The sequence below is a fragment of the Lonchura striata genome, chromosome 2 (genome assembly GCF_046129695.1).
Source record: "Lonchura striata isolate bLonStr1 chromosome 2, bLonStr1.mat, whole genome shotgun sequence".
NCBI classification, from domain to species: Eukaryota; Metazoa; Chordata; class Aves; order Passeriformes; family Estrildidae; genus Lonchura; species Lonchura striata.
The window spans coordinates 86,122,648-86,266,826 of record NC_134604.1 but is presented as its reverse complement, the minus strand read 5'-3'; the positions used below and the strand labels follow the sequence as shown (position 1 = coordinate 86,266,826).

Below are 144,179 nucleotides of genomic sequence, written 5' to 3'. Positions count from 1 at the left end.
ATATTCATAAAGGCCGAGATTGGAATGTTAAAGAATTTTAGCTTTGTTTTTGAGTATTGGATTTTTATTTTGAATGTGTTTGAATCCAATCCTATAGACCTTAACTAAGTCTGACCTTAATTAAAACTAACTAGTGCTCTCGTTATTGTATATTAGGAGATTGCAGTGCCTTTAGGATATTGTGAAATAAAATCATGGGTTAATCCATTCATTGTAGGTATTTTCATATTTTGAAAATGACAAACTCTCACAGGTAGATGGCAGAGACTTTTTGTAATGCATGGGAAAGCTAACTGAGTTTCTGAACTTCACAATGATTCTTTTTTCTGATGTTATGTTTTTAGTGACACGTGCTTAGATTCTAGAAATTGAATGCTGTACCTTATTCAGCTGTCCTGCTACAATCTTGGTGGAGCAGACGAGGGATATGCACATTTAGTCATGGGTTATTTGTTTTTTATTTTGTATCTTTGTTTCTCTGCAGCTTTCCTCATGGTAGGTTTAAAAGCACCTATTCATGGCAAGGAACAACCATAATACTAAAGAGTTGGGAAGCTTATCCATAATGTGCCATGTATGATGGATATAATTTTAAGGACTTGAAGATAAGGAGAATTTAGGGTGAATGAGCAAAAAGATGTGTCTTTCTATAAGACTGTAGACAGTGAAGTTTGAGGCCCTGGCCATGGAATGTGACCGTTCAGGGGCTCTTGCTAAAATCGTGCAGGGATTGGTGGATGCCTGTTGTAAACAGGTACAGGTTAATAACAGCCCAGGTGATTGTTAATATTACCTTGTACATGTCCACTGGCTGGTGTGGCTCAAAGGTAAATAGGCCTTTGTGTAATTACTGAGAAAGGCTCCCTTGTCTCTGTTCAGTTGAGGTGACCCTCAATAATGTGCACAATCACACTTTGTATTCATAGAGTCACTCAGATTTGACCAAGCACGCTGTTCTCCATTCTCAGTGCTGCAGCCCAGAGGAATGACAGACAGCTACACAAGCACAGCTGTTTCTGTCTTCACATCCTGGTGACTTTTAAAATGTCCTTGGATAATCACAACTGCTGTCTCTGAGATAAAACTCTCCTGGGCCAGAGCCCTTAGAAAGGAAACATCTACTGGGGGGTGTGATATTTAGACTGCCTCATTATATATGGCATCCATATTCCTTGCTGTCTGAGCTCTATGGGAGAAACAAGTAAACTTTAAGTGGTAAGCTGTGCATTTACTTCAGGAAGACCAGGGCTTAGATGCATGGCTGGTTTTGAGCAGGGAGTTTGATGAGGTAATCATAATAGCATCTTACGCAGAAAACAAGTTTTATGATGAAACTGGAAGTGTCTTTTTCTAGGTCACTGATAAATATACTTTATGCAGTTGCCTGTTGGCAAATCAATCTTATGTTTTTCTTGGAAATTTAGCTCTTTTTGATAATATCCTAAGTAGTGTGGTGTGGGAGTTGCTCTGTGAAATGCTGTCTTATATTATTCACAGACAGTTGGTTAAAACTATGGTATTAGGGATATTGAGAGAACTGCAAAAAGAGCTGCTGGATCTTTTTGACAGGTGATTGTTCTACCTTTTCTGGGGCAATGTGCTGTTGAATTGTGTCTGGTGTTGTCTTGTTTATCTTTTCCCCTTCTTCCTTTATTCCAAATAATACACTAATCCAAGAAGAGAGTAATACAAATGTGACATGAAGTACACTGAGTATTTTCTCAGCAGCACTGCTGGGGAATGGTATGTAACACAGGATCGTCATGTGTGACTGGAAACCTGGCAGCTGGGGTACAAGGGGTGTTCCTGTTCATATCTGTGGATGTCCAGTCCTCCTTTATTCTACCCTGAGTGCCCAAAATCCTGGACCTCAGATGAAGGTTTTGTTGGCCCATCTTCAGTCTCTCTAAATCCTTAATGCTTACACTTCTTAGGCTTTCCCTGGCCTTGCAAACTGTTGTGTACTTAAGTTACCAGTGAATATGCTCCTTGTACCTAACATCAGAGATGTGCTAATATCCTACCTAACCTCTGTCAGAGTTTTTAATTAGTTTAAGAGCCACCACAGTTAAGTGTCCTTAAGAAGTCCTCATTTTCCCAATTCACCTGACAAGATGACAGTTCCCATGATTTACCAATCCTCATATAGTTGGAGAGCTCCTGTAGAAAGGTGGGAAGCTCTGCTTATGACCAACACTTGAGGCTCCTGGGGGGAGTATGGTGTATTCTACTTGTGAGGAAGCAATTTACCTCAGAGTAGTGTTCAGCCTGTGCTCTGGGCTGTGCTTGGGATGTGTGTTTGGAAGCTTTTCCAGTCTGGTGAGTAGCTCAGACATGGTAAATTGAGAGCGTGTCAGCTGATGATGGTGCTCTGTTGATACAATGTGAAACTCATTCTTGGTCAATTGGACTATGGACATAAACACCTCTCTTTCCATCCTTGCCTCCCCCTATTTTCTTTTTTTTTTTTTCCCAGGGTTTGTGAACTAGAAGAACTGGGAGAGCTGTCTCCTTGTTGGGAAAGCCTTCGTCGACAAATAGTTACACAGTACCAAACAATTATTTTAACTTACCAGGAAAATCTGACTGACCTGCACCAGTATAAAGGTGATTTTTTTTATTTATAAAAATGTGATTCTTCTCTACCAGGATTGTTAGTGCTTCTCTGAAATTGGGAATCTAGTATGTTTTATGATGAGTAAATAATGCTGTTATATTCTTTATTAATAATTATTGTGAGTTTGCTAATTTTCTGGGAATATTTGTCTTCTGTTCATTTTCTTACTCTGTTCACAAGATGTGAACAGTAGCAAAAAAAAATTGGTTTGTTTTTTCTTTTTAATTTTCTCTGCTTGGCGTTCAGCACATAGCAAATGATGATTGAAGCTTCTGAATGTTTAGCATAGGCACAAGAAGAAAGGTTTTATGCTTACTTTTGTCTTGCATTTCTCAGGTCCTTCATTTAAAGCCAGTAGCTTGAAAGCTGATAAAAAACTGGAGTTTGTTCCTACAAATTTACATATACAGAGGATGAGAGTCCAGGATGATGGAGGATCAGGTATTAGTTTATCTTCCTTTACTTATCTTGTTACTTTTCTCTCCACTATTTTTTATTTCCACTGTCAACCATACAGCCAAGTTTCTATGAACTACTGTAGTAGTGCTACTTGGCGTTTTTGTAGCAACTTATATTTTCAGACTCCAAATCTCTTTACAAAAGAAGAGACAGAAGTATAATTATTGCTGTTCTACAAATGGCAAAACTAGGTTCTGCAGTTAACTGAACTCTAGGTGGCACAAGTTAGCCTTTGTACTAGGGTTGGGTTAAGCTGCTGTGTCCCTGCCAGACATCCTGAATTGCAGTAGAATAAAAATGTTCTGACTGTTTTTCTTGTTCAGCTTGTGGGCTTTTTCTCCAGAATCAACATGTATGGTTATGCAAAATCACTTTTTTTCACATCAAGCTTGTTTCATCATAAATAACCTGGGCTTTCCCTTCTTTTAACAGTAATTCCCTGTGACCGTGGACACACACTTGTCTCGTGTGTCCAGGTGAGGGATTCCAGTAAAGGCAAGCTTTGTATACAGACCAGTGTTCAATACTTCTTTTTCACTGTCAATCTTCTAGATTAAGAAACAAAGGACCTGCATTCATTTCAGGTCTTTCACCTGAAAAACTGTTTGATGGATTTCCAGGGCCTCTAGAACAACTCAGTTTTCCATGTCTTTCAAACCATGGCAAAGGTTTCCAGAAATTACTTTCAGAGAAGTTTTTGAACTTACACAATTGTTTGTCTACATTAAAGATGACAGGTTTTCATTTGTAAGTCCTTTTTGTCCACCCCAGATCAGAACTACGACATAGTCACCATAGGAGCACCAGCAGCTCATTGTCAAGGCTTTAAATCAGGTGGCTTGCGGAAAAAGCTGCATAAATTTGAAGAGGCAAAGAAACAGTAAGTAGAAATACTATTGTGTCAGCTATTATTGTGCCTTTTCTTCCTGGTCCATGCTCAGTTATTTGGAAAATCATTCCATTCTGTTTTTATTTCATTCAATAGTACTACTATACAATATTTTGTATTGAAGATTTTTCAGTGGTTTTTTTTTTTTTTTTTTCCAAAGAAGGAGAGGGAAAACTGTTTCCTCCTTATTTTACTGTATTTATTTGTTTACTGATGGACTCTTTCTAAGAGTCTTTTTATGAAAACTTTAATTTTTCTGAATACGTGTTAATTAATTTAATTTAGCTATTTTAGGTGTTGGGTTTGGGCTCTGCCTAATTGTGGGTCAGAACATTTGCTGAACCTCCTCAGCTGCACTACATCATGCTTCAACCCATTATTTTCAGGAGACTTTCACCCCTCTCATAGTGTCCAGGTCCTGTTGCTGAGCTCTCTTTAGTAGGAACCTGCTGTGCCTGATTGGTAAATTCCTTGTTGACAAAATGGGTTTAGTTCTGAAACTGTTGCTGGAGGCCTTCCCGCATTGCCTAAGGTTTATGCACAGATTGGGCTTCTGAATTTGGCCTCTGCCCTACAGGTAGGATATATGACCTCCATGGTCCTGTCTGCAGGGGCTGCCAAGTGACCTCTGTAGAAGTGTGGATGGATGAACTGTAGGAATTGCAGAAGCTGGGAAGGTCACATTTGCTAACATGGCACCCACTCCAGCTCCCAGAGAAGAGAGTGCTGCAGGGTCTGCATTGCTTCTGCTACTGTATGGACACAAGAGCAGCAGGACAAGGAGTCGTTTTAGTCAGGAAAAAGGAGACCTTGATAATGCCCTTCCAAAGAAAGGATTAGTAGGATTTAGAGCTGATAAGACATGGGAGTGACGTGGGAATCAACTTCAGAATTAATTTTGGCAATAGAGAAATAGCAGTATCTTGTGAATGTCAGTCAGATATGTACTGATAAAAAGATTGGTGTAAAAACACCTAGTGTTAATTGTTCAGGCTGACAGAATGCACTAGGAGAGGACTAGAGGAAACTGTAAACTTGGGAACACTGGTATGCCAGGCTCACCCTTGCTGTTCTTTTGATATAGTTATTGCTCTTTGAAGTAACCTTCTTCTGTCAGCATAGCCACTGAAGTGGGCCTTGCTCCTGCAATAGCTAATTTCCCATGTGGATTTGTTCTTTTTCCCCTTACCCAATAATTAAGTTGATTGGAGAGTTTAATTTCTATCCAGTACTTTTCCTCTAAGCTTTTCAGAACTGTTCCTTCTGGGTCCATGAACACTGCAGGTTGAACACTTGATGAACAGCTTTCATTTTAAGTACATCTATGTTATCAAAAAAGCTAGTATAGTAGAACTGAGATCCATCTCCTCAGTTTCATTGTTATATTCAGTTCCTTCTTCTTTCATTGGCATAACTGTGCTTGTTTCAGTCATAGCATTTGCCCAGATCAACTCATGGTCATCTGGCAATCTGTGTTGTTTTGTTTACAACTTCACATACCCACCTTATTGAAAAAATGACTCAAATAAGTTATTTCCCCAATCATACTTTGTTTTGTTTCTGCTTTTGGTATTTGCTAACAATCTGCTAATTTTATTTTGGTTTTTTGTTTTTGTAGCAGTTATGAGGAGTGTTGGTGAGTTTTCCGTTTCTGAGAGTTCTATAGAGGGTTTCTGTTTTCTGGGTTGTTTTATTTTCCTTTTGTTTGGCAAAGATCTGGTGTGTTTTAAAGTGTGCAGGGCTTTTTAATGTCATGCATCATGGCATCCCTAATTGTGCTCTAAGTAATTGTAGCTGCTTTGTAGAACATGATGTATGAGTGAATTTCATTTCATCTGCAACGTTTGTTTGCAATGAACAGCTAGTTTCCTGGCTCTCGCTGATCATAAGTTAAAAAACTGAAAATCAGAACACAAGGATTTTATATATTTTCCTTTGTTATTTCCAATGAAAACTATCTGGAATGAGAAACTTTTCTGCCAGTAATGGAAGATAATTAAGATAATTTTATGTATTTTAAAACCTTGATAGTAGCAGATTTGGCATGGTGTATATTTTTGTAATCCATGTCTTTATTTAAACATTTTCACATAATACTTTTCCTAATTTTGTGGTGTTCAATGCTGTCAAAAGCAGACATTACTAGGTGGTTCAAAAATGCAGAAGTTCTGCTCTAAATTACTCTTATTAAGATTGAACCACTAATTCACTGAGAATTTAAGTCTGTGTTACAGTTTGCGGGTATAATACAATGAGAGCTGTTCATTTGAAAAAGCAGTTGCAGGTTGGAAAGTAAGTATATGTGAACTTTACACCATATGTTTTTCCCCAATCATCCTAGCAAATGTTTATTATTAAAAATATAATAATTCTAAATCCAATCTCAATATGCTGCATGGCCTTTTCTGCCAACTATGTCTTTATGCATGTTAACCACACTGTCGTGGAAAGAAATTGCTCAGAGGAATTGTCACTAAGATCACCAGTCTCTAGAAAGCACAAATCAAGTACAGGGAAAGCCCTAACAGCTGAGATTAATTTGCTGTATGGGATAGCAGTACTGGGGAGTGGTTGTTCTCTGCCCCTCAGGTGGGTGACCAGAGCACAAACAAGGAAACTCTTCCAAGAATCACTTCTGAGTTACATCCTTTGAAAACAAATGCCTCATCTTTCTTTTGTAATGGAGCTCAGGCAGACACTGGTATTGGGCTTCTCCCTTGCCTTAATATCTGTTGAGGGACAAGAATTGGAATTGTGGCATGATTTTGAAGTGTGCCCCACACAACCCTCGTGTCCTACCTCACAGATACGCTTCAGAAATGAACAGCATTGCTCTAAGGGTAGCAGAGGAATTCACACTCCTTGGAAGTCATGATCTGTGGTAACTGTTCCTGAAAAAGAAACTCCTCTCCATGTAACCTCTCAGCATGGCTGTCTCCATTTAACAGTGCTGAGATGGGTGCAGACAGTAGGTTCTTCTGTGCTGTTACTATGCTGAAGCCATTCATGACTGGAAAAAGAAAAGAAAAAAAAAGATAATACACAATTGGTGTCCTGTCATGCTTGATGCCATGTTGAGAATGGACATCATGCTTGGCACAGCTGGAGATGATGTAAAGGCCTGGTATTTGGGTACCTTTCCTACTGGGGAGGAAGAACCCAGCATTTTGCTTGACAAAGAGAGTAGTGGTCAGTTCGTTCTAAATAATTAACTAAGAGCACAACCTCAGCTTGGAGTAATTTCCTAAGTTAAAAGGCAGCTTTCAGGTGGGATGAAATTACCCTTTGGAAGTGCTATTCTTTCTCCAGCAGTTGTAGAGCATCTGTCTTGGATCGAACAAGCAACTTCTGTAGACATCTAAACTTAAAAGGGCATAATCTGTTCGCCACTGTCAAACAAGCAGTCTTAGTGTAGCTGCATTATCCTCATATAAAGATATGTTTGTCCCTAGTTTAGTATATTGTGTGCTAACAGAAACTACAAAGAACAGTTTTGAATGAAGATGAATGTTGATTTTTTACATATCATAAAATTGCTTTTGCTGGTGTAACTTGATTCTGATCTGCAATAGAGGAAATCATATACTCGCAGAAGGACTTTTTGTTAATACAATAGTGTTTGCATTATGGATCTGGGTGGCATTTCTGTGTTAGAAGAAGCACAGATTTTCTTTTCATGATGTTAGTAGATACATGATAAAACATGTTTGTAAGCAAGGCCTCAGTGAAGTATCTGTGTTGTAAGGAGAGGGAGAATGGAGCAAGATGTCTCTGCAAAAGGTGGTTATGTATCTGATGGCAAAATCTGTCACCCACATTCTCACTGTCCCTCTGGTGTACAAACTCTGCCCACAACCACTTGGTATTAGGGATTAGTAAATCTGCACCTAAATACTTTTAGTAAAGGCAGGGAAGTCTCTAGGATCATGTTCCTGCTGTGCAATTGCCCATTGGACTTTCACTGCTGATCACTAGTTTAGGTACATTTTTGCTGTCTGCCATTAATTCCCCAGCATGCCACTGTAATGTGTGTACCTCTAGACCAATTTCCCCCCTAAAATCAATCTTTCTTTTTCAGCACTTCAACAGGTTCCCAGTCTATAATATACATCCCACAGGACATTGTTAGAGCAAAGGAAATTATTGCACAAATCAACACCCTGAAAACACAAGTCAGTTACTATGCAGAAAGGCTCTCTAGAGCTGCCAAGGATAGATCAGCTAATGGCCTTGAAAGAACACTTGCCATCCTAGCAGATAAGGTAGGAGAATAATTCACTTCCCTGCTGAAGCACAGTGTATTGTTTGTCCTGTCTGTACCTTTAGTAAGTTTTCTTGAAACATCTGTTTTACCATTTTCAGTAGTGTGTTGTAACATGCACAGACCTAAACAAAGATTATATCAGCCTTTAAAAGTTCCTGTTTGTATTTATGTTACCTCCTACTTTGGACACTCTTGCCTTCACCTCCTCTTGCAAGTGCAATGTCCTTGGATTCCCTCTATTAATTCATCACATTGCAGTAATATGCATTCTTCACTTTCTTTTATATCCTTTTCTCCATAACCACCTGGGATTTTTTAATGTTCTGAGTCATCTGTCAAGCAACAGCAACTGTGTGAAAGTTAATGAAACAATTCTATATTTTTTCCACTGGTGAAATAAGGAATAATGGTGACACAGCCTTTGCTTGAATAATAGTGATATAAACCAGTTATTTCATGATGTCTGCTAACAAAAAACAGACTGGAAACAATCTTACAGGGAAAAAAAACTCAAATACAGTTTTACTGACCTCTTCTGTCCTTGAAGCAGATCCGAAGGCTCTAAACAGCAGTAGTGGCCAATCAGCTTACCATAAATTGTCCAGAGGAAGGGATGCACATACAGCTTTTATAATAGGACTTCATGTAAATGTATTCTTTATTATAATACTCTTTCTAAATTAATACAGTGTACAGTTGTTCTGTGGGATTTTCTACAACTGGATTATGTATATCTATAACATATTAATGTCTTGTTTGTTGTTTTTTTAGTAGACACACAGGCCAAATAATTTTCATATTCATATGGCTTACAGAAATCCTTTAATACAACACGGCTAAATAAGACAGGGAACAAATTGCATTGATTAGTGAGTTATACCTTCAGCCCTCCTCTTAAATCTTGTTATGATTTCAGACAGGATAATTGGGGTGAAACCTGATCCTTCTGGTGTGGCAACTGTTGTGTAGAGTATAAAAATCATTTAATATAGAATATAGTGAATTTGAAGGGACTAATCAGGATCATCCTGGTCCTGCATTCCCAGACCCACACCATGTGCCTGAGAGCATTGTCCAAACACTTCTTGAACTCTGTCAGGCTTGGTGCTGCAACTGCATCCCTGGGGAGCTGTTCCAGTGCTCAAACACTGCACATGTGTCTGCACATTGTTCTAAGCTTTCATCAAACGGAGGATGAAGTGCAAATAAAGATGAATTGCACACTCCTCAGTGAAATTTTCAATAATTATGAATCTAATATAGTAGCACTGACTTTGGAAATGCATAACTTGTGTTTTGTGTTCTATACTATTTTTCAAGGTCATTATGTAAAGGTATTCTAAAGGCACCTTCAAGCAATAGTTTATTTTACAAAATAAAATGCAGCATAAATTGTGTATGGAATAATGAAAAGTTTTCAAAATGTGGGTCTTTTTTGCTTTTTAGACCCGGCAACTTGTCACAGTTTGTGACTGCAAGCTATTGGCAAATTCAATACATGGACTGAATGCTGCAAGGCCAGATTATATAGCTTCAAAAGCATCTCCAACCTCTGGAGAAGGGGAACAAGTGATGCTAAGGAATGATCAAGATACACTTGTGGCCAGATGGACAGGAAGAAATAGCCGATCTTCTCTGCAGGTGGACTGGCATGAAGAGGAATGGGTATGTTTGCATAGTGATGAATCCTTTGTTCTTTTTATTTCTTTTTTAATAAGCTCTGTAGCTGCTCACCAGATATGCATAGGATGAGTATGTAGGAGGTATTGGTCAGCTGGCAAAGATGTTGTGTCTATGCTGCAGGCAGTTACTCTTGGCATGGGAATACAAGCAGGCTTTAATAAATATTTCTGGATCTCCTAAACACTGGAAACTGTTTGAGTAGGTGTATAGCATTTTTAAGGTGAGGTCCAAGGGAAAGTAAATAGCTTTTCAAGTGAAAAATAGACCACACTACAATGGGCTTTTGCACTTTCCCAAATAAAGTGTATTTTGTGGGTGCTAGCTATGTAATTTACCCTTCCTCTTACAGAAATACTCCTGTAAACATTTAGAACTTGCAGTCAATCACTGTTTTGATTATGAACAGCATTTTAAAACTGTTTGCATAAAGTATTTAAATTATTTTCTCTTCCACACTGCCAATTAAAATGAGAATTGGACTGTAAATTATGTCATTGTGTTAAATAAACAGAAGTTAACTAAATCTCACAAATAGTCAAGATTAATTAAAGCAATTATTAATATTGGGAAATACCAACTTTTAAAAGAGATTCAATTCATTTTGGAAATGATTCCTTGCTAGTTGTAATTATTTTGGCATACGTTGACTTACAGTCAAAGTCACAGTAATACGATACAAATAAAGATAATTCAGTATTTAGACATGACTATAATATAGTAATTTTTTCTGAGTTACAGATGTTCATTGAGTTACCGAGAAAAAAAGATGTGTGATTATATACAATTATTATGTCAAACATGAATTTCAAGAGTAAACAATAGTGCCAGCTAGAAATTGGAATAATAGGGCAGGAAGAAGAACTTAAAATTGTTTGGCAAGCTTACACAGAAAATAACTTTGAAATTTACCACACAAGTCATGTCACTAGATATTGTTGACATCCTGGTATATGTTATTTATATACCCATAATTTGTGTGTGCACACATGCAACCACAATAGCCCAGAGGATAGTTTGCAGAGGAATTGTGACTAGAATCACAGGAGGAAAGGTATCGCCAAGGGCTTTGTTACCCAATGTCTCTCTTGGTTTTAAACTGAGAAAGAAATGTTTTCTTTTCAGGAGAAAGTTTGGTTGAATGTTGACAAAAGTCTAGAGTGTATCATACAGCGAGTGGACAAACTTCTCCAGAAGGAGCGCCTGCAGAGTGACAGCTGTGAAGATGTTTTCCAGTGTGACGTCAGCAGCACTAGTAAGAAAGGTAATCGGGACAGTCGTGCCTACTGGATAAATCCAGAAGATTTAAATGAGACCTCATCATCCTCACCACCTTCATCATCCTCACCACCATCTTCATCCACGCCATCCTGTGCATGCCATTCTCTCAAGACAAGTGCGTATGCCAGACACTGCTTCTCACTGCTGCTCTCTTCCTGTGTGCTGGCATCATTCCTAAGCCTCCCCTACTCCCTCCATGTGTTTTGAACTCAGTGGTAGTGTTAAGCACTGATGTCAGGCAGAAAGAGCTGTTGGTGTATTGGGAGCTGCTAAGCCCATTACTTATTTTAAAATCTTGATCCCACTGAAATCATTGCCAAATCCATTGATGACAGTAGCACTTGGTTTTCACTCTGTGTGTTTTAAGCTAATAAAACAGTTGTATGGGTAACAGCCACCACCATATGATAGACGCCACCTCTGGTAGATCTCCTGTTGGCTTCAGCTTCTTTGCAGCAATTAAAGCTTATTACAGGTAAATAACACATGAGAGAAGTGCAGGCACTACTGAAAAACTGATAGTCCCAGCTGGTCTGCTAAAGCATGGGAGAGGACCCCAAGCAATCCCATTAGATTGAGCTCAATGTAGATGAACCTAACAGAGTTCAAAGCAAATTTTAACCCAAACTGTGGTGCTGAGGCACTCAATTATTTAGACTTCTTGTAGCTGGAATGTAGGAATTGGCAGTGCAAGTTCTTAGTTGAATAATCCATTCAAAATTTAAACTCAAGTGAGTGCTGTATTGAACCCAGTGTGAAGTTGTGAGCATGTGAATGAAGTAAACCCTTATCAGTTTAGACTGACAGTTTGGCAGCTGTGAATTTCAGAATTATTTCATTTACTTATGTACTTGATTTATTCTCGCATTCTTTGCCTGTGGTCACTCTGATTTGGCACTTAATAGTGCAGGTGGGCAAAGTGAAGCTCTAAAAAGCCTGATCTGTGTTCTCATTTCCTTTGTCCTGTTCTGTCTTCTCGTTTGATGGCCCTTTGTCCCTATGTGTGTCTGTGACTTCATGTCCATCACATTGTTAGTGTTGCATTGTAGTGGAAGGCAGTGCCTTAAGAAAAAAAAGGCAAAAAGGAAGTGAAAATAAAGGTTAATATATTTTTTGTGTAGCTTTGCATGTTACCTATAGTTTATTTAGTGTCTTAGACAACCATATTTTTCTGGATTAGACTGACAGTTTTCTGTATTATTAAAAAACAGGAGACTAGGTTCTTGTTTCATTAATATCTGTCTAAATTTCTTCTACTGGTTTGATACCTATAAATGGTTTTGTTTGCTAGCTAGTTTACACAAAGATTTATATGTAATTATATGTAAGTTTAATCAGTAACCTTCAATGCACATTCACATAAATGATTAAATGTGGATTTTTAATATTAAAAATGCACAGGAAAAATCTGTGTTGACTGTTATCAGAAGCTTTTCCCAGGACAACTGGGTGCTGAAAACACCTTAGAACAATATTTTTCTACCATTTTCAGTGGATCTTTTAAACTACTTTGGATCTTGACAGTTACACCACATAAAAGTGGAATTGACTGTGTGACCCTACAAAAGATTTTTTTAGTGAAAAGAATTTCTGCAACTTTTCCCTGTTGTCCCTCAAAAATAGGAAAAAAAAATCCTTCTGTGTAACTGACAGAACCTGGGGCAGGATTGAAGGACAAGGGAGGTCCTTTCTCTAAGTTCAGAATCACAACATTTTGGTTTTGTGTATTGAAAGAATTAAAGTTTTTCCTGTTAGTAATTCTGAGTTTTGAATAAATGAGCAGAGAGCAGACAGAAATTATTTTGAAAGCAACATAAAACCAAGCCAAGCAAGATAGTTCCAGAATTGGTAAGAGAGGGACTGTAAAATTTTATTGAAGGGTCTCTCTAGGAATGAATGTTTGTGAAAGAAAATATTGCCTGAAATAGTAGAAGGGAAACTTAAAAAAGATATTTTCAAATGTACTTAGGTTGTTAGCTTAGATATTCATTACTAAAATCACATGGGGACATATAGTTTCTTTCATGAACATGATGGATTTTAATATACTGAGAGGTTTTTCTTCTGATTATCTAGCTGAGATGATTGTCCTGGTGCACACTATTGAATTTTATATTTTATGTTGTTATGTTCAGATTTATAATTCATTGACTAGTGAATCTAGATATAAACAACAGCAGCTTAAATCCTGATAGCTTCGTAAACTACTTTTCATGAGTGCAGGACTTGCTATAACAGGGTTTGTTATTTTTTATTGTTAGCATTGACCTGTAGTATGTTTTCATCTGACAGCTTGATCCTCCCACTGAAATGAGTATGGAATACTCACAAACTTCTCTGGTGGGGTTTCAGCCCTTAACATGTGTTCTAATGTTTCTGTTAATTATGTCAGAAATTGTGTAATGGAATTTTGACTAAGGTGGCAAAGTACTGGTTTTTTATTACTCTTATATTGTGGGAGGCTTAATGCCATTTTCTGTTAAGTGCATTGAATTTACTGCTGATCTTTTGCTCTTTTGTTTAGCAGCCTTACTGCCAGCTTAATCTGTAATTGCAGTAAACCAGTGGTTCTCAAATTATGCCCTGTGGATCCCTGGGGATTGACAGTGCACTTGCTGGTGATCCACAGCGAGCCTCTGAGCTAGCAGGTACTGGCTTTCCTCCAAGTCCCCATCCAGGTGTTCCTCTGATCAGAACAATGGAGTGGAGGAGACAGCCCATGCCCTTGATGCCTGTGGGCATCAGAGTATTTCTGCCTAGCTCCTCTTCACTCAGTGAAAATGTTTGAGAACCCTGGCACTGCGCATTTGAGTTGCTTGTATTTAGACTGTGTTGCTGCCCCTTAATCATGCATGTTGCCCCTCCATTTCTGTGCAGATTGCAGCCCTACTCCAGAAGAATCCGCCCCAGGTACGTGCATTCATGGCTTCTGCTTCTTCTGAAAACTGCAGGGGTTTGTTCATACTTAACAAATGCCTTGCTTTAAGATGGACCATTTTGAAATGGCAATTACAACACCATGTGAGTTACCCAAGCTGTTGAGCAGTTATTTCCTAAAAGTGCAGGGGGTACCTGGTCCTTTCACATGTTCAGATATGGGAGAGCGCTTGTTCAGGGCCTCTCGGATTTCTCCAGCTGATGTGTTCTAGCAAACTGATGTAGGTTACAATGTAGGCCTCTTCCAAATGGCATTGAAGTCTGTAGGAGTCTAAGGTTTCAGACATGCCCTTTCACATGGGCTGTTGAGCTGGTCTTTCTGGATGAGAAGTCAAGCAGAATATGGTGGAGTCAACAAGGCTGATGGAAAATCTCTGTTGTGGGTGCACACCAAGTCGTACTGGGGATTGCAAGTCTCGTGTTTCAGGATACAGAATTTAAGAGTCTCATCCCAGTGTTAACCTTCTTTCTTCTGTCCTTGTCCCTCTGTACTTAATATGAATATACTAAAATATATTTTCAAGGCCTTGGAGGACAGCTGTTTTAATAATATTTTTATTGCTCTGGAGAAGAGAGACCCTTGGGTAAAAAAAGCAAGAATGTTTCCCACCTGACATTACATCCTATAATCTTTATGTATTTGGTTCTCTTAATAAGACGTTAATTTTTTATGATCAGTAGTATATAGTCAGCAAAAGTTCACTGTGTGAACTCATTGGCCTTCCCAACACCCCTACCCTGTTCCAACCTAATTTGAGACAGGGAGTGCAATTTGGTTTTTTACTGTTATTTTACTGTTAATAACAACTGCCACTGACTAAAAAAAAAAAAAAATTAGCACAAGAGACACCGCTGTGAAGTAAGTAAAGTTCAAAAATAATTTAGAACTTTGCACACTGACAAGGGTTTGTTTTTTCATGGCCATAATTTTAAACCAAGAGAATACACAGAACAGAGGATTTTTGCTTACTACCCCAGTTGAGTCCCTGCCTTCTATGTGAATGTTGGAAGAAAAAACCTATCTAATAATTGCATTATCTTTGCCAGTGTACTTTGTGATTACCAAAGATAAACATATCTTTAAAATAAAGTGGTGTCAGACTCACTACAGTTTTAAATCTTTGCTGAGTTAGTAACCATTTACATATATGTACATACACTCAATGAGATGATGATGTGCTGGAAGGTATTTTCAGCTCTTTTTATTCTCACTTGCTTAAGAAAAGCTCTTAAATGCAGTAAGAGAAACACTGTTAGTTTCATCTGTATTTTGCTTTTTAAGTGTTCACAAGGCCATGGTATGGCATCTGACTAATTTTGAGATAAAATATTTAATAGAATTTAAAAGACAAGCTGTGGTTCCTTGCCCATTCTTATGATGTTTTGTGCTTTTTTTAAGGCAATGAAACAGAGTCAAACAACTTCCCCTTTGTGTAGTTTGTTAGGTTATCTATCTATGACATAGAACAAAATCCAAAATGATAGTTCTGTTAATCTTGCCAGATATGCTTCTGTTAGCAGACTTCCAGAGTTCCCCTCTTTGGCTGGTTATCAAAGGAACATTTATTATTACTGACTCTTAGTTCTGCCTCTGAGTCAAAATCCCAAACAATTTACTTTCAGGGATTTTAAGTGTCTCATTCATGCAGGTTCTGGTCTGTTCGTTGCCTTGTTCCTACAGCCAGCTAGGGTGGGAGTTGTGTGTGTGCTGTTAGTGAGCTCTGGTGCTTTTAAAAAATAAAATATACTGTCCTGCCATTTAAAAAGAGAATGACTTGGACAACTCAGTTTCACTTGTGTGCTTCCTGTGCAGGACCTTGAACAGAATCCCTCTGGGTCATATCTTGTGTATTTCAGTGGAAGAAAAGCTCCAAAGTACTTCCAACAATCTGTATGACTCCTATCTAATTCACTATGTTTAATATTTCTTGTTATCTAACTTAAAGCCTTTAAAACTGCGGAGGAGACAGGAAACACTTAAAAGAGTACCTACATTAATTTCTCACCTCACACCTTATTATTCTTAGCTGCAAATAGATGAGATGAGCATCATCCTGCCTCACTGAGGTGCAATAAGAATCAGTAAGGTGGAGAAGCAATTGAATGATACACCTATGAGCCTAGAGATTCAAAAAGCAGGATGTTTGGGAGGAATCTCATTGACAGAAATGGCACATAGTCCCTATTTCTGTAATACAGTGGGCCCTTTACTGTCTGTCCATGTATGTGCAGTGAAAGGGTTTGTTTGAACATGAACATGCAGTTATATACACTTCTGTATATAGCTGTTCATGTTTCTGTTATGATTTCCAAATCAGCTATTGTACAGCCTGTTTTGTGGGCACAAATTCTGGTAACTTTTACATGGCCTGGGAAGTCATAAAAGCTTTACAGAGTAAAATTCTCCATATTTTCCTCATGCAATATCCCTACTGTAGGGTTACTTAATTATTACAAAGCAGGGAATAACCATCCAGCCAAAATAAAATGAGTTCTAAATTATCAACAACTTTGTCTTGCAACAGGAAGTTTCTTCTTAATGTGTGTTTGTTTCAAATAAAGTACTTCCACTGCTGCTAATTTTTTTTTTTTTCAACCAGGTGAATGGAGTGAAGCTCTTTATCCCTTGCTGACCACACTCACTGACTGCGTAGCCATGATGAGTGACAAGGCCAAGAAAGCCATGGTGTTTTTATTAATGCAGGACAGTGCCCCGACAATAGGGCTCTGCCTGAGCCTTCAGTATCGCAGGGATGTTGTCTTCTGCCAGACTGTAAGCAAGCAAATATGCATGATTTGATTTCACTTCCACATTTGATGGGGTTTCTATGAAATATGAAAGATTACTCTTTCCAGAATTTTTCAGATCTCTTCCCAGGTTTGACACTGATTTCCCCTCACAAGCTGTGCCATCCTGTTCTTACTTGTTACTTACATGCATTTGACAATTCATAAATTGTCCCCTTGGATATACAGTCATTCACTATTGAAAACAAAAATTATTCCAGAACTAGTAAAAATACTAATATACTAAAATATACTGCCTTTGCCTTCCAATGCCACCAAACCAAAGCAGAAGAAAGATGTGAGAGAGAAGGGCAAAAAGGTCTGTGAGTAGCAGATGTACTTCCTCAGTTAGCTTTTGTTGTTTTCTGCATTGAGAAAACCAGCAGGACATATGGTGCCTAAGGACAGAAGTCCAGCTGCAGGAAGAGAAATTAGTTCTGGTTTTTTTTCCAAGAAGTTCTGTTTCTGGACCTGCTGGCATCTCTTGTGTCAGACGCTGACTAGCAGATGTCTGCACTAAAAAAATTTCCACTGCCCACAGAAAAAAAATTCTTCTGCCCACTACACTTCTGTAGTGTATCTGCTTTCCTGTTAAATCACTATCTTGTTCATTTATTTCAAACAGTTTATTTCTTGGACTTAATTGGCAGGGCTTTTGTCCCATAATATAATATTAAAAATGTAAAGCTAGTGACAGGATGAGAGGAAATGTCCTCAAGTTGTGCCAGGGGAGATTTAGAGTAGATACTAGGAAAAATTTCTTATGGAAGGGGTTGTTAAGACCCAGAGTGGGCTGCCTAGTAAAGTCGTGGAGTCACTGTCCCTGACGTGTTCAAAAAATGTGTGGATATGTCCTCAAAAAAGTTGAGGACATGGTTTAGTGGTGTACGTGGTGGTGGTGCTGGGTTGGACTTGGTGATCTTGGAGGTGTTTTCCAACCTTAATGATTCTTTGATTCTATGACCTCATAGAGATAAAATCAGGGAATTTTCCTATATAAAACCCACTTCATAATGCAGATAATTTTTCAATTCAATCCTTTTAATATGTTTACCCATTAAGATCAGAACTTTATTCTTTTCTATTTAATTCTATAACAAAGTCATACACCTGTATATATAGTATATGGCCATCACCTGGGAAATTCCTTTGTGGACAGTGAATTAAAACTATTATTAGAATTAATCTTAGGTGATAGTACTGACCTTAGTACTAGATCTTCAGGATCTTGTTCTGAATATCTTGAAACACCAGAGTTTAAATCTGCATAATGCAAACAGATACTGCATTTTTAAGCTTTCTCAAATGTCATTTTTGAAAAGCAGTAATTTATTCATACTATCAAAGTTCTTGGCCTGGAACTAGCTGTGTTGCTTTTCTGTCTAAAACTAAAACAATTTTCTAAGGAGCAACTTCTGTAATTCATAAGTAGTAGACCCTACCACAAGTGATTGTGTTCAGAAAACAAGAAGGTGTGAGATCTACAGCAGCCCCATTTTGAGACAGCTTGTGAGATGAAGGCAGTGTGCCCTGAATCTGATTTTATGAATGTTTTGGGTTTTCATTGGTTGGCTGTCTTCAGCTGCAAGGAAAAAAAGATGTTTAAAGGAAAAGAGTATCTCTGTGACAGATTTTATTGCACCTCTTATACATGCTATCATTTTTGTTTGGGGCTGAAGAACCTTTTTTATTTTGAATAATTTCATTCTTGTCTGTTTCCTCTCTCACAGCTGACAGCTCTCATTTGTGGTTTCATTATCAAGCTGAGGAACTGTCTGCATGATGATGGATTTCTAAGACAACTCTACACCATTGGCTTGCTGGCACAGTTTGAGAGCCTGCTAAGCACTTATGGTAAGGGCACAGGGCCAGGGTCTGCAATTAGCTGTTGAGTCAGCAAATTCTGCATTAAATTGGCTACAGCAGGATCTGAGTGTTTTGGATAATCTGCAGCTCAGCTAAAAAATTATTTTGAAAACTAGAATGCAAAACTAGATTATAGTTGAAGTACTTAATTATCTAACAACTCTGAATTTCTTTGCACTTGAATTGCTTGAATTTCACAGTGGTCTTTGAGGTTTTTTTTCAGAAAATAATTGGATGAAAGTTCTGGTTAGCTGGGAGAAACTGTGCCTAAAATACACTTTTTGAATTTTCTTGAAACTTCTGTAATCTTGCAGCACAATGTGAGACTGAAGAGTGAATATAAAAAGGGAAAGTACTTCAGTCAGAAATGTTTCTTGTTTCTCAAAAACTTCCTGCATAGTGGTTAGCAAATGTTTTATTGGACAAATCCAGAATATCTTACGCAAAGGATATTATGTCTCTGCCAATGCTGAGAAGTACTTGCTAGTATCACCTAACTTGGAAAATCAGCTTATAAAATACTTAAACAACAGTAGTCTGGACTGTTCTAGATAAGTGGTGTTTTCCAGCCATGACATTGTCTGTAGGTCAAAGGGGAGGCCAGGGCTGCAGCACTGCTTCATCTGTGAAACTTCTGTATGGAGTGATGGCCTCCTGTTGTCATCAAATTGACAAAGGGAAGTTCTGCATAACAAGTAATTACAATTCACTTTTTCCTCTTGGATTTAGGTGAAGAGCTGGCGATGCTGGAGGACATGAGTTTGGGAATCATGGACTTGAGGAATGTAACCTTTAAAGTAACTCAGGCTACATCAAATACATCTACTGACATGCTGCCAGTCATCACTGGAAATCGGTAAAAACCAATAAATATACTTTATTCTTGATGAGTGGGAACATGCCAAGGTTAGGGCTTTTCTACCCAAGTTGTAGAAGAGCTGCAGTATTAATAAGCAGAGCAAAATCAACCATTGTCAGGAGATTGGTAGATCTGATGTCACATCCGTGAGGTTATAAATGCTACATTACAGGTTGCGGCAGGTTTGGTTTTGAACTAGAATAGACTTTCTGACTAGAAGCAAGTTGTGGCAGCTCCTCAGAGTCACTTTTGACTGATGGTTGCTTTTTAATGGTTATATTATGTTCTAGGTGTTATCCCTCTTTAGACAAATTCTTGGAATGTAGCTTTTTGATCTTTACGTCTAACAGCTGTGTATTTCTTTTCAGTGATGGATTTAATGTGAGGATCCCTCTGCCAAGCGCCTTGTTTGATTTGTTGCCTCGTGAGATTCAAAGTGGAATGTTACTGAGGGTTCAGCCTGTTCTTTTCAACGTGGGAATCAATGAGCAGCAAACCCTAGCAGAGAAGTAGGTGTCCAGTCAGGCAAGCTCAGCCTTGCTGGCAGTTCAGCAGTGGAGCTACGTTGATGTGGAATTGCATTCTTGCATAACTAACAGCAATTCAGTTTCTCCAATACACGAACATGGGAACAGTGTTCTAAGGGAATCTGCCAAATGCCAAACAAAAGGAGGTCCTTCTTTCTCTGCCACATAGCTGTGAGGCTCCTTACCTTATAGGTTTGAGATTGGTGCAAGTTTATGTAGTTCAGATGTGAATTTGCAATGGGAGATTTATCAAGAGCACACAGGTGCTCCTTGTGACTTAAGACCTCTGTGAGTGACAAGTTCCCTAGCGGCTGAGATCATTCTGGGTATTGCTGTATATTTGCTGTCTTGGTTTTGCACTCTCCCTGAGATTCCCTCTCCTGGTCACTGCCAAAATTCAGGATAATGGGCAAGGTGCACCTCTGTTTTAAAATACCCTTGCAACACTGCTATTGTAAAACTGAAAAATATAATTATGTAATTTTATTTGCTAAGGAAACTGCTCAGTTCTGGAAGAGCCAGTAGTTTCTCCCTGTTATGGCCACATCCTGTAAAGAGTGCATTGGCAGAGCACTGCTCCAACAGAGCACTCCTGTGAAGCCAGGCACATGCATGTTGTGACAGCAGCCTCAGTACCAGGCTGGAGTGTGCACTGTGGTGGTGAACAATGAGAAAAAGTCTAACAAAAGCATTCAGCAATTACTGTTGTCCTCTGTTGCCTACAAAGGAAGCCCAAGATGACTCGCACAGTTAAAGGTGTCAGCACTCTGTGTTTACATCTGTGTATGTGGATATATTTAGATAAGATGAATCAGGGCATTGTTGACAATATTTAGTACATTCATGGTTTATTAATCCTAGATCCATATTTTTCATTTACATACCTGAAGTCAGCATTCTCAGTCCTATCTACTGATATTATGGTTGTTACTATTAGTTTATGAACTAAACTAGTATCTCCATTATTAAAAGTTTAAATTGACATAAAACAATTTGCCAGGTAGGAATTAAATATTGAAAGAGAGACATGAAAGCCAAAGAATTTTAAATACCATTTTCTTCAAAATTTTTCTTACATCTTCCTTCCTTTTTCCCCCTCATATTCATATATTTTCTTTCTCTGTAATGAATCATCACCATAATTCTCTGTTACACTTTACCTGTCATTTGAGTGGTTAGGGAACTCCTGGGATAAATATTTAAACTGGTTTTTTGTAGACATATTGCCAAGTGCAGTTGTTTCAAATAAAAAGAGAAACATTTTACCTTGGGCTTAATTGTTCCTTTTTTCTCCTTTTAAAGGTTTGGAGACACCTCACTGCAAGAGATAATTAACATGGAAAGCTTAGTGAGGTTGAATTCATATTTTGAGCAGTTCAAGGAAGTTTTGCCTGATGATTGTAAGTATTTTGTAATTAATGACAAATTTGCTTGAACAGCACAATTCAGGCTGATTTTTTCATTTGTTTGCTTTATGTTGGTTTTTTAAATGTTGATGGTACACCAGCCTTATTAACCTCCAAGACATTAAAACTGTGTTTTAATTCTTCAGTACTAAAGTAGAGTTGATTCAAGAGGTTTAAAGGTCAGACTGATTAACTTTCCTTTTTAAGGTTACTTTTACATCTCTTTCTAAGTGGCTCTTTGTATTGTATAATCATCCAGTTGGACAGTGAGATTGTTGTAAGGTAAAGGTGTAAAAGTGACAGGTTCTAGCAGCAGCACTTTTATGTGCAGTTTTTTGTGATGCTCCCTGCACTTATGATAAAACCTGCACAGAAGAAACTCAGTCACTTCCCTGTAGTTGTTGCATCTGCAGCCAACATCAGAGAATCTGGAGGAGTGACAAAAGCTGCATGCTTAATTTTGACTGGTTTTTTTGTACTTGCTTGTTACTGCTTGGTTTTTTTTTTAGAAGACAGTGGCATAAGTGGTATTTACAAAAATGGTGAAAATTAATCTATTCATTATTATTACAATCAAACCTCTTCTAAGGTTATTTCATGTGCCCTACAGTTGCAATTTTATTCCAGAAATACAAATGCAGCAGCATGCAACAAGATAGTAAGAATTCTGTCCGTTAAAGTGTGTTATTGTAAATTCAGTTGCCCTGAATTTTTTTTTTTTATAGCTGAGACCACAACTTGCTTCCCTCCGTCCAGGCATTCATAATGCTAAATAATAAATTCTCTGGAACGTTAGCTGCAAAGTGTAATTCTTTATTTTATAGTAGTCTAGCATCAGGAGTTTTTTGTACAATTCAAAAATTAACCAGTTTAAAATTAATTTTGTTAATGTCTCTGTCTAATGTATTTTATAATAATAATTCCCATTCAGCTCCTTCCTCTCCTTTCCACTGTCCATGTCCCTATGTTATTAATTCTATACTCTGCAGAATTTCTAATAAATTAGTCTTAGTTCCTTGTCCTTGTTCTGTTAGTTCACCTTATCTTTAGAAAGAGGAGATGGCCTGTGCCCTCTTTTTGTTTACAGGTATTACTTTCTTTCTAGGTGTGGAGTTCAAGCAGGCCAGACCAGGACAGGCACAGTACCGTTAATTATAGAATAGAAATGTAGAATTGTTTAGGTTGGGAAGATCTTTAAGATCATCAAGTCCAACTCTTTCCCGAGCACTGCATAAAGGACTCCTAAACCATCTCTCCAAGTTCCACATCTCCATGTTTTTTAAATACCTCCAGAGATGCTGACTCAACCATTTCCCTGAGCAGCCTGTTCCAGTGCTTGACAACCCTTTCAGTGAAGAAATTTTTTCCAACATCCAATCTAAATCTGTTGCAGCTTGAGGCCATTTTTTCTTGTCCTGGTGCTGGTTGCCTGGGAGAAGAACCCTCCTGGCTTTCAGGTGGTTGTGGAGAGCAATAAGGTCCCACTGAGCCTCCTTTTCTCCTGCCTAAACAGCCCCGGCTCCTTCAGCTGCTTCTCGTAAGACTTGTGCTCCACACCCTTCCCCAGCTCTGTTGCTCTTCTCTGGACACCACTGAGGTTTCAGTATCTTTATGTCCTTCTTACAGTGATGGGCCCAGACCTGGACACAGGATTTGAGGTGCAGCCTCACCAGTGCCCAGTACAGGGGAACAATTCCTGTTCTGGTCCATTACTGCTGACACAGGCCAGGATGCCATTGGCTTTCTCGGCCACCTGGGCACTGCTGGCTCATGTTCAGCAGCTGTGGACCAGCACCCCCAGGTCCTTTTCTACCAGAATCTTCCCAACCACTCTGGCCCCCAGCCTTAGCACTGCCTGGGGTTGTTGTGACCCAACCTAGCACTTAGTTGTGCTGAACCCCACAAAAGTGGCCTTGGCTTGTTGATCCAGCCTGTCCAGATCCCTCTGTAGAGCTTTCCTGCCCTCCAGTAGATCAGAACTGCTGCCCAGCTTGGTACCATCTGCCACTGACCAAGGGTGCTCTTGATCCCCTCCTCCTGATTCATTGATAAGGATTTTAAACAGGACTGGCTGCAGAACTGAGCTCTGGGGAACCCCACTGGTGACCAGCCACCAGCTGGATGTAGCTCCATTCACCAGCCCTCTGTGACCTGGCCACCCAGCTGGGTTGTTTTAACCAGTGAGCAGTGTGTCCCGCCAAGCCATGAGCAGTTAGTCCAGGAGAATGCTGTGGGGAGCAGTGTTGAAGGCTTTGCCAAGGTCCAGGTAAAGGATGTCCACAGCCTTCCCTCATCTGCTCAGCAGGTCACCTTCCTGGAGGAGATCAAGTTAGTCCAGCATATCATTTGCTGTGAGAAGTAGGCCTAAAATAAAGCCTCATGTGTCGCTCAGGTGGGATTCTTTTTGTTACAATGTCATCTCTTACAGTGCACACCTCTGTATTTATTCAGTCACAACTTTAGTTGGTGTTCTTCATGGTTACTTCTTAAAAAAAAATGAAACAACAAAAAAGAGAACTTATTGATTACTTATAGTTGATTGTCTGGAGTATCTTGCTACATATGTAAGAGGTGATGTGCAACAGTTTGAACACAGAAGATGAGTGCTGAAGGTACTCTGAAAAATTCCAGCTACTTTATTTACACTTAGTGAAATATTAATAAACAGATCATGACAATGTGGTGTCCAGTGGGTGTTTCTTGTTACTGAAGGCTGAGCAGCTTGCAAATTTAAAGTCAAAAATGTGAGCAGAATATGAAATATCTTCAGAGTTTCTCAGAAGACATGCATGTTCTCCTGTCACATCTGTGACACACAAACCAAAACACTATACCAATCTTGCTCCCTTTGTTCATTGTTTTATTATACTGCTATTAAATTCTGAATCCCTGAAGTTTTAAATAACTGGAATTAATATTTCCAGTTGAGCTTAATTAAACATGAATTTGTTTTGTTGATGGTACTAAGTAAATCAGAACTTGAATAATTGTTCTAGTTGCAAGAAAAGACAAATGTATTTGCAACAGGCATATAGAAACACTTTGTAAAAGATCTGTTGAATACAGATGAGTAAGAGGAGTGTTTTTTGTTTGTTTTATAGGTCTACCTCGATCTCGTAGTCAGACGTGCCTGCCTGAACTGTTAAGATTTCTGGGACAAAATGTTCATGCAAGGAAAAACAAGAATGTTGATATCCTTTGGCAAGCTGCTGAGGTATTTATTTATCTAACCATCTCTGCATAGTTCAGCTGATTTTCTGTATTCGTATGTATTTGCCCTTTTTTTATTATTGGTATGTTTGAATTTCTTCATTTGCTTGCATGTAGCTTGCAAATGCTGCCAGGCTAGACCTTCTCTATAATGAGACTTGGGGAAATAAAATGTATTTTCCATATCAGATTTTCTTCTCAACTCAGACAATGAAGTTCTGCTCTCTCAAACGTGCCTAACTTTGACACTGAAGCCCTAGACAACATTTGTGTCTCTCTGAGGGGAAGTACAGGTGTTGTCTTTGACAGGAGGTTTCGCCTGTCTATTCCTTTTCTAGATATGCCGCAGACTTAATGGTGTTCGATTTACGAGCTGTAAAAGTGCCAAGGATAGGACTGCCATGTCCATCACCCTGGAGCAGTGTTTGATCCTACAGCATGAACATGGAATGGCTCCACAGGTCTTCACTCAGGCTCTGGAGTGTATGAGGAGGTAAGAGTTTGACCATATCACTTATTCCTAAATAAGGAACCATGCAAACTGCAGAGGAGTTGTGGTCTCTGTTTCCATCAAAAGAAAAACAAAAAAGTAACCTAAAGTCAGGAAACTGTAAAACTGACTGCTAGAATTCATCCCTCCTGTGCATATCAGTTGCATATGCTAAAGCTGGTTCTTACCAGATTTATATCAGATGGGCTTGAGTTTTCAGTAGAAAATTAGTGGTTTTCAGACAAGCATGTAAAAATATGTTTTTTGTTAATGCTGAGCTTGCAGAACAGGAAACTGGTGCTTCTTTGAAAGTTATTTAATGATGACTTTACCTGAACTGTCATAGCACTAGGTTTCTTAGTTCTAGCTCAGGGAGATTACTCAGGGATGATCTATCTTTTGTTCTTTGAAACACAGACACCTGCAGTTTGCACTGGTTTTCCAGTGTATTCTTTAGCAGTGGAACACTGCTCACTGGATGAAATGTCAGTATGAGTGTTTCACACTACAGCAACCAAATTTCATCACAACATGTCAGTGTGCTGTTGTCATATCAAAATAATGATGTTCTGTATTCTGAAGCAGCAGAGATGTTTGCAGAATTAAGTACTTTAAAAAAAAATCTGTTTACTGTTGTTCAATGCCTTGTTTCAAGCACTGCTGGAAAACTCCGTAAGTCACATACCAAAAGAAAGGATAAGAAATCTAGCTTTAGTCTTTATCAATGTAGTTCAACAATGCTGTTCAGTCCTGTTTTTCAACATTCACTCTTACCGAATGTACTGTACTGTGTGTCTTTTCACCAAATTCTCTAGAGTGTTCAATTCTCTTATCCTTTCTGTATGTTTTTGCTGTTTGACCCTTTCTTACTCTTCTAGTTATCTAGAAGAAAAATGTCTCATATAATAACACTTGCAACCTCTTACACTAGTAGTTTGGGGGTTTATGCATACATCTAATTGGGTGGCACTGAACTTTATTTTCAGTTTTTTGCTGCTCTTTCCGCTACATTGTCACAGAGTTAGTACAGTACATGAAAAGTACTTAAACCTTGATATTAGAAACAAAACTTAAAACAGCTTTGTGAGTGAGAATTTACTAATTTAAAACAGACTAAGTGGTTTTCAAACATCTTTATTTAAATTGCACAATTTGTTGACATAGACATCTGAAACTGTTATACAGTTTCACAGTCGTGTATTTAATAAGAACAAAACTAACTAGGAGAAATACTGGGAATCTTGTTACTTTCTGCAAATTCTTTAATGGGTCACCGGGTTTTTTAAAGCAATCACGGACACAATAGAGAGAGAGAGAGGTTAATAATAACATTGGGTACTTCAGTCTACCAATTTAATATAACACAGGATCAGATAAAATATTGACCCAAGAAAAATACTGCTTTCTGTTGACTTACACAGGGATATTGAAAGAAGGCCAATTTAATCAAAACCTTTGGCTTGAGTATTCTACCAACATCAGGGGCTTGCTCTGGCAGGTGAAGGACATGACTTTTTCTTTTGTTAAATCTTTGACTAAGAGAGATTGTGCAGGACAAATACTGACTAGTCCAGAAGGAAAACCAAGATTAGACCATTCTTCAAGCTGATCATTCTTCCTCACATCTTATTGCGCTTTGGGATAACTGGTTGTGTTTTCAAAATTATTTGTCAGCTCTATTCAGGAACAATGGCACAGCATTAATAAAGCTTAATGAGAGAGATAGGATTATGGAACAAATGTGTGGGAGTCCAACTCCACCAAATCCCATTCCGGCCTGGACAGTTTGACCTGACCTAGAAAACAGATACAGGATAAGAAAGCGTAGCAAATTGTACCCAAATTTCTTCTAGGGCATTCAGAAAACTTGGGTTTTGTTCTTTTAACTTGGATCTTTTAATTAACTGAACTGTAAAAGGAAGGTTTGGTTCATTCTTGAAGACTTTTGAAGTTTCTGAGGCATTTGGAGGGACAGGGAAGAAGTACTAGTAATTTGTGAGACTCAAAGTATTTAATCTCTTCTCTACTGACAACTTTCCAGAGAAGAAACCTGTCCTTTCTTATACCATTATTGAAAAAATTAAGAAAGCATCATCTTCTTCCATGTGATGTTGGTCTTCAGAGGTCTTAGTTCCCACTTACATGTCCTTAGGGACTTCCCTTCTTGTGATGATTATGTATCTGTGATAATTGTGTTCAATGAGCAGGGAGGGACATCAGAGAGGGAACATGAAGCGTTCTAGATTCTTGTAGAAATTTACAGATACAAGTTTGTGGCTTTCACTTTAGAAACAAATTTGCTATTACAATAAACTCATTTTCTGTAAATAAGTTACAGCTTTTGTGGTCCTAAATCAAACACACAGTAACTCCCAGCTCACAAATAGTAAAATCATGATGATATGCCTAGAAGTCCAAGCTAAGAGGACATGGCTACCTGACCAGTAAAGGCAGAACAAGAGTCCAAGTCCAGCTGGTTTGGGTAGCCTCTTCCATCTGCAGCCCATGCTCCCCACTAGATCTTTGACTCCCTGTCCTCCTTCTTCCTACCAGGTTTCTGTCTTGTCAGAAATGCCAGTGGAGCTGTTTGTGGGAATATGCTTTGAGGCAGTTTCAGTCAAGATCATCCTGGGTAGCAAAATCCTTTACATGTTTCGGGCAGCCCATCTCATTTTCATTAAATGAAATCAATTAGGAAGGTGCAACACAAGCAATTTAGCCAACAGAGAAGAGCCATCTCTGATAGGGGCTCTTGAAAAGCAGCTGAAAATGAGGTGAGGAAAATCACCATGGTGCTGACTAAAAGGATTAAATAATAAAGTCCTAGGAGTCATGTTTGAGTATGACCACTCACTGCAGTAAAAGAGCTATGATAAAAAGCTTGGTTGGATTTCTTCACTGATGGACCTGATTTAAAAATAAAATTATATTGAGTTGAGCTAGACCACTTGGCAGATGCCCACCCAGCTGCTCACTACCTTCTCCCAACAGGACAGGGGAAAAAATACATGAAAAAGCTTATGGGTTGAGGTAAAGGGGAGATCCCTTGCCAGTTACTGGTACAGAACTGGCAAAACAGAGAATTTTTTTTTTATTTATTTCCAATGGATTGGAGATATTAAGAAATAAATATGAAAATTAAAAAGCCTTGCCCTTCACCTCCCTTCTTATCCCAGGCCAAAGTATTCCACTGCTTCTTTCTCATCTCCTGGACCTTCTTTCTCCCCATGCTGAGCAATGCACAGTGGATGTGGAACAGGGCTTTGCAGTCGGTCCATAAGTCCTCTGCTCCTTCCTCCTTGCACTCTTCCTCCACTCCAGTATGGGTTTTTCCCATGGGCTGCAGTCCTTCAGGATGAACCTGCTCCTGCATGAGCTCTCCATGGCCTCCAGTTTCCTTCAGTAAATGTTCATCTGCTGCACTATGGGTCCTCCAGGGGCTGCAGTGTGGATAGTTCCTCTCCATAACTGCAGGGGAAACTGCTTCACCTCTTTCTCCTCTCTTTCCCTGACTTTGGTGCTCACAGGGATCTTTCTCAGATCTTTTCCCATCACTCTTCACTACTATGCAGGGCTTTGCCCTTTCTCACACACTCCTTCCTCGAGGCAGCAGCATGGCTGAGGGCTCAGCTGTGCCTGCAGTGGGTCACTGGAGCTGGCTGGAACCAGCAGTGTCCAGCATGGGGCAACCCTGGCCTCTCCTCACAGAGACAATTCCCATATGCAAGCTAAATTAGAAGGGAGTTTGCTGTGTCTTCTAACCCTAATCCTCTCCTAGAGGTAGTTTGCTGATGAATGTTTTGATTTAAGACCCTGTACATTTTGGAATATTTGATATTTCCGAAAGATGACTTTTCACCCTTCAACAGGGGCCAACAGTGACAAGGAAAGCACTTTCCAGCTCTTGCCTCCATTCCCATCATACGTGTCTGTATATATGTCTTTGTGTAAAATTGAGTAGCCTTGATGCTAATTTTTGATAGTGGAGATGTGGCATGTGATATTCATAATGTCAAGTTAACATTTTTAGCCTTCCTTTTTTACCTCTCCCATTGTTTTACATGTTATCTATATTCTGAAGCACTTTTCTTCCTCCAGGCCATTTAATTGAGTCTTTATCCACCACTTTCCAGTAAACACTAGGTTTCCACTGGCTGATTCTGTCACACACACACACTGTCCCCACTGCTACAAAGGTAATTGGGATTTGTAGGCATCACAGATTCAATCTGTTGTCCACTGTAGGCACTAGGAGTGAAATCATGTCTTAATCACCAATTTGGATCAAATCCAAATCAGAAATAAAGTTGGTTTAGTTCCTTGCCCACCTAATTCTAGTTGACTTGATGTGTCACCAGCGTCTAAATGCTCTTTTTCACCACCTTCAGGGTGTGTCTGATTTCTTGCATGACATTGTCTGATGCTTACATAACCCTGCTACTCAACCATCAAGGTTATGGATGGTTTGTTATGGATGGAGCAAGTTTACAAGCTCAAAAAGCGTCAGGCTTACAGATTGCATTTAGAAGGACAGAATAATAGAATTGTTTCAGTTGAAAGGGGCCTTGAAGATGATCTAGTTCCAACACCCTTGCCATGGACATATTCAATTAGACCAGGTTGCTCAAAGCTCCACCCAACCTGGCCTTGAACACTCCCAGGGATAAGCATCCCTGGCTGCCTCACCACCCTCAGAGTAAAGAATTTTTTCCTTATATCTAATCTAAACCTGTTCCCTTTCCCTTTAAACCTATTCCCCCTTGTCCTGTCACTACATGCTCTTGTAAATAGTCTCTCTCCCTCTTTCTTGTATGCTCCCTTCTAGTACTGGAAGGCTGCAATACAGTCACCCTTAAGGCATCTCTTTTCCAGGCTGAACAAACCCAGTTCTCTCAGCCTTTCCATGTAGGAGAGGTGCTCCAGGGACTATTCATCTTGGTCATTTAGTTGTTGCTTTGTGAATTAAAAATAGAGTTGTAGTGCTCAGGGTGTAAGAGTGATCCAGAATTAAAGACCACACTACAAAGCCTTCCAGGCTGCCTGAGGAGCTGTCCTTCACTGTAGCCTTTGGTGCTCAATGTAAGGATTGGGTGCACAATGAGATGGGCTTTGCAGCACGTCTTCAGAAATAAGCCTGTTTATATACCCTTGAATTCGTGTCCAAGCACAAAAATAGGTGGTTTTTTGGTTGGTTTTTTTTTTAATTAATGTGTTGGACAGATAGTTAAGAAGTTAAATTAAATCACTGCAGCCCACATGGAAAGACGTTTGAAAGGGTCAAATACTACAATGGTTATTCATGTTCAGCTTGCTTTTCAGAGCTCCACTTCTTTAAAGCATGGCAGAGCAGCATGGGGTATTATTGCTGGGTAATCTGAAAGAATGAACATGGAAAACCATTAATGTTCAACCTACATGTGTTTATTTTCACTAGACTACAGTACTTCTTTCTTATTTTTCTCTTTTATTCTCTTTCCCTCTCCTTATTTTTATAATTGTACTGATACATATTTTTGAGATGTTTTTCCACTCTTCCTTTACTTCATCTTCTGGTTTTGTTGTGTGTTCTTCCATGTTTTTTCATTTTCTTGCCCATCTTGTGTTGCCATCTCTTTTTATCCATACATTTGCATGTCTGTCTTCCTTTCTGTTTTATTTTCCCTCTTCCCAAACTTCTTCCTTTTCACAGCATTGGAACACGGGAGATAGTCACCCAGAAGAACTTGAGTGGCTTGGTGCCCATCCGAGATTTCAGACTAGATCCCAGCCTCCTCTACTCTATTCCTTTACTAGCTCTCAGCCCCAATTTACTGATTGTGTGGCTGTTTCTGAGCATAGCATACCTGGTGGCCAGATTACGTTGCAAGTGAAGATAGAGTTCAAAAACAAACAACCAAACAAAAAAAAAAAAAAAAAAAAGAAAAAACTACAAAAACCACAAAAACAAAAAAGTGCTTGAATGTGTATTGCCACTTGGTACCTGCTGGACAAAGGAATGTGTCATAGCATTGTCTGCCAAGAATTATTATTATGCCTTACAATTTTACGTTTCTATTGTACTAAACTGTAAATATACATCAAATTATTTTATCAAAAAGAATTGTATTGAAACTTTAAATTATTGTTCTGCTTTCAGTGCTTGTAACATAGTCTGACATTGGCCTGTTACCTCGTTACTTTAGCCGGCCTGAAGATCTCTTATCTCTTACCAAATAGAGTTTTGTGTTACTTGTTTCATGTATTCCAGAGAAAGGAACTCTGTCTGAAAAGAATTTGTATCTTTTTGTATATTTAAGGTGTATGCTAATATTGCCTTTCTATTTTATGAGGTATGAAGAGAAAAATAAAAACATGGGTGGGGTTTATAAGAAATTGTAAGAAATTTATTTAAAGAAGTAAATTTATACTTTCATTTCAAAGCATAATATCCAAATTACATTATTGAACAGTTTGTAGAACCATAGTCTTGTTCCTTTCTCATGGTTAAAATATATTCTAATAGACTAGAAAACATTCAGAAAACAACTTGTAGTGTGCTGCATGCAGAATTATTTCATTCTATTTGTAGATCTGCATTTTGCAATGTATTAAAGACATGAGGAAAATGAACCTTGTGGTTAGGAAGGGGATGTGACTGGCATTAGCCTGCTAACGATCCATTATCTATTTTAGGTGCTCTGTTATAGAACTTACTGTGAAAAAGGGTCATCCTAAAAGTTAAAGATAATGGTCTTTAATTTTCAGGCAAGAAGAGGGAGGTAATAGTTAACTCCTTTAGTAGGTGGGTTTCAGGTTTTCCACTGGGCTTTATTTTAATTACATTAGACTAAATATTACTGTTACTTCCATTTTTAAGCGTTGCACAGCTTTAATAAATTTTGATGCTGATAGTGACTTAGTGATAAGCAAGTGATGGTAAGTTAACTTTTATTGAAGTGGTGAGACTAAAGTGGCTTCCTAGTTTAGTTATGCAGAGTAATTGCAGATGAAATTTGATCCTCATTTATATATAACATCAAACTAAGGGAGGCCTATTTAAACTGAAAGATTTTGTTGATGCTGTGATCTGGCAGAGCTTGTCAATAGCAATAGCTGATTAAAAAACTAACCTCATTAATGTAGTTTGATAAATTCATAAAGGATTTTACTTTGCTTGGTGCCTGAGATGACATTGGGCTTCTGAGGAGAACTAGTACTGTGATTTATATTTTCTACTATTAACTTGCTCAAAAAATATAGATAGCTTTAGCTTTTATTATAAATTTTAATGGAATTGAGAGCTGCTGAGAGAAGTATGCTGAAATAAAAAACCAAAAAAAAAAAAACAAACCAAAAAAGCACAGTTAGAATAAAAATCAGAATTAAATCCTAAATGTGGATTTAATTATTCTAACTAAAAAAAAAAAAAAAAAGTGTGCGATTATATTTGTGTCTTCATTAAATCAGACTGTACAGTACACTATCTCTTAATATTTTTCCTCACTATTCTTCCAATTTTGTTTTTAAAAGAAAAACCAAAAAAACTCATGACAAAGACATGTATGTTTATTTATATATATAAAGCACGTATCATATTTATTTTTAGTTGCAATAGGTTTTGGTACATCCTCACTACTGTTGAGGGTTATCAAGGTGTGGTGGTTTGGGACACATCCCTGTGCTGTGCTGATACCTGCTGCTGCTGTGTCTCCATGGAAATCATCTGTTCTTTATGGTTAGCACTGGTTTGTTTGCTGGGGTGCCCCAGGCTGCCTTTTTACAAGGTGAGCAGTTGTCAGGTTGGACTGTGCCTTGATCTTGCAATGTGGGGAGTGTCCTGGGTTCAGTCTAACCAGATGTGAAAGTAAGTTTAGAATGACAGAATATCCTGAGTTGGAAGGGTCAGGGATCAGTTGCTGGCGTGGCACAGGACAGCCACAGGCTGTGCCTGAGAGCGCTGTCCAAACACTTGCTGCACTCGGGCAGACTCGGGTCATAAACGCTTCCCTGGGCAGCCTGGCCAGTGTCCAGCCACACTCTGTGGCAGCAGGCACATTCACTGAGCTCCCTGAGGTTATTAATCTCTTTAGAGTATGAAGGTGCTGCTCATGATTGCACCTTAAAACTCTTTGGAATGCAAGCCCAGGCTTTTTGGAAACAATGTAGGTTTTTTCTTCTTAATTTTGATGGGGACAAGTTTGGGTATTTTTTTCCTTTTGGAGTCTGGTCTGTGCTTTTGTTAAGGCGTTCAGGTTTAAGATGCAGTAGTGTGTCCTACTTACGTGCTTCCAAGAGAAGGAAGATGGCATGTGAAATGTGGGAAATAAATCCTTGTCACCATATCTGTGCCATGAGGGACACAAACAATAGCCAGATGCAGTGAAATGTGATATGAATAGAATGACTCACTTTGCAGTTAAAATGCTCACCTAGCATCACATATTTGCTAGTTAAACTTACTGCTTCTAGTAGTTCTCTGAAGTATGATTTGCACAAACTTTTGATGTATCTATTTGGCTGCAAGAACTGTCGGGGGAGTTTTGTGAAACACAAACCAGTGCCAGAAAAACAGTGTCATCACAGATGATCCATTCTATAAAAGGAAAGCACAGAATGTGCTCCGGAGACAAATTTCAAAGTTAGTTAAACTATTCCTTAAAGCAAAAAAAAAAAAAAAAAAAAAAATTACTGTATTTTATGAAGTCAAACTAGGCGTTACATACAGAACACAGTTACAGCCAGTTTCATGATCCAAAATTAGAAGAATGGTGAGGTCTGTAAGAGCACGAGAGTTTTCAAACTGAATCAGAATCCAAACCCTCCTTTTGAATCAAATGATCACAGCTTACCTGGTAGATGCTGCAGCATCTCCAAGGCAGGACTAATCTGACATTTCCACCATAAGATGCTGTACTGTACACGTTGCCATGAAGGTCTAGTAGTCATTGTTTAGGTCCCAGTCCTCAATCAGGGAAAATAATTCTCCTGCAAGCCTAAATTGATTTATAATACATATTTAAAAGATAGTGCTTCCTCTTTGTATGTGTGTTTTTTTGGATATAATCAAAGGAACTCTGGATTAGATTTACAAGTGTAAAGAAGCCTTATAACTGGAGTAGTTTTCTATTGTAGCACAGAACCTCTTTGTAATGTGGGGCAGTTGCACCAAAATATTGGGTGAAAATTAAATTCTGCACATCTTTGTTTCTTTGGAGTGATGACTGTCAGTGCAGCCAGTCTTTTTTTGCACTATTTCATGATTAGGACATTTTTTTAGATTGCTTTGGTTTTCACGTCCATTTATGCATGCAGAGATAACTAGAAAGGCATACATTATTTTTGTATCAGCTCTAATCTTTAAGTAAGTACTTATAATACTGACATACAGGGAACAATAAAATTACTTTAAATCTCTTATAGAGAGATCAGCAGGTTTGGTTTTTCAGCTTTATGTGTTAATAAATTAGCAGAACTGCTTTTAAGCAATCCCTTGGGATCCCTTGTGCAGTGAATGGCATGTGAACTCCACAAAAGTGTACCTTGAAATACATGAAACTGTGAAATACAGCGAAAGAACCTTTTCAGTAGATGTGCTGCTGCTTTCTAGAAATGCAAAACTAGCAATCAAACATAGCTTGTGTCCATTCTGTGTGCTTCTTACTGGCATTGTATGATGAATCATCTCTTTTAATATTTGCAGTGGCAAATTAATTAAACGCTCATTAAATATAACCAACTTTATTTTAATGCTATAAAATAACCAGTTCATTTCATCTTAGTTTAAGTCTTTTTTCTTTTTTTTTCCCTTTTACTGCTGTCATTTTTTGTGCTTGTTTTTTTCCCCAGTGAGGGTTGTCGCCGAGAAAATACAATGAAGAATGTTGGATGTCGCAAGTATGCATTTAATTCCCTGCAACTGAAGGCTTTCCCAAAGTATTACAGGCCTCCAGAAGGAACTTATGGAAAAGTTGAAACATAAGCATACTATGTCCTTTAATTGCTGTTCCATTAAAACATGTGGATACACTCTAGATTGACACATGATTTCGTCATCCAGAAGAGATAAATAACCTTTTTGTATGTTTTGTTAGGTCATACAGAGCATGTTACTGAATTGGAATCTATAGTAACAATTATTCTGACACCTTAGCTTGAGAATAGTGTGATGACTCTCTGCCCGTTTCAATAGCCTTCAGTGTATGTAAGATGAGCAGATACTGTGCTACTTAATAATTACCTATATGCAAATAGCTAGGTACCTCCTGGATGGGCAAGGACTCTAGGAACAGCATTTAGGCAGCTGTTTCCATAACATCTTTTTATACTGAGTCGATTTCAGATTGAGCTTTTCCTAAACTTTTTAAAACTGAGAGTAAAACTGAAAAGTTGTAAATAAAAAGGATCCTAGACAGTTAAATAACTGAAGAACACATAGTTACAATCAATAAAAGGGAGTTTCATTTTAAAAAAAAATCAGCACAATAAGAGCCAGGAGAAAAAATTGTTTTACTGTATATAGGATGCCACCTTCATGTATGAAATTTACCATATATAAAAGGCCAGACATGTGAGATCTAATTTATAATTCTGTTAAAATAAAACAAATTCTTGTCATCTTTGGCAGAGAAGGCCTTGGGCATACAACTGATTTTTAAAAGTATTTCAGAAATGTCATGATGCTTAACTATTAATGCCAGCAACAGTTCCCCATGCCCTTCCCCACTCAAAGGCAAGTGCAACAAGCAAGTTGCTGATGTTGCACGTGACTTGTTCAGTATATTCCATGGTGTTGTACATTAATTAACACATTTTTACCCATGGTTTTTTTATATCACTTCTGGATTGTAAGCATCAGTATCTCGGGGTGCTACATTATTTTGGTCAGTGTATGATTTTTCTGTATCGGTTTTGTATGTCATTACCAAAATGCTTAAAGTGCACAATGCATCCCCCTTGCTTCAAAATCAAAAATCATCCCCTCCTTGCTTCAAAATTGGTTTCTGTTTACCTTTGCATTTCACCTGTTGAGAGTCCTGGTGGGGGGAAGTGTGGCCGGTGTCAGGGTATTTCTGAGGAAGGTAGCAATGCCCTGTGTTGATAGAGAGGAACTGCTCAGTGCTACTGCTTGTGCCTGAGAACCACAGGTGGGTTCTAGCTTATGACAAAGGTGGTCAGTTGGATAGCATTTGATAAAAAATGTTCAACAGATCTCCTCTGAAATAATCTCCCAAAGAATGCCTTTGAAGCTAAGATAGCATTTTAAAAAGCAACTAAACGTTCATTTCCAGATTTTAACAGGATCCAGTAATCTCTAGCTAGTTTCATTCAGCACATGTCCTTTCCTTCTTGGTTTCTAAGGATCTGAGTTTTAGAATAGAAAAAAAGCTGCCCATTTATTCTGGTGGGAGTGGCAACAGCCAGGTAAGTATATGGCTGTTTTCTGATTTCTTTCTCCCACTCACTGATGTTTGTCTGTGCTGTCACTGCTCTATCAATCAGCCATGTTCATTCTGCTCCCATGTAGGTTTGGGGGTTACAAGTCCTGCAGATTTTGCATTTTGCTTTTTGCAGTTTAACACTGAGCAGCATGTCACAAAGCCAGGTCAGAGAGTTCTGCTGAGCTAGGCTATTACCATTACTTTAGGCTCTTTAGGATAACAAAACATGGAATTCTGTGCAAAAGCAATGTATTGTAGTACCTACCCCAGGTCTGAACAAATCATCTACAGTAGAACAGTCCCTCAGAAATGTTACAAACCCTGTTTGCCAAGTAATAAATGTTGATTTTGTTTTATTTTTTGCTAATAAGTAAACAAATATATGATGAAAAATTTTTCAATGGGATCTCTTTAGACATGCTACTCCATTAGTTCTGCTCAGCCTTCAGTCCCTAGCCCATTATTAAATGCTACTTTATTTTTGTATAAACTATGCTCTTTATATCCCTTAGTTTTTATGAGTTGATAATTATATTTTGTCTATTTCAAACGTGGTTTATTTCAAGTCCTGTATTGTTACACAAAAAATCTCCTGAGTTCAGCTTCAGAAGGAAATAACAAATGTCTCTTGTAACATTTAGCAGCGCCACTCTCTTAGATGGTGGCCAACAATCATTAGACCTGCTATAGAGCTTAGCAATCCTTTATTTATTTTGTGTAGCAGTGTAATCTGAAAAAGTTGCTGAATTTTGCCTGCGCACGGTGGAGCTGCAGCCCCAGGTGCCTCATGGTTGTGCTGGGGTGCTGAGCTGCCGAGCGCTGTGTCCCTCGGCATGCCCTGGGCATGGCACTGCCGGGATGGACACGGCACTGCCGGGATGGGCACGGCACTGCCGGGATGGACACGGCACTGCCGGGATGGACACGGCACTGCCGGGATGGACACGGCACTGCCGGGATGGGCACGGCACTGCCGGGATGGACACGGCACTGCCGGGATGGACACGGCACTGCCGGGATGGACACGGCACTGCCGGGATGGCCATGGCACTGCCGGGATGGACACGGCACTGCCGGGATGGACACGGCACTGCCGGGATGGGCATGGCACTGCCGGGATGGACAGGGCACTGCCGGGATGGGCATGGCACTGCTGGGATGGGCACGGCACTGCCGAGATGGACACGGCACTGCCAGGATGGACACGGCACTGCTGGGATGGACACGGCACTGCCGGGATGGACACGGCACTGCTGGGATGGACATGGCACTGCCGAGATGGACATGGCACTGCCGGGATGGACACGGCACTGCCGGGATGGGCACGGCACTGCTGGGATGGGCATGGCTCAGGCTCCTCCCGACAGCAGCGCCAACAGCGAGGGCTCGAGCGGTGCCTCCAGAGAAAACTGTGACACATGAAATCCACGTGGGACCTTCACAAGGGGGAAGGGAGCTTTTTTGTTGCACAGGAGAGGCAAATCTAAGGATTACTGTAAAATGAAGTTCTGTCTAATATTCCTTTTTTGAGTACATTTTTTAAATTATAAAACATACAAAGGTAAATGAAGAAAACTTGCCAAGTATGTTCTGTGTATGTTCTGTGAAAGTACCTACAGCACAGTTGCCTTTTTTTCATTTATACGTGTAAAATTATTGTATTATATGACACGGTTTTGTCCCAACACGACTGTATTTGCTAAGCTTTGTGCATTTAAATATTTTTATTTATTTGGTTTTGGGCAGTATTAATATATCATAAACATATGGTTACTGTTTTATATATTCTAGTTCATCCAATCCATGTATGCTGTAAATGTGCTAGTCTTTAGGATGAAAACCAATAAAGAACTGACAAGAATAACAATGGTGGCTTACTTTTAATATGTCTGTGGTAAGTGAAAATAAACACTTTCAGGCTCCTTGACTTGATACACTTTTATCTGTTGGAGCCAAGTTGTGCAGGGAGTCATTTTACACAGATGTGCAAGTCAGGAAGTAGTAACTTCTAACCCCTGCTCAAGAGCAGCTGATACAAATTTTCTGTAGTTAAAAGTGAGGCACCAGCTTGTCCCACATGCTTCACATTGTGCAGCAGCAGTTAAGTAAAGAAGTAATATGAAGTATTTTTCTTCCTTAATTTTATCAACTTCCTCTGTGAATATTCTCTAAGAGCTTCCTGAGCTTTGTTCTCTGTTCTTTCAGTTTTCCTTCCATTAGCAGAATTTTTTCTCTACTGCTGCTTTCCATTGAGCAAACTCATCCCTCCAAGCAGCTGTAGCAGTTGGGCTGCTTTTCAACAGGGACAGGTTGTCCTTGTTGATGGTCATTTGGTTTCACTTTACATAAAGTTTATATAATAGTGTAGGAGACAATAATTTAGGGCATTCTGATTTCTGTAAATGAAGAACACAAAAATATAATTCTGCTTCCACTGGGAGTTTGAGAACTGCCAAGTAGAATTTTCTTTCTGTGAAAGAGGGCTGAGGAGCATTGGTGGAGCTCAGTGAAATAGTTTTTTTTAGTTATATAAAAGAAAAACAATAGAAGATAAAAACCCACACTGCTTTCATTCGAAATGCAAAAGGAGAAGATGCTTGACAGGTAGGAATTCCTGAACTGTAAATGCAAAATCAGATTCATATATGTTCACACACACACATATATATATATACATATACACACAGATTGCAAAAGTTCTAATTGGTGTTAAAAAGGTATCTACCAGTATTATTCCTAATTTTAAAAGGTGGGGTGGTTAAAGAATGGTAGAAAATCTGACATCTTTAAGAGGCATTCTGAGCTCTCAGGAGAGTGTCACATGTTTGAAGCTGGGGAATGTGTCTCCATAAAGATTGCTCCATTTGGAGCCCGCAGTGACCATGGCTCTGGTTCCTGTGGCTGTGTGAAGGGCATTTGTGTCCCTGTGGGCTGTAAATGATCCCATGGGGAGCTGCTGGGAGCAGTAATGACCACACGCTCTGCTGAGGAGCAGAACTCCATCTCTCCCCCATGACTGCTGCTGCCCTTCGGGCAGGGCTTGAAGGGCTGGTGCAGGCATCTGTGTACAGGCACCAACATCAACAGCACTTCTGAAGGGATTAGCTGATGCCACAAATATGCCTAAAGTCTGAAACGTGTTCTGGGACAAAAGGAATAGTCACAGATGAAACACAAAAAATGCATGAAAGAATAGAAAACCAAGAAGGGTACAATAAAAAATAGCAAACCACTTGTTTAAACCAGAGAAAGAGTCCTCATCAGAAGAAATTGTATGTAATTTTTGTGACCAAGTGTGAGTGTTTTCAACGTGTTTCAGTTTGTGAATGCCTAAATATATCTAAGACTTGTATCTTAGAAACTTTATATATTGTTGCTGACTGCATGTGGGTTTGTTTAAAATATCTCTTCCCAGTGAACTACAAGACTTCTAGGCAATGAAGGGGAAAACATAACAGCAACCTCTTTTTCTCATATTGCTTTAAATGTCAGGAAAACTTTCCCAATTCATGAAATATTTTGCCCTTCACAATTTGGGATGGATGCAGTTTATCCTTTTATTCACAATGTGATTTGAAGAGGGGCAAGCAGGAGATGGGTAAGTAACAAGAGTGGCCGACATGGACACAGGTGTCAATGGAACCTTTCAGCTTGGACACCAGGAATGTCATAACCCTGCTCACCATGGGAAGCTGGTGGGGTGTGGTGTTAATAACACCAAGGTTGGGGGTTTGATCCCTGTATGGGCCAGTCACTTAAGGGTTGGACTCGATGGTCCTGGTGGGCCCAAGGGTGGTGGAAGGACTGGAACCGGGCTGGCCCCTGCAGATGGAAGGGTGGAAGAAATCTGGGATGTCTCCGTTCCCCCCCACAGAGTATTGAGAGAGAGAGAGTGAGAGACAGAGAGAGAGAGAGATACAGCAGCAGCAGTTTTTATCAGCAGTTCACCATGGGGAAGGAGAAGAGCGGGGTGGGGGGGGGCCGCAAGGTGCCCAGCCTGGGCATCGAGCCATCCCCGGGAGTCGGGACTTTTAACCCTTCCTGAGAAATGAAAGCTTTGTGAAATTTTTTTCTTCCTTGGTTTGAAAGAGAGGAAGAGAGACAGCTTGGACCCTGGGATGTTAGAAGGAGAAATTCTAGGTGGGAGGAGATGATGGAGTGGCTTTTGGCTGGACTTTTTCTTAGTAGTTACAGACTAAACCAATCTCCTCCAAGAGAGACTGTATTTTAGGAGGATGCCAGTGAGCCAAAGAGACCTGCTTCAGCTGGGAAAAGACAGAAATGGAGTGAACAAAGAAAAGTTAGGGGGTTTGTGGTGGTGTCCCCTGACCTCAAAGAAGGAGAAGAGAAGAAGATCTCTGTTCTTGGACCCTCGTCCCCAGGGGAAAATGGGGAGGGACTGTGGTCCCAAAAACTGAAAAACTGAACTGTTGTTTTTTTCCCCTCTTGGCAGGGCATCCTTGAAAGGAAAAATCCTAAAAGCAGTCTGTCCATCCATGCATTGTGGTGAGAGCACTGTGCATGGAAAGGAGAAGGGTCACCATGGCAAACTTTTTCTCCGGGCGGTGCCATGTGTGACATGGAAGCACAGGATGTGGAGCTGTGTTTCTTGGGGGGTCTGTGGCACAGGAGAGAATCCTGTTCCCTCAATAGACTAAATATCAATTAGAGAGTGGAAACCTAATTAAAGTCCAAGTTGTATCTCACTGTAATTTGTTAGAGTTAGGTGGTGAAAGGAGAAATACTTTACAAGGTTTTCATTTTGATCTTTGTATATGTTTTTTTTTCCTTTCTTTTTTCTTTTATAGTGGTAGCTTAATAAAATTTTTCCCCTGTTATTAAGCTTAAGCCTGCTTTACTCTGTTCTCAATAAGAGAACTAACATTGTGCCAGTGTCAAACCATAACACCCAGCCAGGGGTTCCTACTCCCCCACTTCCACCCACAGCCACCTGCATATTCCCACCTACACTGGGTGTCCTGGCCAGCCAGAGAGTCCCCACAGCAGTGGCCACTGCCTTCCTCTAGGAAGAGACAGTGGTGGGAGGGAAGGAGGGAGGGAAGGAGGCCGCTGTGGAAGCAAGGCTGGCCCGGTGGCATGGTGCTCACACACCATGTTGTCCCCTCAAACATCTCCTCGTGGGCAAGTGCTGCTCGGCAGCACAGACCATCCCCTCTCCCACTGTGCAGCATCTCTTGTGGAAACGTGCTGGGAATGTAGTATCAATTCATCTGGCAGGATTGAGAATCCTGCAGTGTTGCAGTGTTTGCTAGATCCTGCACTTAAGTGAAACATCCTGAGGATCATACTCTGGTTGCTGCCTATCATTTAGTTTTCCATTGGCTCAGCATATTGGTGCCACCTGAAGCTTCCATTTTGAAAGAGAGGCAAGTTGATCTTTGGAGTTCCTAAAATAAAAGCAGTAAAACAGGTTTACATGAAGGCAAGCTTTTAAGTGCTCTTAGAATTTGTCTACAAATTGCTTAAATTTGCCATGTCTCAAAATGCTGCTGTTAGCCTACAGTACAGATTTGAGAAGTTCTGAAATGCAATATTGAAATAACTCACTTATTTTTTAGGTATTTCAAGATGTTGATTGAATTGCCACCAGCTAATGTTGGTATCAGGGAAATGATGGCACTAGAACCAAGCACTGAAATAACTGAGATTACCTGCTGCTCTGAAATTGTTGATAAAATGCCCTTCATGTTTTATGTTTGTAACAAACATGAGGTGAACCTGCCTAGTTGTTTGAGAGACATCTGTCAGGCCTGGAATAGCATTTGTTAGCTACAACAGGATACCATCCTTTGTATGGGTTTTTCTGTATTTTTTCTGACAGCAGAACTCTCTCATTTGGGGGTATTCCTGCCCCCTTTTGTTCCTCCAATCGTGGTGTTTCATTCCGTGTTCTTCTCGTTGTGTTTTGACCAAATTTCCCATGAGTGTGTCAGGACTTTCTTTCACAGCACATAAACTTCTATTTTCAATAAGCTTTAGTTTCAAGTATCAGCAAGTGGGTGTTTTGAGTGGATGTTCCCTTGAAATTCTGGGGCCCTATCTAAAACTTCAAGGTCTGTAGGCAAATGGCTGAAGAGGAGTCTCTTTGACTTTTCTCACTTCCTTGTTAGACTTAGAATTTCTCTCATGAAACTTCTAGTTCTTAAAAAAAAAAAAAAAAGTGAGCAAACTTTCTGTGTGGAAAACATGGCTTTACCATGCCTATATGGGATTAGTCTCTGGAAGTGGATAACTTTGGAGCACCCATGTGACATGGCAGGAGCGAGAATAAAGCTTATTAAGAAATATCAGCCAGCAGAGTGCTAATTTACTGAGGAAATGGGCAATGTTTGTGTTTGCTATGTGTGTCTAGGTTGATCCTGAGTGGTACCATGGGCTGACTCGGCACACAAAGTCCTCCTGTCATCCTTGGTTATGTGTCTGGATCTGCAGTGAGCTGCACACTCCAGATTCTGGCTCCACTGCTGCCATCAGTAAGGCTTTGTAAGAACCACTTGGACTAAATCTACAAATGACGCTTGCAACCTATAGCTTGCTCAGCTTGTCGATCTCTTAGTTGCCTGATGAATTTCCTAAGGCTTTCTATATTAGGAATTGCTAATGAGAAGTTGGGTCAGGGAGATTCACCTCAGCCCAGGCTTCCTTCTCTCACTGCCCAGTGCTGCTGATTTAGGCTCTGACAAATCAGTGGGAATTTTACTGAGTGGAGAGATGGGAAAGTGACTTCTCATTTTGCCAGGGGGGATTGTCAGTGAGGCAGGCAGGATGAGTGCCATGGGGCATTTCCAGGGACAAACAGTTTCTTGGGTGAATTTATCCTAGGTTAGCTACCTGTTTTCTCACAGTTTGGGGTGAAGGCAAGAAGCAGCCTCTTGTTTGTAATTCTGTGGCCCAAATGTTCCCTCCATGAACAGGATTCCTGCAGTGGGGCTTGCATTTCATGAGCAGTGCTGTTCTGCTGGTGAGGCTACCCAGGGGCCAGAGAAACTCTGATGTTCTGGGTCCTGCTTGGACAGGTACAGAAGTGAAAATTACTTATTTAAACAGGCAGTAGGTAAGATTCAGCAAGCAAACAGATTCAAGACTTACCAACCTGAATTAGAAACTTCAAAATATCTGTACTTTGTGATAGGAAACCCTATCACTAGTTCATGTCCTGTCTTGATAGTGGCTTTTACCTTATATCTGTGGAAGGGCAGAGTAAACATAGCATGGGATTTCCACATGTATTTGCACAGAATTTAAAAAAATTATTTGCATTTTTGGAAATAGGTTTGTCAGAAATGTTAGCTCCGATTTTATTTATTTAGTGCCATTATGGTATTTTTCCATTGTGTCACTTTGTCTTTACTTCCCCTTCTCTGAGTATTCACTTCTTTATTTCTTCTTGGGCTCTCATCATTTGAGTTCTCAGAGGATGAAGATTTTGACGTTTATGCAGATTGTGCATAGAATACTTGAACATGTCTCTATGGTGGAAGTAGTTAACCACAAAAATGATGGCTCGTCTATAGACTGTAGCTGGTTTGTTTGTTTGTTTTTATTATTATTATTGGTTTTATTTTATTGATACATTCCTGTCTACTCTCAGGCTAAGGACATAAATAGACAGCAATATGATCACTGTTCTTGTTTTCATATTATAAATCAAGAGTGATAGTTATTTAGAGAATACAAAACTGGAGAATAATGTTACTAAAAAGGTGGGGAAATAATTTTGTGTGGTGAGCAGATATAGAAAAATAGATACTGAAAACACCTATGCAGAAGAGGAAAGAAAGAAAAATTATTCCTTCTAGATAGTTTGATGAAAGAAATATTAGAATAAATACAGGAAATAAATAGTTTGATTGCATCAGGCTTGTCTGGCATGTTGTGATAGTATGCTTGAAGAGAAGTAAAAGCCTGGTGTGACTGGTTGTGGACTTTCCCTACTGAATTGCAAGAACTTTCCAGTTCCTCTTGCTGTAGGACTTCTGGCACATCACTGTTGAGGAAGCTGTGTAGCCTGGCAGTTGCAAAAGGAGTGTTAATTTTCCCAACGCACAATTAATTAAAGCAAAATGCTACTACTAAATCTGAGAAGTTTTTTTCCAGCAAGAAAAAAATCCTTAGAGGAAATGCTAAAGCTACTTGCACTGCTGTGGTGTCCAGCTTGCTCTTTGCAGCCACAGAGGGGGGCTGTTGATCCAACAGTGGAACTCTCATTCTTCACTCTGCAAAGGGAGGAAACAGCATTACTCACATTTATTGAGTATGGGGAAGTGTTTTCCAGTGTGCCAGTTTAATCAGAGTTCCTAAAAGCCATTTTTCCCTCCATGAGTTATTATTGCTGTATAGACCAAATCAGTCTTTTCACAAAGAGGCTCCATTAAATTACAAAGTCAGGACAAATGCTGTCCATTTTTTGAAGTTCTCTGGTGTTGAACCTGCTGACTTGAGCAATATTCAGTTTTTATTGTTCTAATAACTGCACCATATGGATTTTTGCATGCAGTTGATCAATGCAAGGGCACTAAGTCAGCTCACAATGCACTTCATTCTCATTCCACATACCTGGAACTGCGGGTTCAATTCACAGCCAGTGCCCAGCTCCCACATTTTCACATCTGAAATTAATTTCCACATAACCACAAGATATTCTGTGTGCTGATAGTCATAGCATGGATGTTTACTTTCTGTTTGAGCTGACTTTTCCATTTAGAGCATTTCTTTAAAATGTTGAGTTCAGCTGCTTCAAAGAGAGGACCAACTTTAACAGGAGCAGGACCATAGAACCATTTAGGTTGGAAAAGACCTCTCAGATCATCAGGTCCAGCTGTTGACCGAACACTGCCAAGTCCATCACTAAACTACATCCCTGGGTGCAACACATATTTTAAATATCTCCAAGGATGGCGGCTCCACCAGTTCCCTGAGAAGCCTGTTCCAATACTTGACAACTCTTCACGAAGAAGTTTTTTCTAACAGCCAATCTAAACCTCTTTTTTCCCACCCTCCCTTCTTCACATGCATGTGAAATCTGAATTTCTCACTAACTTGCTAAATTCAGCTGAACTATTCCTTGTATGCCTCCCTGTTATTTCAAAGCATTAATATAATATTTTCTCTCATGGCCTTTGCAAAGACTTAAGATATTATTGATGTATTCTTAAGAGCTGCTGATTTTTACCTCCTTGAACTGGAGATTCAATCTTCAGAACAGAATTTGGCAGGTGGCAAAGTTTGGCAGCTACACCTGCATTGAAAGCTCATAGGAATAAAATTCTGGTTTGGAATAAAAGAATACTGCTTAAAATTACTGTTGTCCCAAAAGATTTCTAGCACATCAGGAATTCCCCTGTGAGCTGTAAACTGTAAGCTGTAAGCTGTAATGAAGCATGTCGCATCGTTTTTAGGGACCTGCTTCATTCTTTGTTGTGAGACTCTTCAGCATTGGCAGGATTTTGCTGTAAATTAAGTGACTGATAAGGACAGGCTAGAGCCTGGGGGCAAAGCCAAGGGAGCTAAAAGTCCTTCCCTCTTCCAGGAAGCCAACAATAGCCACTGAAGGGGCATTTCAGTCTCTCCTCTGATTCCAGTTTCTGCATATTTCCCTCTTGACAGGCAGTGGGCCATCCTCACTATCTTCTCTTGTGTCCTACACTGCCATAAAGCAGGCTAATGTCCTCTCTCTGGTGAGGAGTGTCTTTCCTGAGAGTAACTCCAGAGTGGGCCAGGAATTGATACTGGATGAGGCAGAAGCTTCTCCAGATGCTGCTTTCCTGGTACACTTGTTTCCCAGCAAGATTCTTTTAACTAAGCTGAAACACAACTGATTTCATCCTGCCATGGACTCATATTAAAAATACTTGGGAAACTTTCAGAATAGCTAATTTATTTTGGTTTGGGGTTGTCTTTATGTTGTTTGGTTTTTTGTTTTTTTTCTTTTCTTTTGGGAATATTTTATTAGTCCCTTAACTATAAAATGGTCAGCCTGTATCTATTTAATTCTCTCTTCACCCACCCACACCCCCTTGGTGCACTGACCAGCCAATGCCTTTTTTCTCTCTTTTGGATGCTACACTCCAGATGCTCTGGCTTGTTTAGGGCAAGTAATTGAGCTGTGATTTTTCACAGCTTGCAAGAGTCCCATGTGAAGCGTGTTACTGCAGTGTGAGAACATCCCACTCACTTCCTGCTGCCACTCAAGGACTACTTGAGTGTTATCTGGTTGAAACTTCAGGAGAGTGAGTGTACCTCCTGAAGATCCCACTTTATCCAGTGCTAATGACACTGATTCAAACATTTGCTTCACAATAGGCAAATAGAGAGAGAATTTTCAGATTTTCAATTTTCAGATACAGGGTCCTTTCTAGAGGACTACTACTTGAGATCCCAGGTTGACAGAAATACCTCAAGGGGATTTTCTTAGAAAGATGACATAAAATCCTTAGCAACACTTCCTTCTCCTGTCTGCATTTCTTTTGGTACAATGTCATCTGCTGTTTAAGATCAACTGATTCAACTGATATCCTTGGATCTGAGCAGCTACCTTTACACAGTTCTGTGCAAAAAACACAAGAAAAACCCAAAAAAAAAAAAGAAAAAAAGAAAAAAAACCAACAACAACAACGAAAAAAAAAACAACAACAAAAAAAAAAAAAAAAACAAAAAAAAACAGTTTTGTTCAGGACTGTCCTCATGTTCCATATATGTATATATAGATATACCAACATTAAAAAAGCAATGCCCTGCTTGCTGCTGGATTGATTACACAGCATGAAGCAGCACACCAGTAGCAGCAAGCATGATTAGAAGTTGTGTTCAGGTGGCTGCTGAAGAGCGTGCTGATCCAGTCATCTTAAAGGCTGCTTTAGTACGTATGTGACTAAAGCACCAGCTGAACATGAACTCCATCAGCGAGTGGCATTAGACAAAAGCAGGTATTGGGCAAAAGACTCAGTTTTGAAGCAGAACCTGTTTAACACAAGGTGGCTGAATGCTCTTCCAATTGCACCAGCCATACAGTAGAAGCTGGGTTATTTTCAATCCCTTTTCTAACAAACTGAGTCATTGAGAGATGCAGTTGTCATTGTTTCATAAGGCCAAAACACCGGAGCTCAGAAAACTTGCTCATAATTAAAGGTTGGGAAAACAGACAGAACCCATTTAAAGCTGTACTTAGTGTTAAAACATCTCGGTGAAACAGCATCAGTGGAAGACAGCTTCATACTTTATGTAACTCCTCTTTTTACCTCTCATTCAGTCAGGCACAGCTCATTGTCAGCTGAAGTGCAGACCACAACTTCTGTACAATTTCACCACTGTGCTCCAGTGTTGGGAATCTGCCGTTCACTCACATTCTCATCCTACCCTGACTGGAGGTAGCTACGCCCCCAGTTCCGTGTTCCCTCCCAGGCCAGGCACATCCTGCTCTGCTGCTGACAGAGCCCAGCACCCTGCAGCTGTGAAATGCCCACTCGCTGTCTCTGGACTGGAACAGCACATCCTGCTCTGATAAGGCCTTACACTTTAATGAAGTATCTAATACCTTTCAAGGGCTTTTGGAAATAGAGCTCATGATAAATAAACTGATTTCACATGTTAGGCCCATACTTCCTACCTCAGACTTCCTGATTTTAGTAACAGGCCAGGAACCTTTTAGGCTTTTAGTCTATTTCTTAGCATTGGCAGAACAGAACTGCCCTCTAAGAGCACAAAACTAATTGCCAAAATTAACAGTAATTGTTTCTCTTGCTTCTTTTCCTTGCTGGGAACTTTGCACTCCTGGTAGTTTCCAGATCTGGAAGAGCAGAACTGACTCAGGGCAGTTTGGCCCTGATTCTACTCCAAAGAAATGTTTTAAATTATCCAAAGGGCTGTGAGCTCCATGGTTTCCAGAACAGCCTGTCTTCTGAGCACTTTTAAGATGTTTTTTCCTCTGGTCTTTTTACTCCAGACAGAACTTCCCTTGTGTCTGAGCTTCAGTCTTTTCCATGCTGCCTTTGCAGTCACCTTTGCTGCCCAGCTTTTGACCTTACATTTCCCCACACTCAGCTTGTCCTCCCAGCACACTGCAGTGTTTTCAACCCCATCTAGATTTGCATGCAAGACTGCATGTGCTTTGTCAAAATCTCATTCCTTTTTATTTTTACCTCATCATAAGATCTTAAGAGGTCTGTCCTCTTCACGATTCTGTGATGGTGGATGCTTCTGTCTCATTACCACCTCTGCTTAAGAGATTTTTCAGTGCATGCCAAGAGTGACAATACCATAAAAGCTGGAGAGTAGGTACCTTGGGAAAAGGCAGCAAAAGCCATCTTGTACATGTACTTACCATACACAGAGGTTTCTTTAGTTGTACCAAACTTTTGTCTAGATTTTATTTCACCCAAGTCCTTGTTAATTGCAATTACAGCTTCTCTTTAAGGCAGCCCTTTTGCTTTCTTTAAGTAGGTAAAACAAAATGAAGGTGCTCTCCAAAATTACCCTGGAGAAAAAAGACAATATGCTCAGGGAGTGTTTAGGCTTTGGACAAAGACATGCTTTCTCCCCTCTTAGCAAATTGAAAACTGTGTGTCAAAGATTTTCATAATTCAGGCGGTTTCACTGGAACTGGTGGTTAAGGGGAAGTTCTGCCAAAACAAGAACTAAGAATATTTTAATAGTGGCCAAGGTTATTTGCATTATCACAAGGGAATGGCTCATACATTTGGGGGGGAAGTAGGGGGGCTCAGGGAAAGGCATCTAAATTACTTGTGTTTTGCCTTGTCTTGTTCAAAAGGAAATGTTCTCAAACCAGAATTTTTTATTCCTACCCTCGCTGATTAAACCACTGCAGACTATTATCATCTCAGAATTAATTTCTGCTTCTATCCTCCATGGAATCAATTCCAGTGTAAACAGCTGCTGGGTAAAAGAGGTGGTACATGACCTTAAGCAGCTCCCTTCACCTTGAAGTTATTGCTAGTTATCTTCCCAAGCTCCATTTGCAGAGAAGCATGCCCTAGCATGTCAGGAGCTTAACTGCTTATTCTTTATTTTCATGCAGTAAGAGACTTGTTTGTTCAGTTACTCAGAGGGAAATTGCATACAAATCCAAGCTGAACATTTCATGACCTTGTGTGGCTGTAGAAGTACTCAAAATTTTAAGAACAAAGGAGTTCCAGGAGGTTCCTATTCAGGAGATCTGGATCTTTGAGCTTCTGCTGGTGGCACCAGGAAGGCAGTGGCCTAACAAGAGTTTGTTCCCATAAAATACAGGAAAACACAGCTGGGAAAGGGCTCCCTTGGCTAAATAAACGGGACACTCATATTTTGTTGCATACAAAATCTTTATGCTAGAAGGAATATTAACTAAAATATACTATTCTTACTCTTTTAATGGATGGATTCTGATAAACACTGCTGTGAATTGGCACCTGTGCCACTGAGTCATAAGTAAATTTACTGTGCACATGTCTGTTAATGCTTTCTGGCAATGGAAAGGTTCATTTTTACTTGGTTTTAGCTCAGAGGAATATATGTAGTCACTGGGGCTTGCCTTACTGCTAATGAATGGAAACAGGCACCTTATAGGGACAGATAAATCATATCCATGAATAGTAACATTCTTGTTCAGACCCATGCAAGAACAGTGTTACAAAGGTATGGGTGTAGCATAAACAGCAGCTGCTCTTATGCCTGATACCTGGAAACTCGAGAACGTAGACATTTTTCCAGCTTTTTGCTATCTAGTGAATTTTCAAGTGGGTGGCACTGCATAACCCTTGAAAACAGTTTCTATTCTCTGCTGCAATACAAACCCACGCTGTTGAGAAGCCAGGTTTCATCTGCACTGAAGTTTCTGGTAACACAGGCTCTGTGTGCAGTAGATTTTGGCACAAAGACTGTACCAAGTGGAGTCATGAACACACAAGTTCAGAAAATACAAGGGGAAAAGAACTGCAGCAGACAAATCTTGAAAAAAGCGTATTTATTTTAAAGTACAACCCAAAGTTGTATCTGTAAGAAATGCACATGGTATCTTGTTTCTTGCACAAGTCTTGGCTGTGTGCATTTCACTTCAACTTAAAAATGCGTTCAGGTTTACAAATGTACAAACAGCATAAAGTGTATTACAGTCTCAACAGAATGCTCTTAACATTCAGCCACTTTGCTCTTAAGGTTTTATGTTGGTTTTGTTGGTATTTTTTGTTGATTTTTTCCTTTTTTACATTCTTACAACCTGTGTTAACAAAGACAGCCTTATTTTAAAAAAATACTCTGCATTTTAGCACAAAGTGCCTTTTGATTTTAAATTAGAACTTGGAGGACAACACTGGAAAAAATTTTAAAACCCAAACTTTTCATGAAAGTATTGCATGCCAGGACCATTTTAGAGTTCAAATTGTTTCCTAAATAAAGATGGCAGATGGTAAAATATGAAACCAGTGAAACTGTTCATATTGACAGGCTTTAGCCAGAGTTGGGATTTGTGACCACACCCAGACATTCCAAGCTTATCTGCAATCTCACACTACCATATTGCAGGACAGACTTTAAAAGGGAGCGAGTGATGAAAGCATGACTGATGGGGGAGTGGGGCTGGGGGAAGCAACAGCCTGAAAATGATGTTTCAAAAATTTGCATTCAGAATTGTATCATGACCCAGATAAGAGTTCTTTCTTTTTGCTTTAGTTTTCATGAGGATAGTGTGAATTTGACCAAGGATCTGAACTTCTTCTTCCAATCGTGGGGCTCCAAATTCTCCAAGGATTATAGGTCTGTCCCATGTCTTCAGCAGGATTGGCAACGGTGGCAGCAGCGGGTGGTGGCGGAGCAGCAGCAGAGTTTTCACTACCCATGAGATCAATGCCTGACAAGGCGTTTGTTGGAGTGGTGAAGGGAAGGCCACTGTTGAGATTACTTGACCAAATGGAACTGCTGAATGGAGTGGTGGACCACAGGCCACTGGAGTTGCCCAGGATTGACTGCAGTAAAGACAGAGCAAGGTAAGTGGTGGTTTGGTAAGCCTCAATTCCCACCTTGTTTACAGCCCCCCAAAAGAAAAGTATCCAAGCAGCAGCATCAAGAAGCCTGCTCTGGAACCCCTTCCATGCTCACTGCAACACAGAGCTATGACCTGCCTCTACAAGAGCTTGCCCAGAGGAGCCACACTGCAGTTCTGCAGCTGGATGCTCTGGGAGCTGCACAGGTTGCAGGGCGCAGTCGCGTTGCAGCTTTCGAGCCATTCTCACCGCAGCTGAGTCTCCACAGCAGAGCTCATTTAAGCACTATGAGTATTCAACACACAAGGGCCAGAATGCTTATGCTTAAACAAACTAGCTAGAATGAGGTAGATAAACATGGTTTAACTCTCAAAAAACAAAAAAATTCAAGTTGCAATGGAAGATAACAGCAAAGTCCTTTTTTCATCTTTTTTTGCAATTTGCAAATTTATTGCCCTGTAGTCAGACCCTGTTGTTTTGGATGAATCTACTCATGCTCAGTCCCACTGTACCTATTCCATATTCCCAGAATTTTTTTAAATTAAGGGAGAGGGAATAGGAGAACTGGCCATTTTTCACTGAATTTCATAAAGTCTCTCCTGGCTCCAAGACACTTGGAAGTCTCTGACAAATGGTCATGGTGCAGATGCAGGTGAGTTCCAGCACATCACAAATGCATCTGAGATATATAGGACAGGTACAGCAAGCCTAGAGAATATACGCAGGAACACAAGGCCCAGGTTTTGTCAACTATATTTTACTAAAGTCCAAACAGTAGTAAACAGCAAGCAGAGAAACCTGACCCATAGTGTGGTGGAAAGTGATATCAGGAAGCAGCCAAAGATGGAGATGAGAAAGGTTAGCATAACTTTCTGCTAATATTAGCACAGAACCTGCCACATGTAGGCTTCTGGCACTACATAACCCAGTGTCAACAGATTTAATGTACATATGCTGTAAATTCAATTTGCAAATACACTGGAAACTTGATACACCCAAAAGGCAGCAGACTTGTTGAGTAAGTGCTGTTAGGTACAAGCATCCTTGTGTTTGGATTTAGTGGCTGGGCACCCCTTCCCAAGATCTCTGCCCTTAGATAACACACACTAAGGGCTAACTAGTATCAGTGTACCCTGCATCTGAAGATTTAAATAAAAATCCCTTTAGGAAAGAAAACAGGGTAGAATCTGAAAATTTCTTCCTTTTAAGTTTTTATTCTCTGCTCTGGAATGAAGAAGACAGGCTCAGTCTAGTCATACCTAAAACTGGCTGGATGCTACCACACCACATAATTTGCTACCAAGGGCTGGACAGAAGTTCTGAGCATTACCTGGGGGTTAACCAGGCCAACGACATTGGGACTCTACGATGTCACTGAGAAACTGAGCCAGACCAGGGTCACAGTGTGCTACTGTCACATAAATAAATGGTTATATTTAAGCTATACCAGCATTAGACTACTAAGCCTACAGCATGAAATGCTCACTCTGCTGCTCGGGAACCTACCCTAACACACTAAAACTCCACCCCATTTCCTGCTGCAGGTAAAAGGCAGGAACTATTTGTTCCTACTGGTCCCAAAAATTTTTGGGAGATCATGGTAGAAAGGCACTTGCTCATGAATCAGAAGCAATCAGGAAAGGAGCAGCAGAGTAAAGTATCTGCTATGCTCTTTCAAGGCTGGTGGAAGGAGGTACGAAGTGGCTGGCAGGAAGAACTACAACAGAGAAACAGAGTAACAGGGAGTAGGAGAATGTGGTTAGAAAGAAACCTAGGGAGAAGTGGCAGCAAGGCTGAGGGGAGATGGGATCCAGGAGGCAAATGCTACTTAGTACAGAAGCAGAGTTGTGCACACAAGGAGAAAGCAAGAGGAATAAGGAAGGAGAACAACCAAAATCAGCTCCCCAGAAGCCTTCCTAGAAAAAGGGTAACACGGGAGCCACTGCCTAAGCTGTGTTTGTAACAATGGCTTTGGCTCTTGTCCCAGAACAGAGGAAGGGGCAGGGCCCTGGCCTGGTACCTGCTCTCTTATCAGGCACCTAGAGCAAGGAGGCTCAGTAACAGGAAAAGCCAAGCTTTCCTGTTCTGGCTTGCCATAAGCACTTGAAAATCATTTATAATAGCTTTGAGTATTTCAGTCAGTTTGCTGCTCGCTTCTTGTTTATTATGTGACCTTCTCCTTGAGTAAGCTTCTAAAATATCTCCTTCCTAATCAAAGTATTTAAATGGAGTACCTGACACTTCTTCTGTATCATTTGTCTGGCTTCCAACTTGATGCTTCCTTAAGCACACTTCTAAATATTTTTTAGAAGCAGCTAGGAAATACGAGTTAAGAGCTAGAGAGCTTGTTCTGGTTCTCCTCAAGCCCTCCCTCTATCAAATGCTGAGAAACCTGCCCTCCATGTGACCAAAATCCAAACATCTTTGCTTACATAGTTTCAGTGAGGTTCCAGCTCTGGTTGTAACCACATGACAAGGGTGGGATCTGAAAGCCTGTGTCTATAAGAAGCTGTGTGACCTTCTTTGGCTTCCCCTGTCCCTGCCTTCCCCCACTCCATCTGAACTGCTCTCAGGTGAAGTAAACACTGGCTCTTACTCACTACAGAAATATTTTCAGAAGTCAACATGAAGAAGGATTTCAGCTGGCAGTGAAGACAGCTGTTGCAGCATAAGTTCTGGTCTGACACAAGGATGACAGTGCAGCACTACAATCTGTAAAATTGGGGGTTTTCGCCTTCTTTTGCTATACTCAAAATCTTCATCAAAATAAGCTGACAGTTAAAAGACTTCACCTTGTGCTCAGTCCTTTAGTGTTTTTTCCCAAACTGAAAATAATATATTTCAGGTCTTTTAGATGGTTTTTTCTGGGACCTTTTGTTAATTTACCAACAGGTGAAATAATGGATTCAAAAGCAGAATCAAGCGTGTAAGTTATCATATTGCCTATTTTGCAGCTGTCCATGAAACCTGAGGTAACACATGCAGTGTCCAGCCATGACACAGGAGCAAACTTGAAGGATGTGGGATCAGAACACACTTTTGTAAGAGCTGCAAGGTGCTCTTCTAAGAAATATTTTTATGGGAAGTAGTGTACATGGATTCATCATTTGCAAGTAAGGAAACTAATAACTCTTTATCCAACAGCCAAAGAGTTTGTCAACTTAAATTCACCAAGATGAATATATGTAAATTCCCTCTTCTTTTATTCTTCAGTTAATTTCTTTTCATCCCCAGTTCCTCTGAATTAAATTAGATGGCACATACAGAACAGGTTGGTAACAGTAATAAATCATTGTATTTGGATGGACTGAATACTTACTGCAGTTGTGTGAGTTGGGGAACTTGAGCTTGTTGGCCAGGAGGGTACAGAATCTGTAGCTGAAGGATCCCAGATGGATGATGGAACATTACTGAATTCATTCCAGTTTCTTTGAACATCCTGCCCATAAGCAGATCGAGCTAAACCGAGCTTGCTAAAAACCTCTAAAAATAAAATTAAATAAAAATGAGTACATTACTCTTTCTCTTTTTCCAAGAAAAATACTTTTCACCATCATTTCCCGTATTTTTCTAGCTGGTCCTGCTGCAGTGATATTAGAAGAGGTCGCACAGTAATAAAAATCTCATCTCATGTGACCAGCATCAGACAGGGCCACAAAGTTCATCACGGTTATAGTGGGGAAAGAGTTGAACCCTTGCTGTGGGTAATTCAGTCCAGCCTAAGCAGAGCAGCACTCAAGAGTCCTGGCAGTTCTCTGTGACTGCAGTACTCATTTGCCTGGCAGCACTCCCTTCCCAGGTGATTCCTGGTAAGAGGCAGCACTGGGAATGTCCCACCCCAGCACCATCTCTGCTATGAGAAGGAAAAGAGAGAACCAGCAGTCATGGCTTGCCTGCTTCTCACACACAGAACTGATCCCAGGCCTTTTACTGGTGCCCTCAGAGCCACGGGTACCAAGTGTTGCTGATGAAGAAAGGAAGAACCCCACAGCAGCAGCTGCCACTGCTTACATTTCCAACAGACATCAAACTGTTGCAGTAAATAGCATTTTTTCAGTACACACCAATGCCACATCCAAAGTTTACTTTGCTTATCATCTTTTCAGCCACCTCAAAACACACCACATGTGCCCAAGTACACAGCATCCATGCCTTGCAATCTCAATGCCAGGCCACCTCTATTACATTTATGGAAATTTACCCAAATATTTAAATAGATTAATTGCTGGGTTTAGTATGAACCAGTTCACTGTGCAGCTATACAAATACTGCAGGAAAACACAAAAGGAAAGCAACATGAGGGCTGGGCCACTGCCTCACTTAACAGAGCCATGGTTTTAAGCAGGTGTTTATGCTCAGGAAGCCACAGGCCTACTGGCACATTTGTGGGACCTACAGTAAAGCTTTGGGGGAGGGATGGACAGGAAGAAGACGAAGGAAATAACCCCCAAAATGCAGAAATTTCTGTTGCAAGAATGCAACAGAGAAACTCCAAACCCAAGCATTCTCCCATCAAACACTCTGAGATTTCACTAAGTTTCTCTGGAGTGAAACTCAGAATATGACACCAAATTTTTAACAAGTGTTCCTACACAGTCTTCCCTTTAGGAGTGAGGATGGAGACAGTGTCTGTATTTAGACAGTGGAATGAAGACACAACATTTCTCTACCTGTATTTGAATATGGAAAAATATTTGAACAGGAAAACTCACCTCCAGTTAAGTTAAAAGAGTGTCCAAATGCAGAGAAGGAGTTCAGAGGTGTGAAATCAGGACTGCTGGGATTGCTGATAGGACTCCACAAACCCGAACTACATTTTATGGAGCAACAGGAAGGCAATACATTACTTATTAGCACAGTACTATTGACAATATTAACTTACTGATCTATATACAAATGTATGTGTATAGATATGTTTAGCTATTATATTTATTCATAATCTATTAAAAAATATATAGTTAAACATATACTAAAGAAATATTTAATTGCAATCAAGAGTTAGGAAATCAGTTTGGTTTTGTTTTAACAATAGATTTTGGTGATATACATTTTCCTTTGTATACATCCACCTTGGAGTAACACAAAAATATAGACAGTGCTCTGTAATCTGTAGAATGAGTATCAAACAAACATGAGAGTAGCTCTTTTGATCAGTTTTTCAGAAAACTCATGGAGCCCAAGGCATGGTACAGGTTTTTTCTTAAGGAGGTAAAATTACAGTGACTTGGAAGGGATCCAAATACACCCATGGACAAGCTTCTTAAAAGTAACAGATGCATTAACTGGAACCAAGTGCTAAACATCAACATCCACCAAAACAAAAACTCCAATGCACTAACCTCACGCAGAAAGCATTTCCTTTGCATATGGAAACGTGAGTTCAAGTCTCTTTCTTACTCCAGAAAGGTTACTACTTTTTACAACTGCCAAAATGTCAGGAAAGACATGTGCCTCAGGGAATGTGACCGAGTGCAGCTCTGTCCTGCTCCTACTGAAAGCACAAAGCCCACGGAAAGTTCTGGTCTCAGTGTTAGAACGGGAGTGAAAGGCATTTTGCTGTACAGCAAGGTATTCTGCCTGTGACCCTTCAAGTGACCTTGGTACACACTCCTCAGCACTGAGAGAGCCAAGCTGATTTCTCATTGTGTGGATGCCCAGGAACAGAATGTTGAGTTACTTGGAATGAAGAGGGAAAAGCTCCCATCACGTCCAGAACATCTCTCTCTCTCTCTACTTTTGAGTCACTTGCAACTCCTAAACTTTTCTGCAAGGTGAGAGATTATGTGCCTAGACTTTAAAAATAGTTTTAAAAAAGCCTAACCAGAATGAATTCTGAATTCTGTTGAATTCCCTTCAAAATACCATTAATAGCTCTATCTTCTTTTCCAGAGGTCCAGGTATTTGCCTAGAGAATATAAAAATTACCTGTCAGAGCCATCACTGTCAACAACTGTGTGGGAAATGCTGATATTGCTGGACACATCTGTCTTGCTTGGAGAAACCTTTGGTAAACCACTGCCACCTGTGAAGAATATGTATATAAAAATCAGTAAAATAAACCCCTGCAAAGTAACAATATCCAGGAAATATCTGGAATTAGTAAGAACTCCAAACTGGTTCCAGTACCTGGACTTTTGTCATAACCTGCAGCTACAGCAGCAAAAGTGGGATTTCCATTCCTGCCTGGAAGAGAAGCTGCCTTTGCCAGCTTATGTTTGGTACCATTAGGCTGCTTGGTTTTTGTTTCACTAAAATGAGAAAGAAACCAAGAAATGAGGGTAAAAAAGAGTAAGGTTTTGGACCTCAGCAGTTTGATTAAAAAAAGCAGCAATTTAAGCTACTATTCAAGAAAATGTTTATAACAGCTCAACAGTTTCATGAAATTGCACATTTTTTACCAATATACCATGTTGTACAGCAAGGCAAGATATGCACAGTAGTGTACCTGCAGAAAAGCAGTTTCCATGGGGAGAGGAAATGGGTCTGAGAATAGGGAGATGCCCCCTGTGAAGCACAGTTCCACAAGTGCTCAGTGCCTGGGAAATCAGTAGGAGGGAGGATCTGGACTCACTTGCTGCAGCTGCTGTTGACGATGCTGCTGTAAGTGCCTCCTCGTGGCCCGAAAGCAAAGGAGGTGGGAGGAGGAGGGGGAGATGGAGAGGCGGGTGTTGGAGAGGGCTGCCGCTGCTTCAGGAAAGCGTCTGCGTTCAGGGTTTGCAGAGAGAGCTTATAGAGGTTGTCTGTGGCTAAAAAGAGAAACACAAAACATCTTCCTATAGGATTTACATTACAGCAAAGGCTTCTTAAATTCTGCTATGCCTTCTGTTCAAATGGAGGAATTATGAGAAAGGCTGTTTGCTCCCAGTGATGGAAGCAGCAGTTCCTTCTCTATGTTCACGTATGGTTATTCAGTTTATGCTGTTTATTTTCAGAGAGACTGATTTGCAACACAAACAACTAGGAGGAGGTGAGTTGGTTCCCACATGAGGGATTTACAATGTTACCACAAAAATTTTAACAGTGCCCCAAGCTAACCACTGCTGCATTAAGGTGTTTTTAGTGTTCCCTCTCAAGGACAAATAATCTAATTATTTCCACATTTGGCTGGAGCAGACCTGACCAAGCACAATCCCATCTACTGTAGGAAATACATATTATTTGAGCAGTAATTCTCATTTTCTCAAGTTCTCCAGCAGTTTCTGAATCCTGTTCAACAATGGAGAGCTGTGGAGTGACCCATGTTCTGCCCACGCCATTTTCAAACCTCCCAAATCATACCAGATGCTACCAATATGGGGCCTACAGAAGAAAAATGGAGCTCAGCTATGCAGTGAAAAGGAGACAGGAACATCTATAAACAGATCAAGGCTATCTACAGATATTAATTGCAGAACACTCATTCTGCCATTGTCTAGTGATTACTTACAGCTGCCAGCTTTGTGGAGAGGGACAGAGTCCCACTCTGGCGGTGGAGAATCCTTTTCCCCTTCTGAGCTGCTGGTGTTTCCTAGCTCCTGTGCAGAACCAGTGGGCAGAAATTTTGCTAATACTGATGGTCTGTTCTCCATTAACTTACTGCTTGGACCTATTAAAACAAAAGAAAAATCAAGTGTGTAGATAATAAACTGAATAGCTTTCTTCTCACACCAGACATAGAATTAAGCACTGCAGAGGGGTTACAGGCAATGACAGAAAACTCTTGAGGTATTTACAAAAAAGAGCCTTACACTACCTCTTGTTTTGGGGAGGTTTCTTGATTTAGAGCTACTCGACAAAAGGTGTGGAGTAGAGATCTTGGATGGAAAGGTTTTGCGCTGCTTGTTTTCCAGTGGGGGAGTATAAGATAATTCCAAGGGACTAAAAGAAAACAGAAATTCTTTTATTTCAAAGCTCTTTCAGAAGTACTGAAAAGCCCTTATATTTATATCTATATACATACATATTTATATATGACCCACACTGCTCCACACATTGTATTAGGCTCACTCACGTTCCAGAAGCAGCTTTCACCCTGGAGCTCCAGGATCACAAAACCCATTTGATTATACAGAGCAACAAGAATGGCAGTTGTCCTTTTTCTCCTCTATCCCTACACACCCCTGTCAGATCCCATGCTCCTAATATGCTATTGCCCTAAATGTACAGGATTGCTTTTTAATCAATAACATAAATCTAATCAAATGCAGCACCAAATTCAATTGGCTGTACATTGCTCTTTTTCTCCAGGTATTTGATTCTGTGTCTCTTGTTTCCTGTAGAAGATTTCCAAGCCAGCTGTCATTGTGGCCTTTGAAAACTCACACGTAATGAACTTGTGAGAAGGCAAAGTACATAATTGTAAGAATAAATAAGGAGGAGACTTTGCCAGGCAATGTTTTCAGAAACATTTTGAAGAACATTAATTTCTTCTAACTATAAACTACAGCAGGAAAAATACAGCTGATACACCATACCCCCATTTAGTAAAATTTACTTTTGTGGCACTTGGATACCAATCTGATTTCACAATACTATTTTGGAATGAACTAGCTATAGTAAGACCAAGAGTCTTCATGTTTCCCCCATCTATGCTCTGCAGTCAACCACATGCCAGTAAGGGACAGGGACTGGCAGTGGCAGCAGCCTCCTTTAATAAAGTATCCAAGACTGACCTTACTGATATGAAAAAGGAAACTGAGGCTGCGGTTTCCCAAGGGCAACTAAAGGCACTCGCATTAATGCTGGCTCAGTGTGCTGCCCCTAGAATCATTAACCCCGCTTTTGGTATGCAATTCCTGTTATAAAAACCTTAACATTGCGTCGCCTGATTTTTATCGCTGGATTTAGCTCTCACTGTGTGTTGTTTCCATTAAGTAATTTATTATTTGCAAGCTTCAGATATTCTCTGACATCAGGAAGGAAGAGGAAACTGCTCAAAGGTACCTGCTGTTGGTGTTTGCCAAACTGGCAGCTACAACAATCAAATACAGGTATTTTTATCAATCCATCTTCCCTTTAAAAATGATACTTTCCCTACTAAACTGCCTTCATTATGCTTACCTGGTTTTCACATCTACAGGGATTTCTTTCTTGATACTTGTAAGCACTTTCTTGGTTTTCTGTTTTACTGGGACTATTTCATTTTCAGGTTTTTCTGCTATAACTTTTCCCTTTTGTTTCTCAGGTTCCTATAAAAGACATAATGACACATTAATAATCAAAAAAGCAAAATCCCTCTTGCATCAGAACACATGTGAAAAAAGAGGGCAGAGGAAAGAATGCTGTTGGAAAACATGAGCATTTTTGCAGTACTGAAGGTCTTTTTTCATGACTTAATGAGTTAAATATTTCTATTTAGAGAAGCAGAAATGAAAATAAAAAAATGTATGAGCTTCCAGCAAATCTGTTATTTGCAAATACACATCTCTTCTGGCCACAACCTCCGAGTCTATTTAATATGATGCTAGTTCTGTATTGAGATCTTTACTGCTGCATGCTGTCCAGGCCACCTAAAATAGACTCTTCAACAAAGCAAATAATATGAGCAACTTCACCATTCAATTTATTATTTTCTTTAGCCACACTTCTAAGACTTTCTAAATACAAGTATATTCTCCTGAAATAGCCATCCTGAAAAAAATAACAGTAACTTTCAAATGACAACTTACTAAACTGTAACCTTTAAAATATATCCCATGGATTTCTTTTTTCCCACAGCCATAATCCCCGTCTTTCATAAAGTTCAAATTTAAGATATCAAAGTTTAGGATTAGTTTTCTTCCATTTGGTATTACCTCTCTTTTGTTTGTCAGAGTTTGCTTTAGGACAAAATATTTATGACAATCCAATCACTACACAAATTGTAGAAATTAGTTTTATTACCTTGGAGCATGTGAGCTGAATAAGTTAAGTAAAGGCTTAACTTAATTTAACTTAAGCCTTGTATAAGGTAATTAAGCTAGCTACATGCTGACAAGTTACCACCATTGATCTGAGCCTTCAAACTACCAGAAGTCATGATTTAGCATGCACCTTAATTACTGAATGAAATTAACATCCACACTTTGGCATTTATTCTGCAAATAGAGCAGGCCAGGAGATAATTACCACACTGCTGCTGACAGCTGCTGGCTAATTCAAGTCACAGTCACCTGGGCATTTTTAGTCCTGAAACTACAGGGCTCAAGCATGTTCACACTCAGAGGTGCAGATTTGATAGAGTAAAGGCAGGAATCAGGACAGGTGCTTTTTAATTAACATTCTTCCTTTATTATGTATTATATGAGGATGGTGTAGGGGACAGAGAGACTGTGTTCCTACTCCAACAGGTGACACACAGCCACACAAGGGCCTCCTTTTCTCAGCAGTGCCTTACCTCTTTGAGAAGTGGTTCTGTATCTGGGTTGGAGGTTTCTGTTGTGGTTGAAGAACTGTCATCATCTGCCAAGGAATCCTTCAGCTCATCCTCCTGTTGCTTTCCTTTCCCTCTTCTGTCCTTTTCTTCCCGCTTCTTCTGTGGCTTAGTCTTGCGCTGAATCGTTTTCCCTTTTCCTAGAAAGGTAAGGATGCTTCAGATGCTCAGCAGCAGTGCTAAGAGACAGGTGAGTTTCCTTCATTTCAGAGGCTACCCCATGTGATTAAGCCTCTGAAATTTGTTGTCTGTTATGACACACCAACTACTTTTTCCCCTTTGCACCAAACATGAGCAAAAGAAGAACCCTAATGACCACCACATTTAAGTTCCTGAGCTGTGTCCCCACTGCTTCTCTGTGGATGCGGGCACCTGGTTACCTATAATTCCTTTCTGCTCTGCTCCTGGCATTCCTTTTAAACAGCATAGACTCCAATTTGACAGTCTAACCACGTAACATTACATTTCAACATAAATTTCTGAGGATGGCAAAAGCTCTATCGTCCAAACAAATGAAGAACAGAAACGATCACAATGCTTGTCAGCTGAAAAAAACCCCAACAAAATACAAAACAAAATAAGACCAATGTGGATGAGAAAAATCACTAACAGTATTTGTCTAGCAAAGAGGTAAAAAACTGAAATTACCAAAACCTCAAAGTCTCACACCCAAGTATATTTTCTCCTCCTGACATACTTTATTCCTTCAGAGTGGACTATTCTCGATACAAAGCAACTGTGCATGTGTGTGTGCAGTCTTCATGAGACTACCATTGCCTGCTGCTGTACTCTCATAGGATTTGAGCTTTCACAACAGTCTTATGTCTTACTAGCTGTAGTATATGCCTTTAGTCATAGGCTCCTTCTAAGATATTGGTCTTCAAAATAAGCACACTCATTTATGAGCCACACAGTGCCTGCATACAACCTCCTGGATGGATTTAATTGTTCTCTCAGATAAAGACTCAAGTAACCTGTGCAGAATAACTGGAGTCTGCCTCTTCTGGAATTTGTACTAGCTCAAGTTGGAATTGAGACTGGAAGCACCATGACAGCTGCTGTATTTCATTTGGCAAAATGGTAAAGTTTGTACCAAACCAGAAATTCACCCTCAGTATTTTGGCAAATACCAGATACATATCAGTGCCTTCAAATGTTGTTTTTTAAGACATAAGTGTAAGTGTTTTCAGTATCTAGGACAACAAAAGTATTGGAGATGAAAATATTCTTTTTAGCGTGAATGCAAATAGGTAAGTAAATACAAGTAGATCTTCCTATGAGCATTTTTTCAAGGTTCCAGCATACTGGGGGCATTTTGGCTGGGCCTCAGAAGGCCTCATTCCAAAATCTGCTTGAAATATAGTCTACATTCAGCATTGCTAAACAGTTGAATGTTCATAATTAGAAAATCGATGTAAAATGCTATCATGATATTAAAATATAACATAAAGCAGCTGTTTAACAAAAATCTACACAGCCTCCACTGCAGTCTGCTAGGATCCAAGTATTAGGAAGCTGAAACAGAAGACTATATAAGACAGCAATTCTGCACAGGGTCTTATGACAGACAGTTTTAGTCCAGAAGCTGCTGCTTCTGCAAAAGTTTGTGATTAGCTCTAAATACTTATCTAAAGACAAATACCCATGTGTGTATGTAGGTGCAGATAGATTATGGAACTTTCCCTATGGTTTTACATTTTTACATTTTAAGGAGGACAAATGGAAATGGGCACGCTACATTATCTGGAGTGGAAATATGCTTTTGAAATCAAACTTGGTGATGTCCACATACTGCATGCAGCTGCATCACAAAAAGCTCTCAAGTGCAAGAGCTGCTTCCTTCTTAGGGGGAGCTAGAAATGGAAGATGCACTCCAAAGTGCTTTCAGGCATTCAGTACATGGGCTGGATCAGTCCACTGCACATCCATGTATGCTCATAAGTTACCCATGAGAATGTTGCATCCTCACTACCAGGCACTTTGCTTTCCAGAGCTCCAACACTGCACTGTTTGCCATTATGGACACTATCCATGAAACCTCCCTACCATCAATCACCTTCTGGAGTCCTATTTAGCCTTTATGGAATGAAAACTGACAAATCAATGGCAGTTCTCTTAATTCTCCTAACTACCTCCCACTGTGAAAACTAAAAACATAACAGCCCAGAAACAGAGTAGTATATTTCAATGAGACAGCAAAACCTCTCACCACTTCAGAGTCTCCACTCTCGACTTTGAAAGGCCAAACACATCCTAACGTCCGCTCTGAACTAATTAAGAACTTTCTAGTCATTACTACCTAACAGAGCAATGCCTTTGTCTTTGGTGAGGCATAATCTTACAGATATTGCAGTGTTTATATGCCTTCCCATTATTCATTTTCTTAACTTTATCTCTAATAAGCAACACAGTATTAGTGCCATTTTTGTACAAGTGTTGGTAGCAAAAAGTGAAAAACTGTTTAGAACTAAATATATTAACACTAAATAATCATAACTCTGGGATGCAATAGAAATTTCTAACACAAAAATTATATAATTAGAAATCCTACTTCAAGAAGTGTTCATAGGAAGGCAATAACTGACATAATTTCAAAAGTCTAAACATATCTAACGTATGAAATTCAATTCATTATTTTAAGCACTACACAACTGGAAAAATGGATAAACAAGTCCAACTCAACTCTAGCCTCATCCAAAAATGAATGTAATGTATAGACACAGGTGCCTTATATTAATTTGCTGACCACCTGACATTAAGGATTTTCTACAGCTGCAAGTCTGGGCATGAAGAATTCCATTCCCAAACAATACTACAGGGGCTATTTACCCATCTCTCCTTCTCTTCCCCTCCTCCCTTTCCACAACACACTAGGACAACTTCCTTTTCCCTTCCTCAACCCTGAGCCCCAACACCAAATGATGGAGGTGGGAGGGACAGATGCCAATCCAAAGGCGAAGGAGTAACAACAAAAAGCATTTTTCTTTTTCAAAGAATCAGGTGTCTAGATATCCACACCTGGTTTCATCAAAACATGCCACCATTTTTAAAGGAAGAGTGACAAGTTCACACTGCACAGCGAACATCACTGCCATAAGGTCACAAAAGTGTTCAAGACATGGGCACACAGCACAGGCAGGGAACCACCGAAAAGCACTCCCTTTCCACACTACGAAAACATGACCTTTACAGTTAAAACAGAATTGTATTACCTTTGTTTTTTGCTAGTGGAGATGGGGGCTGTTCTGTAAACACATCAGGGGAAGGGGATTCTGGGTGGTCAAAGTCTTTTTCCATAGTTTCTATGAGTCCAGTGAGATCTGAATCCTCCGAGCTGTGCCTTCTGCTGCTGGCACATTCGCCGTGAGGTGGGCTGAGAAGCGGGAGCTGTGGCAAAGCACTTTCAGTCTGCTGCTCTTGCTGCTGGGGCCCGGATGCTGGGGGTTGCTGGAGGGGCTGCTCTGCCAAAGCTGGTGCCTGCTGCTGCATCAGCTGCTGGTTCTGCCTCGTCCCCTTGGCTCTTTTGCCTGCGGCATGAGTCTGAGCTGTGGCACCTGAATCCAAGGTAAAGGGGCCCGTTCTGTTTACTGACTGCATGGAAGCTGCTTGTGCTGAAGTCCTGTTAGGTATACTTGAACTGTTTTTGGATTTGATGTTTTCAACATCAGGTGCATTTCTATTGCTGTGAATGTGTGCTGTTGCATTGCATTGCTTATGATTCCCTGCACTGGATCGTGAAGATGAACTGCCTGCTCCATAAATTCCTCTGGACGAACTGTGATTAGAATCTGATCCAAGTGTATTCAAGCTGCAAGAGTAACACATGTTTAAACATACTTTGCAATGTTTCCATTCTTCACCAGAAAAAGAGAATCATTATATCTAAAAGAAGCCTTAAACTATATTATTCTTGGCATACAACCAGCAAAAATGCCTAAAACTGGTTTGGTAAGTCAGTAGCCTTTACCGTTTTCTGTTCACTTGCCTGCTGTACACAGGAACAAAAACACAGTAAAATGACTGTTGATATATATGATGGAGAGAACACTGAAAGGAGACAACCTTAACTTAAAGACACCTAAGGTAGGAAGTTCTGGCCTGCAATTTTTTGCAGTCTATACATTTCATTTTTGAGAACATTAACAGAAAACTTGGTAAGGTTTGGTTTTTGGTGGATTTCTGTCTTTCCTTTTTTTTTTTTTCCCCCAAAAGAAGACTACTCCTCACAATCACAAAGTTCATCTTTTCATCTAAGCCATCTTTTTGCAAGCAATTGTGGGGATATCTTTATTCATTCACCTGTTCTACAGAGCAGGATTACTTTCTAACTGATCTGATAACTAAAGAAGTAAAGAAATAAATGGCAAAAGTACCACAAGAAGCCCAAACATTTACTTACTTTCCGTCAGATGAAATTCCAACTATTCTCCTGAGATCAAGTGGTCTTCCCATATCAAAGGGAGGATTTGAGGCCTCAAAGGACAAGCGTCTTCTAAATGGCTCCCAAATTCCTTGAGCTTCTAGATAGGCTGCTCCAATTACCAAGAGAAAGAGTACACTGCAGAGAAGAAAGGTAATCATCTAAGGATTTATTCCTTAGTTTTGAGCATTTAAAAATCAATTACTCTAATCACACAGGACAAAAAAGTTTGTATCCTGTACTGAAAATACTAAAAATTGCATCCAAATCACAATTTTGTCTGATAGAAACTTAACATACACAAGACAGGCATGATAACCACATCACCAGTATTCAGAATGGGAGCTAGATGCAAGCCTGACATGCAGTTGCCAAGTGTATTAATCCAAAAGAAAAGAAGTTGGACTTTAAAACCTGGAGCCACAAGCATGTAACTATTCAAAGCAAAGAGATTCAGGAAAGGCAAAAATAAACATCATGTTATCAAATTAAAAAACATAGACTGTACAAACTCCTAGTTTTCATTCCTAGAAATTAAGGATAGCTTTGCAGTGACACGGAAGAGTTATTTTAGTGGCAACTAGCAAACACATACATGATGGCATCCTAAAAGTTAAAGGCAGTTTATGCACAGGAATCTTATTAGGACTTTTCTGTAGTTTGCTGCTACGGATTTTTGTGCAAGGATTTGAAAAAGACATAGTAAGGGAAGGGATTAGTATTCTCTATTCTTTGTAGAGTCTAATTAACAAATACAGCACATATAAAATTATCCAAGCAAACTATTACTACAAACTACTTATGAACTGACAAACATTACTTTGTCAAAGAATTAAAACCAACCTCAGCCTATACATTTCTAGCACCTATATAGAAAAAAACCATGTAAGTACTCACTCAGCACTTTTAAGTAATGCAGTGTTAGTGGCGACACAAAATTTCCTAAGTAACAGAAATTTTCCTCTTACTTTGGAAAATGCCATTTCCTCACTAAACACTGCATTACTTAGGAAAGTGCTGAAGAGTCAAAAAAGAAAATTAAGTGGGCTGTAACTTTATCTTCTCTATTGCTTTTGTTAAACCCTACAATGAAAGAGAGCCTAAGTGAACATTTGCAAAATGGAAGAGCCAGTAACTTACTGGGGCGGTGGGGGGGGAAACTGGAATATGACTTGTATATGACAATGCTTTGGATTTGCAGCACACAGAAAGACCACTTTTTCTTCACAGGCATCTAAAGCACCAATACATTTCACACTAAGATATAAGCTTAGAAACAGCATTTGTTGCTACTGATAAATAAAACCTCATACTGTTAAGTTTCCATGCTAGGGTTTTCTCTGCACAAAAGCAGTGGGGTAAAGTGTCTCACATCCAAGATGTGAGCAGGGACATAGGGTTTATAACTCTTCATTTCAAATAAAGACAGGTACAGGTTAGACTATGAAAATGGTGGCATTTTCAACTCACAATTCGAGAAGGTATAATTAACACATATCTGTCTGCTGAGGGAAAATGTGCATTAATATCCTACTACATAACCTGTGAGTGTGCAGTATTGCAAACAATGTCCTTCAGGTTCTCAGAAATCCCATTATTAGTATCACCAGTTGTCTGTCACATTACAAGTGGCAGCAAAGTTAAATTCATCCAAAGCATCTGCTAAGCTCATTACAGACACTGCCTTATATCTCTCTGAAGCACAATACTCCAGAAGGATGCTTACATTTCTACAGGAATTCACTGCTATCAGTGCTTTAATACCTAATATGTTTCAAGTTTGGCTTATTTATCAAAACACTGGCAGATTATGTCAGGGCTAACAGGAGTATGTATCTCACTTAAGCAAATAGGTTCAAGCAAGAAGTGTATTAATTTCTCCTTGGTTTGAGCATAAAGTCAGTACTCCTTTACCTTAAACAGTTCACAATCTATAGGAGTATTTATTGATTTCAACTCCTTTTAGCCTATTTTATTGTACAACAATTAGAGCATGTGCTGAATCCCTGTGTGTTTCTGTGTAACCCATATTTGAGCAGTGGCAGCTCATGCCTGTACAGCAGGAAGAACAAACACACACACAACCTCATTATTCCTGAGATGATTATGTACAGTGCCAGTTCCCAGTTGGGCCTGGGCAGTGCTTCAGCACATGTTGCCAACATGTGATATGGAAGCGATGCATTCAAGATAAATACAAATTCAGAGCCTCCCGCAGTGATGAATTTTAATTCACGTATAACTCTGGAAGCAGTGAAATCTGGTGTAAACCTGGAAACAACATAAAGCACAACAGAACTTTTCATATGAACAGCACAAAAGTTTGAGGCAATTTTTATAACTCATAAATTAAAAATTACAAAACCTGTAATTCAACTCCATCAATTACTACACAGCCTAAAAATACTTGTGTTATCTTTCCAATATTTCAAGATGTGTTTTACTGTGTTTATTAACACATATGCTTAACACATCTGATTCTAGATTACTCCTGAATAACCATGTGAAGTTATAATACCTGAAAATAATGTTTTACCACTCCTGTTAATAAAAGCTATGACTGCAGTAAAAATGTAACAGCAGGTCCAAGTAAGTAATGGGACCAACTACTGTGTGAGCTATAAATTTCTTAAACACTTCACCTTTCAGTCACAAACCTGACTTTTCAAAAACATTACCACTATGTCACAGTCTCATCACAAACTAAGATAGTATTTCACTAGTATTTCTGCACAATTTTACTGCAGCAAATATTTCACACATCCACTTGCAGACCAGAAGCAACTTCTGAACTTTTCAGATACCATTTTCTGAATAGTTAACTTTACAACAAAGCACTGTTAAAAGATCAGGTTTTGGTGCAGAAATTTTTTTACAATAAAAATGACAGAACTACACAATCATTGCCATTAAGGCAAGAGAAAAAATATTCAAGACTAAAATACTGTGCATTACAATAAAAATCCTTGGACTGAAGGCTCTCTTCCACATACTGCAATGCACCAAAACCCTATGTAGGTCTAGGTCCCATGTGTATGCACAAGCTAAATGAGGGAAATTTATATAATCCCATATAGTAACACTATTCCAACACAGCAAGTTATACTTACTGGACAGTAATAGATGTAATACTACAGTCAGTCACAAAACCATGGTATAATGAAAAGTCAAACAGTGTTTGCAAGAAGAGAGAAAAATGTCATAGTTGTATAACACTGTACAAAACCCCTATACACTCAAAACTTCAGAAAAAAGCCTTCAGAATTTAACCAAGAGAGTTTTCCCCTGAAACAAAATTAAAATTCCAAATGTAATCCTCCATTTAGATGTAAGAAAAAAACACTTACAATACGACAATGTCTTTAGAGGCATTGGCACTTAGTGCAAATTCCTGACAGTTAACTACTTTAAATCCATATCCTTCACATGTGTAGCCACTGATTTCCATCGTTTTCACATTAATCTGAAGCTGCCCTGTATTTTCCACTTTAAACGTTCTTCTGAGTGTGAAATTCGGTTCTTTATATTTCATTTCTAGAAACAAAAGCAGTGGTTAGTGATATGCTAAGCAGATATCCTTCACTAGATCAGTATTTTATAGCAGAATAGAGTTCTGTCAGTATTACAGCAGAAGGGAGACTAGCAAGGTCCATGGAAATGAACTTGTAGAAACATATCTCTGCAGCCAGATTCCCATCACTGTCAAGGTAGGGCACCAGTACAATCCCAGAGCCCTTTAACTCATCACAGAAAAAACACAAACCCCCTAACCTCTGACAGCACTGCTGCCCCACAAAGAAATCACCTAGGCTGCAAAGTTCTTTGCTGTACTGCCTAATGTGGTATGCTGTGAACAGTCCCAGCAAAAGAAGAATTAAAAGTGGTTTTTTCATTGCTTTTTTTTGTGTGCCTTAAAAATAAAAATACATGGCTTAACTACATATATCTTATTAGCAAAAAAAATCTCTAACCAAAACAGGTAAAAGGCAATGACTAAGCTTTACTTCAAGTTTTCTTACTCACCCCTCACAAAAAGTAGAATAATCTCAGATAATAATTAACGTGGAACTTACAAATGTGTAGAAAACTGCAAGGTAGCAAAGCAGATTTTCATACTAGATACAACTAAAACTCTTTTACCAGTTTCTTAGGTAATATAGGTACTCTTAGCTCTCCTCTCAGAAGCAAGCCTGAGGCCACAGAGCAGAAAACCTCCCTATGATCTCAGAGTAGAATCTGGTTGAGATTTAATTTTCATCAAGGAACCTGCCCAACCTTTGTCCCCCAGTTGTTGTGTGCTTAAAGATTATGAAGGTGTGAAGCAAAGTACATAGGAAGTTACGTTCATGATCCAATTTGTATTAAATTTAGCAACTATAGATTTTGCGAGTAAATATGCCAAGATCTTTACCTCCTCTGTCTTTAATTTAAGTGGACAAAGAGCTTCTGTTTTATTTCCTAGTTCTCATTTTAAAACAAAAACCATAATGTATTTTTTATTCTGCCTAAATAAAGTGGCAATTTTAATGTATTTAAAGGAGTTGAATATCTGGGTCACTAGAAGAGGGGAAAAATATTTCCACACATGTCAAGTTTTACACATAAAATATGACTTCTTTTCTGTTCAGCATATTAGCTCAAGAAGTACTCACTTTCTGAACAGTCTTTTAATAATGCTTCTGTGATTTTAAAGCGTAAAGAACTTCCTGGACCAGGAGGTTTGCCTGCAACCTTCAAGCTCTCAGTTGTTCCTTGTCCTTGTACCATTATGGCATCTACTACAGTCAAATTATTTCTGTGGAAAAAAAAAATGGGTGAGAGGAAACATTCATAAAAGCTTCTCCATAGACTATATGTCTGTATGCCAAATCTGAAGAACAAATATCCTGTTCAAATAGCTGCTCCACAGCTAATTTCCCACATCATGGAAGTAAACAACAGGGGTCCTAAACGTACTGTTTGCAAGACAAAGCCCTAAGAAAGCACAACATAACATACAAACACAAACCCCAGTGAAATACTAGTTAAAATCTCTTACCTCTTACTAAGGCATCACACCTGACAAAAAAGTGAACTCAGTGCTCTTTCCTAGAAAGACTGAACTTGTAGTTTTATCTTGCAAAGGGCATCTCTAACCAGAGACCCTTCTTTCACGACAGTGTAGAATGTATTTCAGAAATCAAGTCTCCATGTATTGGTGGGTGAGAGGCTGGACATGACCCAGCAATGTGCACTCACAGCCCAGAAAGCCAAGCATAGCCTGGGCTGCAGCCAAAGCAGTGTGGCCAGCAGGGCCAGGGAGGGGATTCTGCCCCTCTGCTCTGCTCTGGTGAGACCCCACCTGCAGTGCTGTGTCCAGCTCTGGGGTCCCAGCACAGGAAGGACACAGACCTGTTGGAACAAGTCCAGACAAGAGGCACCAAGATGATCAGAGGTATGGAGCACCTCTGCTATGAGGAGAAGCTGACAGAATTTGTATTATTGACCCTGGAGAAGAGAAAGTTTCCTGGTGACCATACAGGAGCTCCAGTACTTAAAGGGAGCATGTAAGAAAGATGGGGACAAACTTTTTAATAGGCCCTGTAGTGACAGGGAAGGAGTGAAGGTTTTAAAACTAAAACAAGGTAGATTCACACTAGATACAGGGGGAAAAAAAATTACCATGAGGGTACTGAAACACTGGAACAAATTGCCCAGAGAGGTTGTAGATGCTCCATCCCTGGAAACATTCAAGATCAGGTTTGACAGAGCTTTGAGAAACCTGAAGATGTCTCTGGTATTGCAGGGGGGTTGGATTAATGACTTTTCAAGGTCCCTTCCAAACCAAGCCCTTCTGTGATTCTGTGGTAAGTATAACAGTGGCTTACACATTTATACTACTGAATATATACTGAATACAGTTAACATACTCTAAGACATGTCACAATTACATTAAATCTTTCAGACACATAGGATTCTACTATTATTCTTGTAAAAGCAATAGCTTCTTGATAGCTGATTTCAAGTATGATCTTATATATAAATAGAAAAACAGAGAAAAACTCACACTTATTTCAGAAATATCTCTTACCTGATAACAATCAACGATGAAACAGTTTTATTAAGAACTGGAGTGAATTTTACTTTGACAGACTTTCTCTCACCAGGTTTTAATATTAGACTTAAAATGGAATGACGAGACAGGCCCTTTGTAAGTCCCACAGCAGTCAGTAGTGGTTGGACCTTAATAGGGTGGGGCAAACAAAACAAGGCTTTAAAAAATAGGACATTTTTACATGTATTTGATGGAAATTGAATTATTTTAGCTAGAAAATTGGTCTTACTCTAAAAAAGGATATTACTCAATGACATATTATGGTTTTTTTTTAACCAGAAACTCTGGTAGCGTAACAATTTCCCTACTTATTAGTAAACTGCTTATGTTAATGGAGAAGCAGAACAACACAACAAAACAGAATTGAGCTAAACTTCACCCATGTAGATTCATAAAGTTCTAGTGGAAGGAAGAGATCAGAAGTTCTTACATCTGATTACTTTTGAACACTAAATTAGTATCAAGCCATTAGGGAATATTTTTTCCCCTCAGAATTTTCCACTGTTAAGCACACAAAATAGAAGAACTACTTAAAGTGTATTTTGCCAAGTTTGCCATTCGTCTTGAGATATTGAATAAGCACCAAATGGTAATCTAAAACAAACTGCAAATGGAGGGGAAAAGTCAGATAAAAAAGGAAGTGCTTAGGATGCTCTATATGAAAATGCACACACTTAAAAGTAGTCCACAATAATCAAATCACTTAACAGAACCAACAAAGCAATGGAATAATCAATTCTTTGCTAGTTTTAGAACTAGTAACCACTGTGCTGAAGAAAATCATCATCCCAGTAAGAGAATGAGAAAATGCAGTTTTCCTCTAACTTCCACAGTTGTATTATAATGTAGACATATAGAAAAAGTGACACTTTATAAGTTACATTTCAAGAAATATTTATTTTCCCAATTTCCTGATATCCAACAGATATTACATTTATATTACATTTTCCATACTAATGCCTGAACTTGAAGACATGTATGACTGAACTCTTATTAAAACATTAAAATACATGAATTTAAAATTACAAAGAATGTATTGAAATACTTACACAATTTCTGAAGACCTGGAACTCTAGAGTCCTCTGATTGAAATTAGCTGGTTTACTCAAATTAAACCTGAAATGAAATTGGAATTTTTTCTTTCTTATATATCTGGGAAGGTAATGACATACTTGCATTTATGGATTTTAGCACAAATCAAGTATCTGTGGTAGCCCAATATGCAGCTGAAAGCATCATTTGATTTTATTTTTGCTTATTTCCCCCCGTTGTACATCAAGTTAAGGAAGAAAGGTAAACATAGATGTGTATCCAATTTCAATAGATTCAGTTCTCAACTGGCCTAATGATTCAAATTCTAAAGGTGGCCAATACAAACTACCAACACAGCTACCATACCACGCATTCATTCCTTGTAAAATGCATTTTCTCTGCCCAGTGAGAACACCCCAAGCTTTCCAGAACAACACTTACCGTTCTAACAGCTTATCAACAAAAGTGGATGGGTTAGAATACAGAGCTACTGGAAGAAACTGAACATACACAGGAGCATCAGCTGGATTTTCTAGAAAAATTTCTTCTTCCTATTCAGAAAGAATTTTTTTATAAGTTTACATTACCATTAATGCAATTATAAACATCTTTTTAAATTAAACTATCACTAAAATAACTTACTGATGAGCTGTTTGTGTTGGTAAGAGGGAAGTTTAGGTGGCGTGGTGAACTAAGGATGGAAGGCCAAGACATTTCTGCTGTAATTTTCAACTGAACATCCTTCTGAAGATCTGTGTCCACTTCAAATATAGCATTCAGTCTGGAGAAACAGTTATAAATCTCACTTTTACATTTTGCATAAACAAATGTTGAGAATATCATTGAGATTCAGATCAGTAAGGAAAAGAACCGCAAATCTATTTGAAGATTTGCAAGGGTACAAACAGTGGAAAGGAAAAAATCCAATCTAGTATCCACAGTCCAAAAAATGTATTTTGCCTGCATAGGTACAGTAAATCAGTACATCTACTCTAGACTGTGTGCCTGCACACCTCTCTAATAAACCTCAAGCAAATCTGAACAAGTCATACTTGGTGCTAGCCACTGCTTCCATCAGTGAATTAAGTTCTTTGCTATTAAACAACCTCCACAACAGATTTGGGTCCCCTTCTCCCACAAGCTCTCCAGCATGAATTGAAACTAAACTAAAAGTACTAAGCTCTCCAGTCAGCAAAACAGACAAAATATTAGGCTTCAAACCCAGAGAAATATTTTGGATAAACTCCAAACATCCAAGTCACAACCTCTCTGTTTTCAGAAGTTCTCACTCCTTTCCCTGAATGATCCTTTGGACAGCTGGGTAACTTTAACTCTCATCAGAAGTATTCAATACTTTAAAGTATATTATAATAAATAATATTAAAGCATTGTATATTCAAGTTAGAACTACTCCTTATTCAGAACTAATTTTTAGTAGCATTCTCCTTTACTGTTCTCTTAGTGCAGGATATAAAACATTCTTGAAAGTTACTGTGCAGCTAAATAGAGGATTCTGTTTAAATCAGATTTTCTCAGGGGTTAATATATCACCATTATAACACAGAACTGATAAGGGGGGAAGTATTTAGTTGCATACTTTGTTTGAAAGGGTAATCTGGATGCTATCAACACAAAAGATGAACACTTGCTGTTTATGTTAACTTGTGTCTCTTGGAGATTAAATCAACTTTATGTATGAGAAGGCAGACATTTCAAAGGTATGTAGCAGTCTACAGAGTTTAATTTTTCTAAATATTAAGTAGCAACCATTAATCTTCTCAAGATAAAATACAAGAAAATGTTGTAATTCACTGAAATGTAAACGTCATGATATGGTAATAACAGAAAACCTTATGAAATCTTAAAAGGGATATTGAGGATACGATTTTAAAACAGTTTAAGCAGGGATACTGAACAACCAGTATAATCTGGTTTTGGACATTTTTGTGGAGTAGAGACTGCCTTGCTGTTACAATCTTTTCAAGAACTCCAGCAACTCAGTGAATAGTAAACTTTCAGTGTTTCCTTTAATTGAGGAAAATTATTACTGTTTTTAAACTTTTAAAATGCTCTCTTTAAAGGTTTTGTAGAGAAGACCAAGTAATTCCTTCTTGACCCCCTCTCTTAAAGGGCACAGCAATATTAAGAAGCTTTGCATTCTAAAAGAGCACACATATCACAGAATTAGTACTGACTTAAGGCCTGAGCAAACAACAGAAATAAAATACTTACTTATGGCTTGAGTTCTCTTTTATTTCTGTCCATTCTTTGAATAAATTCTCATGCAAGTCCCAGTCAGTATCCCATGCATCTTCTTGCATTGCTATGCTGTGCTGAACTTTAGATTCCGCTGTTGGAAATAATGTGTTTTTACAAATCTTCAAGTAAAATCATTACTTAAGGAGAAAACTTATTTTAAATTGTTTTAATTATAAAGTTGAACTTTACTTACATTTAGATAGAAAAGGCAATCCTACATAACAATGATCTCCACACTGTAAACCAGGATCAAAATAAATATTTGCAATCTGCAAAACATGTAAGAGAGAATCAATTAAACAGCACAATAAATCTAACAACCAAAGAAAAAAGAGGGAAGATTTATATTGAACACAGAAACTTACCATATGCTATATAGAAAAGAGAACTTATAAACTTTTAGAAATAAGACATAAACAAACCTTTGATTTTTTTCCTGGCTCTAAATCTTCTTTATTACTTCTTAGCCTTTTATAATAAAACCTTACGTCTTCTGACAGAGACCGTATGTGTTGTATTTTCACTTTCTGAGAAAAGGAGTTCATAATGTTCAAGCTCTGGTGAACTACTTTCCCCTAAAGAAAATAAAAGGAAAAAGGTCTGCAGGATATGCATTTTTCCCTAGCATGTGTATCTATTTATGCAGACTGGCAAAGACCACAGCACTGCTGAAATGTTAAATTGTGATTTTAACTATGCTATCATAAAGAAATGCCATTTGCAACATTTCAAGATAGTAAGTTTCTGTGAAGTTGTATTTTTTCATCCATCTGCTTCCAAACAGAGTTCACCCTTCTTAGAAAATTAAGAACACCTGAAGTATCTTGGAAGGGCTCAGACAATGGCTCTCTTTAATCAAATAATGATAAAAAATATTAGAAGAGGAAAGGCAAGAGAAAGCTTCAATTTGTTGAGCCTCCTTTTACAAAAGGAAAACAGTAGTTTCGTAAAAGATCACTGTTGGTAATTAGAAATAGTAATTAGTCAGTAAGAATTAGAAATAATCTGAAAGGAAGAGTAAAGGGAAGCTATGATTACAAAAACTACAGGTGACAGAGGGCTTTTAAAACAATCCTTCCTGCTCCCAAATGAAATTAAGACACAACACACCAAAACTACATTTAGGAAGAAAACAGGAAGATTTTTCCCCACACCTTTACAGCCTGCCTCCCTTTCCGAGTCAAACATTATTTCACCTTTCAAGCACAGAAAATGTAGTTTAATTGTCATGATCAAAATCCTTACAATGCTCAAGCTCTACCCCGTCTCAGTTGTAAATCAATGATTCTATGGTCATGTTTTACACCTTACCTCAACACCCAACCCTGATATGTGTAGAGGAAACAAATAATAGAAACAAAGCCAGAAGAAAAGTGCAACTCGGGACTGGTGGGGAGACTTCAGATTTATGTAAAAAAATCAGTGCAAGCAAGTATAAATACCCAAGACTAACTTTTAATGAACATACTTTTCTTGTTCCCCTTAAATCAATACTTTAGACTTCAAAAAAAAATTCTCTAAGTGGAGACATGGAAGAGGTCTTTTGCAGGTTCAAAATTTGCCTGTGGCTTCAGGAAACAGTCACATATTGCAACAGTCTCAACAGTAGTAATTGCAGAGGGAAAGAAACTACAAAAATAAATCCTTAACAGTACAGTCCTGTAAAACTGAATTAGGAGGTACATCTGAGCTTCATCTGTGGATTCCTATGAATAACAAACTGTCATCTGGACAAGATACAGGTTTGTTTAAGTGTCTAGAACAAGACCTTTACATAGCATTTAGACATGGAACAACAGACAAGAGAAAAAATTGTTCAGCAGTAGTAAGAAAAACAGAACAATGCTATTTAGCATAGAGATCTTTAAAGATGAGCTTTGATCAGGGAAGAGTTGAGAGGTGAAACTGTGAGGTAAAGATGACACTATGAAACAGAAGTCAACACAGCTAAGATTTGTTTAAATCAAGACACTGACCTTTACAAGGCCTTTATACACAGTCAGTGTATTGCCAACAACCTTTAACAGAATACCAGAAATCACACTTGAGTACAAATACACTAAAATTATTAACAGACAGACAGCTCTGGGAACCAGGCAGCTGCAGGAGAATTACATCCTAAGTATGAACTGAAAAGCATGTGTTACTAAAATAGTAGCACCTAGTTATTCCTGGATGGTGTAGCTGTAAAGTTTCTCCACCAAACACTGAAACAAAAAGAACTGATGCTATTTTAGGCTTATTTTCATAAGTAATAGAGACATTACAGAAGAACTAAATCTAAGAGTAGCATGAATTCAGTGAGCATAAGTTTAGTTCAAAATTAATCCAAGAAAAGTAAAAGTAAAAGCAAGTGTTTTATGTTCCCAAATATAAAAAGAGCTAAGTGATCAACTAATTGAAGTAGTAAGTGAAGCTGACTGCCCTGAAAAGCTTGGGGCTTGAACACAGTAAATAATCTATAATCTTGTCAAAGGTGGTAATTATTCTGAATCTATACTCCCAAACAAAATTCGGGAGGCCAAAGATCCTCTGAAACAATAATTCCTAGAAAAAGCATGAAGATGATAAAAATGACAGTAATCTAGGGAAGAGAAACACAGGTGCTATAAGAAGCAGTATCTGCCAAAACAAAGGAAACAAAGTAAAAGGAAATAAACAAAACAAACAAACCCCCCCTCCCCAAAAAAACTCTGCAAAACCAAAGCAAAAAATCACAAACAACAAACAAACTAAACACAGGCCCCCCAAAAATCAAGCTGACAAGACTGTGGGCCCATTACTATGAAATACTGAGAAGTTCTTTAACCATTACATCTGGAACAAACTCAAAAAAGATTAAAAAAAATATTACTTCTTTATGATCCAACATGGAACAAAATATTTTCCTGTGGCACTCAAAAGGAACATTTTTCACATTAATTCTTCATAATCATCATCAACATCATAATTTGTAATAATTCTAGTAGACTCAGATAGAGAATACAGAAACTGCTTTATCTTCAGTGAATGAAAGGGAAGTGGATCTTTAAGCTATTTTAACTTATAAAAAACTTATGAAGTAAGAGACATAATGAAGTTTTAGATGTGGCACTCAGTGTAATAAGTATCCATATAATGGTGAGGCTATATAGTAAAAAAAAAAAAATCTTAAAGATAAAAAACAACTAGTGATCTTTGCAGCTGTAGGCATGACTGTTAGACCTCAAGAGTAGCAAAAGACTTCTGAAGGAAGATGGAATATGTGGCAGTTGCAGCAAACACCTACTGAAGTCCTGCTGACTGACGTATCTTCCTCTGATGAGACCTATCCCATCACATAAGTATTTCAAGATCCCATTCAAGTGGGCTGTTGAAGAGATGTAGGGACAACAACTCATGCTTGGAACACATAGTGGAAAAAACTCAATCCCCAAAATAATGAGAAACTGATCATAACAGTTCAGTAGCACTCTATCTCCAGCAATTTGACATAGAATTTTGGACAGTGCCTTTGAAAAGGGCATATAAAGAAAAAACACAGCAATTAAACATTTAATCCTCCCCAACTCTCTTACCGGAAAAGAAGGTGGAAGAAAAACATGTTTCGGAGAGCAGGTCAATGAGCCTACAGCAATCACAGCCTTCACTGGTATAGTTAAAATCTGGACAAAAAAAAACCCAAGAAAAATTTAGAAAAAAAATCCCCTTACATTTCTATCCTTTAAATGCCTCTTCCACTTCTGAATTGCATAGAATAACAAAACCCTGAAATTCTACAATTAATTTAGTCTAAGATTATATAGACATTTAAAACATGGAGACATTAATTAAGATTTCAACACATCATCATATTCTGAACAGTCACTGCAGGAGTGCAGGAAGCACTCCTTTACTCAGACATCCTCAGTTCTCTTCTACATGGAACAGAAAAGCATACTGAAAACATAAGCTCTCCAATGGGATATTAGATAAGTCTCATTTGAATGGAGCTTATTTTGCCAGTAAACAGGAGAGTAACACCTTTAAAGTAACTGAGGGAAGAAGATACACCAAACTTCTCAAAACATGGTGCTACTGTAATACCTTGAGACACATATTGAAAAAGTAGCTGAAGGGATGGCAGTGAGATTCAAATACCAATACAAGTAGAATAACTTGTAAGAAGCAAGAAAATAAAATGCTTCAGAATCTGTAACTGCAGGGTCACGTACATGTGTATGTATACTAAAAAAGCTTAATATCTCCAATAACTGGCAGAATTTGGAAATTTCCCTTTTTCTGTAGGGCTATCAGAACCACACAATCAGTAATATAATTTCCTGACTTCATAAGCATAGAGTCACATTTGGGGTTTTTTTCCATATATCACAGAACGATATTAAATACAGATTGCATTTTTCATTAAACACTGTCTCCTGCAAAAACAAGGGATATCAAGTTGAGGCAACCAGTTGTTCCCTCCCATAATAATCAGTGCAAGGATTCTGTTTCATCAAGTGCCAGCAAACTGTAGTGAACTGCAGCATGGTTTAGTGGGCATGGTGGTAACCAGTCTTTTTAGACCTTAATGAGTCTATGACTCTCCAAAACAGCTTTGACATTGCATTTTGACAAAAAAGGCTGATATTACAGCTCAGTTTCAGTAACTGATAATGTATGGAGAAGCACATTGTCAGAGCATGATATGCCCCAATGTATTAATGCCCCAGTGCCTCCATGAATTAATGCTTTGAGGATGTGTCATGTCACTGGAGAATGCAAACTGCAAAGCATGAGGTCAGATTTAAATGAGTATTTCTGAAAGCTAGACAAAAACCATAATAAAAGCATAAGTAGCATTCCTGTTGCAGAATGCAGGGTTAACTTGCAAAAACCTGACCTCTGGAGATCCCTTCCAACCTCAACTCATGCTACACTCTGTCCACTAATACAACATTTAAAGACTAAACAGATGTTTTGGGCAACACCATTTATTACACAATAAATATACCTCATAATCTGTCGTGATTTGTACAGCTCCATCATGAATTCCTTCAAGTTCCTTTGCTGTTAGATTTACTCTGAACACTGCATAATAGCCTGATGCGAGGATCACCTGTAAATTGTAGAAAACATCACCAATGTATTCCACGAAACAAAAAGAAATTTCACTAAAATCAGAATCAAAATCCATTTAAAACTACTGTCAGTGATAAACACAGAGTTCACATATGTAACTGCCTAACACAAAAATTATCTATTCCTTGTGGTGATAAATTTCCACTCATCCCAGATGAGCATCACCTGAGGGTATCCAGATTGGTTAGGTTTGGAAAGGGTGAACTTCAGAAACAGCAATTTGAATACAATACCACTCCTTAAAATAAATATTGGAGGTCTACATGCTTTATCATATTCAACTTCAGACAAAAATTAAGAATTCTTATCTCTCCTCTGCTAAAATGAAACTGAAGGAACTTGTAGAGGTTTGTCTCTTTTCTCCCCTCCTATATCTAGCTTTAAGCAATGGATTCAAAGGTTTACTTACCGAAGACTGATCAGATGCAGTAGCATTTTGTAGTTCTTGGTGATTTGCAATTATTGTTGTTCTGTTTCCTTTTTCAGTTGTTAGAAGTTCTACAGCCAAACCATCCCCTATAATATGCCAACTTTTTATAGCCAGCTTAAAAAGAACAAAAGGTACTGTTTTCAGTAACAACTTTTATGTAAATTTTTAAAAATATAAACTAAAAATAAATGCATCCTCACCTCTATTGGATTGCTGTTGATGACCGCAAATAAAATGCTGGTAGCTTCTGTTGCACTCAATATGCCAAAATCTATAAATCGCTCCTCAGTTTTTGGAGACAGTACAAAGTACTAGAAAGATTGATAAAAGTATTTTAGCATAAATGAAATATAAAGTGTGCTCAAACTCTAAGCTCATTAAAAACCACATTAATAATTTTAATACAACACTATCATGAAAATCTCAAAATTCTACATTAATAAACTTCCTATGTAAAACTAAAGATTTAAAGGGAACAAGAAAGAATTGTTCAGCAGACACCAAAGTAGAATAAAGAACTAAAGAGTCCTAGGAAGTCTGCCTCTAATTAGACAGAAGTTGCCAAAAAACAAAAAGGAAGATACTTACATCTAGGAATCCTGTGTATGCTCGGACAGGTAGGTGAAATTTAGAAGCATTGGTGATTAGTAGGATATTGTTGTCTATGTGAACAGATGATGTGGAAGGCATAAAATGAAGTGTAAAAATATATCGGGATTCATTGGGTGGAATTAAGACTGGTTTACTGAAGTTCTGGACCTAGATCAGTAAACAATTAAGACCAAGGTTACAACTGAACAAAGTGCATCACATTTACTAATAAGTAAAAGCATTCACTGAAATGGGACTTACTTTAAACATTGGTTTTGCTTCTTCTGGTAGTACAACATCATGTATAAGGACTGCAAAACTGAATGTGTTTGTTAGATAGATCAGTCTTTCCACAGAATCAGCAGCATTGTCACGGATGTGAAAGAGTGTAGCAGCATGATCAAATCCTAAATAACTATTAAAATAAAACAGAGTAAAGAAAATAAAGATTTTCCTCAAAGTGTTTTCCTTACACAAAGCCTAGAATTATTTCAAACAGCTAAAGGTACATACCCCACTGCATGCTGAAACTGTATTATCAGCACTATAGGAATGTCAATAACAAAGTAATTCAAATAAGAAAACATGTAACTGAGAATAATAGGAGGACTAAAAGGAAGCATTGAAGTATTAAGAAAATTTGCAAATCATGTGTATTTTTTATTAGCCAAATCATGTGTCTGCAGCACAAAAATTCTGATAAGGTAAGGTTTCGTTTGTTGGCCATTAAAATAGTCTGCCAGTTCTGTTGATAAAAAAGCACCTCATTCAAAATGTTTTTAAAGTCAGCTTAGCAATACTTTGTAAATAAGTAACAAAACCCAGGGAAACAGTGTTCTCCCAAAATTTCGCTTAAAACCAAAAGTACTTTCTCTACCCTTACTTCATATATAGCAATAGAACAGTGAATGCAAAAGCAGAAATATTTCCAGTACTGCATTTTTAAAATGGCTCATCTGCAGTTTTCAGCTGCTCTTAAAAACAACTCACTAAGGTCAATTTTAACTCAAGCCTTGAAACCAACCTATTAATGGCTAAGACCACCTCATCCATTTGCTTACAAACAGGAATATTCCCTTCTAACTTAAAACATTTGAACTGTGTTCAGCTACTGGAAGCTTACCCATCCAACACTTCTGCTTGATACGGTATTTCAAGTTTGGAATAGCTCTTCTCTTTTGCTTTAACAGTTATTTTCCCAGAAGACTGTGATGCTCTTTTTGCTTTTGATGCTGTACACATGAGAATATAAGAAGTTTGTTAAAAAAATTTATCCATTAAGTTATACTAGAATGAGTGGAAAAATAAAACCACAGAACTAGTCCAGAAATTAATTATCATAGAAGGAAAAAAGTGGAATTTAAGGGAATTTCAATAACCAAATTGACGTGGTGTAAAGTCTGTAAAACAAGATACCCCAATTCTGAAATCTTTCCATTTAACACAGTTAGATGACCTGCCTGATTTACTAAGCTTTTCTACAATAGGGAAGCCTGATTGTTGCTGTCGTATAAATAACCTGAACATGTCCAGAGGATAATTTGGATGCAGATGAATTAAAGTCTCCACTAAGAATATGGAATAAAACTATCCCTCCCCTGAGAGAAGAGAAGCCTGAGATGGCTGGGCCCCTCACTGAGAATTAGCAGTTGAGAGGATCTTTGGGCCAGAAATGTAACAACATCTTAATAATGAATAAATAAAAGACAAGTTAAATGTTAATGTTGAGAAAAGTAGAATCCATATAAGAACTCAAACTACACAAGCACCAAGAGTGATGCTAACAGATCTCCTCCAAGATCACAGAACAAGCAATGTTAGCCTGGTAGCAATAGTGCCAAAAAAAAAAAAATCAAGGTATTCAAATACTAATTAAGAGAAACCACCAAGCCCCTAAAGCCCCTGCATGTAATCAGGACAGCTGAAATTGCATATATTTAGGGCTGGCTGCTTCACTGATAAGAATTTATCAAGTCAATTCCTTAAACACAATAAGCAGCTTAACTGGGTATTTTTCCCAGGAACCACCATTCCTTCTAAGATGTACCATATGTTAGCCAGTAGGTCCTCATATAACAATTCCCATTAGCTTCAAAATCTGAATGTATTATCACCTCAGATTGACAGAATTCATCTCTTTCAGAATTTATGAGCTAAAATGTACTTCACTTGTTTTAGAAACCATGAGCTATTAAATTTCTAAAGTGCTAATCCATAAATGATAATAAAAATAAATTCTTTCCTTTTTTTCCATGCAACTTTTAAAATTATGTCTACCACAACTATTGCATGCATAAGATTCCATTTTTAAGCAATCCAGGCAGAAAGACTTACAGCACCAACTAGTATCTTAAAGCAGTAACATCTGAGTAGTCACCACCATTCTAACAGTTGATTAAAATCTCTATAAAAACAGAGGTGCCTTTCTATAAAATGGCAGCATAGTATTTAAAGTCATACTATGTAGGAGAAAAACCATAGAATACCAGTTTGGAAGGAGACCTCAAGGACCACTCGGTCCAACCTTTCCTGGCAGAAACACAGTTTAAACAAAATGTCTCAGTACCATGGCCAGATTGATCTAAGTGCCCAACACTGAAGAAATCACCCCTTCTTGGGGAGATTATTTTAATGGCTAATTGTTTTCATTGTGAAAATTTTTCTTCTTGTGTCTAACTGGAATTTCCCCAGGAGTAACTTGTACTTGTTACCTTGTTTATTAGAATTTCTCAAAACCAAATGTCTGTTTAAAATAAAAATACATTTAAATAATCAGAGCCTTAACATAAGAATACAGTTATGTTTATTAGAAAAATTAAAAATACCTTCTCTTCTCATCTGTATTTACCAATCTAAGATAGTTGTTGATCATGAACAAAGACAATCCTTTCAGAAATAACTGAAGTTCAGAAGAACTGTAAGCCTGTTCCAGGTAGGAAAATCCCATTTTCTTCTCAAAATTATAAACAGTGTTTTGTTAAGACAGTGAAAATAATCAATGAAAGTTCAGTAAGTTTTCAGAACCACTTGACAAGTTCTAAGAAGAGAGGAGCAGTACTTACCATCAAAGCTAATGCTTGCAACTTTGGTATATTTACTTTCAGAGGCTTTTAACGTAACAGGCTTGAAATATACTGTTATCGCTTCATTCTGTGGTGTAGGTCTAACACTCTGCAAACAATCAAAATATGAAGCATCTGTAAATTTATCATTGCTAACATGCTGTGAAGCCTTCATGCGTCTTTCACAGTGATAAAACTGCAGCTAGTTTTAACCAAGCTCTTGCAGGTCTGTCTTTCCTATAACAAAGCAGCATTACAAGCGGTTTTAGAATTTTTTTCAGGTCCTACAAATTACTCAGTCAACATACAGGAAAGTGGGTAACAGTGGGTTTTCCTCGGGGGTGTTGAATTAAGTGGCAGTATGGCCAGAAACCTATTAATAAAATAGAAAACAAATCTTATTTAAATTAAGATTTAGTTTTTATTCTTAATGCTGCAGGGCTACAATAGCTAGGCTATTTGTTTCTGGTGCAGTCGCTAACAAAGCTGTTAACTGACTTGTGCAACTACGAGAGAGGACACAGACATCTATCTCTATTGTTTCTAATCCCATGCTACATCTGCAGAGAAAAAATAACTAAGTGTAGAGACAAACATTTTGTAGATCTGTGATGACACTCATTCTACACTAACACTTCACAAGGTCACCCTTTACATTGGAGGATTTACTGTTTTAAACTAAAGGGAAAAGATAAATGGGCATCACCGGAAGAGCTATTGTGTCAGCCAGAGCTGATTTGTAGAGGTACTCATTGCTATACAGCAGGATAAGTGATTCCACATCCTCTGAAGACTCTCTATCTAGATTCCATGGAGAAACTGGGCATGAAGCATTTAAATGCTCTTATTCTTGTTTTGCTTAAAATTAGGATGCCTGCCATGAATCTTCTGCCACAGCTGTCTTCTCCTGCTTTAAGAACAGCTCAGCTGCTCACGTAGCAGCTGTTAAGCCACAGCAAATCACAGGATACTGAATTAAGGAAATTGAAATGAGTGCTGCCTTACCTTCTGCTGGGCTGCAGAGGTTTAGCACCTGTTTAGTAAGCAGCTGAGCCTTTCTTGGTCAGGGAGTAACAAGGCAGACAGCTAGTAGTACAAACCAATTACAGTTCTTCCAAGCCAAGCTGTGCTTGATTGTAAATTAAAGCCATAAAAGTGTGCATAAATAACTAAGTTCTGCAGACCACATGATTCTTTAGTGGGAACAAGCTGCAGCTAATGAATAATCTCTGTTACCTCAACCAGAAGTTTTGTGTTTTGGATTTATAGCATTGACCTTTGTCCACCACGATATCTGCATACATGGGGTGCAGATATTTGGTATTTCTCTTCGTAAGTCAATTAATAACTATTTCAATTTTCTTCTAATGAGATCCACATTACAAAACTAAAATCTCGACACATCTTAAAAAAAAAAAAGCCTCCTAAAGCAGATGAAATCAAGGCTGTGATAAAGTTCACAACTTCTGGATGACAGAGACAATAAATATTTTTAGATGCTCTTTTCACGCAAAATGCTTTCTTGAATTACTGGTTTGAAATAATGCTGATTTCATCTAGTAAATCGAACTGGAAACATTCAAAAGGACAGCCTGTTACCAGAAAAAGGGCAGGTTTCAGAGGTGCATCTCTTAAACCACAAGTGTAACAAACATACATGTATTTACTCAAAATGTCTACAGCTGGCAAATTTAGTTAAGGAAGGAATTTACACTGTTTCGTTGAAGATTTCTGAACTACATAATGCACATTTCCAATTGGTTGCTTGATTATATGCTATAAAGAGAAATACAAAATTAAGACCACTAGGGAAAAAATAAACATCCTTAAGAATCCTTTCAACATCACTTTCCTCAAATTTGAACCTATTTAAAATAAAGCTCAAGTAAAACCATTCCTGAAATATGCATTAAAAATCATCAACAAAATAAGTTCCATCAAGAGCATAATACCACCAATTTTCTCAGAAAAATTTACTAACAGCAACTTTTGTAGGGAAGAATGATTTTAAATAGACATGCTTCAGTAACACATGGCTCTCCTACAGAATGACCCACCCAAGATTCCTAACCCTGCTCTGTGAAGACACATTCAGTATTTATCATAACTGCAGAAAATTAAGACCTTAAATATTCTAAAGGACACAAAGAGGACTAAAACTTCATGCTTTTGCAGGAGTTCTTGAGAAAGACTTTGAAGGTTTGAGGACTCTTCGGCTACATGTACTCTAATAAACTAAAGAGTATAAGTTGGAAGACTGGCACATGTTCATATATACTGTTTAGCAGTCAGAAGGCTCCTGAACCTTGTTTTGTCTTGCCCACCTTTCATAGCCAAAAAAGCCCTGTGGCTACAGGTAGCAGATTAAGGCTGGTTCCATTAGTGTCAGAACCACCTCTGAACTGTTTTATTCTCTTTTACAGACACAACTGTCAGAAATTTCTGGGCCTTGTGTTTAGAGAAACACCTAACTAATTAAAGTTTACTTTCTCCATAAAGAATCATCCAGAACATGGAACAAACTACTACTAAACTATAATCCTTGATAATTTTGAGATGTGTGCATCCAGATGTGAAGATGAAGACACAACACAGAAGCAAACTACTTTTGTTACGAAAAATTAACACCTATTGATCCCTTTTCTAAAGCTGGGACAGAACTTAATACTTCCTTACACAAACATTTTTGTTTTCAAACTGATACCATTCAGCTTCACTAAGGCTGTCCCAAAATTCCTGGTTCTTCATGCATCAAACATGATCAGAACCCCAAGTTTTGAAGCATTCCTTTGCTTTTAGCAGTCAAACAGGCTTAAAGTGCCTTAAGGAAACACACAATTTTCATTACAGAGAAGAGATAAAACAGTGTTCAACAATCTACATTTACCAGGTTTTTGACAGAACAGCTTAACTGTTGCAGCATGACTAGTTTATCCAGTCATGAAATAAGCATTATTCCCCTTAATAATGAGACAAACCCTACAAAATACAGGAGATATTATAAGGAGTTTTAAAACTTGAAAAAGAAAATTACTTGCTCTTATCTTCCTCAACCAGTTTGTTGAACTATAGCATGACTAAATATTTGAAGGCAGAGCAACTACAAGTCTGGCAACAGTATTAGCAGTCTCTCACACACTGATGACCTGAAGATACTCAGTTCTTCCAGCACCCAGCTTAAACGTATGCTAAATATAGCCTTGGCCTTTTCTTCTGACATTAAGATGAAATTTCTCACACAGCTCTGTCTCAGTACTTCTAAACTAGCTCTAAAGGGTCAGAAATCTAATTGTCAAGCTTTCCTAGAAGTAAGCTATTCACCAAGTCCTTTCTTGGTGAAATTCTTTACTCTTGCTTTCCACTTTGAAATTCGTTGACTGACACAGCAGTAGAAATTCACAAAGTGCTTCAAAAGCTAGAAAGGTTACAAACTTCCCAACAAAGCTGTCCCTTAATGAAAAGAACAATTCACCTGATGTGCCATGTGATACACTGAAAAACACATAATGTCTGGACCTGTGTGGTAACTTTTTCCTCACAAAAGTGAGTCCCAAAGGCTTTAAAAATACCAAATCAACTGCTTTGATACACAGTAAAAAAATAATTTCTCTGGAAAAGTTTTGTCATGACATGTATAATGGTTATCAAGTAACAGCTTTCCATTAGATTGGTATTTATGGTCTACAGCCCATAGTCCAAAGACCATAGCTTAAAAAAAATGGATGGGCTTGGGTCTTTTTTTAAATGGAGGAGTATGAATTAGGCACTATACAACCATGTATTAGAACTGATGGTCTGAAAATATGGTTATTTGCATTGTTCACAGCAAGTATATTACACACTTTAAAAATAATAATAATAATAATAAAAAACCTCAAACAAGCAAACTGTCAAATCTAAGAAGATAAACATGCAAATATAGCTGGAAAAATAATTTACTGAATTTACCAACCCTCTCAATGCAAAAATCATATATAGGTCTTCTTGGTTTTTAAACTCTCTATGAAAGTTGTGCTATAGCTTACAAAGCTATGATTGCAATAGGATCACCTGATCTCATTGCAATAAGCATCAGAACCTCAATGAAATAAAATCTTTTTGCACTATACTGTAAGTTTCTCTTGTTTGCAGTATACCATAAGTTTCTCTTGTTTTGAAAATTATTAGTGAATAATAGCTTAGCAAGCACTGCAATGGTCTACTGTCACTGTGAAAATTTATCTTCATCACTAAAAATGCTTCCTGTTCCTACTTTAAATTCATCTAGCCTTAGTTTCCAGTATCCTAAGATTTTGCTAGATCTCTACTATTAAAACACTGTTCTTCATAGTTACAGCTTCAAGCTTTATAAACATAGAAATGCTCTCCAAAATCTCAGTAAGGAACCTTTGCCAATCCTTCAGTCATTATTCTGGCTCCTCTGGTTCCTTTTCAACACTTCAATACTTTTTGAAGTGCACTGGGACAAGGTATAGCTAGCTACACAACTAAATCTGGAAAAGAAGGAAGACAGGAAGGGAAGAAGGAAGAAGTGAGAAAAATAGTGGGCAATGAGAAAAATCACACAGGAAAAAGGTATGAATGAACAAAGGCAGACTACCAGACTAGTGCCAAAATTCTGAAATAAAAACAGAAAGTAGAAAATCCAAATGCCAGAAGTCTGAAGCTGGCTGCACTTCACATTCAGCTCCAGTGGTCTTACTGCAAAGGGCCCTAGATTGTTTGGGTTCTTTTGTTATTTCAAGCAACAAAGCAGATAAGCTCAAGAAAAAAAGGGTAACTTTACAGGCAGCTCTTGAAAGATACACTTTGCTTATCTTAAAAAATTATGTTGGGGAACAGCTTTATATGATGCATGAATGTGATGAGGACAAAGAATCTTACAGACTCTGTATTAATCTCTCACCCACTGAACATGAATGACTGTTCTCAAGTATAAAAGTTTCCAAACATTCAGATATTGCAGGTACAGCCTAAAAATGCTCTTCAGAGCATTCAAAGGAGACTATGATGCAAATTAATTTTAGCATGGATAAAAATTATTTGCTCTGCTTTTAAGTTACATTTTCAGTCACACATTACCTAGCTTCTAATTCTGACCATTACATGATAAACCTGTGAATCATCCATTATTATGAGAAAAAATAAATCCATGTAGAAGTTTCAAACTGAAAGAAATCAAACTTACTGTAATTGGCACATCTTTTGTTCCTGAATTTAATAAATGCAGATTTAAAATTTTTGGCAGATCTGTTAAAGAACAAAAAACACTGTCTATTAGGCTATTTTAACACATGAATATAATATAAAGTAATTTACACTAGCTGGTTTCTTATATACCTCCACTGTTCAGTGTTAAAAAGTAATACTAACATGACAGAACAGCCAGTCAAAATAGCTAGTCCCAAGAATCTGACACAAAACTGCCTTTTTGTGTATTAGTAGGTATTACATGCTTCAGCTTACTACTCACATTTCTAACACATTAAGAAGTGAACAGGCTAAAGACACTCTATCAATGACTTTCTCAGATGCACCATGTTCAGACGAAATTACTCTTGAATATCTTTACATGTTCAGTAGAAATTATGCTTACTTGAAAATCTTTACATGTTAAGGAAGTAGCATGGAAAAGTTCTTCAGAAGCTATCTTTTTTTAGATAAACAAAAAATAAATACTCTTTTTCATCAGCAATTAATCCCTCATACAGTTTCAAGAAAAATCTCTGGTTTTACTACTTTCTGATATATACTTTTTTATCACTAAACAATATTAACGTTAAATGTTAAGCCCAAATGTGTTAATGACAATTTAAACAGTGTCGGAAAATTATTAAGTCTTGCCCAGAAGTGAAGCAATTTTTCACAAGTTCACAAACTAATTGAACCAAAATGCTTTTCAGACTAAGCCATGTGCAACTGTGCAACATGAACCTTACTACTGTACCTACAACCTGGTATGTAAACTACTGCTTGCTTGTACACACCCCAAGTACTCTTGCATCTATGCATTATTGTACCCCACTGTTGATATCTATCTTTTTAAAAGCATCATTCCACAAGCAACCCTGAACAGCACAAAGGCACTGGGCTTTCCCCACCCTATTTCTCATCAATACTTTGAGAACGGAAGACTAGTTTACCTTGTGTTCGTAGTGTACCAAAATCTAGCATTTCTGTTGATGAATAGATTCCTGGTGCTTAAAAAAACAACCAAAAAAAAAAAATTTTCTTATTATACTAAGTTAATTAATTTGAATAATTGAAAAAAATCCCCAACCAACACAAAGCAAACCCAAAAATCAACAAAACCCCAACCACTCTTTCACAAACCTGTTGTAACTTCTACTTCAACAGGCAGAATAATAACTTCTGTGTTGTCTGAGGCATTTGTTTTTATTCTAATGAAGGCTGTATGATTATCTGCTTCTCTTGAAGAAAAGCTGGCTCTCATCACTCCTTTTGTTTCATAGGGAGGTATTTCCTGATAAATTATCAAAGCACATCTATGAGAGTGCAGTATTTACAAAAAAAGCTGTCACGCCAAATAATTACAACAGAAGCATTGAATATAATTGTGTAAAGAGAAAAAGCTACAGTAGCAGGAAGAGACAGGCTTCATATAACTAAAATTACCATTACATTTATAAAGGATAGTTGTAATAATCTAATATGACACTGATTAAAACTAGGTATATGCAAGAGAACTTTCATATCCCAGTTGATTAAGTTAATTCTATGATTCTAAGTTTTACGTATTCAATTTGTGTTAAAAAGACAGTAGACTACATTAGCAGAATCTGGCAATAATCAAAAGATATTCAGAAAAAAGGTTGACAGTAATATCAAATATTGACTTTGCATACTCTACGTGTTTTTTCTCCAAAGCAAATACAGGCCATACAGTTTCAGTGCTAAACACAAACTAAAACAGTGCATAACTCCATGCAGCCAGAAGCTTGTGGAGCTCCATGTTTATTAGTCACCATGTAATTTACAAGAGAAAGTAAAAACTTATTTCAGTTGCTGTACCATGCCTATTCTATCAGTTCTAATCTGCATTCAGGGTTTGAAAGACATCTCTTTCTGTATTTTCTGAACACAGCTGCAGCACAAGACTAACTTCAGCACTATAGCTGAAATACTAACATCAGATTGTCTTTCTCATCACATTACAGAAGGTCTGAGGATTGTATTTTTGGTTGGTTGCTTGGTTTTTGTTTTTAAATAGAAGATGAAAACCTTGACTAGAAATTTTCTAAGGCATAATGACTGCAGATGTATATTTTGAAAGCTGTGAATATCAAAGTAAGAAGATTTCAAGTTCTGTTTTCACACACCCAACATAATGCAGCCATTCATTAGGGTATCAAAGGATTTGATCTGACTCTTCCATATGTGTAACTAGGGGATCCAAAGTTGGTCAGATCAAAAAATACTCCTGCATATGTAGCCTGCTCCATCCAATCATTCAAGTATTTGGCATCAGAGCAATCTTTTACAATTATGTATATCCATATGTCAAAGTATCATCACCATATCTCAAGTAATTTCTGCTGTTTTGAAGCTTTTTCTAACTGCAGTGCAGCTCTTGACATAACCAATACAGTGATGTATCTGTGTGTTTCCTCCTACTGGTTTGATTGCTTAAAACTGCCTTATTGTTTTGAAATACCAATGGTTATATGAAAATGCATACCAGTGGTAATGGAAATAGATGGATAGAGGAAACAAGAGGATTAGTCCTTGCCAGACACTGGAAGCCTTCACGTGAGAAGCTGAAAAGCTTCATGCTCTGAAAAATATCCCCCTTGAGTTCTCCTGACAACCAATAAGGGGATATCTTTAGAAGCAATGCAATTTGACCAAAGCAGTGTCTAATGCAGGCCATGTTTTTTTTAAATACCAAAATCAACATTAGGACATTAATGTTTTAAAATCAATTTTCATGTGAACATCTAACCCTCGGTATCTGTTTCCACTGCCTTTTTTAAAATGTTGTGATCTGTGTTAATGTTTATTTCCTTGAAACTTTTGTACCTAAAACTAAAATTCTGCAATTCTGATGGACTTTTCTCTAGAAAAGGTAAGAATTAAGAATTGTGATTGTCCTCTGTAACTCACTTGGAAATACCCTCTTAAAACAAATATAACTGCCACATTACTGTAATTATACACTTGAGCAAGAGACAAATTTAGGAGCCCAATGGCTCTGAAGTCTCTCCTAGACCAAAAACCAGTCATCAAAAAATCAAGCAATACTAACTGAAAAGGATTTTGTATCTAGCTGGACATTACCAGTGGTGTGACATACAGCATGGAGCCAAGAACTGTACCTTCAGGGTGCTTCTGAATTTTATTTCACTTAAAGATATCAGTAAGTGTAACTTCAAACCAGACTTAATGAGTCAGACCACGAGTTCATCCAATCCACCAGCTTGTCTCTAGCAGCAGACATGATGAGTAGGGCATAGCTCCAGGGCATGCATATAGGAGTATTTTCCACAAGTTTCCAGCCACTCTTAACTCATGATCTAGGGATTTACTTCAGCTACACACACTGCTGTTTTATTTAGTCCATAATATATTTTTCTTCCCTATGTTTTTTTAGCTTCATTTTCAACCCATGTGTGCATTCATAGAAATTTGCAGGAAGGACTTTCTAAATTGAAAAACCCCAGCACCACCAAAAGAGCCAAGACAATTAAAATAAAAAAAAAAAACAACCCAAAAAAACCTCAAACAAACAACAACCAAAAAAAAACCCAAACCAAAAAAACCACAAAACAACAACCAACCGACCTAACAAAAAAAACCCCAAAAAAACCCCAAAAAACAAAAACCCTAGCCAACATACCAAACAGAAAAACATGTATATTTTTTCTGTGGGTTAGATCCAGCTCACAGGCCTCCAGGACTGAAAGATCAGGTAGGTGTAATTCATTCTAATGGGAATAATTTTATTCTTCACATGTCAAAACAGCACAGCTCAATACATATGGCTTATCTTAATTAAACCTTTCATTCAACTCCTACTACCATAATATTAACAGATCCTGTTATTGTTTCCATTTTAATGGCATATTTTAAATTATTACATGACAAGACACAAAGTTAGTAAAAAAAAAAAGCCCAAAGCCTAAGCTCATATCAAAATAAAACCTCCCAAACAAGTACAATGAATGCTGCAAGATGTGACTACTCACCCACAGCTTTCTTGTACCTCCCTGCTGACCTGTTGGAAGCTCTAAATGGAGATCACCTCCACTGGAATACATTTCTACCACCTGAGGTGGGTAACAGGAAAATGTTAGCATTCAGCCTTAAAGGGATCCTGTTTACTTACCAGGTATTATCATGGGCATAGGTTAGTGACTATTTGACCACTGGAATGCCTTACAAATTCACTTTAATGCTGATGTAGCCATTTGCTAGTGCTACATTTTATGTGCTTTCTAGAGCAGTTTACTATTTGTGAATCACTTAACAGAATCAGAATTTGGTTAGGTAAAGACATCAATCCTGCCAAAACATAAGAATAGTTTCCAAGACTACATACTGGGCTATACTGAAACGACACCTTATGCTGTGCAAACCAAACAGAATGAAGCTAAGAGGCATCACTGGATTAGAAGATCTGTTTGTTTGCTTCAGTATTCCTCCTAATTACCAGTAAAGTTTAAATCTTTATTTTTCAGTAATTACAACCATTTTAACAAACTGAAATGTCACTGAAAAAATCTCAATTAAGGAAATTAAGAGATCTGCAATTATAATCTAAAATGTCTACAACTGATTTGCATTTAAGCAGAAAAAAAATCCTGAAATATAAAATACATGACCTCAAATAGCTCTAAAGTTCAAACAGAATTTTATGAAGTACATAAATCAACAAAATTTCAGTTTAATACCACTAATAAACAAACATGATTTTTCTCTTATGCTCACCTGCAAAGGTTCACTGTGAGGGTTATGGATATTTATTATAGGAGAGAAACTGCTATTTACAGGAACTCGTGCCCCAATAAATGGGCGCAATCGATAGGGGTTCGGAACTCCAATGCCAAACACCTGGTTCAGAAAAAGAAACACAAACTTAAGTATTTGTATGTAATTGCTGCAGAGCCTAACATGCATATCCATTTTAGCATAAAGTCTTTCTTATTAGATTTCTAGTATACTTATAACTGAACCTTTAAAACCAGTATTATACTAAAGCTCTGAAATAAAGAAACTGGTTTAGTTTGCAGCTAAAGGCTATTCCTCATTTCTACTACTTACTTACATGTATACAAAAAAACAATCAAAAAAATCCATCCTTTTTTCTGACACTCTGGAATAGTGTCATAGATAGATAACAGCTAAAGGCTAATGAATATGAAATGTTCCTTTAATCATATCATTATGAAACTATCCATACTGGGAAGCATTTTTGTTGTTGTTTGCAAAACATTTTCATGGTAAGAGTTATATTCTTTCAACAAGAGAATCTAATTTTTCACCTTTCAGTCTCTTCAGACTCATCTGTCTGAATTATCTTTCTGAATCTCCAGTGAGTAATTTTTTACCAGCTTAATGAATAATATTGTCTTGCCACTGGATCAGATAAGTAAAGAGTTAAATTAAGGATGAGCTGGATCCCTACAAGGAGCCACTAAAATAACACACACAAACAAAGGTACTGGGAGGATTTGAAATCCTATGTAATTTCATTGATCTGGCTTATAGTACTGCCCTACTGATCCTTGCAATGGTGTATCCGTGTTACAAAAAACAACAGGGATGGAAACTTCTTCAGCTGGGGTTGGTGGAAAAAAAAAACCAAACCAACACCCCACCACTACCGTGCAAATATCCTTGGATTGTTAAGCATCCCATAATAGGTACTGCTTTGCCTCATTCACACTTCACTTTTCTGAAAAGCATTCTTTAATTCTCTTACCTGATAAGTAAATACCCCATGATTAGAAGTGTTAATAAATAAAGTGTTCTCTACATTTCCCACTACTCTTGCGAGGAAAACTACATCGAAGGATGTATTCCCTCCTGGAAGAATTTTCTGGAAAAAATAAAAGCAAGAAAGCAGGGGGATAAGCAAAACTGTTTACTGAATAAATTGCATAATGCAGATGAACAATAGTTTTTGTGATGCAGAAATCCTCATGTGTCCTTTGCGGAATATTGACATTAGAAAGTCAACTGCAGATTTGGAAAGAAAAAAGTACAACTTTCAAACAAATGAAATATGTGAAAAATGAATTAAAATAGCAATAATTTCAAACTATTATCTAGTGCAGGATCATATTTAATTGAATTTTTGCACCAAATTGTGAATTTAGAGTTCAGCTTATCACAAAAATATTTTAGACTAACAGCTCAAAGGTCACTGGAGAAATGCAACTGCTACAAGACTTCCATAAATGTGACAGGCTGCTTATCAAGACAGGTTTTCTGAATTTTTTCATGTTTATGTGGCTCTTGCTAAGCCACAGGCCCTGCAAATGAAACTGAAAGTAGAAGACTCTATCTGATAGCAATGTGGTTAGGAGTTAACCCTACTGACAACATGCTTTCAAACGTGCAAGTTCCTGTATCACAATTACAGGTCTAAGTACACTGGAGTGACTACTGCACATTAACACCACTTCACGTGACTTAGAATATTCAGAAAATTTATAGGAACAGTCTGTTTCTGTAAGTGCTCTGAGGAAATGTACTAACGTCAGCAACAAAAGAGATCTGCTGTTAAACCTTCAATTATCATATATATTTCCAACATAGTCAGGACTCTGTGCTTCTGTGCTCAGTTCAAATTTGCTCTGACATGAGATCAAGAATTGCAGGATCTTAATACTTCTAGGTATGTAATTACTGAAGTAAGGCACTCTTTTATTTTGAGAAAGTAAAAAAACTTACCCTATTTTGGAAAAATGATGCATGAAAATGTGATGTTGTAGCAGATATTGATACTAATGTAATTGTTTCTTCTGAGCTAGGGTTATGTAGGTAAACTTTTTCCATTTTTGGCATTCCAACTGGCCTAGAGACAGAAAATATTTACAAAGAATTAGAAATCGACAATAAAGCATTGGACTCTCTTCTGATTATACCAGATAGGAGCATAAACGTGATGAATACTGATAACAGAGCTTTGCATGTAATGCTTTTCCATTATTTTATTGCTTACTTTTCCTGAAGGTTAATCTAATATTGCATCACACTTATGAAATTCTATTGTGAGATTTTTACTTCAGAATGAAAAGAAACAAAGTTTTCTATTCCTATGCTAGAGCCTCTACATAACTACCTTAAGACAAGGTGTACACAGCAACTGAAAATAAACAGAACACATCCTAGCCAAAAGTCTAAATGCAAATTTTTTTTCCGTAAGAGATTGTAAGTTGTCTTGCCCAGAACCCAGAATTGGTCTGCTATTATATTTTATGATATGAACTACAGAATTAAATATGCAGACATGTACAGCAACAACTATTTTATTTCTATATTGTATTTGAATTCATACCTTAAGCAAAAAAATAAAGGCTTAAGATAAATTCTAGAATTTAGGAACCCTAAAAGATGGGAAGTCACATAGTCAAACAACTGCTCAATCTTTCACTAACAAGACATGCTAACAAATTTATTTGACACAAGCTTTTGGCTAGTTTCTTTCTGCTTACAACAACAGAGGTGATAATAGATGCTCCAGTTTCAGCAATTACTTTTCCTACTTTTCTGTCTCTTCAAAATTATTTTCATGCCTTTTAACATTTTAAGTATCAGCACGAAAGCACTAATAAAGTGTGCAGTTCACAGATTAAAAACTGCTGCATTTTGAATTCTGGAATTCCAGACAGTTAACTCTTAACTTTCAGTTTACATGTAGTCCATGTAGCACTCTTTCCCATTGTCACTTGCTCCAAACACTGCAAGGACACCAAAACTACAGATAAGAATTACTACCTGTAGTACTTGCAGTGATGATTATCAGAAACAGGCAGCTGTTCTGCCATCCTCCATTAACCTTAACAGACCATATTAATATGTGCTATTGCAGTCACAGTTTTTCAGCTTAGAGGGAGTGTGGAATATATCTTAACAGATGAAGCAACATAACTCTGTTGCAAATTAAAGGTTCCATTGAATGGAGAATTTAGTGACAATAAATTATGCCACAATTTACAAAGGGATAATGGTTACAGAACCCCCTAAGCATGAAGCAGATGCTAAAGACCATGTTATCAGTTCAAAGACACAATTATTAACCATAAATAAATGACTAACAAAAATATATCTGCCGTCTGCCACTATAAAATTCTACACTTGCTGAGTTCACCTAATTTCATGTCTCCATCAGCAAAAACTTGTTCTTGATCCTTCTTTCACTGTGAAAAAATCTCACTTTGACTTCTCTAACTTCACCAGTAACAAAGACCACAATTTCTCTCACCTTTCAAAACCTGTACAAAACGAAACATCCAAGTTAAGCCCTAACAAAAAATATTTTAATCTCTTGCTAGCATACATAAGGATGTCAGAGAAGGAAATAGCTTATCAGTTGTGACATCTTGCATTAACTACTGTAAATGCTACACTGTTGATCAACAGAATTCAACAGTAAACCTAGGCACCAGTAAACCTAAACCTATTCTTCTTTTGCTAGGAAAAAGCTTACCAGATCAGAGGAATGCAAGTAAGAGCCAGCCTTCCAAATTTCCACATTTCTACCCTCACTTTCACCAAAAATCCCACCATAAAAACCAACATGCAAATTCACAACCAAAAAAGTGTCTGCTGATAGGGAGTTATGTAGCACACCCTGAACTATGAACGCACTGCTTAAAACACTCACTGACATCACTACAGATGGCCTTGAGTATTTTATCTGCTTGGTAACTATGAAAACCAAAAGCTTCTATACCAGTCAACCTTTTTGCAGCAAATTCCTTGCTTAGACAAAGTGGTCAAACCTTAAAGCAGTACCCAGATTCTACCAACATCAATTTTTTTTATAAATAGGGAAGAAATAAAAAAGTCAATCTCTTCCAACACTGAAGAAAGCTCTTGCAGCCTGAGGATCAGCTGTCTGTTCCCTAGTTCTCAATACAATTTTTCACTCTCCTTAGTGGAAGACATGCTCCCAGTGCCTTAGTGCAACTCCTTTGATTGCCACAGTGCAGTTTTTGGGTACTTCTCTTCCCCACAGCATGTTCAGCAGCTCATCAAGAAGGGGAAATCATCCTCCTACTCTGTAACAAAGTGCACGAATCACTCTTGAGTACTTAACAGCAAAAACTAGACTCAAATGGAACACTTTCTTCCAACCACAACTGCAAGAAGAGAGAGATGAGTAGATTTTAATCACTGTATTACATGTGAGAAATGACATGACTAGTGTATCATCTGTGATCTCTAAAGAGAAACAGCTATGTACTGAAAACTGAAGATTAGAGTAGACTTCAGTGACACTTGTGATGCATTGTGTGAAACATCACAAGCCAAGAAAATGATCTTGAATAAACTGGCAATAGCAAAGCACCCATCTGCTTATGTCAGAAAGATAGTTTGCAAATAAAATTCATTAGCCATTAAATATTTCAAATATTAACAATTTTTAAGACCTTTATGTTTTTCCAGTTCTGAAAAGAAGGAACTATACATCTGTTAGAGAGGCTCAAATCTATAAAAACAAATTGGTTAGGAAACAGCCATGACTAACACCACAGCTCACTAATTTCATATTCCAGACTCAACTACCACAGTATAATTATAGGTAATAAAGGCAGGAGGAACTATAAAGGAATTCTGATGTTAGGACTTTGATTTACTTTACTCTTTTGCTGATCATTCCGATTCTGAAACAATGTGTCTGGTTTTACATTTGGCTGAGATACAGCTTTCCTTATATTCTTTAAGTGTGATGTTACCCAAATATAAGGAAAGAGGACCTCATAAACCTCACCTGTTTTTTCTGCCATCAGACATGGTAAAATCCAGGTAGAACAATGTGCACTAGACACCTCTAACGAACTTGCATCCCAAGCCATAATCTTATAAGGGATGCTCTTCAAACTGCAAATTATCAAACCACAGCAATCTGCACAAGTATAGTTGTAGCTGATACCAAATTTTAGAGCAGAATTTCCCACAGCAGTTACAGCTAGCACTTTTAATTGTGTGAAGCTGGTGTCTATACCAGCTTCACATGAAGCTATCAAAATATATAAGATTTTGCTCCTGATTCTTTGTCCCTGCACAAAAAGGTCAACCTACACTGATAAAAAACATGATACCATAACCTGGGCAAGAAGATGCTAATTAACAAGGGTGAGGTGCCTAGTCAAATGTGTAAAGAAGCCCGTGTTAATGTTCTTTACTGCTGCAACTCAACTCTTTTCAAAGCCTGAGTTAGCATCCGCAGTGTATTGTAAGCATGTCCTTGAAATAGAATTCATTGCTGTTCCAGTGATCAAAACGTAGAATATTTTAACAATGAAAATCAGCGCTTGCAAATTTTGGGGAGACGAGTCCTTGAGTTACTGGTCCAAAATTGACTTGCAAAAATATGTAGCTACTCATTATGAGGCAAATACAAATTGAGAAAATGCCCTTTTGAAAGAGCAGTTAATTTTTTTTTTCTTACTGCATATAGCTTAAGCACCTTTATAAAATGCTCGCTTGATTTATAAAAATTGATACAAATCTATTACTGAAAAGCAAAATATATTAATTTAGCAGATACATTCTCCCTCTTCCATCCTTTATTCTTTCTAATGAGACTGGAGAGAGAAACAAAGTCAATCACAAGCTTCCTAGATACATTTTTTGAAATGCTGGGAATATAGGTAAATATACTCAATATTCAATTCTGGTAAATTCCTCATGCATTTGAGAATTTGACATGTTTTTAACCCATGTAATTTCTTCATTTAGCATCTTTAGCAACTGTGGAAACAATTGTAAAACTTGTTGTCAAGCAACATATCAGAAGTGCCACAAGGGTTAAATCACTATCCTATCATACAGTAACCTATCACACAGAGGTGAATAACAGATGCCTAGAAGGCAGAAGAGTAATGTGTAAAGCTTACAAAGTCATGTGCCCTGGACTCTTCTAGGCTCAGGAACTTCCTGAACCAGTGAAGACAGTTCTCCAGCCAGAAGATCAGACTGAGCAAGCTCCAACAAAAAAAACTTGGGTGTTGACTTGTAACATCCAACTACTTTTAAATTAAAATAAACAAAACCAGCTGTCTTACGAGGTTACCTCCAGAGATTGAAAGAGAATGCATTTTGTGCCCCATTCTGAAGAAAATGTTAGTTTCCTTAGAGAAAGGAAGCCTGCATCATGTACAAAACTAGAGAATTAGTGTTCTTCCTGCTTCACACAAAACCAGTTGAGTGACACAGGCAATTGGCTTCTTTACCTGAAGTTAAAAGTAGCTGAAGCACATACATTTGCATTCTCAAATATGTTGCCAACTCAGAAAAGAAAAAAAAACACAAGGGTTTTGGTTTCATGTATGTACTAACCTATAAATTAGTTGTTTCTTAGCTTCTGGATTTCACTGACTTTTAACAGAGGAAGTTCTTTGACATTAGACTTGACAAAAAGTTGGTGTCAAGGTAACATACTAAATAGAGCAAGTGCCCCATTTTAAGTTAGGAATCTAAAGATTCCATGCAACAAAATCACGCCTTTTCTAAAGAGTTCTCAAAACCACATATACAAGTAGAAGAGTTTATCCAACCATGTCACCAAGTGTGATTGGAATGAATCTAGGAGTGTAATGAACTTTCAGCAGCATTGTGCAGTCTAGCATGATATGTGAACAAAACCTGAGGCAGATCTGGTTGAAATGTCAATTTACTGTCAACAATTTCTCACATTCAATAAACTCCAAGGGAAATGAAGTTTCCTTTAGCAACATTTATTTAAAAATCCAACAGTCTCAAACTCACATATTACAAGTGTATCAAATGTACTGTGCAAACATTTGGATACACATTATAGGCAACTTACTTTTAAGTAAATGTACTTAAAATGTAGGAAAAATAGCGATCTGAATAAATTCTCTAGTTGCTAAAATTCTTCACTATTTTTTGTATAAGAGATTAGAGTTCATGAAGAGAATAGACTATTTTGCTAAACTTATATCAGCCTTATATTACTTCAAGCAACTCCCATGGCTTTAAGGATATTTGTATCTACTGTATATCTAGTAGATGCAAACATTTCACCTATAGCTCAGGAAAACTTCCAATAGCTAAACTGTTAACAATATAATTTCTCCATTCCCTTACCATGCTAGTCCTCCCCTAATTTTTACACCAGTCAAGCCTAACAAGGATATAAATCCTTTTACACTGCAGTACAGCACATTCATGTTATGCCCTCACTTTCTAAATTCCCCCTTTTAATTTGTCTTCTTGATCTTATAGTTCATGTAATCAGAAGAATAACTATAGGCAGTGCAGTCTAGATTCAAAGGGAGGTATATTAAGACAGGTTTAAAATGGGCTGTATTTTCCAGATTTTTACCCATTCTAACACTACCCTGTCCTTAAAGTAAAGCATGTCCCTTACGTTACTTAGAGTAAAATAAGGTCTCCACACCTGCAAGGTCTCAATATTTGAATACACCCAAGCAATTGCTTTCAACCCCAAGTTAAGTTTTCATAGAATATCCTGCAAATTCTAGAGCTCACAAACAAGAAACATGAAAACATTACAAAAATGCTCTAATCAAAGCACTTCAAAGGAAATGCAAAATTATATTATCAATATAAAACTGAAATAAAGAATTTCAGAATACTGCCCTACCAATGAGAAAATTTTGTCTGAGAATTGGACCTTGCTCAAATTGAATGAAGCAAGAACCTCTGTTCACCACAGAAGAATGTTGATCAAGAATTAAAATATTACTATAACCAGAAGTATAATTTCATACAGTACCAATCATTTCTATAAAACATAGGTAGGATGTCAACTTCATCTAAAGTATCTCCACATTTTAAAAAAAAATTTGATGAGCAGTTCTAGTTTATATTGTGGTAGTATCCTAAAATACTCAATACACAAGTGCTCCATTATCAAAAGGTACCGCTATAAAAAAATTTAGTTAAAGAACTTAAACTTCACTTTTGATACTGTCAGAGCTGAATTAACAAAGATGAAGGCAATGTATTGAGATCGGTGAAGAGACACATTTTCTCACAAAGTAAGTGCAAGAACTGAATAGAAACTGCCCTGTATTAGTTTTCTTCAGCCTTCATCCTAGGTGGCCATCTGTAAGATCTTAATATGAAGACCTGTCTTAAACACAAAAAGTCATACAGATAATGACTGTTCTGACAGAATAGCCTCTGAGCAACAAGCTCCCAAAGCTACAGGGAATAACATGATTATTTGTAGGTTAGAACACCTCAGTTATTCCCACTTAACAACAGGGGAGAGTAACAGTTTAAAAGAGAGAATACAAGGAACAGAATGCTGGCAAAAAAAAGTCAGCTAGTTGTGGAGCTGGCTTTAGGTGGAAATTTTTTTCTTGTTTTCTTTAAAGCCCTGAATCTCTGATATTCAGGATGTTGCAGAATTTACTCCAGAAAAACATGAGTGCTGCTTAAGAAATGTAAGAAAGAGGCTTACACATTAAATATCTAAATGAGTATTCCACATTTAGTCCAAGTAGTCCCCTGGCACAACAATATGGGAGAACCTGCCTCAGTTCTATCCCATTCCCAGAGGCTCAATGTATACAGAGAACATTTGGGATCTCTTCAAATGAGCTAAAGATTTGCATATCCTAACCTACAGCATGCATTTCTTTTGATAAATGTGATATTACCTGAACTACCTTCAAAGTGGTAGAATATGGTTTGCTTTATATTAAAACAGCATTTAAAAGCCCTCCAACTGTTAAAAACCAGAAGTAAAAGACCATTGCAATCTCAGCTCCAGGTGGAATACAGGAAGCGTGTCTACAGCACATATTTATCAACTTAATACTGGTTTTGATTTTCTGAGATCCTTGGATAAAGTAACTTTTATTAACAATTATTCCTGCTTAAGTTGGCTTGTTTTTGAAACAACTGATTAAACCCACACACTCGTAACACACCAAAAATGTCATGGGAAGAATGGCTTGACTTATAACTGAAAATAAATATTACATCTTTCTTTAGCCTAGGTATGATACATGTTGATAGCTCAGCATAAACATGAACTTGGAACAAGTTTGGTCTACTAAATGCTACATGCTACCTATTAACAAAATACCCTTTGGAAACAGTTCTTATTCAGAAACCAAACATGCATTTTATGCCTTTTCTAAAATGCATTAATAACAAAGACAGAAAACCCAGAATTTGAATGTGAAAACTCTGATTTAAAAGGCAAAAACTCAAAAGCTTAAATCTGCATTATCTGACTTCCAAGGTGTTTGGCACCTGCAGCATGTTCCCACCATAAGGCTGAGTTACTCAGCATTTCTCAGAATTGGTTGACAGATTTTAAACTAAACTTTTGGACTGCATATCTAAACCTTTTAGAAAACTGCTCTTGGCAACTTATTTAAGGTTTTAATAAATCACAAGAGGGCCGCTGCCTGAGACTACAACCTAAATGACAACAGATGAATTCATGATATGCAGCTACCAATAAAACCCACCCCAACCAAAGAAGGAACACATAATGAATCAAGATCTAACACACAGGCTCCTTATTTTAATTGACAGACAGCAATCCTTCAGTGCAGTTTGCATGTATCGTACAGAGCCATTCTCAAGTAAGAGATTTGTGATACTTTTAACACTGTATTAGATCTACACTGTTTCTTCAGTGCTTTTAGCTTTGACAAGAACAGCTTATGTAAAAAGCTAAAATATAATGAAGAATGACTTAAAGTATTTATGGTACTGTCTTAGATCTACTCGTGGCAAGGGAGAAAAAATAATCTTTGGAAGTCCATAAAACAAAAAATAATGTGTAGCTTTCTTCAGAACATAAGCATGCAAACTCTAGATAACCTTTAAAAGTAGCTCAGAAAACATCAAATTTATTCATAGAAAAAGCTGCATAAAATACATCCCCAGTATCAAAGTCTGGAATTACTATGAACTGAAAACTTCTACAGTTTTTAAGAGAAAATAACTTAAACTCAAATCAATAGGTAAGTTTACAATAGCTCTAACAAAAAGCACACTGCTCTACAAGTTTGAATTCATACTGCACTCACCAAAATAATTTATTCACTACAACCTAATTTTCTTGTAGTGGAGATGCAGTGGAGTAGGGCTTACCATGAAATATTTTGCCATTCAGTTTAGAAAACTCAGTATTCTCTTGTCTAGGACTGGATACTGACATCAGGAAGAAAAACAACAAAATCACACAACATCAAAAGCTAAAAGAAAATTTTAATGAAAAAAGAGGGGGCAGAGTGACGTCCCGTCTTTAATCAGAAGCAAAGACAATTTTGCTAGACTGAGTACAAGTAAGTTCTGTAAAATGAGGCATTTTCATACAGCTTTGTTATTTAGTGACATTTACATTGGGGTATTTTTGTATAGAAGTGATTTCTGGAAAGCTACTCTGTGCAAACAACACACAGTTATGGCTTCTTTTCTTTCTTTCACCATGTCAATACACAGGAGCTTCCTTGCACAACTCCATAGTCACCACACTGTAAGAGTCCTTTCAACAGAAAAAGGAAAGATTACGTTTTTCTTAAAAATCTGTGGCTTCTCTGTAAATGAAACAGCCTTTCATCGAGCAGCAGTACTGGCTGAGGATGGGGGAAGGAATGATGGGCTAATGCACACCTGGACTGTTCTCATTCTTACAGACTGAACTGGTAACAAAGTGTTTGAAATATCTTCACTATACCTTGCACTGGTCTAAGTATCAATCATGCACAGAGGCTCCATGAACACACCTACTCCAGAACCACTTTTGACTGTTGCGAATGGATTGGAGCTACCTATACACAATAACCAGTTCATGGTAAGACAAGGCAAGACTGAAGTAGTTCTCAGAACTAACAGGTACATTGGTGAAATGTTTAGTTTCCTTCCTTCTCCCTTTTGTTTAATAGAAACAGGAACCAGTTGCAAGGTAGAGAACATGGAGCTAAGTTCCTGGAGGCTATTTGTTCTCCTTGAGGCTGTATTTTCACAACTCAACATTACTGTTTTAACAATTGCAGATCCATGTTAGAGAGAAATGTCCTTGTAACAGATCCACAGTCAGTTTTTTCGCCACCAAAGTCATAGTAAAACTGATGTGCTAGAGTGCATATTCCCTGACACAGGTTATATTCATGCAGAGGGGTAATCTCACCTTGGAACATTACATTCTAGACTTAAAACTGCAGAGCAGCTGTACAAGTACCTAAATCATCAAAACCACAGCAGCTGACAGGTCACTACATGATGCTTGCTACTACATGATACTGAGTACAACAGCCTTCTGTTGGACAATTACACCTATAATCAAGTAATGCAATCTATGTATACAACCTTCTCTATCAGCTTCAAATGCTGTTCCTATTCATTTTCTGGGCTTTTGTTTGTTATTTGTTATTTTGTTTTTGCAGTGGATGGAGGTGTTTGTTTGGTTGGTTGGTTTGGAGCTTTTTTGTTTGGTTGGTTTTTTTTGTTGTTGTTTTGGAGCTTTTTTGTTTGGTTGTTTTTTTGTTTTGTTTTAACTTGCATAACTAAACAGATCAAAAGACTTTTCAACTTACTGTTCATGGAAGTCCAGCATTGGTGGCTCAAACCGGAGAGGTCGGCAATTTCCCCGATACAGGGATACACTGCAAGAAAAATTGAAATGCTGTAAAAGATACTATTAAATGACACATTTTTGCTCTCTTCCCATCTCAAATAGCCCTCTCTTAGCAAAATTCATTAATACTAATAAAGCAACTAATTCAAAAGAAGAAACGAACAAAAAAAAACTTGTCCAGTCAAAATACTGCAATTTTAGAACATGATTATGCAGTGTCTCCAAGAAAGATTACGAAAGAGCACATATCTTGAAAATGGACATAAGTGTAAACCTCTCCTTTATATAACAATGGCTGAGTGAAACAACACACTAAAAAGGTTTACATCATCTTTCATTGCAATGTTTGGACATTGCTATGAAAGATGATGTAAACATTGCAATGAAAGATGTTTTGGATATTGTCCAATGTGTAACAGTAATAAACATACACATCCTGAGTTTCTCCAGCTACTTCTATACTAGTACATAAACAATCTTGGATGCATTTGAAGATACTGAGGCCACATGTGAGAAAACACCCAATACTGTTCAAAACTTTCAATATCTAGAAGACAATAACTCTGCTCTGGAAACATTCCTTAGCTTTGCTTATACTAACCTTCTCCTGGAAACTCTTCAGGAGAATTCTAGTAGGTGAAGGCCAAAACTTAAATAGCACTCAAACAATCCATCAGTGAAGTCAACAAAGTACCTGGAAGCATTCTCTAATACTACTTATTTTCTCAGTACAGTTATATAGAGCATAATAGTTAACCCACAACAAAAATTATAAGTAAAATATACAAAGTAGTTTCATTGACTGGAAGATTTTTTTGTCATTCAGAATTATGTGATTGTGACCACAGTTAAGCATCTCTGTTGTAACACTTTCATTGAGCTGAGTAAAAATCCTATTCATACAAAAAACCAAAACAAGGGAGACAACAACACATAAAAAAAAAAAAAAAAAAAAAAGGAAGAGTAAAGAATAGAAGAAGACCAATAGCTCCTTAATAGCAAGACCAAGAGCTGCCTTTTTTTTTTCTTCAAATGTTTTTTTTCTGTTATTAAAACAGCATTACTGGTTTAGATCATCTTTGTTTTCTGACTTTGTATCAATCCTATATGTCCAAAGACAGAGCTGCAGCCACATGCCCTGGGTAAGGGAAGCTACACCACAAACCCAGCTCTACCCAGAACTACACAGCTCTCAACATGGAGGAGCTGCCAGGAAATGGGACACACACATGTGCCTTGTCTTATGCAAGCTGAGGCCTTGAGCAAAGATCAATCCAATTCCAGGAAAGCTAATTATTGATCAAATTCAGATGTCTCTCCATACTCCAGAACCACTTCAACAAGGAAGCTATTTACAGGAGTAAAATAAGAATAGTCTAGGAAGTTCTAATTGTATCCTTGACCAAAATCAAATCAAAAGCATTTTAAATAAAATTACAATGTCTCAATGACTTACAACTCTGAGACTGAATTGTCACACTTCAAGTATAATATGCAGCATGCTTATCAATTTCCAGCACTCTATGTTTGAATGTCAAAGCATCTTCAGTGCTACAGAGCCTAGTCACTAAAAATAGCTTTGTCCACATAAAAATAATATAACACTACCAAGACAGGAGTGGGCTTAGTACATCCAGGCAACCTTAGTATATACTTATGTATGTGTGTGTGTGTGTGTATCTGTGCACAAATACCATGTGTGTGCAGATCACAGTACAGTACTTCGTAAAGAAGACACCAATAGGAAAAACTGTATTCAGGTCTACAAAAAAATTAAAGTTTTTGCCACTATTAAAGTGTGGCTGTGACATTACATTTGTCAAATAAGAGTGCTTGGGGACACCTTCTCAGGTTAAAGTCAAACTGTAGGACAAATGCTCAACAAAATGAAGTTTACAAAGACACTGGGTGTAGTAGAATACAACTGGAAAACTATACTAGCAGTTAGGTTTCATAAGGATAGAACAAGTGACTAGTATGTCTTCATAGTTAACAATCTAATTTTAAAAACCACTGAGAATGCATTTCTAAATGAAAAAGGTCAAAAAGCTCCTGTAACTCCATTGTCAAGGTAACGCTAAACAAAAAAATACTAATATTAAAGTGATCTTAAAAATAATTCTGTCCATTTCTTCCAAAATGAAAACTCTGAACAGTCAGACAGCACCTCTTTTGTGTTGATAATTATTGGCAGAATGACGTATCAATTGCTTTTATGGAAGAATACAAAAAATATTTTTGATATTTACAAAAGTAATAATTAATATCTTTATTTCAAATGCATTGAAAACACTCTCAAGAGTAACTTGGCCTAACTTGAACTACCATAACACACTCAGTTCTTCACATACATGTAAAGGTTAGGCAACATTTTCTCAGGACACAGAGCTATATTATTCCGGAAAGTCAGTTGGCCATCACAGATTTTTAATATTTGTTACATTTGGTTAAAGTTTAGTTCAGGCAAAAACATCATAATGAATGCCAACTATTATAATAAAAGTAACAACTGTAATAAGATTTAAATGGGAGCAGGCAATATTGGGATTCAAACATTGCCTACTGAGGGGCCCAACATGAGTCAACTTGCAGCAGACAAGGAAATGATGATTATGTCTGCTCTGCTGGGCACTTGCTCACCAAAGGCTGGATACACCCATGGGTAGGGCAACTTTACAGCATAGTAACATTAAGTTAATTACTATTGTATGTATGTAGAAATATGGCTCCTGGTCTTATATCAAAATTTAAACATTTTTCCTTCCCTACCCCTCCAATTTTTCTAACTTTTAAAGACAATAAGAACAACATGAAAAACAAAAGATGAATCTGGAAGAGAGGACTGCTGATATCTGCCAACAAGCACCAGCAGACTAATAACTGGCCAGTAGTCATCTGAACCCATAATGTAAATGTTCTCAGCATCTTTTTCCCTCTGCAAGAATTTTGATTTTAAAAATGAGACTTGAGAGTGAACTACATATAATCCCCAGCAGAATCATTATCCTCCCTGCTCCATCCATGCTGTATCTGAGCAGACATTTACCTCAACTACTAACTAAGATATTGCTGCGACCCAGATGTAATTCACTGAAGTGCAGCTTCATGTCTCAATAGTATTTGTCACAGATGCTGTCATAAACATGGTCAAAACAGCAATGTCTGCAAACTCTGCAGCTGATACGGGCGTCCATCGGTGTTAAGTCACAATATTCTTCTGTCTTAAGGATATTTTTCAGCACTTCCATAATGCTTTGCTGTTTCTCAGAGTACTAGGCACTCAATTCTAGATAATCAATGCACATCTTTGCATTTGGAGATGAAGAAAAGGCTTGTCAAATACAGTATTTAAAGACTTCTGCAAAGTTGGACAGCAACTGTCTCTCTGTATCCTCACTTTACCTTTCTAGCTGTTCTGGGATTTCTGTAGGAGTATGCGCTCTGTGGAATCTTATCTGTAGCATCTTTACTTGTTACTGCAGAAAATTCAAATCTAAGCATACTCCACATGTAATTTTTCCCACATGACTTCAGCAGTTGTTTAAAGGGTTTTATTTCCTCTCTTGTGCCATAAATCATAAAGAAATAAAGACAGCAGAATTAAGCTGTGAAACAGCTTCTCATTATTTTGTTTAGCAACAAGAACTCTTTGAAAGCTGCTACTTTATTTCCATTAGCACAAAATCAAATAAAAGAATATCTAAAAATAACTATGTGAAGCTTTAAAGTGACAAATTGGCCAATTCTTCACAGTGGGTACTTTTTGTGCCAGAATCCTCAAAAGGGCCACTGCAGACTTTTTGAGCTAAAAAATGTTCTGTAAGTAACCTGAGTGCATCCACAACTTGTTAAAATTTAAAAATAAGGCTAAGCTGCATGTATCAGAAAAGATATTTTAATTTTTAAAACTAGAATTTTTTAAGGAAATTGGGTATTAATCACAGGTTCAGTGAGAAACTGAACTCACACAAAACAATTGACCACTTCAGTATCTGGCAGAAGCTGCTGCTAAAAATGCAGATGAATAAAAATACGAGCAAGCATTTTTTTTTCATAAACTACCCAGAGAGTAGCTAGCTCAGATATGTCAATATTAACCTTATATCAGGAAAACACATTCGTAACAAAGTCCAAAGCTAAGTATTCCCAAGGGGGAGTGTCTGGGGAAAGAACAGGGAGAAACTTGAATAGATGCACTACAACCTGACCATGGGCATGAACAAAACAAATTAAATTGCTAGTTCACTTCCCTCCTTCCACTTAGTTCTAAACTGTAGATCAGAGAACTGAATAAGCTGTCTAAATAGGGAAAAAACACTGGCAAGCTATACCAAAAAGAATAAATAATCTCTAATAAGGACAAGGAAAGACAAGTCATCTAGAGAAGTATTATTTTTAGCAATGCCATGGAAAAAAATCACCTAGAAAAGTACTTAAAGCAAAGATTCATGCAAAAGCAGTAAAAGCAGTGAGAGAGAAAAACAGAAAGCAAATTTGGTAGTTGCTATGTACCATGGTATCAGAGACCTTATGACGCAGACCTTCATCACATTGTGACTGAACTTCAAATAGGCTTGCACTCTTAAGTGGAACTATTTCTTTTCAGAGATCTAAACCAGTGTTTTAATAGAACACGCTCTAGAACACTGAAGTTTCCAATACAGAAAGCAATCTTCTTAGCTGAGAAATTAAAATTAAAAAATCCTGTAAGCAATCTAGTCCACGGCCTCAATCTCAAGAACCAACAAATTCAGTTGTTTTCTGGGAAACAATACTGTACCAAATCTATGAATGTCAATATAGGCACTTTCTTTCTGCCATTGAGATTTCATGATTTAAACAAGATACTATTCCATTTAAAGACTCTCCATAAGGTCTGGCTATATCTAAGACAGAGAAACACACTAATCATTGTTATCTTTTGTTCAACTGTCATTCCCATAAACTCATGTTCTCATACTTGCCATCTGACATACTGCAGCATGTACTACAGCTGCTTGCATTCCTGTCCACAGCTGGAGATTTCATAGGGTTTTCAAAACTTGCAAACAGAAGGATCTTAAGCCCACAATTAAGCAACTATACACATCAGAAAATAGGAACTCATTCAAAATGGGAAATTCTTGTACTATATTTCCTGAAAAGGAACAGAAAACAGGTCGTGGAAAAAACATAAATGTAGTTACTGAAAATGCACTGTGACAGTTTGCTGAATGCTACTGTGCAAGAAACAAGCTTGATTACTACTGTTCAATGCACTCATTAAACAAACAAGAATATCTGATGATTCTTCAGAGAAAAATTAGGGTCCAGAGAAAAAAGAGGCCACTTGTTTTCCTTCTCAGATATCATACATGGCAAAGTCTTCAGTAACAGATTATGTCTTCAGGACAGGAGAGGACAACACAGGGTCATGGGTTGTCTGGTCTGGAGAAAAGGAGGCTCAGAGGTGACCTCACTGCTCTCTACAACCACCTGAAAGGAGGTTGTAGCCATGCAGGGGTCAGACTCCTCCCAGGCAACCAGAGACAGAACAAAAGGAAATGGCCTCAAGCTATGCCAGGGAGATTCAGGCTGGATATTCAGAAAAAAGTCATCATGTGGTTGAGTACTGTAAAGCCTCCCTAGGGAAGACATGACATCACCATCACAAAATGAGGAAATGTACAACTCTGTGATGTGGCTCAGTGGATATGGTGGCACATGGCTGAAGGTAAGAGTTGGTGATCTTGGAGGTCTTTTCCAACCTTAATGATTCTATGATGGGACAAAGGAATGCAGGGAAGAATCTGTCAAAAATAACAAGTTTTTCTTCAAAGAGTACATCAAGAATTTTTCAAGTAGGCAAACTTTCTCCTCAATAAAAGAAACTACAGAAAACAATTTTTAAAAAATCTACAAGCAGACAACTCTCAGTTTAATTACACAGAATTATTCTGTGGTATGTATTGCAAAATGAATCAAAATTCTTCATTTTTTTTATTCTACCTGTGAAGTTTCTTCCTCATGAAGGGCCACAAAGATGATCAGAAGGACAAAGCACCTCTCCTACAAAGACAGGCTGGGAGAGTTGGGGCTACTCAGCCTGAGGAAGAGAAGGCTCTGAGGTGACCTTAGAGCACATCCCAGTACCCAAAACAGGCTACTAGAGAAGTGGAGAGGGACTTTTCACATGGTCATTTAATGTTAGGACAAGGAAGAAAGGGCTTTAAACTGAAAGAGGGAAGGTTTAAATGAGATATTAGGAAGGAATTCTTTATTGATAGCGTAGCGAGGGACAGGAACCCAGCCCATGGCAGAGAGATGGAACTAGCTTATCTTCAAGGTCCCTTCCAACCCAAACCATTCTATGATTGAGCCGTTCAATATTAAAAAGTATCTCACATCTTAGTTTCATTTCCTCTGTATGAGAAAAATAATTGGAAAAAAATCACATGGTTTGTATTTGATCTTTTTTACACTAAAATTGTTATTATTCTTATGTAAATCATCACAAATCTTACAATTAAAGTCTGTATTAAACTTTCAGAAAGATGCTTACCTTTTCTGTTGATATGAACCGAGGCCTAAAGTTGTCTCAGTCTGTAAAAAAAAAAAAAAAAACTTAAATTGAAGAGGCCAACAGCATTTTACCACCAGCAAGATAAAAAACCCAACCAAAAAATCTGGCAACTGCAATAAGTTAGTTAATCAGAGCTTTAAAATAAAAAGGAGAAGTTCTGAATTGGAGCTGAAAATGTAAAGTGGCTTTTTCCAATTAAAGAAATTAATTTTGGCCTTGGACATGAATTGTGGTAGTAATGTCCACAAACTAGAAAACAAGCAGAAACTTAGCAACCTAATAACTGAGAGAAGAAAAAAGTCCAGGAAATTATAACACTGTATGGAGCAAAAGAAAAATCTAGCATAGATAGATGTAAGAAACAAACTACAAGGAAAAGTCCGCCAATTATCTCATTGATGTAATTTAACACCTAGAAAACAAAGAAGGCTATAATCTTCATGTGATTAGGAAACATCATCTCCTTCTCTGCTAATGATCTTCTAGCCTCTATTATTCATACCTTTTCTTCCACTCTGCTGGACATTTCAGTTAATTACCTGAAAACTAGGAGGTTAGCTTGTCTAGGGACTTCCAATTAGTTTACTCTTGCCTAAGAACGACCAGCTGGTTTAGAAGGCTGCGTACGCAGTGTCCTTCTGGTACAGCTAATGTTAAAGCATACCAGACTTGGAAAATTCTGTCTTCCCACAGGATCTGGAGATCAAACTGAGGATTTTAGTCATCCTCTTAAAGACATTTCATGGCCAACCACAATACTTATCTCCTGAGAGTGGGAAGAAAGCTCACAGGTCTGATGAAGTCCATAGTGCACCTTGACCAGTTCACCTCCAGTACAAGGATGTCACTCATTTGCAAGGGGAATGCAGACTTCTATCACATTTCAGAACTAAAAATCAAGTCCCTTTTGCTGGACACTTCACTGAGTTGTATTTCAGCTAAAAATTACACTTTGTTTCTTTCTTTTTTCTAAGCTAAAAGTATTTTTTAAAATAGTTTCTTAAAAATTGTCTTTACTTAAAATATAGATTCCTTTATTAGAGGAATTTGATTTTGCTATTTGGAGACACTTTTTGGAAATTTTATAATCACTCCTATTAAATCACTGATTCTACAAACATTAATGTTTGATTCATGTCAAGGATCAATTCTGGATTGTAACTCTAAGTAGTGTTCCAGATTTAAAATGAAGTTATTTGGTTTATTCACCCTCCAGTTTCCATCAAACTAAAGAAAGCTGAAAGTGTATTATTTACCATTGTAAAACAAAGCTAATATGTTTGTAACTTGAGGATTTATTTGCAATTTTGAAAGGCAACACAGAGCATTCATTTTTTTTTGTTTAAACCCTGTAAAAAAGGGAATCAGACTGCCTCGCTTAAAGGATATTGCAAGAAGGGGTTCATATGAAATTACATTTTATAGTACAGAATAATCAGTGCAGTTTTTCTTCAGTGAAGACGACAAAACAAACAAAGTTGTTTTATACTATGCTACTGTAATTTGAAAGTCAGCAAGCTTTCCTTTAAATTTACCTACTACATTTGTACTGTAATTAGGAAATCAGTTAATTTCTTAATCTTCATTGAAACACCATTAATTTACTGAATAGAAAAAAAACCTTATACATATTTCCATGTTCTCCTAGATAAAGTATACTACTCATATACTGAATAAGCTTTTAGTTCAGCTTCTTTACTTCTGATGCCACACTCCATTTTCTATTTCCAGTAAGATATAGGTAAATATTTACTACTCAGAAACAATTTACAACAGGCTGTAAGAGAAGTTCAATTAAAATGAAGAAGGAAGAAATTTTAAATTGGTTTTAGTTAAGTGAGGAATGCTTAAGGTACAAAATATTCTGTCTAACACTTTCTAGGAAGTACTGCTAATTAACAAGTTAATTAGCCCTGAAAACTAAAGAAATTAAACACAAAAAGGCAGATCTCTTCCTTCCATACCTTGTATTTTCCTCAGACTGAAAGACAAAGGCAAACCTTCCAGTTTTAAACTGCCACACATTTTCTCAGTTCAACCATGAGAAAACTCACGGCTTGAGATAGGACAGTGGGTATATGACTTCTGTGACAGCATGCGTTTGGGAAGGTTTAGGTTCCGTAGTAGGAAAAGGTTCTTCACCCAAAGGATGGCTTAGCACAGAAATAGGCATTTAAGAAGTGTTTGGAAACTGCTCTCAAGCACATGGTGTGAATCTTGGGGCTGTCCTGTGCAAAGCCAAGAGTTTGACTCATTGATCCTTGTGGTCCCTTCCAACTGAGAATATTCTGAGATTTTAATTCCATGATTTCTTTATTTTGCTTTACCTATTGAAATGTCTTTATCTTATCCCACAAGTTTTCTCACTTTTACTCTTCAGATTTCCTTCTCCCATGCCATCCAATGGGGGAAAGCAAGCAGCTGTGTGAGACTGAGCTTCCAGCTGGAGTTAAACCACAACAACCAGAGCTACTCTGTTAAATTAACAGGTATACAAAAATGTTTTTAAACCTTGTAATCTTTACCAATGTCCTTAAAAGCACGTTAATAATTAAAATTAAATAAAACTTTCAACAATGAAGGGTTTTTTCTTTCAAAACAGAACTAAGGCACATAGTTAAGTTACCAGCAGTTACCTGACAGTCAGATTATGGAACTAACAGGTTCAGATCCTATGATAGGGAAACTAAAATAGCCATTACCAGCACTGTCCCATCCTTGACAACTAGCTTTGGCTCCAACAAGACAGCATATTCTATTAAGTATTAAATAATTTAATACAGAAAGTTGTTTGTTATACGTACTCTTAAGCACCATAATTGGCTGCCAATACCACTAAGATTAGACTCAGTCTAAGATCACACCCAGGCCAACTTTTAGACAGAGGTTATTGGAGATCAAATTTAACTCCAGAAAAAATGCAGAAATAAATGGAAATACTCATAATTGACAAAAGTGCCACTACTGCATTGCCATGGCTGTAGTTAACTGCTGGGAGTTGAATTATCTGACTGCACACCCAAGGTTTTCCTCTATATTCTGAAATTACTGATTTGCTATGAAAATATTAAGTTGAATATCTGTAGATCAGATTTAAAATCATAAATCAGTCTGCTAAGACTGGTATTTCTGAGATATATTTAAGGGCAAAAATCCATCAAATACTCATGCTTACAAAGAAATGCTTGCTTTTTGCTTTCAGATGTCCATTAAACACAGCAATATTATAAATTCATTTTAATTACACTTTCTGCTTTTTGAGCAGGAGTTGCTTGCTTTTTTTTACTCTGATTGCTTTTGTGCATATTTTGTTGTGTTGGTTTTTGCTGGGGTTTTTAAAGTTTGTTTTTTGGATCAGCGTCAATCAAGAGCAAAGAAATAGCATACCAACTTCAGCAACTATAGCATCATGGAACTAAACCAAAAATAAATCTCATGTGGCAGTTTCTATAATTACCACTCATTTTTATTACATGCCAATCTTTCAAGTCATGCAGTAAACAAAAACATACAACTGTCTTCAGTTACAAGCCCTAAACACTTTTTATTTTTTTTTAATTTGATCTCTAGGTATAATTGTGGACCTACTGTACTGCAGTCTGGCCTGCTATTTTTCCTGTGTGACTGCACAAAACTGTCAGGAACTAAAGCCATGTACCTGATCAAGCCATTATCTATTGTATAGGCTTTGCTTAATACTGTTGATTTATCAGTAAATAGAAATAAAACTATGCTTTTTAAAAAATACAGCTTAATATTTTCTTCCATAATGGATACATTGTAAAAGAGCAGAATTAGCAAAATATGATTTATATGAAACATTTATTAAATATTATCTGTACTGGAAAAGCATTATGAATAACAAAATATTGCAATGTACAGGTCAGCAAGTACAATGTATGTGTACGCTATTAATATTTCAAGATATATAATAAGTTACAGAAAAAAATTCCTTCAATTGGATTAATTTACCAATCCAAATCCCTAACATCAGTACAAAAGGAAGAGTAGAACAACTGAGTAGGAAAAAAGTGAGAAAGGGAAAAATCATCACTTTTACCAGTACTGGGCATTTATGATCCTTCCACCCAACAGGCTGTGTTCAAGACTTGAAGACAGATGATTCTTTTTTAATTTTTTTTTTAATTTAAATACAGCAGATAACATTTAGGCTGTTGCTCCTAGCAGTATCATGCCTTAATTTAATCTCTTACATAACCCTAGTAAGATTAAACTATAAATCAAGGGATTTCAGTATAAAGATCTTGAGAAAACTTGCACACAGTGAGCTAGAAAATTTGAAGGCAGTCAGCCAACAACACATTTCAAGATTTAAGAACATTTTCTCTCCACAGGGTTATATTCTCAAGACAGATTTCACTGAGAATCTGTATCTCAAAGTAGACTTTAAAGGTTCAGTATAATTATGGAAGACACCACACAATAATCTTGCATATATGGAGAATCAAAATCCATACCTTACAGCCTGAAGGCCATCTCTAAAGAAATACCCATGGCTGTTAACTTCAGCCAGAACATGAGAACAAAAAATCCCAGTAAAAAAGAAACAGTCACAACCACCAAGTTAATCTTAATGTCTCATCAATTTGTTATAATAGCTATTCTTCACTTCTTGGTAAGAGGTCATATTACCTAGCACTACATTCAGTCATCTAAACATAGGCATCTGCTGCCACTTGAGATAAATGTCCTAGGGCAGCCTGCCTGGTCCCAGACTGACATCCAGAAGGACACAGTTTCTCCTACACCCTGTGCCACATCTGCCAGGTCCATGTAGACGCCCAGGACAGTCCAGGACATCTCAAATAGCACTGGTTACCTATGTTTAAGCAACTAAAGTAGAGCTCAGAAGTCTTCAACAAGGACATTTGGGGCAATGCACGGAGGCAGACCCTCTTGGGGCTAATACCTGGGATTTCCAACACCAAATATATTTCTTTAATATTAACAAAATTTTCAACAACCAAAGTTTTCTATATTCCTACACAAGAGAGTATCCACACCAATTTAAAAGACTCTTGCAGTTCAAATTTTACATCTCGCTATTTCATTAGCTGGGTCTTTCTTGTAGAAGAGTTATGTGCTGCTTGCAATTAAATGTTGAGAGATAGCTACAAAAGTGATACACAAATGGCAGCTTAAATCTTCATGAGCTGTATGCTAATAATTAGTATAATTAAAATAAACTTACTTAATGAGATACATCTCGCTCGAGGTAATGAAAAAATGAATGCTGTAATCTGAAAGGTAGCTGAAAGTGGACTGAAGTCATTCTTGCCTTGGTCTTTCATGACCCAAACTCACATAAGGAAACAAAAACCTCATCAGTTGACTGTAGCTGATGCAACAGCTGTTGATACTGGCTTTGCAATAGTCACTCCTGAGCACAAATTATGTTTAATATAAAGCCTGGGGATGGCAACTCTTCCAGTACAAGGAGAAGAACTTCAGCTGCTCATAAGCCATGGCAATGAACTAACGTGGGTCTTACTCCGTTACAGGCACACACATGGGAAAGAAAGCTCCAGAGGCCATCTAGTCAGCTGTTGCTTGGTGGAGACCTCATTAGTGCAGGTGAGCTTTGGGCCATCCTGTTTTGGGTATCTCAAAAGACAGGAAATTTACAACTCCTTTTAATAACCTGGTCCAGTGTTTGAACATCCTCAAGATTAAAAGTCTTTTTTTTTTCTTGCATGGAAATCTGTATCCAAAGCTTCTCATCCTTTCATTCCACACAATGAAAAATCTGGTTCCTCTTTATTCCACATTGCCCAGAGCAACCAGTTTTCCTCTTGGTCTTTTCTCCTAATAGCTGAAAAAATACATCCTGACATGAAAAGCCTCCCAGCCCCTGACCATCGTGTATTACTCTGCTGTGCCTGCTCCAGTATAGCAGTGCCTTCTTCACACTGGGTAGCCCAGACTGGACACAATACTCAGCCACAGCCCAACAGGAAGGGGGAAAAAATCACACCCTTTTATCTTCTGGGTCCACATTTGTTCACAATTCAGTAGGCTGGCAGTTGTCTTTGCTACAACAGCACATGGACAACTTATGTTCAACCTGTTCTCTATCAGAACCCCCCTATGTCTTTTCTGCAGTGCTGCTGCCACAGCCCAGCCTATCCTGTCACACAGGGTTGCTCCCTCTCAGGTGCAAGCCTTGCATTTGTCTGAGCTGAAGGTCACAGGGTTCCTGTCAGCCTGCCAAAGGCCCCCTGAATAGCAGCCTTGCCCTCCAGTGTAACAGCTACTTTGACCAATTTGGTATCATCTCTAAACTCACTGAGAGTACTCTCCATGCCACCAACCAGGCTGCTAAAGACAACACTGAGCAATGCTGTCCTCAGTTCCAAGCTCCATCACAGATAACCAACAGCCAGCTGAACTCTGTCCTGTAGAATACATCCATCAAGGTCAATGGTCCAGCCACTTCACTGCCCACCTATGAGCCTGTATTCCTAATACTTTGGCTACACAGACATCAATGGAGATCACATAAAATCCCTTTAAAAAGTCAATATCCAGTGTGAAAATAAGAGTTAGTTAAAAAACATGGTTAGACTTTACTCCCTGAAAACACTATTTCTGATACACCAGAACTGAAATCTTGCCACTTGTGTTAAGAGAATTCTTTGCTGTGCCACTGAGAATGAAGTATAGATCATGCAGAAAATACTAAACTTCTACCCATAAGAGATCAACACAGCTGAATCCTACAAAGGTAATTCGGTTTCATGTCTTCTGTGTTACAAAGCCACTGCAAGTCATATTAAGGTCCTGTCTCTTTGTCATGTAGGGTCATTGTAATTCTCGCTATCAGTCTTTGCAACAAGCAGTTTACAGCAGTTTATGAACAAAGACAGCAATATGTGTTAAATATATAAGTATAAGGCTTTCTTTATTCCCACAATTTCAGCTAGTCTGCAAACCAGCAATTAGCAGTAAAATAATTTCTAGGAGTTTACCTGTGAAAAATGGTTGCAAACACGATTATTGTGGCAGATTCACGTTAAGATCATTTGACTGAAAAGTTTCACCACTTTCCTTTCTTACTTTAGCAAAACACTACCTAAAAAATACTACTACATAAACAGAAGTACTTTTCAAACAGTCTGAATTAAATAAGAACACTTTGCTCTGAAAAATAAATATTCCTTTACCATTCATTTTCCAAAGTAAAATCCTCAAAAAGTGAGCTAGTATGTTGGCTTAACATGAAAGGACAAATTATTAAAAGTAACAGTTGTAGTTTATTTCAGCTCTCCTAATAGTTGCAGATGACATCACTGTCAGAGACACGATGCATCTGTCAGGTCTGGACAAGGGTTCACATAATCAGGACAACACATGGAGGGGATGGCCTGACACTGACATAGCAAAGTTCAGCTGAAGGAGAGCTTAAATCTAAAACTGGCAAGGGAATAACTGATAGCACACTAAAGAAAAAAAATGCGCCTGGAAAGTACAGTGAAATACAAACTATATGAGCAAACAAAATACTGTCAAAACTTACAACTCATTTTGGCATTACTAAAACAAGCTTTACTAGACAGGGAAGGAACTACAATGTCCTCTCTCTGAGCACAATATCTCAAATAAACACTACACTTTAAGTAGTGATAAATACAAATCCAGTAAATTTAGAGTGTTGTAAAAAACTTGCATGAAGAAGCTGTAGATAGATTTCAGCACAAAATTATCATGATGAAGAGGCAAAACAACCTAACAAAAAACCCAAGTACACAGACCTTTGAGAAAAAAGCAGCAGCAAAACCAGCTTAGGTACAAAACTTACATACTTCTCTAGATGTTTTAAGAACAGAAGAGTCAAGCACTTGCCAGGTATAGCCTATCTACACACAACACCACCTGAAATATGAATACATGATCTCCCAAAGTCCTTTACAATCAACCACGTCTATGACTCTGAAGTGCCAAACAACTATACAGACATCTGCAAACCACCTGCTATTGAAAAAAACCCCAAACCCTACATTGCATTTTCATTAATACTATTCTTAACCTATGTTCAGGATCTAAATGAATTATTTGAAGAGTTCAAAAAGTTGAGTTCTTAAAGGCAGCAATTCATGTGAATAGATAGAATTAAGAAATTCCCTTGTTATTTTAATTTAATCCACAGGCAGAACTAGCATAAATTTACTTAGAGATAAACCTTTAATCTGAACACATATGCTAAAGAATAAAATTCTCACTTTTCTCAGAAGGTTGCTCAGTATAGCACTTTGTAAACCACAAACTGTAAGTCCACACCCAGAGAGTACAATCTTTACTTTTGCTAGCTATCCAGTAGCATGAGCTCATGAAATTTCCATTGTCAGTTTATTTTTACCAATGAAATGCTTTTCTACTTAAATATTTAAAGACTTATTCTCTTTCAATAAATAGCAGTTTTCAGTCAGACTAGTCAAACCAAACATTTCAACTCATTAATTTTTTACAACAAAATTCCTCAAGTGTGATTGGAAGTCATAAGGAGTATTTTACCAACAGTATGTACTCCAAATTAGTACAAAAAACCAGTATCAAGAGGGTCCACACTAACTGGAAGGAAGTGACAGGAATCCCTAACAATAAAATTATTCAAGGCTTGGCATTTGATTTACTTTACTTGTAAAGTAACTTTCAAACAAGAAAAAGCTTGCTTCTGCTGTAAAGATATCAGATTCTTGGGGGAAGTCAAGATACACCAAGACTGGAGATGGCTTTGATACCTCAATGATTATTAAGCTTTTTATGTATTGAACTGGTTATTTTTTTTATTAAAAAAAAAATCCACAACATTTGTTTGAAGGTGACATAATATTAGACAATATTGATTTACTACTACATCACAGTATTTGTAAAGCTTATGGAAAGCCAAAAGAGAAACAGCCAGTGACATCACAGTAGGTTTAAAACTTTAGTAACTGCTGTTCACAAGACATAAGTCTAGTTTCACAACAGTGTAATTGCTTTTTTTTTTAATTGCAGGAAGTAGTCACAAGATGTCACCATATTAACATCTACATGAAAATACCCAAATAATCCGTAAGGTAGAGAAAGCAATATATGCTATCATTCTCGTTAAAAGGAAGTGGTTTCACTCATATAGGTATGTTTGGCTTAAGAGCCACAACCATAATATAAAACATACAAACCACTTGGCAGAAATTTTGTCTCTCTTATATTGTTTAAAATCAAACATTCAACAATTTATTATTGGGTTTGGGAGGGATTGAGGGGTTTGTAGTGGGGGTTTCTTATTTGTTTTTAACTGCAATGTTTCCTGTAACCAGCTTACATAATTTTGAAGTATCTTACTCTTGAACATCACAGTCTTAACATCCACAGTAAGATATTCTTGAGTTACATTAAGGACTAAGGATTGGAGAAAGAAAAAAAAACAACCTAAACAACTTGGTAGGCAGGGAAAAAACAAAAAAGACAACATCATAAGTCTAAAACATGTAATATGTTGATGAACATTGACTTTTCTCAACTACACAGGAGATAGGAATTATAAATCAAGCACTGCAGTAGTAGCTCCTTTGCTCCCTTTCAAGTAGTAGACTATCAAAGAATTTTAAGAAAAATATTCTTAACATACATGCAATCCACAAAATACATGCATATGAAATCCTAGTCAATAGAACTTAACAGCTATGTAGCTCTAGTATCAGACCAATGTTCCTATGTATGTCATCGTAGCCACTACCACCGTCTCAAAATTTCAGCATATATTCTTTAAAATTAACTTTTTTTCCTGTTTTGACTCAGACCAAAAGAAAACTGACAGGAATGGCAACATTATTCATGAAAAACAACTATTTACAACAGCAATTACTTCACCGCAGTAATTACAATTCCTTTAAACCCAGTGGTAATTTGGTCCCAAGAGCTGCCTTTAGGTTTGTAGATCATGCAACACTTGCAGTTCCTACAGATGAGTTAGCCAATTGAGTCTCAACTCTAGATTAAGATAAGCCTTAAACACAAGTATCCCCCACTTTTTCTGAGAAAGAAAGAAGAACCTGTGGTAAAACCCATGAGTTTTGCCAAGACAAAACCTCAAGAAACCAGAATCTCTGGCCACACAGAAGCATACTGTTGAAAGTAACTAGAAAGTTCAAAAGTTCCGTGGACTTGAGCTTAATGCTTGCTTGTTTTCAGAACTCCACAAACCTATCAGTACAAAAAGCAGCTATCAAAAAGATGCAACATTGCTAGATCAGACAATTTACTCGGACTACCATACCTGCAATAGGTCTCCTTCATCAAAACGTAGCATTTCTATTATGCCATCCGACTGGATGAAAGCTGCAAAGAAAAACAAAAAATTAAGTAATTTAACAAAAATCCATTTTGTTACTAAATCAGAAGAAAAATGTAAACATCTTCATTTTGTAGACTGAGATATGACAAACCAAAATAATAATGCATTATCTACCAAAATAACAAATGCAAGTCTGTGACACTAACTTTACTTGAGAAGTACCATTCTTGGCAAATTAGTCTTTTATCTTAAAAATGTTAAACTCCAAAGTGAATTACTTCTTCTAGGATCTTGAAAAAGTGATTGTACCAAGCCAACTCCCAACTTCAACAAATATGACAGGCTGGGTCCCTGAACAAATGAGTTTAATACATCTAAACTCACAAAGAGTTCAGACACAAACAGAATTTCTGTTTCATTTACACCCATAATCTTTACTGTACATCTGGAAAGCCTCCTTCACACTACAGCCTAATCCTTGGCATGGCAACAATCCTCTCCATCTTGACAGGAACATATTAAAATTTGAAACAGTTTAGAAGTGTTTGTACCATAAGACTAAACTCCATGAAAAGTTCATTCTTCAGTCAAATAAAGGATCCTCACACACTCCACTAATTTCCTCTACATGTTTGGTCAGGCAATCGTTTTTCAATTACTCTTAAAATGTAGGGAATTCAACTTTCTTCTAAAGACAAGAAATAAGGGCATTGCCCTTCCTGTATATATAATAATCTGTAGAAGAATGAGTATGATTTAAAGAGGAAAGAAAAGTTCAAAGAGTTCTACATTTTTTCCCCACAAATCTACTCATATACACACACACACACACAAAGGAGGTCTTTAGAATAAAATGCAGCAACAATCTCAAATGAGACAACTGTATTAAAAAAAAAAAGTTCTGTAAATAACTCCTCCTCTACCCCGTGTCTTTTTTCCATGACTGTCTTTACCATGTACCATTCATGCTAGATGAAATAGAGAATTATAACACACCTCTCCTTCCACAAACATGAACAACTTCAACAGGAAGAAATTAAAGATTTCCCAGTACACAGAAGCACACTGTGTGCTTCTGGAAGATGGATTTTGAATCCCAGTCTGAAAAAGGAGACTTAGACTTTTATATCCCACTTTGAATCTTTGTTTATTATAACATCACGAACAACGCCACTCTATGATGCTTTAATCAAAAAAAGTGTCAGTACTTTCAGAAAACAAAAGCACTCTTGGTAGACAGGAGTAAAGGCACCTACCACATAGAGAAACATTAGCTTTGACATCTATTTGTCTCAAACATTTTCTCACTGGCTGCTTTGGTGACACCTCACTCAGTACCCAAAATTCACTATGCTACTTAACATATCACTGTTTGCAAATTCCATTCTGCATCCCTGACTTTCCCACACATTTTGATACCTTCTCCTTAAAGGCACAAGTTCCACAACCTTGCTTTCATATGACCCAAAGTGAAAGTCAATATAAGACAAACATTGCTGCTATCATCTCCAAAAGTCCCTTTTAGTATGCAAAAACCCTGAAACAAATTTCAAAGATCCCCAAACAACAAAGTTTTATGCAATTGCTTTTCAAGTAACACACACACAATTCTAATTTGCACAGGCTGAAAAAGCCCAGCTCAGGTGAAGTATGAGACTCACCACAGAGGAGAAAGGGGGAGAGCATAAACAACACACATTCTGCAATATTTATACTGACACTGCAATATTTATAGTGCCATAAGAAATCCTAGTAAGTAGTGTCAGCAATAAGTTAGTATTTTTTTGTGTGTGCTTATTACTATTACCTAAATGTTACTCAAAACAAACAAAAATCGATCATTGATCCAAGAATCAGGAGTTTGGTCAATCATCTATACTGAACAGCTATATAGAACATAGGGTAAGAGATTAAAATAAAAAACAACAAAAAACAAACAAACTAAAACAGCATTTGAAAAGCTGTTACAAAATCAAGTCCTACAATTTATGAAATTTTGTTCTTTTAAAGCTTAAATTACTGGAATTGGTCTGCCAGTTTAAAGTTTAATGCCAAAACAAAGAATAAGTGAATTCTTCTCAATTTAACTGACAATACATATGATGCAAGACATTCATTTCATGGTCTAATTTTGGTTTTAAAATAACTGAAAAAAAGGCTAAGTGTATTGTAGTGCAAGATGTAAGAAAATGAAGCTTTGACACGTTAGGTTAAAATGCAGAGTATGACAGTTAATTGTGATTTCATAGAAGTGTCATGCTTATCCTCTGCACAAGAACCCCAAATTACAGATTAACTAGCACAGAGAGAAAATTCTCAATTTTTAACTTGGAGATAAATACAGATGAAATTATGTTTTCTCATGTAATTGATTTATTAGAAGTTCAGCAATCACAATTGAAAAAAATTATAGATACAAGCAAACCTTCCTATTAATCAAAAGGAATTGCACCTCTGAAGTTGGACTTTTTGACATTCTATTGCTATCTAGATCTCTAGTTTGGAAACAGAGAATACACAGCATTTGATTGCAACATTAGACTCAAAAAAAGCCATTAGAAAACAACTTTTTTATATAAATAATCTATTAACAACCAGCAAAACATAAAAGGCTATTTCACCTAATCACAAATTCTTAGTATTTTTGAGGCTTTTTTCCCTGATTTAAATACAATGCACTATCAGTCCAAAGAGCAGAAAGCAGCAACAATTCTTCCACAAGGATAAAACACACTGAAGCCCCCAGAAATGAGCCCAAGCTTTCCACCCAAGCGTCTTAAATGCAGACAGACCTTCTACAAGCCCCTAACATTTTTTCAGCCACTCTTTAGTTATTTAATCTTTACAACAACTTATGAACTAAGCAACAGATGTTACAAAACATTTTCAATGGATAACACTGTTAAATAGAACTGCTATTCATCGCTATATCATTTAAGAAATGTTTTCAGAGAGCAGATGACAATGCCAGGTGAAGTCAGATGCACTGCAAAGTCTGGCTGCTGTTCATTTCACAGTGGACACAACAAGACGGTGATGAAGCTGCTGTGGTTATACTTTTCATTTTGGTTTAGACTAACTCGCAAGCCTGCATTTCTCTTTATTGGTTATTTCATCAAAGCAAGGAAATGGCAAGTAAATACATATACCCTCATGAGATGAAAGCTTGTTTTTGCAACTGGCTTCTCAGACTCTCAACTCAGGATGAAACAACAAGCCACCTGATTCAAATGAGGCAAAACTAATTATATTTAAAAAAAACTCCACTGACGAGTCATAAAGAGTCATCCGAATCCCTCTAAGAGCAGCTCTCAAACCATTCAACATGGACCACAGAGACTACAAAGTCTTCTTCGAAGTGAAATGCTGACAGTGTCCTTGTCAGTACTTTTTTGCCTGTTCCAGAATTAGAAGCAGTTGCTCATCTTTTGCCATTGTGCTACCTGACCTAAGCAAGTTCACAAACCTTGCAATGCAAGCCCAAAACCAGTTTTTACTGCCCTTTTACACAAAATACGTATGTCACCAATAGACAATAGGTTATTACGAATGTGCAAAGTCACTGTAAGTAATTAAGTATGAGATCACTTGGGCATACTTTATTAGGTGAACCATTCCCCGTGCTACAGAGGAAGATGACTGTTCGCTGCTAAGTCCCTAACAATTTCCCCTGGGAAAACTTCTTCCCACAGCTTAAGCTGATACCATCATGGTCCATTACCAGTCTAATACTGTAGCCAGTACTTTAATACTCTGGAATAGTAAAATGCAGCAAATTAACAACACTTGCCTGTGCCATTTCAGTCATCCCTGCCCCATGACTGGTGACTACTACAAGAGGGGCACAACATAATATTTGGGGTAGGAAGCATTTCAACTGTCACACCATGATCTGTTGCTGCACAAATCAGCAGCCAAGAAGCCAAATTACACATCAAGAAAATAATTTCTTCCTGACCTTATGGGTAATTGAAGCCCTGAAGGCTTATTATAATAGCTGTTAGTCAAACTTTAAATGTTCATGGACCAAAGAAGAAAAAAAAATACATATTCATATCCGCAGATTTCAAGGCTAGAAGAATTTTAGTCTCATTTCCTCTTCACCTATGCTGAACAGAATACTTTCTTCTGAGAGGTACACACAAATTCCTCTCAAGTGAAAACCTCTATCCTTTCAACTTCTGCAAAAAGCAAATGTAAGGGATTCATGAGAATCTGTAACAAGTTCAGTCACTCTCGCTACTAGGATATTATATGATTTCAGGGTCAAATTTTTTCAGCTTCTAGCTTGTGTATTCTTGTTTTCCTCTTTTCAGACAGTAGGTCACTACTAACAGAATACATAGAAGCTAACACTAAAAATACTCTAAGTTTCATTTTCTCTTTTCAATCTACAACATTTAAAATGTGACTTCTTTGATTAAGTCAGCTTTACTATGAAAAGCCCATAGAAGATATCAGAAAAAGAATATGAACTTAGTCTTTCCACTTGCTGAAGAACAGCTTGTTCTACTGACAGCACTTTCCAAGCATTCCAAACTCTTTAAAAAATGGTGAAAGAAAACAAATCACCACAACCATAGCCCCCAGTCCCCAAACCACAGCTTTCTGGAACAGTGAAAGCACTATCTAGTCATTATTACCAGCAGATTCCTAAATGCTTTCCCCTTCCCTTTCCAACAACATCATAGTGCTTGACAGTAAACACCGAACATGGCAAAAATTAAACCAACAGTAGCTGAATTAACTTAAATTCCTCAAAGCTTAAGCAGCATCTTTTCACAAGATACACCTAATAGAGAAATCTTGCTCAAACACATCCCTATTTTGACTGTCTCTTGTCCAAGCCTTTCATATTTGGGGTTAAAACAAGAAAAATAGACGTATAAACCATCAAACAAGAAAATTTTAAAATCCTACACATCTCCAAAGCAAACAGGAACTTAATATCAAAATCACTTTAGCCAACACCAGTCTTTAGCTGTGACTGAATTACACAAAACAGAATAAATTTGCATGTAATGCGAGAGCAGTGAATATGCCAAGGTTCTTGGTGCACAACAATAACAAAAAAATCTCAATGGCTCACAGTTTATGAGGCCTACTCTGACTGAGATCTGATTTTTAAGGTGGCTTTGCACACTTATCTTTCATTTAGCCACTCTTAATTTTTTCATTTTAATAGGGAAGTATATTCTGGCAGATATACTTAAAAAAATACTATTCTGAAATATAACTTAGCTCTGAAACAGCTACTCAATAGCAGCGCATTGATTTATTTTTTATGTTAATGATCTCTATATATTCTCTTACATGCTTGCAAGAACCGTTTTCTTTCCTAAGTCTTGTCTAAACCAGTTTTCTTTCTTGTAAACTGGATTGATACAACCCTGTATCATCTAGTCAATTCATTTTCTCCCAATTCTAAAAATAGTGTCCTATCTTACCAAAATAGGGAAAGGTCAATTACTTAAATAATTCCTAATTTACATTAAGTTTTGTTTTGTTTTTTTTTTAAAGTCCAGTTCCTAGCTCTTTGTCTTAATGACTAAGCTCACTTCACCGTAACTATAGCTACACGAGCCAACTACAATGTGCCAAATACCATTCACTTCTGTCTATGTAATTGTTACATTTGTATCACTATTGGTTAAAGTGAAGAACTAAAGCTGGACAAGTTATTTTTAAAGCTCTATGAATTAACTGCTTATGCACAGTCACACAATTTCAATCATCCTGAACAGTGAAAAATTGAGCAGCATGGGGAATACAGGTAGGTGGATACAGAATGAAAAAATAAAAATATTATGGATGGAAAATTACATTGTAAAAAATAAGACACCATACAGATAAGGGGAAACAGTATTACACTGTTTAATGCAAGTGTAATTAATGCAAGTGACCACTTTAATCAGCTTCAGGACTACAGAAGTCTGGTGAGCCTTAAGAAATATGTCCAAGTTCAGTGTCCAACGCAACAAATCTGTTTTAAAAAGGCCTGTTCTCCAAGATGGACAAGTCAGTGTAGCTGTCAGCCTGGATTTCTGCCTATGTCCCAACAGGTGACTGTTCACTGGAAATGTAAAAGGTCATTCTCTTATGAGACAGTGAATGTCAGGCAAGTGAGAATCACCAGCCAGCAGCCTTGCTTTCCAGCTAAATCCTCCTGCACCTACCTAGGCAATTTGCTTGTTTATTTACCAGTACTCCATAACAAGAGGAAATTAATAATTTTTCCAGCAGACCTCAGGAAGAGCCATCATAAAGAAAATACACACAATGCAGTAAAGATCACGTGTACATATGTCACACTTTGAAGTATTTTTACACAGAAACATATTTACACTTTCTTCATTATTAAAATTTCTAATGACCATCCCTCAAAAAGCCAACTGGCCAAATTTGTATTTTCTGTTTATATATATTAGATTTGAAATAGAACCATCCCTAGATAATGCACTTTAGTCATCGTGTGAAATGAGAAAGCAATACATTAAGCTAAATAACAAAAAGACAAAATCTTCATCAAAATCCTCATTTTGTACTACTCATTAAAAAAAAATTTCTGACTTTACACAATGCATACTCAAGTTCATATGCACTTGAATGCAACCTGTACCCAAGTTAATACAAGCTAAACAGAGACAGTAGATCACTTGAAATACCTGAGCACACTACTCACTATTTCAGAGTGAAGGGTGAAAAGTAAAATGATTTCTACTTTACTGCACACAACAGCACAAACTGAGAATATCACTAACACCCAACTAAGTCTGCATGTAATTTTTCACTAACTTACTTTTATGTCATTTCTGCCTTCAGAGAAAAGACAAGCTTCTTTGCCCAACAAGGCCTTTCCCTAGTAAGAAGAGCTATCACATCGTGCTCATTCACTCATCTCTTTTCCCCTTAGTTAAGACTGATGCAGATTTTTAGGAATTCAGTCACCAATTCAGTTTTTAAAGCTAGCCTCGAAAAAGAAAGTGACAGTATGATTCTGATTCAGAACACAGGCTCCAGACAATGAAGCTACTGCTTAGACTGAGAAAGGACAAAAGTGAGTCTCTACCCTGAAGCCACTGCTCACACATCTGGCTCACAACATGTGTTTCACGCTTCAGAAGACAGTGCAACTGCATCAAGGTTCCTTTTACAGTTAACACTAATTAGATGTGTTCTGTGATAAGATATATCCTTGCAAAGATGATACACGCATATATAGAAATAGATAAGCTCACTGAAAGTAACATGTATGCCACCTAACAATCTGCTTTCATTTATATTCCTAACAAAATTACATTAGATGATTTCAGATTGACACACAAAAAGATTACATTTTATTCATACACTTTTATTCTCAGATGCTGATTCTATATTCAGCCTGTATTTCTGCCTTACAGAAATGTCCATTTCCATCCACTTGGACTAAAGCAATTTTTATTTTTATCTAGTTTTTTTGTAATGAGTGTAAAAAACTATCTGCTATTGGCCAAAATGGTGGATTTCAGGTGGTAGCAATAAAGGCCATAAAACTCCACTTGGAAAAAAATAACAAAATACTACTTTGAAAGCTGCCAGATGCTTTAAGTTGGCACTTTACTTTTAAACTTTTCAAAATTTTCATTAGCTCCTCCAAAGATATTTATTTCCTGGCTCCAAAATGCTTCTCAAGAATAATACTCAATTCCATTCATAGGGAGTATAAATGAGAAAGCTTATTTTAAATATTTTTTTCAATTAAATAAAAAGGAGAAATAATTCTTCTAGCAGGAGAATAATTTTCATGCATGTAATTTTTTTAAGCCAAAGAGAACAATACTCCTGATACTCATGGAAACTTCTCAAAAATAATTTAAAGATATTTAAAAAAATAAAAGGGAGCTAAAGAGAAAACAAACATCTGCCAGTAGAATCCTTTTTTTTTTTTGCTTTGAGCCATAACAAATGTGGCTTTCTATTCCTTCTAAGGATAGCAATTTTAAAATTTCAATACGTTAAATTAAGTTATACTCCTATACATGTATTGTTATGGAATGGCACAGATACAAAATTATGTGGAACTAACCTAAAAAACAAAATACGCTGTCCTTCAATGGCAGGGGAAAAACAACAATCCCTCCAAACTACTCTTAAGGATTTATCTCAATTTCTCAAGTTTTAGATCAGAAAATTTTCATTGTGGCAGTTTTACTGCCCATATAGCACTGAAAACTGATCTGCAAAAACATAACATGCACTTAATGAAATTCTATTATTTTTAGCATATAGAAACAATTATAGCATATAGCAACATTCAATATGAAGCTCGCCAGAAACAGCAGTCAGTTCATGGCTTCTGCAGCCTCAGGAGAACAATGCATTAAATGACAATAATTTCAGCTATTAACATCAGTCTTCCAAACTCATACTCTCATTAAATGAACCACTGAACAGACCCCCACTTACTGAAAAAAAAAAAAAAAAAAAAAAGGTTGTATCAACACAATGGAAAGAACCCACCTAAGAAGTACATCCAGGATGATTAATGACCTTAACAAACACTAACAGAGAACAAGCACTGCTCTCCACACCATAGAAAAAAGGAAGGAAGATGCAATTTTTAGAGTTTCCAAAAAACCCTCCACAGAACAGGAAGGTGATAGAGTCAGGCAGATACCTCCTGACATCGAAATGTCTTGCTGGCAAGGTGAATGCAATCAGGTACGAGCTATAGCTTATGCTCTGTGGACACTACTCAGTTTTCCATCCTTACTCCTGTCTTGGTAGCCACTACAGAGAATGCTTTCTAGCATTCATCTTACGGCACAGAAACAGTAGTCTACTGCCTACTGCTCTCCTCCCTGCACCGATTTTGCCTCCCTCCCTTCTTTCTCTTGGTCAGTTACCAAGGTGGAACTGCATGAATTTTTAGAACAAGGGTGCACGAACAACACAATTGTTTAGATTTTGTTGTGTAACAGTTGCGACTTGGTTAATACCAAGTTACCGGACAAAGTATCATTGAGAGGGAGCAGCACAGTATCCCCGCCCCTACTATGCTCCCCTGGCAACACCCAGTGTCCGCTGGAAACAGCTATTAAGCCTGACTACAAGTGAAAAGGAGTGGCAAGGTAACGCTTGCCCAGCTACCATATAAAGTTTATAAATACAACAACTGAACGCCAGAAAAAGGTAGAAAAGGCCTGATGTTAAAGCCATAGTGTTAGCAACACTGCTTTATTGATTGCTGAGCACAGCAGGCCATTGACTTGCTATGAGGGAGCACAGACCACCATCAGAAAAAAGCTGGCTGCAAGGTCTGATAAAGCCAGAGAAGAAAAGGGTGGAGAAGAATAACTGAAAGTTTTGAAAAAAGATAAAACACAGAGCAAAAACAATTAAACAAAACAGGTAAATTTCCGTTTCAGGGGAACACTCCAAAAACATTAATAAGAAATTAAAGGTGCAAGTAGGCATAGGGAAATTAAATGCTTGCAGACATGCAATTTAGCTACCTACAACACCTTGGAAGCTGTTATCCCTCAGAAGTAAATAAATAATCTCTTTTGGTCAGACTCTTTTACAAACAGCTGTGATGATTTAAGTTGACACCCGGTGCAACACAGATCATGATTTTACCCAATAATTCCAAACCCTTAGGCTTAGTGACAGAATACATTATGGAGAGACATCTAATTCAATCACCACTACGCTGCCCCCTAAGACAAGGCTTCACTCAAAAATAGTTCTCATTTCTACTTTGATATGCCTAGTACTCAGTCTCAACCTAAATAGGCACCCCTTTGCTAAATTCAACATTAGAGGTGTTTGTTTTTTGGTTTTTTTTTTGTTTTGTTTTTTGTTTTTTTTTTTCACAAAGCAGGTATTTTTAAAGGACAATTAATTAAATAACACTAAATAAATAAATGTTTTATCCAATTTCTGAGATCCTTAGTCTAGTCTTTTTCCCTGGAGAAATTTCATTTAATCAAAGAAAGAATGCACAGCACTCATCAAGTACTAAAACTCTGATCAAATTTTCCTGATGAACTGTAAGTTTGTTTCAGTCTTTTCTCCAGCAGATAATGACATTCAGTAGTACTGATTGGCAGAGTGACTTCACCTGTGAAGATTCAGACTGTCAATGACAACTATCTCTTTTTCAACATCAAATGTTTGGGATGTTTCTCCCAAAACAAGGAATTTCTTAATCTTTTGACTATTTTGGAAGATACAGGTCAGCCAAAGGTATATAGGTACATCCTGACCGAGTTAAGCACCACAAAAGGCAACTTACAAGGTATGATAATATAAAAATAGCTGTATCAGAATATAAAAGTTATACACACACCCCTTCTTTATCTTCTTACACTTAGGAGAAACAACTCAGAGGGCAAGAGTAGCCTCAGTGCCTCCTAGTATACGCTAAATTTCTGGTACCTCTAAACTGCCTGTCGCTGGCTCCACAGATTGAAGTTACACACAGGTTCAGAATACCAAAGCAAACAGACAAGAAGGAAATAGCTTCTAGTAAGGACCAAGTACTCCATGTCCTCTACTACAAGAAAGGAACAGTCAAAAATTTCACATTAACTATCCAAATCTCTCAGTATTTCCTCAAACATATTAACTGCACAGATTGTGAAGTATAACTTTAATACATCCTGTATATTAACATGTAAACCACAACTAAATGTATTGTTATACTGCCAGCAGCTGGCAATGACAAAAACTAAAAGCTGTATTATGCTTCACATGAAAGATGGGACACAAATACTCCTTTTAAAACAAATTTTCAAGAGAAAAAACAAAAACATGGAGACAAATAAAGTATATGTGATCCACAATTACAGAAATAAAGAACAATTGACAAAGTCTTATTTTTATCTATGATCACTTTTTTAAGTGATGCAGCAACCCATTAAGCTTCCTGGTACAATTACAACTCTGCTTCTACCAAATTATATCTGCATTACTATTACCATAGCACTGACTTCACCACAGAGTTACACAAAAAGTCAGACTTCTGTCTTACAGATACTCCCATCAGCTGCAACAAAACTACTGCAAGCTCCAACTAAGTTTCAAGATCACAGGGGAGACACAAAATATTGAGATAGGGAAACTGAGGGTGGAGCAGACGTCAAGATTGTCATCCAGCTCAACCTTCTGCAGAAGCACAGTGAACGCTGAATTTGGATGTCACTTTAGGCTGTCATTTAGCTGGGCCTTGAAAACCTCCAAAGTCAGAGGTTTCCATAACCTCCCTAGAGAACCTATTTCAATGCCTGACGAGCCTCACAGTGAAATACAGACTCATTATGTCAAGGCAGAAGATCATAGCCATCCTGACCAGAAGCCGTGACAGATGGGGGAGTCAGTGATCCATACAGAAGCCCAGCCAAGCAGACCCACGCCTGTGCTGGGCTGCATGTCTGGGCTGGCCGTCAGGCCCGTGCTGCACGTACTCTGTGGCTGCAGGGGGAGCCCAGACAGCCCTCTGAAACAGAGAAGCTGCAATCAACACCACCAGCAATTATGCCACCTGGGTGGCCTTGCTTTATCTGAAAGTGCAGATGGAAGTTCCCATGTGAACATCCTTTCTACCTGACAGAAAAATTATGAATACAGTTGTCTTCTTGCAAGGAAATCCAGCAACAGAACAACCTTTCTATGGATGGGGTCTGCACAGTGTGTTGCACGTGGACTGTTCAAAGGTCTGTCTGGTGCCACACAATTCAGGGTTCTCAGCATCAAAAGAGATCCAAGATTATCTATGCTATTCTCTCTTTATATGAAAACAGATTTTTCAATGCTATTTTATAGTGTCCAAGTGCCTCTCTTACTCAGATAATCACAGAGCAGCATCTCCCAGCAAAAAACAAACTTTCCTCTTTAACTTTATGGCCCCTGTCTCAGGTTCCAGACATGTATCTCTGTAAGGAGTCGGGCTCCATTTTGCTCCATAAACTACTTTGATACTGGCATACTGCCACAAGATACCTCAGCCTCCATTCATAGGTCATGCACATATTGACCATCCTTGCAGACTTCCAGTGGGATGGCAGAGAACAAAACTGGATGCAGTGGTTTAGGTGTGGTCTATTAAGTGCTGACTACATAAGAATAATCATGTTGTTCAGCCCAGTGGCTAGACTACTGTATGTTGCCAGGGTACATTGCTGACTCATGTGTAGCATTTCCAGGTTGTATTCCCTGCAGGTGGTTATTCTGTCCCATATAAAGGGCTTTCCATGTGTCCTTTTTGGATTTCATTAAGGTCCTGTCAGCTCATTGTTCTGTCCTGCTTAGGTCTCTCCAAAATGCAGACTTGCTCTTGAGTATTGGTACATTCCAACTCTATATCAGTGACAAAGATCTAAAGCAGGCCAGGTCCCAGAACAGAGCCAGGAAGAGCTCATTGTAGCCAGCCTCTGAGGCAGAGCATGAACCACTGCAGGAAATAAACCAAAACCATATACCTTGTAGTTTATCTAGTTGTTTGGGCACTTTTGTCATTATCTACAAAATCCACCTGTAAATATTTGTACAGTATTTTGGTGCAAATCACTAATTCACTTAGACTTATTCTGTGTTTCTAGATTATTTCCTATTTATTTGCAAGCTTCAGATAAGCACTCTTTAAATTAATTTAACATATTACAACACTTATTAGGAAATGTTGCAAACTACTTAAATTGGTACCATGCTTGTTTACAAGTTTGTCTCCTATCATCACTACTTCAAATGGTGATTTAATCTCGTTAACATCATACTTTAAAAAAACCTAGTCCTATAACCAAGGGCTGTCTGGAATTTTTCTAGTTTAAGTAACTTTAGAAAGTCCACGTACATCCTGTTACATCGAATCCATACAGTCCAACATAGATCCAAGTGTTCGACTGAAAAAAACCCTCAGATAACACTTAAGATATTGCAAAGACAAACTGTTTAATGAAGAACAGGTAATGGATCCATTTATAAGATGACTTAAACAAACTAAGTATGTTGCATTAGAGTTAACCCAACAGTTCTACTACATAACATTTCCTAGCTTCATAGAGTACACAGACGGAAGGAGTGGTAGTGTAGTTTCATTTCCTGTACAGTTCCTTCCACTAAATTTCACTCACGTATCACTAAAACCAGTTTGATAAGGACAGCAAAATTCCTGTTCTCAGATGGTTCTCTGCTGCAAGCTATGCCAGGCAGTAGGAGGAGTGGTATTAAAAATGCATCTATGATAGTGAGAAGATTAATCTGGTAATTGCAGGAAATTGCAGGAAAATCTCAAACTAGTGAAACACCTCAATTTTTTTCCTTATTTTCAGGGATTGGAATTACACGGCAATTCTTCAGCTCTTTGCTATTTCCCCATTACATCCAAGGTTTTTAAAGAGAGCGAGAGAGACAGACATGATCCTGGTTTAGTCCCTTTAATATTCCAAAGCAAAAGTTATCCAAGGCTCTTTATGAGAAAATGCTAAAACCATATTTTCAAAAATGTTAAATGCAAATGCTGCATCACATCTTTGCTGCAGTCAGTAAAGCCTAATTATTCCATAAGGATAGTTGAAAAAACAGAAATACACAGCAATCCTGCATCCCATTAAAATTTTAACAGCTGCCTCTAACAAATCCGTATCAGACACAAGTTTATTCATTGCTTGTATTTATGACTAGGAAGATAAACTGGAAGTATTTAGCTCTGATGGTCACTGAATCCTTTGGTTTCTCCCTAGACAAGAAGAAATTCTGCATCCTCTGTCTTGGTAGAAATAATTAAAATGCTGAAATACTAACACAACATTTTTGAAAAACAGGAATTATGTTTAAAATAACTTTAGTTCAAACTCAAATTTGCTAACTCCTGCAGTGTGAATGGATCAATTCAGTTGCTTCCACTGTAAGGACCAATTGTGCTCAACTTTTGGAAATACAGGATAATGCAGGCTGGACATGACCCCAGAGGCTCTGACCCTGTCACCTGATCAGAGAACATCTAGTTAGAGGAGGCTGCTCAAGGTATTACTCAGTCCAGTTCCAAGTACCCCCACTTATTACTGTGAAGAATAGAAATTTATTCAACTGTTGACTTTTAGAGAAGGTAAAAAAACAACAACAAAAAAAAAAACCACTTTCTTGAGTACCTGTTATACCCAGGTAAGGTCATGCTGTAGACTGACAGTCAGTGGTGCTACACTGGACAGAAGGTACAAGCAAGAGAAATAAGAGAGATCATTACATTATTCTCGCCGAATCCACAAACACAGGAACAAACCAAACTGGTTCTACCCTGTGCTTCAGTCACATAACTTTTACTGCTCATTATGCATGAACCATAGCATCCACCATTCACTGTCAGACTCCCAGGTCATTTACCAAGTTTACTGTTTGAAAAGATTACTTGAACTTACAGACTCAGTAAATCACACTGTGACACCATAACACACACCACTTTAAGCAGCGTAAAACTGGGTAGGCTTTGAAATAGAGTGACTCACAGCAAATGTTCAAGCAAACAGCTGAAAATTTTAAAATGCACAAATACATCCAAATGACTCAGAGTAATCCATATTGCAATCATTCATAAAAAAATCACAACTGAAAGCTTTAAATAATGCAAAACCTATTGACTTCCACACACTCTGGTGGAATTTCATATTAAGCACTACACAAATCCATAGCAAGTTCCTTCAAGAGATGACAATCCAACACCCAGAACTGAGCACACCATCCTTCAATGGACCTCTACAGGCAAGGGGACCCCAGTCTGCATCACACATACAATATAAATAAAAGTCAGTAAGGGAACAGGAGATGCAGGGAGAGAAAAGCACCCACTTTGGGATTACATTGAAGGTCACAGAGAATATGGGTTCTCAACTTCCTGTCCACTGCAGTAAAATTTTTCCTTTATTTTAGTCCAAAGATTTCACAAGCAAGTAAGAGACTATTCAAACCGAGCACATGGTCAATATTTTTCATTCACAAGTGCACAGACACAGTGCAGACCTAATCAGCTGTCCCACACTTAAGTTTCAAAACCACAGTGAGATAGCATGGTCAATTTTTATCCACTTTGTTTTCTTCACACTCTTCATGATTCTGATGTGCTACTTCAGCTGCTGGAGTGTTTCCAGTTTGATTGAGGTCATTCTTTCTGAATCAAATTTTGATTTAAGCCAGGGTCAAAACACCAGCATAAAAGTAAAAGCTGGCATGCTGTAGATTAGCTCTGACAGCAGGATATGACAAACAGCCAGTATATGTGAAGAGACTTTTCATAATATTAAGCATATAAGCTTTCTTTCAATCATCTTCCAATATTAATCTAATTTTGATACTCCTGTGGAGTATCCTGGTTTGCTATTTTAGATATCAGTAAAAAACAAAAAGCAAAAATTATTTGAGATTATAAAGAATGACAAAAATTGAACTGGAATTCCAACATATCAGTGCACTGCTCTAATGACAATATCACACTTACACTCAGTAACTTACTTCATTTCTAGGAAGCTAGCAGAGAATACATCAAGCGTTAAGAAAAAAAAGCTATTTCCACTGGTCTATCTGGTTTCATAATGTAGATGTTTAAGTAGAATTATTTTCCCAGATCCAGCACTAAAATGTAACTTCAAAAATTACAGACAGTTTTTGAACATAGCCTAAATATCAACCTTGCTCTATCTGTACCTACGTTGTGAGCAGATGGGTAGGTAAGAGAACTATCAAAGTAGTCTCAACAGGCTTTCAGTCAGCTGGCTAAATAAAAGGGGATTTTTTTTTAAAAAAAATGAGCTGTATAAAGTTAAGATTTTCTAAAAATATTTCAATATATTTAAATAAGGGAACTGACACAAAACAGTTCAGGTAAAAAAGCATCCTCATGTCAGACATTTATCTTCAGAACACTTAACTTACCATGGGGTTATGGAATTACTATGGCTTCCAGCAACCTAAAACCCAGAAGGCTATTCTGTGTTTGTTGTGTGGCCACCCCACACCAAAAAAAAAAAAAAAAACCAAACAAACCACAAAACAAGCCCCAAAACTAAACAAACAAAACACCAAACAAACAAAACAAAAAGCTCACCAATATAAACTGATACTTGTCCCCAATCTATGTGGCAATACAGAATGTCATAGTTACACTAGGAAAGGATAAGCCTTACAAAAATCCTGAAAATCATACATATTTGCCAAAGAAACTCTAAAGTTATTTTTTGCCCTTCCTAAATAGCAAGTGGCTCTTTGAGACTGAAATTTTTTCCTGCCATGTCATTCTTTTGCAATGGTTCGTAGATTTCCTAACTGAAAAAAAACCCAAAAAAACAAACAAAAAAACCCAAAAAAAACCCAAAATCCCATAAAATTTTACAACCTTCTCAGTCTTACTCATTCTTCAGCAATACATGGACACCCATGAGGACCCAGCTAGGCACAAAAAAAGCGCCACATATCAGTGTTTAGTCTGAAATTGATGTTTAAGGTTCTCTGGCTGGTTCAATCACACTTTACTCTGGTATCTCTTCAGATACCAGATAATTTCCAGAAGTTATATTTGTCTAGCATGGAGAGAGTGTACAGCAGTATCACAGTTTATCAAGACTTTGATTTACAGCTAGAACACACAAACAATTTCCGTTTTGCTTCTTGCTTTTAGGCAAAGATGTTTATGTTACATTTTCCCCCCCTCAAACTCCTTAGCTAAGATTGATGCTGGAGTATTCTAGGTAGACATGACTGTTTCTAGTACCCAATCTTCTTTCTACTTGTGACAGTTCCATCCATAAAGAACTGCTTCCTGGCTCTTCTCCACATGAAGCCAGCATTATCTTCTCTCCATCAGCTCCATCATTCCCTCAGTTTCTCCTCAGGTATATGCAAGGTAAGAGGAACAGTGTCCTCTACATTGATTTTTCATTTTCTTTTGTCATATTCTGATCTATTCTCCTCACACTATTCACCTGGCACTTGCTTCTATCAAGTTTTTTCTGCAGCAACATCTCTGGAGTACATACTGCACTATGCCTTACTATAGCCACCTTCAACTCAGCAACAGTGCTCAGGAACAATAATGCACAACCTCAGCCCCAAATCCCTCTCCATAGCTTCCTTCCTGCAGCTGTAGTGAAAAATGTATGCCTACATTTGGGAGATGGAAATGATATTCCAAGCTACTTCTCTGCTTCCTGACTATTATTTTTAAACTGTCTTACTACATTTAATTTGACACAACCTGGTAAAAGCTAAGGCACTTAAGGGCAGAGCCTGAATACCCTCTCCTCCTTTCTTCTCAACTACTGTTTCATTTTGAACTCCCACCTTGGTCTAAAGGCCTAGTGTCCAAAGTGGTCCTTCCTCTCCTGTTCAGTCACTACCTCTTGCAGACTGGCTTTATTGTAGCTTAAGATAAGTGGGACTACATAAACTATTGTTTGGTTTACGTTTTGTTTTGCTTCTTTTTAATCCAGGGTTTAAGCAGTCATTGCACTCAGCAAACAGAAGCAAGACAACACTTTCCAACATGTGATCCACAAATGCATATTGCCAGTGAATTCTGCTCAGGAGTTCATAAAAGATGAATAACAGAAAAAAACCAAACACCAAAGAAACACTTATTAGTGACCTTAGATGTACCACTCATAGACTACCATAAGCAGCAGAACACTTGGCAAGAAAATAAAATGTCAAAAATCTGAAGACTAAAAGAAATCCATGTACTATTTGAGAAAAAAATTCACCTTTAGAAAATGACAGATGTGTTGCTGGTATAAGTTTTAAGTAATAGACTGTATAAACAGAAACAAACGTTATCAGTACAAACTCTTCTACTTCTTGAGGGGCTTCAATCATATCTGTTCAAACTCTGTGAATCTAAAACTGCCCTTTTTTATTCAGGAATGCCAAGGAAGTCCATAGAGAAAGAAAAAAAAAAAAACAACAGTATCTTCTTCACAAATGAACCAACCAGACCATGGCCTCAGCTGTCACAGCTTTTAGGGTATGAATCAATTCCATCATACCAGTATATGACATCACTGACAAAGCTTATAAACACATATACCTTATTACCTGTGAAGGAATGCAATCACAATAAGAGTTAAAAATAGAAATTTCTCAAGCATTTGAACTCTTTTAGTACCTCAAGACACTACAGGCCACACTAACAAACTTACACATTCTAATCTCTCTAAGGATATGTGATCATACTCTGTTTTCTAAATGTTTACATTCTCTGTAGACAAAGTGAAATGAACAAGAGTGGCTGTGCAACAACTGATTTGGGATTTCAATCACCTTAATATCAACGTCCTCATATTTGTAAAAGGAATCTACTAGGAAATTACTGGAATTGAGCCCTTCTTTAGAAAGGTATAGCTACTTTTTTTTTATACGTGCCTTATTAGGATGTATTTCTTCCCTCAAGTTTGGTCTAGACATACAACTAGACCCTCCTTGCTAAGCTCCTATTCCATACAATGTTTACTCTTATTCGTTTTTATTCTTACTCCCTTTCTTCCTGTCAGACCTCAATCTCCTCCCTCTTCTGGTGTAGCAACTTGCCTGAAAAGCAAATTCTCCTGTCCAGCCAAAGTAAATCTGTTTCACCTACTTTAGTAATACATTATATTTACCTGCTGCTTTTTCATGCTGCCACACAGCCATGCTTTCAAGCAGACTACAAGTCTGCACTTTGGAAATGCTTGAAAGCTGTTCTCAGCAATGCTACAGATTATGCTTAGGTGTTTTGCTTGGGGCTTTTCTTCCTTGCTAAACCACAATGAAAAGACTTCACACCAAAATCACAGACACTACAAGTGAGGGAAAGTCCGCCAGAGAGAGACTTTATAAACTTTGGAGAAAACGCCATTGACTCCGCAAAGGCTCCAGAAACCTGATAAAAGTTTGGGGAGGAAAAGGGGTGTCCCACTGTCACTTGGTGAGGTATCAAAATCCAACCCATGTAAAAGCATGCATTTCTGTCCTTTCTCATGCAGCTTCGCCAGCCTGTTTGGCTTGACTTCGTCTCCTGCTGGAAGCCTGCCGCAGGGAAACCAGCTCAAGGCGAGAAAGGCTCCTATTTTTTTTATTTATTTATTTCCCTTTCCCCTATTTAAAGGGCAGCTCCAGCTCCATCCCTGTCTCCGCCGCTGTCAGGGAGGCGAAAGCCCCGCGAAACGTCAGCGACACACACGGACACAGACACACAGCCGCACTCCGGCAGCCGCGGTGGCGGGGCGGGGAAGGCAGCGCCGCGACCGCCCGCACGGCCAGGGCAGCGGCAGCGGCGGGATGCGGAGCCGGCGGGATGCGGGACAAGGGACGGCGACCCCGGGGCGCCTCCCCAGCCGCCCCCCCACCCCGCCGCCGGGGAGCGGGCGCGGGCCGCGGCCGCCAACGGCCCCACCGCCGCCGGAGGAAGAAGAGGGCGAGCGGGGGGAAGGAGGACAAGAAAGGGAAGGGAAATCTGGGTCTCACCTTCCTTCTCGGCCCGGGCCGTGTGGAGGAGCAGCGCCAGCGCGAAGCGCAGCGCCGCGCCCCGCCAGGCGGCTGCCCAGCCACCGGCGCGGGGGAAGGGGCAGCTGCCGGGGGAGCAGCGGGGGCAGCGGGGGGAGCAGCGGGGGCAGCCGGGCGCCGCCGTCATCGCGCTGCTGCTGCCGCCGCCGCCGCCGCGCGTCCGCCGAGTGTCCGCGTCTGTCTCCGGCCGGGCCGCGGCGCGCGCGCGGAGAAGCTCGGGGAGGGGCGGGGCGCACTCCCCCGCGAGCGCGCGCTGCGGCTCCTGACGCGCGCGTCACGGGCCGCCACGCCCCCCGGCGGGGCCCCGCCCCTGGCGGGCGAGGGCGGAGGGCAGGAGCCATTTTAAGTGCGGGCAGCGCGCCCCTCCGCTGGCCCCGCCTGCTCTGGCCGCGGGGGTGCCGGCTAGGTCGCGTTGGTGAATTTATGTATTTGTTTTTTTAAGCTTTTGCAAATGCAGTGTTAGATCTGCTGTAAGCGCCGGCTACTGGCGGTGGGGTCACTGCGCCTCTTCAGCGCTGTCTTCTCCCGCTCGCCGGGCGGGCCGGGGGCGCTGTTGGTTCCCTGCCGCGGCTCTCCGCGCTTCTGCCAGCCCCGTCCAAGATGGCGGCGGGCGGCTTCGCCTGTGCGCGGAGCCCAGCGGCCTCGCTCGGGAGACGGGGGCGCTTCTCTCCGGTGTTGCTGCCCTTTTCTCGTGTCTTATGTTCCCAGCTGGAGGCCCAGAGCGTTGTGCAGTAGCTTCACCCTGAGGGAATTCCCCCCACCTCCTAGCTGCTGGGCCGGGCCGGGCCGGTGCTGTCGGCACAGCAGCCTGGGCAGCAGCACAAGCGGAGGACCGGGAGGTTTTCGTGCCTCAGAGGCGCGGTGAGACCCTGTCCTGGAGCTAGGGCGTGACACCACGCGTCTGCCACTCTTGAGGAAAGACGTGTGCCTATCACTGGGTGACACGCGTGGCAGTAAGGCCTTCGGG

The 144,179-nt window shown here is 38.1% G+C and overlaps 2 protein-coding genes and 1 long non-coding RNA gene across 17 annotated transcripts in view; 2 read left to right on the top strand and 1 right to left on the bottom strand.

Moving 5' to 3' along the window:
* Positions 1–38,556, top strand: part of INPP4A (inositol polyphosphate-4-phosphatase type I A) — a 107,756-nt gene extending 69,200 nt beyond the window's left edge. For 9 of the 15 annotated variants that reach the window (XM_077781531.1, XM_077781530.1, XM_021546602.3 and 6 more), the window contains 16 exons: positions 2,477–2,607; positions 2,954–3,058; positions 3,848–3,956; positions 5,584–5,601; positions 8,044–8,227; positions 9,676–9,894; positions 11,035–11,173; positions 14,068–14,100; positions 16,728–16,900; positions 18,645–18,768; positions 19,510–19,636; positions 20,008–20,148; positions 21,469–21,566; positions 24,674–24,786; positions 25,121–25,275; positions 30,962–34,277. In XM_077781531.1, the coding sequence (XP_077637657.1) occupies positions 2,477–2,607; positions 2,954–3,058; positions 3,848–3,956; positions 5,584–5,601; positions 8,044–8,227; positions 9,676–9,894; positions 11,035–11,173; positions 14,068–14,100; positions 16,728–16,900; positions 18,645–18,768; positions 19,510–19,636; positions 20,008–20,148; positions 21,469–21,566; positions 24,674–24,786; positions 25,121–25,275; positions 30,962–31,142 (2,050 nt within the window). In that variant the 3' untranslated portion in view covers positions 31,143–34,277. Of the gene's footprint in view, positions 1–2,476; positions 2,608–2,953; positions 3,059–3,847; positions 3,957–5,583; positions 5,602–8,043; positions 8,228–9,675; positions 9,895–11,034; positions 11,174–14,067; positions 14,101–16,727; positions 16,901–18,644; positions 18,769–19,509; positions 19,637–20,007; positions 20,149–21,468; positions 21,567–24,673; positions 24,787–25,120; positions 25,276–30,961; positions 34,278–35,097 lie in introns of those variants that run through there. The other 6 variants (XM_021546608.3, XM_021546609.3, XM_077781534.1 and 3 more) reach the window with 6 other exon arrangements.
* A 12,094-nt stretch (positions 38,557–50,650) lies between these two features.
* Positions 50,651–143,354, bottom strand: TMEM131 (transmembrane protein 131). The gene is made up of 41 exons (XM_021546692.3): positions 143,174–143,354; positions 123,692–123,753; positions 113,389–113,429; positions 106,807–106,875; positions 96,977–97,100; positions 96,003–96,119; positions 95,009–95,131; positions 94,267–94,347; positions 91,394–91,544; positions 91,204–91,260; positions 90,249–90,310; positions 85,061–85,169; positions 83,122–83,230; positions 82,260–82,413; positions 81,996–82,166; positions 81,608–81,718; positions 81,387–81,521; positions 80,850–80,954; positions 79,435–79,521; positions 76,300–76,452; positions 76,071–76,146; positions 75,851–75,968; positions 74,261–74,399; positions 74,060–74,169; positions 73,636–73,702; positions 72,563–72,714; positions 71,145–71,287; positions 69,840–70,026; positions 68,578–68,763; positions 66,472–66,630; positions 65,285–65,880; positions 62,037–62,212; positions 60,722–60,849; positions 59,415–59,539; positions 59,109–59,267; positions 58,254–58,428; positions 57,809–57,930; positions 57,608–57,704; positions 56,395–56,492; positions 55,002–55,165; positions 50,651–51,664 (listed from the first exon to the last, which is right to left on the bottom strand). Exons 1-41 carry the CDS (start codon positions 143,337–143,339, stop codon positions 51,368–51,370), a joined length of 5,661 nt encoding a protein of 1,886 aa, XP_021402367.3. The 5' UTR covers positions 143,340–143,354; the 3' UTR covers positions 50,651–51,367.
* LOC116183262 (uncharacterized) lies at positions 51,623–55,194 on the top strand. The gene is made up of 2 exons (XR_004147853.1): positions 51,623–51,685; positions 54,637–55,194. It is a non-coding gene; the product is annotated as an uncharacterized LOC116183262 (long non-coding RNA).
* Positions 143,355–144,179: the final 825 nt, after the last annotated feature.

What these genes read in the sequence shown, in the direction of transcription:
- TMEM131 (XM_021546692.3), bottom strand. Translation starts at nt 143,339, where the DNA reads ATGACGGCGGCGCCCGGCTGCCCCCGCTGCTCCCCCCGCTGCCCCCGC. An exon ending in GGCCCGGGCCGAGAAGGAAG is followed by an intron (nt 123,754 to 143,173) that starts GTGAGACCCAGA and finishes TTTTCTTTGCAG; the next exon opens with CTTTCATCCAGTCGGATGGC. An exon ending in CAAAAGATGTGCCAATTACA is followed by an intron (nt 85,170 to 90,248) that starts GTAAGTTTGATT and finishes GATTGTTTGCAG; the next exon opens with AGTGTTAGACCTACACCACA.